This window comes from Triturus cristatus, chromosome 9, assembly GCF_964204655.1.
Source record: "Triturus cristatus chromosome 9, aTriCri1.1, whole genome shotgun sequence".
Lineage (NCBI taxonomy): Eukaryota > Metazoa > Chordata > Amphibia > Caudata > Salamandridae > Triturus > Triturus cristatus.
The window spans coordinates 1171732853-1171877031 of record NC_140592.1 but is presented as its reverse complement, the minus strand read 5'-3'; the positions used below and the strand labels follow the sequence as shown (position 1 = coordinate 1171877031).

At 44.2% G+C, this 144179-nt stretch overlaps 1 protein-coding gene across 3 annotated transcripts; it reads right to left on the bottom strand.

Annotated features, from left to right (window-relative positions):
• Positions 1–36259: 36259 nt before the first annotated feature.
• On the bottom strand, positions 36260–139683 carry LOC146799575 (cytochrome c oxidase subunit 7A2-like, mitochondrial). 3 transcript variants are annotated; one of them, XM_085628085.1, is made up of 5 exons: positions 139530–139683; positions 118414–118496; positions 43057–43197; positions 39441–39590; positions 36260–36432 (listed from the first exon to the last, which is right to left on the bottom strand). In XM_085628085.1, exons 2-4 carry the CDS (start codon positions 118450–118452, stop codon positions 39447–39449), a joined length of 324 nt encoding a protein of 107 aa, XP_085484211.1. In that variant the 5' UTR covers positions 118453–118496; positions 139530–139683; the 3' UTR covers positions 36260–36432; positions 39441–39446. The 3 variants fall into 3 exon arrangements, with proteins under 3 accessions (XP_085484211.1, XP_085484210.1, XP_085484209.1); XM_085628084.1 differs by lacking the exon at positions 139530–139683 and adding an exon at positions 133909–134064; XM_085628083.1 differs by lacking the exons at positions 118414–118496; positions 139530–139683 and adding an exon at positions 133909–134075.
• Positions 139684–144179: the final 4496 nt, after the last annotated feature.

Genomic DNA, 144179 nt, shown 5'->3' with positions numbered 1-144179 from the left:
CTCCCCGCCGCTGCTCCCCTGCGGCCCCGCCCCCTTTTTCATTCTGCACCCCCATTCGCCGCCCCGCTCCCGCCTCCCAGCTGCTCCTCCCTCCCACTTCGCCATTTATGGCGGAGTCCACGCGTACGTGCAGCGAGCACGCGCAGCGAGCACGCGCAGCGGGCGCCAAAGACCCAAAGACCACCCTCAGAGGCACCCTCATCTACAGACCCCCGGGACCACGCACACAATTCAGCGGAGACATAGCAGACTTCATCAGCCCGCACGCCCTCGCCTCCTCAGACTACATCCTCCTAGGGGACCTCAACTTCCACCTGGAGAACAACAATGACAGCAACACCACCACCCTGCTGGACAACCTCGCCAACCTCGGACTCAAGCAACTGGTCAACACCCCCACCCACTACGCCGGCCACACGCTTGACCCAGTCTTCTCCTCCAGCAAGTACATCTCCTTCAGCCACTCCACCGGACTCCATTGGACTGACCACAGCTGCGTCCACTTCAGCTTCAGGAGAACCACGACCCACCACCACCCGCAACAGGTTCCCCGCAGGAGCTGGAGCATGATCACCGCCGACCAGCTCACCACCTCCCTCAGACGGAACCCTCCCGCCAGCGCAACGGACCCCAATGTAGCAGCCCGCATCTTCACACAGTGGCTCACCGACTGCGCAGATGACCTCGCACCACTGAAGACCCCTCCCAGCAGACCCGGCAGCAAGAAAGCCTCTTGGTTCACAGACGAACTCAAAAACTCCAAGAAGAACTGCCGCACCCTCGAGAAAGCCTGGCGCCACGACCAGACCACAGAAAACATGACTGCCCTCAAGAACGCCACCCGCATACACCACCAGCTGATCCGCACCACCAAAAGGTCAACATTCAAAGAACGACTGGAAAACAACACCCACAACAGCAAGGAACTCTTCAGCATCGTCAAAGAGTTCTCCAACCCCAGCGCCGGAAACAACGACATCACCCCCTCGCAAGACCACTGCGACTCATTCATCCACTGCAAGACCGCTGACATACACAACAGCTTCGGCACACCAACCACGCACCCAACCACCGAACCAACGCCCCCCACCACCACCATCTGCAACTGGACCCCGGTCAGCACCGAAGACACCACCCGCACGATGAACACCATCCACTCCGGATCACCAACCGACCCCTGCCCCCACCACGTCTTCAACAAGGCCGACTCCATCATCGCACCCCAACTCCGGGACATCATCAACGTCTCCTTCACCACCGCCACCTTCCCGGAGAGCTGGAAGCATGCAGAGCTCAGCGCCCTACTGAAGAAACCAACGGCGGACCCCACCGACCTCAAGAACTTCCGCCCCATCTCGCTCCTCCCTTTTCCTGCCAAAGTCATCGAGAAGACAGTCAACAGACAGCTCGCCGCCTTCCTCGAGACGAACGGATCCCTCGACCCCTCGCAGTCTGGTTTCTGAGCCAACCACAGCACCGAGACCGCCCTGATCGCAGCCACCGATGACATCAGATCCCTGCTCGACAACGGGGAAACAGTGGCCCTCATCCTCCTGGACCTCTCTGCGGCGTTCGACACTGTCTGCCACCGCACCCTAGTACAGTGCCTCAGCAACATCGGAATCCAAGAGAAGGCACTGGAGTGGATCATCTCGTTCCTCGCCGGCAGAACCCAGAGAGTCCGCCTCCCCCCGTTCAGATCCGAGGCCACCGAAGTCATCTGCGGCGTACCACAAGGATCATCACTCAGCCCAACCCTCTTCAACGTCTACATGAGCCCTCGCGAGCCATCGCACGCCAACACAACCTCAACATCATCTCCTACGCCGACGATACCCAGCTGATCCTCTCCCTCACCAACGACCCCGCCACCGCCAGAGCCAGCCTACACGAAGGGATGAAAGACGTCGCTGAGTGGATGAAGAATAGCCGCCTGAAACTGAACTCAGACAATACGGAAGTCCGCATCCTGGGATCAGCCCCCTCCGCCTGGGACGACTCCTGGTGGCCCCCTGCCCTGGGCACCACTCCCAAGCCAACAGACCACGCACGCAACCTGGGCTTCATCCCGGACTCCTCCCTCTCGATGACCAGACAAGTTAACGCCGTCTCATCATCCTGCTTTAATACCCTGCGCACCCTCCGTAAGATCTTCCGATGGATCCCCACCAAAACCAGGAAGACGGTCACCCAGGCACTCGTCACCAGCCGACTGGACTACGGAACCACCCTCTACGCCGGAACCACAACCAAACTACAGAAAAGATTCCAGCGCATACAGAACGCCTCCGCACGACTCGTCCTGGACATCCCCCGACACAACCACATCTCCGGCCACCTGAGAGACCTGCACTGGCTCCACGTCAGCAAGAGGATCACATTCAGACTCCTCACCCACGCACACAAGGCTCTCCACGACCTGGGCCCCAAGTACCTCAACAACCACCTGACTTTCTACACGACCACCCACCAGCTACGATCGACCAGCCTCGCCCTCGCTGCCGTACCACGCATTCGCAGAGCCACCGCCGGAGGAAGATCCTTCTCCTACCTGGCAGCCAAGACATGGAACTCCCTCCCCATCCGCCTTCGGCTGACTCAGGACCATCTCTCCTTCAGGAAGCAACTCAAGACTTGGCTATTCGAGCATTAGCGGACCCCTCCCCCCAGCGCCTTGAGACCCTACCGGGGGAGTAGTGCGCTATACAAATGATGGTATTAGATTTGGATTAGATTAGATTCCTGAAGAATGCCACCTGATCTGTTGTAAGTGGCTGTTTTGTATTAGTACCATCAATTGTTTCCCATTCTTGTAAGACTGAAGTCAGCCCAGCTAAGCACTGCACTAACATATCGAACTCTTTCTCCCATCGAACAGTGAAAAAGTAGATTTCTCTTATCCATATGACACTCGATACATAACAATTAAAGCTGCACATACCGTCATTATATTCAATTTTTAAAAATTATTTATTGAACAAAAACATATGCAGAAATCGAAATGGTAATATGAAAGTTGGGAGTATTTAAAAAATGATTTTGTATTTGTAAAATATACTGCGATATGTTGTTCACTAGCATATCATTTTGTCTTTTTTTGCTCTGATGCGTGCTCTCATTTTGTGGCTTTATACGAGAGATTCATTTAAAATCACCAGTTGTCCATACTAGATTCCTTCTGCTGTACTTGTTTTTCTCCCACAAATTGAGATAAGGATACCAACGTAATATTTAGCATCCAATTTCATATTCCTTCACATTTCCAGAGTGTTTTAGCATTTTCGAATTTTGAATTAACTTTTTTATGAATATCTACTTTATTAATCTGGTATTATTTTAATTTCTCAACAGGTGTGGGCAGTGGCGGCTGGTGACATTTGAAAGTGGTAAGCGAAAAAGTTTGTGATGACTGCCCTGTGGGGAGCGAGCGAGCGAGCATAGCGAGTGACCTGACTGTCATAAGGGTGATTAGAGAGGGTTCTCCTCCCAGGGAAATTTTGAAAAACAAGTGGCCAAATGGTACATTTTCAAGCAAATTTGCGAATGCAAGAAGGTTAATAAAGCAATCGTGAAACTGTAGCTATGACATCAATAAAGATATTTCATATGATAATGCCTTGGTTGCTGCTTATTCAGTATAACCAGAGATCTGCTATGTTAACTCATTGGCCTGTTCACAAGAGCACAGTGCTCATTTCATACATATATGTGCAAGCAGCAGAGGCTGGGAGCACTGAAATCAAACAAATAAATCACACAGTAGAGTCTCATTAATATTCACTGCTGGGCTCTTCTCTAGGCTCCACCTGTGACCTGCGTTTGTTCATGCTGTTGCTACAAAAGAAAGCATGTCAGGCCACTGGTGAGGCTCTTTGAAAACTATATCGGGGGCTGGGCAGAAGCACCAGCCAGCCTACATGGCCCTATCCTTTGTAAAGGTTTAATGTGCATTTTGCAGCCTGGATTGAATGAATGGCCAGATGAGGCTCGGAGCCAGCAGCAGGCCATTGGAGAGCAGATATGCAACCCCACACATTCTTTCCTTTGCAAATTGCCACTGGTGAGGCACAGGGTAGGGAAGCACTGAAGAGGGAGGGTTAGCGCTCTGGAGCTTGGCATGAGACTGGCAGCATTGCTTCCCTGTGCCTCACCCGTGCCAAGTCCCACTCTTCCACGCAGTCGGTAGCATCACTGAATATAACACAACACATCCCTGCCTAGGTCGGTACTCAGTACAGTGCACACAAAAATAAACTGAAAAGCAGAACATTCACACAAAAAGATACACACAAGCATAGTTGGCTTGCTTGCTGGTGAACCGTGTTGTCATAATCGTGCATATTTTCTTCCCCTGACCTGTGGTTCCCTATAAATTAAATAAACAATTGTCAAGAAATTGGAACTCGAAAACGTGTATCTGCTCTACCTTCATTCAAATCATCAGTTGTGATGCACTTTCTAAAATGACCCTGTAGCAAATCTGCCTTTTCTGCATGGTCTTTCCAGAGTTTTCAACATTTTGTCTCGATCCTTTTTATTCTGGCTAAGCAGTAGTAAAGTGCTGGTGCTTCCCTTCTAAAACATGTGCTCTACTTTGGCCAATGTAACTAACATATATATTCATTAATATTAAACTTGGGTTACATCTCTAACTGAGCTATTACTTTGGTCAATTTGAGCATCTGGGATGATGATGATCCGTGTCCGTGCAATGCGTATAGCCAGAACATTATTGAAGAAATGTACTCCTCAGGAATTACTCAACTGGGCAACACACCTACCCACTGGGGAGGCACAGTGTGGGATTACTGCTTTTTTGTCTCTTTTCTGTACTTTAATGTTGAATCTTATTGTCTCTTTTTAAAATAGGAAGTAGCACCTTAATTGTATCTCTCTCATCTTCTACTTAAACCAGGTTAGCAAGTCTTCCTAAACTCATGAATATGTTTTCTTGTACCACAAGCTTGGAGGAGGTGTCCCTGTCTTTTGCTAGATGCCAAGCTGCCTCTCAATGCCCAGCAAGTGTCTTGCTGGAAGAACAAGATCTCACCTTGACGTGTGATTTACTGACTATTTCTGTGCTTCGAGCCGAATATCTGTGCTTCTTCAGGGCATTTAGAGCATCAGTTCCTCACTTCTCAAAACCATTGAGGGCCCGGCTGCTAGGGGGCTTTAACTGAGTGGACAAAAGCTGTGCCTTGAAATAAATGTACCACATTTCTGTTAATCCAGTAAAAGCACATGAAGATGATCCAACAACATCAAGGTTACCTATGACATATAGATCTTACAGCTGGATACCTTGTTTCAATTTTTTTTACCTCTTCTGCCATTTCAGGATTTAGGTGTTAATGTGAGCAGGTTTACTATCGCTGTTGGCTAGTCCAAGTCCATTAAGTGGACATGGACTTTCAGCTTTGTTAATGATTCCCAACCACTTCCCTTGCACATGTGGGAGGTGGCTGACCCGCAGTCCTCATTTTCCATGCTATTTGCATAACAAAAAGCAGATTTGCCTGAGCAAGGTGCCGTGCAAGCAACACTCTCAACTCAAGCAAAGTCCTCCCCAGACTCTTCCTTCGTCTGCTGATTGCAAAGAAGGTATTTACCTGGGTGGGGATGAATCAGTCCAAATAGCTTTTGCTTACTGTAGGAAAGAGCCCTTTTTGACATGGCCTCCCTACACTTTACCCGGTATATGATGTGATTTTAACTGGAAGTGCACTGGGTACCTGCTAACCAGACCCCCCCAGTCCAGATCTCTTTCCCAAAAACTGTGCTATTGTACCCCAATTGTCAATAACTTTAGCCCTCACTGCAAGTCCCTTGTAGAGGGTGCCCCTGGTTCCTAAGGCCTGAGGTTCCAAATAGGGTCCCCAAGAGCAGTAGCACGAATTGTGTCACCCTAAAGGACCCCTCACTAAGATTGTGCAAAACTGCCATGGAAGGCTGCATGTTTTGATGCAGACAAAAGTGAAAACACAACATGGCACACAGCGCCATGCCGGCACAGACTGCATGCAGTATTGGTAAGACACCCCTACAGCAGGTCTTACAGCCCTTAGGCAGGGTGCACTATACTACATGTGAGGGCATAACTGCATGAGCAGATACTCCCTGGTGCTGGCCAGCTCCACAACTGGCAGCACAAGTGATCAGGGAAGCCATTTCGAAGAGTGTGCTGGACACGGGTGAAAACGAGTTCCCTAGCTACATGATGGCTTCACTAAAAATAGGGATGATTGGTATCAAACATCTCATAATAATAAGCCCACCCTGATGCCACCTTAGAGGTGCCCCCTGAAAACCTACCAGCTACTGGTGTACTGACTGACTGGTTTTTGCCAGCCTGCCACCAGAGATGGCTTTCTGGCCCCCAAGGATGAGGGCCTTTGCTCTTAGGAGGCCATAAACCAAACCTGCTAAGGCAGAAGGTGCCTTAAACCCTGCCCATAGGTTGACCTGCTGTTTAGCATTTCAAGGCAGGGGAGTTTCAAAGAGTGTCCCGCCTTTGGTAGGCAAATCTGGCTTCTCTCACAGGATAGGAAACCGACCCCCTTTGTCCAGAGCCCTTTGGCACTGGAACAGGCGGGATAATTAGCTAAGCAAAATAGGCTTTTCCACACTCTGGCTAGTACCATCCCTAAGCTAGGCTATCGGAAGTGGATATGACTTTTCAGAATTGTCCATCTTGGTGATGCCATACTTACGGATCTCTGGGACGGAGTTGTGCCCACTTCCCTCAAAAAGTGGTCATAAATGGGGTGTAGTGACCCCAGGGGTAAGTAGCCCATTGGCTACCAGCCTACACTCCCCTAATGGGCCAAAGGTGTTATTGTGGTCCCCAAGCCATCAAGATACAGAGTACACATTGGTTTCACCCCTCACAAACTCTCCAAAGCCGCCTGTAGCCTCTGGCTGCAGGTCCCCTCAACTGCAAGTGAAACCTGATACCTCAAAGACCCTCTGCACCCGGCCACCCCGGCCCGAGAAGAGGAGGACCATCGGTATCCCCACATCCCCTAGCATCGCAAGACTTGAACCGGCTGGTTGGTTTAACCTGACTGGCCTCCCAGACCAAACCTGCAGCCTCTTTTCCCACAGACCGATCTCCATTGACTAACATTGGTCATCCAATGCTGTTTTGCACCACTACACCCGGCGGACCTTGTGCGGCTGGAGGTGACCTGTTGGTGCTGCCTTGGACCTTGCCCCATACTCACCTAAAGGACGCTGTACTGTACCTGAATGCTGTACTTGTTTTCCCTCCTATAGGATAACAGTGCAGTTTCTGAAAAATGCAGTCGACTGTTGAAGCTTAACAGTATCACTCTTGCAAAACAAACTCACCCAATTGTATTGACTCTGTTGCCTAAACATATAAAAAGATGTGTTCATTTTATAAATTGGTGTAGATCTTCTTATTGAGTTGTGTGCATCATTTATTGACTATTGTGTGTAAATGCCAATGTCTAACACTCCTCTCTGATAAGCCTAAGCCTGCTCAACCACATTATCCACTAGAATAGCACCTTTGGATTGTTAGAGCAAACGCTGTCCATTCATCGGAGAATACTCTGACTCTTTGCACGATTGACCTCATCTTGGTGTATCATATAAAGAACTGACTTCGTACACTTTCCCTTCTGCCTGTCTGTTGTTACTGCTGTGTGTCTCAGCCAGTGGTGGAGGGTGATCCAGGGGCACCTGCATGAGTGTGATGGGGGTTGAAGACGAATGCTGGGGTACGTATTGTCTGTATGAATATGTCTGCATCTGAATGGTTGTGGCAATGTTAAAAGAATGTAAAGCAGACGCAGATGGCTTTCTCTTTAATTTCGGAGACCCAAAATAAAAAAATAAAATAAAATTAAAGGTATTACAGTCGATGGCAAAAATGTGGTTTCACATTAGACGTCTTTTGAAATTAGACTACTATGCTCATTTTGCCCCGATCTGGGACTCGCCAGGGACTCCGGAGTGCCTCAATGATAAACTGGTGGTACCCATGAAAAAAACACTGATCTAAGGATCTGGGGAGACCTGACCCTGGAGAAAAATTTGTTACACTGGCAAGATCTAAACGGGTTGATGAAGGGTAGCCTTTCAAAGTTTAAATTTGTACAACTAAAAAGCTGGGAGCAAAGTAGGAAATCGGCATTGGGTGTAGGCAATATTTTAGAAGAACAACTGGTCACAAAACCACCAGTGAATAAGGAAGTTGCATTCTGGTACTGGCAAGTTCACGACACCATGGACGGAGAGTTTACGCTTGCAGAGGAATTTTGGGGAAGATACTTGCCGAAGGGGCAGCTGCAGAATATTTGGCAAGTATCAACGCGCCCCCTTCACCTCATTGTCAAACCTGCTTTTTTAAGGAGAAACCACTTCTTTTCACTTCACAGGGCATATATATCACCTGAAAAACTATCAAAGATGGGAAAAGAAAGCTGAACCAGTTGTGCAAAATGTGGTCTGGAAAAAGCAACAGACGTTCATATGTTCTATCAATGCCCCGGGATCAGAGTGTTTTGGGACAAAGTGGAAACAACTATGTCAGGTATTTTGGGTCGGCAAATTAAGGTAAGCCTATCATTGGTTATCTTTGGAGTGGTGGATGGCCTTATGGGAGCTCTTAGATATATACTGTTTTATGCAACCCTACTCGCCAGAAGAGAAATTTGTCGTTAATGGGTGAGTGGCGTACCACTGCAGCATTCTGACTGGTTGGAGTCCCTCATATATATACGTCTAGGATGGGCCTGCTAGGGAAAAAGTCTAAGAGGAAAGCTTTTTGGAATCCCTTACTAGTATGGAGGGAGAGCCCGGAAGGGCTGTTGTAACATCCAGGGGGTAATGTTGACATAGGATCACAAATTTGTCCAATGATTACACCGGCAAATTCTCTGGACTGCTACAGGGCCCCTCCGTACTTCGATCATTAAAGCAGCTGCCGGTGTAAGTTTACACCGTGAGATAGAGACAGCCGCAGGAAGGATAGTGTTCATTGTGGTATGCCCGCCAGTGGATGGTATCTCCCTCAATATAAGGGCGGAAGGAATGGACATTGTTTCTGAGGTGAATGAGGACAAAAAAAAAAAAGAAACATTTGAATGGGGCCCGCAATTGGCTAAAGCAAGCCTGAAGTTACCTCAGATTGTCGGGGGAATCGCAAAAATGTATAGAAACTCCTGTCACAAACCAGTTGACCCTATTGCGGAGATATATGAGGTCCAAGCTAGGGGCGCTACATTGTATGGGGCTGAATTATGGGGTCATCGTCCCTCTAATAGACTGACCAAAACAGAGAACAACTTTATGAGGCAAATGCTAGACCTTCCGATCAGCACCCCCCCTTTTCCCCCTACTCATGGACCTAGGGATCAGACCGATAGCAGATAAGATTGGACTTAGGCCACTAACATTTTGGTGCAGACTGTGGGTGACCCCGGAGCTAGCAGTCTACCAGACAGAGCTAAAGGAGTTATTGAGTCTCCCGGGTCTGGACAAGATACCTTGGCTTATGTACATTAAGGACCTATGTTGAAGATTGGGTAAACTTAGCTTATGGAGCAACCCTGAAGAATCGTGTCCGACAACTTCACGTTTAGAACTAGTCAAAGGATTAAAGACGAGTATCGGACCGAGTCCTTTCTGGATGATATTTAACCCTCCTCTACTAGGAAACTATATCTCCACTTCAAACTAGGGTCCTTGCCGCTTCATGCTTTTACCAACAAATGGTCAAAAGCCACTCTCCTCGGGTGCCGAGCATGCAACTGTGGGGATGAGTCAGAGCTCCATGTCTTCTTTTTTTGTCCTGGCTATAAACCAGCCAGACAGCTCTGGCTCATCACACTCTGTCGGAACCTAGGGTTCCAGCACTGTGTAGCGGCGTTTAGAGTCCTGAAATATGACTCCCATCCACCCATTGTCTTTGCTGTATCCCGTTTTCTTAATTCAATGTGGCACACCCGTAGGAGGTTGGTAAACATGGCACCACAGTGATAAAAAGCCCATAGTGCATGCAGACTCCCTTCTTTTTTTAAAAAATACTATGTTTTAACAATTAAGAATAGCGATGAATTGTAAATATGCACTCATAAGACCGTATATGTATATGTAGTGTTATGGCGCTAGTGGATTTACACAGGGCAATTGACAGGGCTTCTGGGTGAGGCTGCGGTGAAGGCCTGGACCCCTCGATCTCCCCACCATGTGTTCATTTTGATGTATTTTAATGTTGCAAAATTTACAATTTCCATATGTGTGTTTTACTTGTATTTTTCTATGACATGTGTTTGCATCCGTGCAAACCGTTTTTTATCTTGTACTTTTTATGGTATATATTGACCAAAATAAAGTTTCCTGGAATGGAATGGAAATTCTGGCTAAAAATCAAATGAAAGATGTCCATCCTTGGTATATTCTGGACATTAATGTAGAAGAAACCCAGGATATTTTTCACATAAGATGGGTTCTTCCTTGACATGTGGTTGTGTTTCATATTAACATACTCGTTGTTCCTGGCATAATAATTTACCCAACCTTCACATATCCAGGGTGCTTTTGACCCACGTGTGGTTGTCTATTCCATAAAGTTAGCACTGGCCTCATGGTAACCATCAATGGCGTCCTCGCCAAATGATGCACGCCCCCTGTATTTGATGATGATAAAAAAGCACTGCAGGCAGAATCTGCTCATTTGTGACAGTAGTAAATGTGAGTGCTTGAAGAAAATGCAAGTCGATGTTTGGGGATCAAAGGTATTTATTAAAAATCGAAGACTAACGTTCAGGAACAAAATAACTTTTTTTCACGAAAATGATAAAATTTCGCTAGTGGGAAATGGGTCTACCCGAAATATATTTTTAAAAAACTATTTTTCATGGTGCAATGCCCAGATTTTCAGAAAGTGGATATATTATATTATAATCTGATCATTATTATAATCAATGAATTTCAGAAATACTGTGAAAACAATTGGGGGATAATTCATGTTGAGATTTCCCCATCTTTATTGATAACATATCCTATTATGACGGATTCTATTGGGGTCCCGAGCCTGTAATACTGTTGTAAATTGGCGCCTATCTAACCCTGTAAGCTCTATGTAACTGAGCAGTAGCACTGCTGTATGAGCTTGTTGGATTGGTCCAGTGCCACTGCCAACAGGTTGTGACTGTGTGATTTGTATAAACCTTGATTAAGCTAAGATTAGAATATTCGATTATTCCCCCTTCTGAACCTCTGGATATGTAGTCAAATATATTTCTGTGATTCCCGCCCTGTGTTAGCAAACAGACCTTTTGGCAGAATGGTCCTATGTATTAGTCGGATTGTCACTGCTGATATTCATGAACGATTTCTCTTGAGTAACCCTGCTGCGGGATTCGCCAATCAATGTAATACCTCCATGCTTAAGGTTGACCATGCACCTTGTACTGATGACTTCTTATCCCATCTGTTAGTAGTATTGTCATTAAATTGTATAATACTAAAAATAAAGTTATTAAAAATATATATATTTCTGTGAAAAAGTTGCTGTACAATGCAACACTTGGCTGTTCTTTCAAAATGTTCTCAATGGGGTAGAGCCTACAATGCTACAATCGCTCTCTCGCCCACCCCCGCGGGATTGCTCAAGCTGCTTGCTTGCCCAGAGGAGTTTGAGGTGGGTCTTTACGCTCCACAACTCTAAAAGTTCATCAGCCAATTCTAAATCAGAATGACTGACTAAACAAATTCCTTTGCATTGGATCATATATGCATGTTGAAAGAAGCCAGATCTCGCTGCTTAATTGAATTTCCGATCATCTGCAGTTTGAGGCAGGGCCAAGATTGGGGCATCAAGGTTCCATTGTGCTGATTGCATCGAGTGCAAGGTGATGCATGATTTATTGGCTCCATTGTGCAGCATTTGGCAGAAGGGAAAAATGGAATGTGCTCTTTAATAACAACAAAAAAATCAAGTACCAGCTTGAATTGCTCTGTGAGCAGCCGGTTATGCAAATAGTGGTCTGGATTGCATCGCCCCGTCTACTGCCAGCTCAAGTTCCAACTTCTCTTTGAGGATTGTTATCCCTGTATCCTTTGGATTGAATCCTTATTTATCTGGGCTAAATGCAAGTTTTGTAAACTCGCACTCTGTTGGTTAAGGGCAAAGGCCAGATTTTCAGCCTGGCATTGCTCCCCACATTTGTGTTGTACTTGGACACTAGTAACAATGGACCATTTCAGGTGGTGGCAAAGAAATTGGAAGGAACACAACTATTACAGACACTGTTAATGAAGATCAAATCTGTTAAAAATGCTTAACAACCAAAATAAACTCAGGAGAATCGTGTGTGTTTTTGATTATGTGAGCGTAAATTCAGGTAGATCTCAATTATTGGTCCACCCATATTCCGTGTAATTTCCTGTTTTTTTTGCTTGCACTCCCCTCGTAACTTTGGTGCTGTGAGACTTGGTTGGATCAAAAATGTCTTGCGGAAACAATTAAATCAGACGTATGTTGTGTGAGCTTGGTTGTACTACCAACGTGATCCGCTCAACTGGCGGAAAATGGAAGGATTAGGAGTCAAATTTTATTTGGTGCAGAAATATGTTGCGGAAACAGTGAAACTGGATCTATGTTATATAAGCTGCTTTACGCTAGCAATATTCTCCACGTAACTTAGAAATGAAGGGTGGATGGACACGCTGTTTTTTCATGCAGAAAATTCTTATTTATTGAACGCCATGCTTTGGGTGAAATGAATGGGTAAAAATTGGGATCTCAAAAATCCTGATTTACATGCAGAAGCCCATTTTCACATGCTAGGCGTATTACTTGTACAACCCATAGATCCTGCAACAATTAAGAATACTACGTAATTGTTTACGACCCTACACCACAGTCAATTTCAATACTTCCTCTCTTGGCTTAATTTGTAAGTCCCTTTTTCAACATTTGTCTGGTGCAGGTGCAGCCCCATGCCATGTTAACCCACAAAAATGGATTTAGCTGGACAGACCTTAAGTCCTGCTTCACTCCTGCCTATGAGTAAATCCTCCAGAAACAATAGCATTCTTCCACACACCAGGCTAGCTTCTCTCAGGCCCTTCAGTGAGATGAGAGCTTTCAGTGAGATTACAGCATTAATACCACCAACCCCCGGCGGACAAGACCTTGTGATGAGATAATATTCTGGGCACAGGGAAGCTACCTGGCTTTTCAGAAGTATCAATGACATACACTGGGGGTAGGGGAAGTGTCTCCATCTAGTTCATTCTATATACCTCCAGATATACCCGGATTCTTATATTAGCTCTTCTCAATGTGGGTTTCAACACCTAGCTGCATAGAATTTGTTCTGTATCTTTTGAGACTTTGACTACAGGCTTCTAGAGATTGTTATTGGGTATGGCTACGTTAGTGTGGTGCGCCAATAAGATTAATCTTTTCCGCTCACTGCCTCCTTTCTTTTCATAAAGCTTTCGTTGTAGATCTTTATGCAGACATGGCTAGGGTGTGGGAAAGGAAAAGGCCTCCGCATTCTTAGGCAATGGGAAATGTTTTTCAAGCAAAGTTTTCTGTAATGAAACTGGTGCAGAGTAATATTTTTCTTATAATTTTCTGAGTAAGATGTTTTTATATCATGAGCGCAGCCCAGGGCTTTGGAGCGCTATACATGAGTACCATTTGCATTACACAAGGTCAGATTCCGTTGTTTTGCGCCTAGGTAGATTAGGGGACCCATGCATCAACGGGAAAAAACTGTTGCAAACGGGCAGATTCTCAGAATCTGCCCATTTGCGACCGGTATTTTTGCATTTGGGATGCATCATCCCAAAAGCAAAAATCGCAATTTAAGTAATCGCAAAATTTCTGATTACTTAAATTGTGATTACATTTAAGGAATCACAAATTGCGATTCCTTAAATGCAATGCATGATGCAAATTGAAATAGCGAATTTGCTATTAGGGGTCGCAAATTACCGTCTAATGAAACTGGACGGTAATTTGCGGAAACTTTGAAAAATGCACTAAAGTGCATTTTTAAAGTTACATGTTACACACACACATGCCCTTGGGGCATGTGTGTGTGTAACATGTGGTCACATGGCAATTTCAGGGGTGCTACAGGGTGTCCTTTTAAGCACCCTTGAAATTGTGCATGCAATTTTCATGGATTCCTATGGGCCTCTAGGTCCATAGGAATGAATGGGTACCAATTCCTTAATTGTGACTCGCAATTTGCGACTCGCAATTAAGGAATGTTTAGGAATCACAAAATATTTTGCGATTCCTAAATGCATAGAAAATTGCGATTCTTTAATTGCGAGTCTTTAAAAATCGCAATTAAAGAATCGCAATTGCCTATTTTGATGCATGTGCACCTAAGTGATTTGCTTAGAATCACAGGACGTTGAGCCGACGCCTAGACTTGAACCTGGTTCCTCAGGTCCAAAGCCGACATCTCTAATTTACGTAAATTACGTCACCTCTCCAACCCTTCTAAGTTTTTTGCTCCACGTGATTTTTATTCTGTCTTGATCAAAAGAAACAAATAACACCAAACAAATAACACCAAATTGACTTGGATGTAAGAATTGTGATTGCTCTTTTCTGTTAGGGACCGCTGGGTGATGGTTTATACGGCCCATACTTTCCTCACATTGTAGGACTAATGAAGTGTCACTCACTGTTTGATTTATCACGAGTGTGACCAGATTCTGTACGTCAGTGATGTGTAGGAATGTACAGTCTTGAAAATATCCTAATGTCCAAAGAGTACATGTCACACATTGGATGCTAAATCTTAAATTTACTTGGCATAAAATACAAATAAAAAACAACAAAAAAGCAATTTTATTCTCAATTGTTTTGATAAACCCAACACAGATAACGAGAACAACCTCTGTTTTATATATAAACAGTAGGGCCATAGACAAAATCCTCCAGGTAATATGAGAATTGCACTGCTCCGGCAAACCAGGAAGTCTGTTCTGTGGGTGGAAGTGGATTACATTATGATGCTGCAAGGGCCACCCAACAGAATGCCAGATCCTGCCTCTCAGTATGTGATGCAGAATCACACCTTGAGCACCAGTCTTCCCTCATTGTATTTGTGTAGTGCCAGGATCTCAGCATCACTGCAACCCCCTGCACTGGTAACAAAGGACCTGTGACATGCTGAATATGTTATCAAGGACCACACTGGCATATCAGAACAGTCACCATACCCTCGCCCTCCTCATTTACTTCTGAGTGGGAGTGTGTTGGACTTGGCCCTTTTTCCCTGAATTTTTTCGCTTTCCCCTTATGGATAACTCCTGAGTGAAATAAAATAAACATGTCATTTTTGGTGTTTCTGAACTGAAAATACTAAATGTTGTGCAATGATGTACGCACCTTTATTTCCACCATTGTAGAAATACACCTTTGTAAAATGTCACTTTTAAAATGGACGCCATTTCTGGCTGCTTGTGCCGCCTGCCTGAGGTGGGTTGGCGATCTAGTGTCTGAAGTAACAAGGTGCTCCACACTTCCCCCACAGTGACAGTTGGGAACTGCCAGGAGCCTTCTGGAAGCTCCTAGCCCTTGCTGGTAGGTGGGAAGAGGGGTGGATATGTAGAGGAGATGTGCCTCCATGTGCTCAGACTGAGCGTGGACCTGAATGAGAGGGGACACTCTGCCAGGAGGTACCGCCGCATGGGCCTGTGTGCTGGCCCCTGTGCTCAACTGTACCCCTCTGCTGTCCACCGGGCTAGTGAGAGCCCTTTGCTGGAGTGGAGACTGCGGTGCCAGGAGGAGTGCCACTTTATGGGAGTTGACTGCTTCTAAGAGCTGGAGTCCTATACTGATGAGTGCCCACGGACTGCTGATCTGGCCCAGCATTGCCTGCCTGCTCTCCTGCCCTAGCGCCTCGTGAGCCCTACAGTGTTATCCTGTGCGACCTAGCGCCTTGAGAGGGCTCTATTGGACTGGACTGTACTCCCAGGAGGTGAGGAGCATGGGTGCTACTTTGGTGTGTGGGACTGTGTGCCTCTGAGCACTAGCGCCTCGTGAGCGCTGCATGTGGAGTGCCAGGAGAGAGAGGCGCTATCTTGTTGTCCCTGGAGCGCTAGATTTCCATTGCCCAGGAGGTGAGGAGCGTGGGCGCTACTCCCTCGGTGGGACCCTGGGACTGTGAGCCATCTAGCGCCTCGCGAGTGCTGCCTCCAGCTCCTGCCCAGGAGAAGAAGGTGCGTGGGTCCTGCAGTGCTGTGCTTCCATAGTGCTATATTTGCATTGACTGTGCTCTGCTTGCTGTCTAGCACCTCGTGAAGTGCTACAACTGTTTTCCAGCCCCCAGGACTCTTAGTCCTGCATCCCACGGACAGCGCTGCATTTATTTTCCACAACTGCCCCGCTGGACAGTGGGCAGCTGCCACGAGGGGCATATGGTTTGGGACGCATGGTGGGTTATACACCCAGGTGGTATTCCCATGATGCACTACTGATGTTTGGCATAATGTGTTTTCTGCACCATGTTGGCCTACCTCATGTTTCATGTATGCTGATAAAATGCATAATGTGCTTTTACGCCTAAGAAAATGTCCCATGCACCTGTTTAGGCCTGCTCTGACTTACGCTAATGTTATACCCACTGTTAATGGGATTTGTGCCTAATGTTTTTATTCTATGCCTGATGCCTTACACTGTTGGTAGGCCTGATGTTCACATTGAGGAGAGGCCCAAGGTACTTGTGTGGGTATGAATTATTATGTGCTTATATGCATAAGGTTATGCCCCAGGTTATGTTATGCCCAATGTGACCGATGCCTCATTACTGATGCCTAATGATTTTGCTTTTATGCCTCAGGAGTTTAGGCCCAAGGTGTCGTAAGCTGGTAGGCTGCATAATTGTGTTTCTATGCCTAAGAGTTATTTCTAGGTTTTTGCCTGAGCCAAGTTGCTTTCATAATGATGATGCCTCCATGCTCATATGCGTATGCCCTATGCTAATGTCTCTATGCCTGATGTTTTTCCCTAATGCCTACGTGGCTGGTTTTGTGTTTAGGCCTACCTTGATAAATGCCTAAAGTGATTTATGCCAAGTGCATGTCTTCTCTCCAGTAGGTACGGCCGGTGAGACATTATTGCTTATGGACTTTCATTTATTCGTGGACTCATGATGGTTCTGGCAGCGGCCCGATTGGCCCTGCCCTGTAAATAGTCTCCCCCTGTGAATTATTACCCGGTGCCGGCTGGCACAGTTTATCTGCACCTGTGATTCCCTTCTGATGTGTTTATTTTACAATACACATACTGTTTTTCACCTAAACTGGTGTGGTCTCTTTTTGTAGTGTGCCTCGTGTGTCGCCTGTGTGCTGCGTGGATGCTTTACACATTTCCTCCGGAGTTTGGCCCACCCGCTCTGCACCACGCTACCCCGTGTCTAACAGAGTGCAAGACCTTTTATTCTTTTTCCCTCCCATTAACTATCATTCCTTGGAGTTGGGCCATAGTAATATAGGAAGGTGAGCACGCGGGCTCCAGACACATAAGAGCTGTGTCGAAGGCGCGCCAAAGGCAAGCCCGTCTGCGCCCGTCCGCGCCAAGGACGTGACAAAGACGGGACGTACTGCTCTACCTGGTAGGAGAACCTACCAGGTTGAGGTCTTAAAGAGTCTAAATTCGAACTCTCCTTGCCAACATTTTATATCCCCTGATTTTACTTATGGAGCCTGCTCTTGTTGTAGATGCCTGTCAGACCTCCCGTTTGTACTTTCAACTGGAGTTTCTAATCAGAATGTATATCCCAGGTCTGGCAATGTTAAGACCGGGGTCTACTTATTGGAGGTCTCATTAATGCACGATCCATGGGCAAACATAGTCAAGACATCAGAGACCTCATATTAGACTCTCAACTAGATATTCTATTCATCATCATCATTTAGTCTTTATTCGATTAAAAATCATAAAAGACACAGCATCACAAATATATAAGCCACATCAATAAATTAGATTAAAAGGTATTAAATACACCAAGACTAATGTAATAACAATAGATCAATAATAACAATATACTCTCATAAAACCCAATAATAGCTTTTAAGTTTGCAGATGATACCTCCTTATAACCCAGCACGTGGACCAGAACTTCGCCATAGCAACCACAATCACCTCCTTGGTATCACACTTAAAGATACGCAGAGCTGTTTGCGCTGAACTTATGCCTAACTGTTTACACAGGGGCTTGATCCATTTCATACGGGGAGCTCTATATGCTGGGCAAACAAATAGCACATGCGGAATGGTCTCAGGAAACCCTGGGCAACAGTGACAGGAGGTATCCGTGTTTGAACCCATTTTTTTGTAAAACTTTTTAAGGGTAAGCATCCAACTCTAAATTGATGGTACAACTTCCTGTCAACGGTTCCAATAATAATGTCCCAATAGGGTTCCAATGAATATTCGACCTTATGGTCCATAAAGAGATCAGATAGTGAATCCCTAGGAGTCTGGGCATGGGACCTAAATTGGAGCATCTCAACGTACAGTCTCTTAAGATCACTCTTCGATGGAAAGGGAGTTCCTTCTGGATCTAACCATAGATGACCTAAATTCAAAGCCGTAAGGACTGCTCTAATGTTATATAACCAAGAAATTTGACGGGACTTGTCCACCCCTATGAGATATTTAAGGGCCAATGCGTAAGGAGCTAACTCTGGGGTGGTCCACAAGCGTCTCCAGTACGCCAATGGTCTAAACCCTGCTATCTCTTCAAAGGACACACACCCCAGATCCTGCAACAATGGTTTTAAAGGTGTAGATTGGGGTAAACCAGTAAGAGATCGCAAAAACTTGTTTTGGGCAAGTACCAGGGGACGCAAGTTTTCAAAACCCCAGAGTTCCGCACCATAGAGTATTGACGCTCTAACCTTCCCATGATACAGCTTCCAAACTGGAGCTATAGGTTTTGTTAGGGAGGATCTATGTTCTTTTAAAAGGGCTCCCGCCAATTGATTATGTTTGATTACAGAGAGATCCAACTGATGATTCCAATTAAGTCTCCGACCCAGAGTCACCCCTAGATCTGCAAAAAAATCAGTTTGCTCGATAGGGGCATTATTCATTCTAAGTGTAGTACTGATTTTTTTCCTCTTATGAAGGACCATACATTTTGTCTTACCAACATTAACCTCCAACTCGTTGTCACTACAAAAGAGTTGGAAGCGTTCCAGAGCACGTTGGAGGCCGGGTTTAGTTTTGGACAATAAGAGGGTGTCGTCTGCAAACATTAAAATCGGAATTCTTAATCCAACAAGTGTGGGGGCATCGGTACGAAAATCAGTAAAATAGGGGGCGACGTTATTAATAAAAAGAGAGAATAAAGTGGGGGCTAGCACGCACCCCTGACGCACACCTTTGGCAACTTTAAAACTATTAGTAGTCTCCCCTTGCCCTCCCCATCTCACACAAGCATGGTTATTTCCATGAAGCCTTACAATAAACGATAAGATCCCTGATGGCATCCCAGCCCTTTCCAGGGATTCCCAGAGCTTATTACGTGGAACTAGGTCAAAGGCGGATTTGAGATCCACAAAAGCTGCATTTAGGACACCACCGCCCAGCACTACTGTGTTCCAGTACAGCATCATAAATCTAAAAACCTGGTCAATAGTGCTGACATGGCTCCGGAAGCCCGCCTGAAAATTGGATAGTATACCATTTTCATCTATCCACTCCAATACCCGATTAAGTGCGATTTTGGCCACCAGCTTTTGAGTTGTGTCAATCAGGCTGATGGGCCTGTAATTAGATGGCAGGGCCGATCACCTTTTTTGTAAATTGATATGATTTCGGCCCCAAGCCATGAGTCGGGTATTGGGGCACCTCCTGCGATACCATTAATCAATAATTGAATATATTTGACCCAGTTTACACGTTCAATTTTAAATATATCAGATGGGATCCCGTCCGGGCCTGGTGCTTTCCCGGCCGGCAGACCATTCAGTGCATGCTCCACCTCTGCATAGGAAAATGATAGAGTTCCCACACTGGGATCGGACGAGAAGGAGAACGGAATCGGAGTATTAGAACAGGCGAACTGCGTTTCAAAAAAGATAACCCAGTCCTCAGGAGATACATGGTTTACCGGATTTGGATTATCAATACCACTACCCCATTTAATTTGGTGCCAAAATTTACTCCAGTTCCTATCCCTACAAGATAGCAACAATTCCCTCCATCGTGACTCATCAAACATCCGCTTAGCTGAATATTGGATTTGCTTGTATGCCACACGACATTTCCTTATTTCTGGAATTATCCCCGTTTTAATTGCACAAGAAAGAGCTCTGAAGGCCCTCCTACAATCATCATTGTACCATTTAGCCGACTTGTATTTATTATTATTGGTACATTTATGACTTTGACCCAATTTAAAAAGGATTAATCTCATCTTCTTAACCATCTCTAGGTGATATGCTGTTAACCCATGAACATTACTTCCTACAACATCTAAGTTTAACTGGGTAACAGCAGCTAGGGTGTCTAATAAAATTTGCCTAATCATAGAGCAACTTACTTCATTACTTATAATCTGGTCCCACTTAACTCTACGACTATTGTTAGTGAGTGAAATAGAGGACGGAACACCAACTCTCTCAGTGTCTACTCTCACATTTGTGGAGGCTTTCAACTGTACTAAGAGGGGGTCATGATCGCTCTCTGTCCTGGATCGCACCTCCATATCAATCAATTTGGGCCACAATTCAACATTTAGGATAAAATAATCTATCCTACTATGTTTACTACCCATGTTGTACGTAGGTTTACCCTGGAGATCTGATTTAGACCTGCCATTGACTGCCCGAAGCCCATATCCCATTGTGAGTGCCTTTAGCTGGAGTGCAGCTGGAGACCAATTTTTGACAGGATCTAGTGTCAAAGACGGGATACCCCAAACTGGATCCTCATCACACGTAAGATTACCATCTTCAAACCCAAGAGGTTCAAAGGTACAGTTAAAATCTCCAGCAATAATTAAATTGCCAGGATTTATTAGGGACTGTAAGAAAGTGTCAAGAGCAACCACTGTGGGAGATATTCTTCCACCCGCCTGGCCTCTAGCGTATACATTCACTAAGGTACACTTGAGGGCATTACCAATCGAGATAGAGAGAGCCAGGATATACGAATCCTCTATTTCCATCTCCTTAACTATAATATCAGCCCGTTGACGAACCAGAATTAAAAGACCTCCCATAGATCTTCCCTTATTCCTAGGTGCAGGAGTAGCCTGCTTCCCACAAGACAGAAAACCTGGCCTGAAATATATTTCCCTAGCCCAGGTTTCTTGTAACATTATAATATCCGCCTCTTCTAAAAATGAGGACCAATCCTCTGAGTTAACTTTGGACCCTAAACCCGCTATATTCCATGAAAATATTTTAAATGTACTGGCCACAAGTGGACAAGATAACCCCGAAATGACAACTCTCTCGGCAACAGAAATAACACTAGAGAAGTCATTGTCAACAACCGGGTTCTCAGTAGGGACTTCCAAGGTAATAGGTGGCGGCTTAGGCTTCACAACTCCCCGCCCCTCCTGCAGAAGTCAATCACACTCTTCAAGCCCTGATAGCAGAGCAAACCTGTTAAAGGTAGGAACCCCCTGTGATCCTTCCTGAAGCACCCCTCTATCTCTTGTTAAACCAACCTGCCTTCTATAACTTAACGAAAGTTTGCTAGGAGAGTTATAGAATGCACTTAAGGGGCAGAATATGATATTGGATGAATAACAACCCCCAGTATTTGGACTTAAATAATCCAATATCATGCTTGCTACTTCAGGATTATTAAAATTAACCACAACACAGTCTCCACTCTCTGTTTTGGCTACAGAGCCCAGCCAAGAACATCGCCTCGCCATTATAAGATACCCGTTAATATCCCACTCCGTGCTAACTCTTCTTTTCATTTTGGTATTGAGCCAATGCATTACTTTCAGCATCAGCTGTTCGGTTGATTCGCACTGTCCCTCTTGCACTGGGGGCACTTGTTTAAGTATTACCACCAACGGTGCTGCAGCCGGGGGTAAATCAAGAACTCCTGACACACGCCCGTAACCAGAACTGGCTTGGCCCAAGTTTTTTGACGAGCTTGCTTGAGCAGTGTTTCCCAATAACCGGGTATGTCTGTTCTCTAAATCTGTATTAGGCCCCCTTGGACAACCGTCCACAATTTTGGGGGGAGAGCTAGAGATAAACAGCGCTGATTCCCCTGACAAATCTGCAGATTCCAGACCCTTGTTTGAAATGCAATGAGTCCGAGGACACATATTAGGACCCTCGACCAATTGACTCATAGATGAAGGAGCAATAGAAGGGAGCGGAACAAAAAGGTTAGACGAGGCAGTTCCACTAGGTGAACAAGGGTTAGAGGCAAGAGGAGCCACTAAGGTAGTTTGAAGGGCCACAGATTTAACTGCTCCTGAAGCTAACTTAGCCTTAGCGCATTGTTCACAGAGCAGAAATTTCTGCTCAATCTGAGCCAGTTTATCCAGAACCGGATTAAGCATAAGGGTTAGCATTTCCTTTAATTTCGACAAGAGGTACTCATCATTACCACTAGGCAGGGTAGAGCTCAACAAGGGAGGATCTAAATCAATGTTAGTCACATATGGGCAGTCCGTTACCGAAGGAGATGGCAAAATAGTAGTATCTGCAAATTTTGCGGGCCTAGGCATTTTAGCAGGTTTTTCTGAGTGAAGCTTCCCACCTCTCTTCCTCTTAGTAATAACAGGGTCCTTGCATGGAATTTGTGGCATAGGCTTGTTAATCGTCTTAGATCTTGGGGGCAACATTGGGCAGATATTATTTCAGAATTAATAGGAAGTGGAAGTCTGGTATTTGGGCTAGAAACGGTATCTACATCTCCCATGCCAAGGCAAGGAGGGTGCAACAAGGAAGGGGCACTAGCTCCTTGGGAAAGCGAAGCAAGTGCGTCAGTTATGGCAGGCACCCTATCAGGGGTAATAGCAGACGCTAGAGGGCCCAGAGACGATCTCCTGTTCCCTTGGGGATCCAGAGACAATCGCCTCTCAGTTAAAGTAATTTCCCGTTCTAATAGGGAAGCAGCCCTAACTATGAAATTATCCAGAGTCCCTGTAACACTCCCTCCCGAATGACATTTTGTGGATCTGCCATCCCTCAAGTTCATGATCAAAAAGGGGTTGAACGACCAAGTCTAAATAACAACAAAGGAAAAGAAAAGCAACAATAACCCTGTTTAGCGTAATAAGGTAGATCTCCAATATATCACAATCTACGCAACGTACCAGTGGAGCACTCTAACCATACACTTATATGGGGGAGGGCCCAGCCCAGCCTCTACCAGTCTCGAACGGGCTCAAATGGGCCCGCCCTTGGCCCGGGCGAGCCCACGCGCGTCCCGCGCTGCGGGAGGCGCTTGCGGTATTTAAAGTCTTCAGCGCACTCCAATGACGCGCTGCGTCACCCTCACACGGCCCCCTGGGGGATGTAGTTGAGAAGCAATCCGTTCCCCTCACGGCAGCGTCGGAGACAACAAGGAGGCGGCAGCTGAGATGGAGAGTCAAAAGGGAAGGTGAGATTTTCCGCCGTTTCCCTCACGGCTTAACAATTTCAAATGAGGCGCGTCCCGCGCTGTGGGAGGCACTCGCGGTATTTAAAGTCTTCAGCGCTCTCCAATGATGCGCTGCGTCACCCTCACACGGCCCCTTGGGGGATGTAGTTGAGAAGCAATCCGTTCCCCTCATGGCAGCGTCGGAGACAACAAGGAGGCGGCAGCTGAGATGGAGAGTCAAAAGGGAAGGTGAGATTTTCCGCCGTTTCCCTCACGGCTTAACAATTTCAAATGAGGCGCGTCCCGCGCTGCGGGAGGCGCTCGCGGTATTTAAAGTCTTCAGCGCACTCCAATGATGCGCTGCGTCACCCTCACACGGCCCCCTGGGGGATGTAGTTGAGAAGCAATCCGTTCCCCTCACGGCAGCGTTGGAGACAACAAGGAGGCGGCAGCTGAGATGGAGAGTCAAAAGGGAAGGTGAGATTTTCCGCCGTTTCCCTCATGGCTTAACAATTTCAAATGAGGCGCGTCCCGCGCTGCGGGAGGCGCTCACGGTATTTAAAGTCTTCAGCGCACTCCAATGACGCGCTGCGTCACCCTCACACGGACCCCTGGGGGATGTAGTTGAGAAGCAATCCGTTCCCCTCACGGCAGCTTCGGAGAAAACAAGGAGGCGGCAGCTGAGATGGAGAGTCAAAAGGGAAAGTGAGATTTTCCGCCGTTTCCTTCACGGCTTAACAATTTCAAATGATTCTATTCATAACAGAGACCTGGCTTAAGGACTGGAGCAGCCCGGATATTGCGGACGCCGTCCCACCAGGTTATCTTATGCATAGGAAGGATCGACCGGTGGGTAGGGGTGGAGGGCTGGCCATCATTTTACGTGACTCATTTGTTTGCACTTTTTTTGAACTGGATGCGATGTTAGAAGTGGAAAGTTTAGGTTTCTGTCTTTCTTTGAATGCCACCTCATGCTTTCCAGGTGCACTTATCTACCAGCCTCCTAGTCAAAGTACTAAATTTATTAATTCACTTAATGACTCCTTAAGTTACCTCATGCTCAAATATGCCAATTTTACGCTTTTAGGTGATTTTAATCTTCACTTAGAGGATAACTCTGAACCTGGAACAGATAATTTTTCTCAAATCCTAGATTTATTTTCACTACAGCAAATAGTGAATGGCCCTACCCATCTGGCAGGTCAAACCCTTGATGGGGTCTGCTCGAATTTACCTTGGCTTGCCGCAGACACCCCCGTCCCCTTAATCTGGTCTGACCACTCTTTTATTCCCTTCAGAATTACAATGCCCCCGATGACACAGATTGTGAAACTTTTTAATAAACCTCAGCAGGGGCCTTCATGGACACAGATTGCTAAAAATCCTAATTTATTGATGGTGGCCAAAAATCTTGCCCCTATTTTAACAGGCAAAACAGAGATAGACTCTCGCCTTTTTCAGTCCTGGCTTACCAATATCGGCAAGGCTATTATGCCCTTGGACATAAAGAGCAAGCCGTTAAAACCTAAAAATCTAAATACTCCCTGGTTTACGCCCCAATTGGCTCAAGCACGACTGCATTGCAGGCAACTGGAGCGGCAGTGGAGAAAGGGATATACGGAGAAACAAAAAAAAATATTTAGGGAAGGTAGGAAAGCATATTTTTCCCAGATTCAACTGGCAAAAAAGGAATTTTTTACAAAAAAAAAATCAACAAAGCTAAAGACAATCAGAAGTTGATTTTTCAAATTGTGAAGTCTTTTACTACACCGATGGCGGAACAAAGAGAGCTTCCTGCCTCTCAGTCATTATGTGATCAGATCTCCCTGTTCTTCGAGGAAAAAATCCTCAAAATTCAGAAAGACTTTCCAGGCGGCAATTCCACCCCCGTTTCCCCTCTGACGAGTAGCTTAGCCTCCATTTCTATATTTGCACCTGTATCGCTAGATATGACTCTTATGGCCATGGAAAAATGTAAATCAGGGTCTCCATTGGATGCCTGTCCTCCATCAGTCCTTCACAAACTGTCAAAGGTAGCAAATCCCATGATTAATCAGATTGTCAATTCGTCTCTCAGTACGAGTGTTGTCCCAGCTGACTGGAAGTTGGCACTGGTTAAACCACTTTAAAAAAAAAAACATATTGATTCGGCAGTGCTCTCAAATCTTCGCCCTATCTCACTTCTTCCAATTTTGGGTAAAATCACGGAAACCTTTGTTTTAAAGGAGCTCACAAAATTTCTTGAAGAGCAACATATTCTTCATCCATGCCAAGCTGGATTCCGGCCCAAACATTCCACAGAGTCAGCCCTTATTGAAGTTTCCGATTCCCTGAAAATGATTGCAGATAGAGGCAGGAAGGGGGTTTTGATTCTGTTGGATTTGTCAGCTGCATTCGACACGATCTCTCATGACATTCTTTTGAGGCGTCTCGAATGCAGCGGCATTTCAGGTATGGTGTTGAGATGGATTAAATCCTTCCTGGTCTCTCGGAGACAGGCTGTTACCCTGGGTCCCTTCCTCTCTTCCGAACAACCCATTACAGCAGGAGTCCCTCAGGGATCTTCCCTAAGTCCACTACTTTTCAATGTCTATATGGCTCCCCTCATTACCCTGATTAGTTCCTTCGGGATTGAGGTTCTGTCATATGCAGATGACACTCAAATGATTATCTCTTTGGAGAACGACTCTACGCAAGCTGAAATGAATTTTAAAGTTTGTTTGACTGCGGTCCTTCAATGGATGTCGACTAATCATTTGAAGTGTAATACGGACAAAACAGAGATTCTTCCCATAGGGATGGACACTTCTTTCCACCCGTCTAATTGGTGGCCCGATGGAGCAACCCCACCTCCTGAGGTTGTGAAGGTAGCCAGGAACCTAGGAGTCCAATTTGATAACTCCCTCTCTTTTCTTCCCCATACCAAAGCGGTCGCAGGAATGTGTTTCGGTTTAATCAAAACCCTAAAAAAATTCTTTAGGTTTCTCCCTCTGTCTGCTAGAAAGTCCGTAGCAGTGGCCCTGATACTCTCTCGTATGGACTATTGTAATGGGCTACTGGCTGGAGTTAATAGATCAGTCTTAAAGAAGTTTCAGGTGGTACAACATGTTGCAGCCCACCTGGTACTTAAACTCCCCAGAAAGTCCTCAGCTTCCGCCGCCTTGAATAAACTCCATTGGCTCCCGGTCCCCAAAAGAATTCTTTTCATGATTCTTCTTGTTACGTTTAGGGCAAAGATGAAGGTTGGTCCCAAATTTTTGTCGGCACGCTTCACTCCATTTACCCCTACTAGGCCACTCAGATCTTCCTCGGCAAATCTTCTTAAACTGCCCAACTTTAGATATAAACTAAAAGGCGCAAGAACCCTAGCCTTCTTGGGTGCCAGAGCATGGAATAAGCTGCCAGCCCAGATCAAACTCTGTAATACTGAACTCTCATTCAGGAAAGATCTCAAAACCTGGATCTATGGTATTTCGGATGATTGTTGTCTTGCTCTGATCTAATTACTCTCAGTAAGTCAATATCTTGTTTTTTCACCACCGTATGACGTCAGCGCCAAGATACTCCTCGCGGAGTGATAGTTGCGCTTTATAAATACAATCCCAATTCAATTCAATTCAATTAACCTCGCTTGGCAACTGTATCCGTCTTTCCCTCATGAAACTTTCTTTGGACCCCATGTCAGGTGCTACTTCTTGCTTCTTCCTGATTTAGCTGGGTGCATTGGGTGCAAGCTCTAGCGGTTACTATTCCTCTGTTGTGGTGGTTGTGCGGTGTGCTTCATGTTGCCACACATTTGTTTATAATGCATAGCATCACTCAGTGCAGTTCCATCTCACTCTGCTGACCTTCTGCACCCTTACGCCCATATCCCATACCACCATGAAGGTAGAATAAGGTACAGGTTTATTCAAATGTAGCTTAGCCCTTTACAGAACAACTGTTTATCAAAATCATATCCATTTATTCTAGTTCTCTGTCTTTTGATATTCTTTATAAGCAGTCGCGGCTCGCATGACTCGTGGGTGGGGGTGGTCACGTGGGTGCTCATGTAGGGGGATTTTAAATAAATATATTTTTTTTTAAACTTACCTTACCGGGTCCGGCACCCACATTTTCCTGCTGCTTTCCTGCACTCCTGCCTCCGGCAGGAACAGGAGTCAGGCATCCTCCCTCCCCTCCCCAAAGCCAATCACAACGCTGCAATGGCAGCGCTGTGATTGGTGCGGACGGTGTCCAGCCGGGCGCAGGCTGGGAGGCCATTTTCTCTATGTAAGCTGCATGCAGCCTACATAGAGAAAATGCAGAGTGCCCACAAAATCAGGGCCCACAGCATTGAGCATACCATTTTATGTTTCTGCTTCTCGCCCTGCGAGAAAGAAGTGGGGTGACGCTCCTCCGCCCTAATGGAGGAGCCACCCCTGTTGTAAGAATGCTTTAAGTGTCCAGTTAATGTACAGAAAAGAGCACAAGGGAAGAAGAACTAATCCTCCAGCAGGTAAATGGGCAGTGCAAACTTAATTTGTGATTTTTGTAGGCAGCAAAAGTATTTTCTATGAAATTTAGTTTTCACACTCAAAACTGCATTTGACTCTGTAATTTTCTGTGTCAGTGAAACCTGATTCGGTGTACTAGACACATGCCTATTCCCAAAACGGTTACCGCTTCATTACTGTGTATCTATGAGTAATGACTGAGTAACTGGCCTACGAATGGCTGCCTCAACATTTACTCTGCCCATCATGTCAAAAGAGAATAGCTTTGCAGGGTGATGACTTGTTCCCGAGGTCTCAAGTGGTCCTGATATAGTCCAGTATGTCAGTCTCTCCAAGCTAAAGCAATGGATGCATCTCTTGCCCTTGCTTGCATCTACTGTCAGGAGCGACTCATGTCGGGGAAAAGAGGTGGGGTGGATGATGGGGTCAGGGAGGCAGGGAATGGGGGACCATGGAGACAATGGAAAAACAATTAAAAATAACTTACCCGCGCCATCCATGATTGCGTTACGCTCTTCTGCTGACCTTTCCTTTTCACTGCCAGGCATGCACAGGCTCCCAGCCTGTCCTGCGGCCAATCCTGAAGCTGCTCTCATCATGAGAGCAGCTTCAGGGTTGGCCTGAGCGCCAATGATTTGCGCTCCAAGACAGACTGAGAGCCTGTGCCTGCTCTCTCCACCCCCAGCAACGCAGCTGAAATGGCCTGCCAAATCCACATGCCCAGTGAAGGCATTTCCCAGCACTCCCCACCCAGCCTGTCACAACCCTGTCCCCGCCCCTAAGCCTCAGCACAAGGAAAAATAAAAAATATTTTAAAAAACGGTTTTAAACCCGTATTATTTTCGTTTTATTTTTCACACTTTTAAAAGTGCTAGTTGGGGGGTGACGCTCCTCCGCCATAGCGGAGGAGCCGCCACGGTCTACTTCAAGGGCCTCTGGCCAACAAATACCTTTTCCTGCTCCCTATAGCATAATGGAAATAGTACTCCTTCAAATATGGCCCGACCACCCGGTATAGGGGAAGCAGCTTTCTTACCTTGCAGTCTAGTGTTTCATAGTCTAGAGAATGATGGCAATGGTATTTGATTTGCTGACGTCGGTAATCGTTGCATCACCTTGTTTTTTTGGCATCCAGTGTGGTCTTTCAGTTGTCTGGCTCCACCTCCAGCTGTGGTTCCTCAACACTGGTCACAGACCACAGCATTTGACATTTGATGAGATCATCGTTAGAACTGTCCACAGTTTTTGTGAGCGCGGTCATCTCTTTTGATCAGTTTGTGTGTTTATTTTTGCTGATTCTTTTTTGTATTCATACATGGCCGATTCATGTTTTTTTATAAGAAAATACATAGATCATGATGTTATTTATTGTATGTTCAAAAAATATGTGGATTCCTACATACAAATTTCCACTTCTTAGGCCTTTGCTACTGTGTGCAAGGCCTTTGTTTCTAATACATTACATAGTCTTAGAGTGGCCTTTGGATCAAACCCTTGGTCATACCTGGATGGCATGGTTGTCTATACCACTTCGCTGCTCCTTATTCACTGACTTTCCTCTCTGTTCTTGGGTTTGTCTGTCCAGGAACATTGAAGTCTCACTGTGTTCTGATTGGATGAATTGTATCCTTCCAATGCATGCTTGGGGTGAATCTTGTTTGCTTTAAGCACTCAGGAATGCATCTGTTTCTTGCTCCCTCTCATTTCCTCTATTCTGTGTGCTCCTTCTTCACGTGCCCCTCCCCTGCACCTTGTGTATTTTATTTATTCTTATGTCGCTTACTAGGACCTGGCAGCTGGAAAGTGCTGCCCGGCTGTTCAGTCACTCATCTCTCCATCTCCCCAATGCTGTCCATCCCACATTGAAACTTTGTTAAACTTTTGATTCATATATGATTTTTTCAAGGCTTAACAACTAGAAATTACTGCCTGGTTGACCACTTGATATTTTGTGCTTAGTGAAACATAATTTATCTTTAAAAAAATAATAATTTTGCCTGTCCAACGTGGCCACACGCCATGTAAGAGAGGTAAAAAGATATTCACCTGTGTTAGGATGTATGCGTGGGTCATTAGGCAAAGGCATATGTGCTTCACGACATGTGAGGTCACATCGGCAGTCATCTTGGAATGGGTTTTAATAGAACATCTATTCCAAAACTGTGAGTCACGCATGTGCATTCATGCTGCTGAATACAATTAGAAAGAAAGCTTTGTCAAAGTCAATAGCTTGGCATTTTAGAGCAGGGACCTACTGGCTTTCCCAATGCCTGTTTAAAAGTTATAATTTCCCAATACAACCACAAACAAACAAGTATTTGCGTCTTCTATAGAAACTGACAAGTTAATGGCTATTTTTTCAGGCAGTAACAAAAAAAGTATCAATATTGGACTGTTCAACAAACAGAATAGCATCAGACCTATATATTCACTTAACAAGAGTCTATTGAGAATGTATCCGCTCATTAAAACAAGGACGCTTAGCCGAAATTAAGTTAAAGGAACTAAAGTGCACTGGATTTCATTCAAGAGCATTATTTCAGATGCATGTGGCACAAGTCCAAAGTGCTTTTTGACTTCGCCAAACATGCTCTCATGCTTATGGAATGTAGTCAATGAAGACGTTGTCAGCCTTGCATATGTAACGCCTTTTTGCATGTCTGTAATAAGTCTGACAATACTGAGCTAAAATCATGACATGTAAACTGTGTTAATTTGGCCGAAGGTTAGTTATTTCGAATAACATGTAATGCTGTTTTTGCGTATTTTATCATATTCTTAGGCTGCAAACAAGGGATTTGTTTCATAAATATATGCCATATAAAGAGACAACCGCTCATCAGGGACTGACACACCTGTCTGAGGCCTTCCATGTACTTGGATCCATATATTAATTACTTTTCTCCCAAAAAAGCATATTCAATGCACTACCCTATTTCTCATCCTATACCTCTATCAATATATTTAATCTACATATACTTACCTCCTTTATGCATCTATGTACTTTCCATGTTCTATGATCCCCAAAATAACCCTTTCTAGACTCTTCCCTACTCTACCCCTCCTTGCTTCATCTGACACCTGTTTTACTAGAATGATCCCCCAAAACAAGCCTTTCTAAACTCTTCCCCTCCACATCCCTTTTTCCTCATCCTAAGCCTCCTCCTACTGCTATGACCTCCAAACAAAAAAACAATAAAAGTCTAGATCCTTCTCTCTTCTATCCCTCCACTATCCTTTTCAATCAAAATAACAGACTAACATGTCCACTTCTCAAATTTCATATTTCACTATACTAATTCACCACTAATCCTTTATGGGTTCCAGAGTAGCGTGCTACTTGCCGAAAAAGTGCTTCAACACCTCATCAGGGGTAGCAAGCACTATATAAATGCAAACGTTTTTCCCTCTTCTATCCCTCTGCTACCCTTCTCTCTCCAAATAACTGAACAACATATCCACCACTCAAATTACTTTCATATTTCACTATACTAATTTTCAACACTAATCCTTTGTGGGGTCCGGAGTAGCGTGCTACTCGCCAAAAAAGTGCTTCAACACCTCATCACGGGTAAAATTGCTTATGTTGGCTCTGATCACTGGAATGTTAGAAAAAGACGAGGGGCTGCACTTTGCAAGATCAATTGGTAACATAGTATTCAAAAGCAAACAAGTAAGCTACAGAAGAGTATGGCCTAACGCTGAACTCGTGGTCAAAACAGCCCTCTTAACATGCTGGTGGTCGATAAACACCATTGCAGGTAGAATGCTTACACATAGTATGTAACACAATCTGATTTACCTTTCTTCAGAATTCAAAATGATAATAGCTTTAATAGATAATTAACGGATATGAACTTTGCGTATTGAAAAAATAATTTAATACGAGAATTGACCTCCTTCGGGGCTTAAAATGGTCTTGGTACGGCTGCTTTTTAATATAAATCCTGCCAAAAATACAGCACTTTTCGTGAGCAGGTATACATACATCTTCCCACTTCTCCTGTAAGATGGCAGCATTTCCAATTAGCACCGCTTGTGGCGTCTGCTTGTAATGCTGTTCTTGCTCTCTGTTTCTGAGATTGCGCTGCATTTTGCTTTCCTGGCTAGTCCTTGGGTTTTTTCATAGGACAACCGAATGGGGACAGCGGATGAGTCTGTGCCAGAATCTTCTGGTATCTGCCTGTTGCACTCAATGCGGAAGATGCTGTCAGTCCTCTCCCGAGTGCTGCAGGCCAAAGCCCAACACCCTGTAAGTGTCTGCATGTACGCGAGGTGAGAGTTTAAAAAAAAAATATTTTGTTAATAACTTTCACAGGAAAGGGCTTGTCATTGTGTCAATGTTTGACATTTCGCTTGCACTGGGCTTATGATTAGGTTTCGCCTGCACGGCGCTTGTGCTGTGCTTGTTAGGTTTCGCTCTCCACTCCTGTGATTCTGGTCAGGGGGCTCTTAACAACTTAATATTCATCACATAGGTGAAACTGATTCATTACCAATGCTTGTTATTGCACTAATCCCATTTTACTTGCTTTGGGGCCAATTCTCAAAGGCATATAAGAGAATGTAGAAAGAATACTACATGAGCACTTCTTAACATACTCTAAAATGTATTTGTGAATCAGACCCATAGGGTGGCCTGTAAATTACTGCACACTATAGAAAGGGGGTGAGAATGGAGTATGCATCCAAGAGGGAACATCATTTTATTATTTTATTTTTAAATATTTCTAGATCCTTGATAGGGGAGATCATGTTTCACTATACCCATTTATTGATGAACCTGACTATAACGCTTATTTAATAAGAGACCAAGAAACATTACCACTTAAACTGTTTTAAGAAATTAACAGCACTACTCTGCTTCAATAAAATATTACCATTACGTTGTAATGCCACAATGCCTGCAGCCAGGTGAAGACAGTGTGAAATACTAGTCATTGACTCAGCAGACTTGCAATGAAAATGAGAAGCAGCTTTTCAGCTCTTTCATCTAAACTATATGTTTCCTGATAATGTACTGTGATTAGTTTATGTTATGGCAGTGTGTTTATTTTGTTGCTGGATTTCATTTCAGGAAAGCAGGACTCTACCTAAATTAAATGTTACCATACACAATGACAGATTGCCTTGAGCGTGACATGATAAAATGCTTAAAATAAATGATGCAACCAATTCGATATTAATTGTATATATCTGCGACCACAGTTATCTTTTAGAAGCAGAATGAAAGGTCTAAAAGTTGTTTTTATGGGTATATATGTGAACCTGTATTGTATAGAATAATGTGCCCAAATCATGCTGTTTGAGGAGATTGCAAGGCCCCTCAGAGTTTTTAGACCTTGTAAATTAACTCTGCTACTGGCCTCTTTCTTCAATATAGTCACAGAGCTACTTGGATAATTTTCGCCAATCTTATTGTATATGGCGGGGGTATTTGCAATAATGATGCTGCAACAAAGGTTTGGTCCAGAATATTTTATGACAAATAAGCCTAAGGAAAATGTAGCTCATTTGTTGAACCTTAAAGGGAAATGGAGTGGCTGAGCGTCACACCGACATCAGCGTTAACTGCCAGAAGAAATTCACACCGTCTAACTCCACTAGGACCTCCCATTCATTTTAGGGAATTTCAGTTTAAGTGGAAAAGAGTTATTTAAGGTATTGCTCACCCAAAATATGGAACCATTCCAACAACAGCATATCTTCAATGGAAAATGGTTCTTTTATAACCCAAAGAACACATCCCTAAATCTTTTAAATCTAGTCAAATTATTCAAATAGAACGCAATTAGCAGATTAAATTATTTCAATTTGTAGCTGCAAGTGTCCTAATGTTAGCCCTAAAACTTCTTATTTTGAGGCAGCCATCCTGTGGGTTGTACCAGACCGTGTGGCAATGCTGCATGTCTTCCATGTGCAGTGTGCTTCTTGATAAGCAACTTATGACCAGATGGACAGTATCACTTATGGGCACAATTGTTTAAAGTGAAGGTTTGGTTTTGACTATGAGTGCATATACCACAACAGGGAGAAACCCGTTATTGTTCCGTCAAGCCCCCTGCATTTACTAACAAGTAGAACGAATTTAAAGCATTTGTCAAAGAGAGGGATTGCAGCCACCCAGGTAGAATGACTTAGGGTAACAAGTTCTGTTTGGCACTCAAACCAAATAAAGGGTTGGAGGAACGGATGCCCTATAGACTGTCTACCAGCAGTATTCTCTTCATAGATGACAAAACAGACGGATGTCTATCTGTCCATCAAATGAACTTCAATCCATTACAGTCTTGCTGCAGTCCGTGACGTTTAGTGACTTACGTGCTGGAAAAGCTGAAATACAGCGAAATAAGGCAGAAGGGCATGCGTCTTGGTGATACGGAAGTTATGAAACTACTTGGAGAATGAATGAGCGAAGGGTCTTTGGATCTACTTTCTCCCTGGAGAACCCAAGATCCACATCTAAAATGTATTCGCTTCAACTTCAGTGGCAACTGGGGGTTCAGAAAAGGTTTTAGGTTATGTAGCTAGACCTGCGTTCACATTCCTTAGTGCTTGAAATTCTCACACAGCCTTATTAACCTTTGCAATCTTGTTTCCAAACTCCACAGAAACCATTCTCTGTCACCCAGCCGACTTCATCACGTCTGCCCATAAAAGACCTCTCTTTCATACGAATCCTCCTCCTCGACATTATCCTCTTTACACTCTCGTCCTCTAGGGATCACAAACCATGCACCTGCCTATTCTCCTCTATTCTCTTGGATTCATCTTTCTCAGCCTGCACCAGCTCCTTTAAAGATGGTGTTCCTCAGGGACCAGTTGTCGGTCTTTTGCTTTTCTCACTGTACACTATGTTCTTATCCTACAGAATCTCCCATCATCTTTATGCAGACCACAAATCATCTTCTTCTTTGAAGCATTTATGCTAAGTGTTCAAACCCAAGCCGCTAGCTCTGACTACCATTGATTTGGGTAACAGTAAACATCTGTTATTCAGTGCCAAGAGCCCCTTCTGGGTGAACGTGTGATTTACAAATACACATGTTATGTTATTTTAGCTCTCACAAAAATCTATCACTATATTTCAAGCGTTTTTTTTTCTGTTCTGTTATCTCACCACCCAATCATCTTCTGATGCCCATTTTGTTCAGCTAATAGCACCAATCCCACATTATTAAACAGAACCATTGGTGCCAAATTCAACCCAAACACATGCTTGGAATCCTTTACCACTGCTACCGCCTCTGCCGCCAGGACCCAATCTTCAACATTCACAACAATTGACCCCGCATCCACTTGGCTACACCTCTTGTATTTCTATGGGTACTGCCTGGCCTCCTTCATCATTCAGACTCTTAGAGAAGGTCCTAGACATTCCAATCCAGACCTTATACTATCTCTCTGGGCACAATCATCCTCCTGTTATTGTCACCAGAGTTCTTGACAGTCAACATCGAAAAGACTGGTGTGAAAGACCTGTTCTATTATTTTCAAGCCGTAAACCGACCAGCTCCCTATCTTCAAACTTGCATTCTCAAATGACTGTCAGACTCAACAAACCCGAACCCCAATGTTGTTCCTCAACCTTCCTGCACATCCTCACGGCGCTGCTCATTTTAAATACTCTCGAAAAAAACTAGAACTTCAACAAGGCCTATGTGCCATCTGCTCCATTCCTACCTCTAAAACTGTGATGCCGGTGCACTTTCTTAAACTTGAAAGATACTTCAAGTAATTGGATCATCTCTACTCTCACACTTCACTCCACTCCTCAACCACCCTTTTTGTAAATATGCTCATATGATATATATGTTCGCAAGGTTGCCTGCTGTACCCCAATAATTATGTTCTAAATTAAATGTTAGAAATGCTTAACCCTCAAACTGTTTATGACCTTTTATAGGCACCAAATTTACAAGAAATATAGACTGGAAAAAGCTCAGGGGAAGAACAAGATTTTTGACAAAATGCAGCATTTGTGCAATATTTCCAACTGGAAAATGGCATTCATCTGGAAATGCACCATCAGTGTCGTGAATTTGTTATCTTAAAGCCAGGTGGTACTCTTCAGTAGGTGCCTACTGGGCAGAATAAATTGCACATAAAAGTCACATGTGTACAGTAATCTGATTATTTCACAAGTTAAAGATTCATTAAAACAAATTGTCCACATCACAAGAAAAATAGACAAGCTCTTTATTACATTGGTTTCACACTTTACATGTACACAAATTGTAACTCCCATTGAAGCATGAGCCTCTACGCAAACGTTGTCTTCTTTTCAAGGCCCATCTTCGTAGTCTTATTTTCCTCTCACATGATCGGGGTATGATTATTTATGATTATGCAGATCTGTAAAACAAAAGGTCCTTCAGAGATTACAAGATATTTTAAGCAACAATACCACTTACACAAAACAATCAGAGTTTTCTTATTTATGCCCTATTATGCATAATAATTACGGAAAAGCTGCAAGGTCAATTTGGGCTCACATGCTTCGGAAGAGCTATAAAAATATTTTTGGGCGATCCATAAATATATGAACAATTTGCTTACAGTACATTCATTAGTTCATATACACGTCTTTAAATAGTTCTAAGAAAGTCCCACAGGCTTCTAAATTGTTTGCCGCCTATTCTGATTGTCCAACGGTACATTTATTGGCTCAATACGAAACCTGTGATCTGCCCCAAACAAAGGAAGCATTAATAAACCAGAGAGCACAAAATAACTTATCCTCATTACAGAGGTAAACCTTCTAGGCAGAGAGGAGATTAGATTCGAAATTTTAAAGGAAAAGTGAGACATATAAAAAAGTTGAGCGGAAATGACAAATGTAATTAGCAAAAAAATAAAAAATAAACAATTAGTGAAGAAAAAGAAAATGTGATAGTTTCTGAAACTTTATAGTTGTGGGATGTTGTGGGAGTTGAATTTGGGAAATGATCAAGGAAGGGCAACGAAGACTATAGAGGTGGCTCTCGAGTTGTGGGATTGTATCACAGAGGTATAAGTCGACTCCTGAGAAATGCACTAGGGATACAATAATGTGGAAGAAGGCAAGGGGGCCTTCAGAAGGCATAAGTATTATGCACGGTTCCTCCATTCTTTACAAGGCGCTGGGGGAGGGGAGCGGTGACTGGTGTATGGGGGCCACAGAATTACACTGAAAAGTATGTTCAATGTACTGAATCCAAAATTAGTCTTTCAATTTTATAGGTGTTCTTTTCCTTTTGAATGTTTACATTACAATCATAAAGAGTACCATGGCTTACCGCCCCCTGCTGTGGAACAGCATCACGGTGCTTGTGGGAAAGGCTTGATTAAGAGCTACAAAGTCAGGTACTAATGGCACTTGGGGCATTCCTCTGGTCGTTCGACACAACACAATTCTTTGTTGAAATATTGTGTAGAGGAAATGTAATTCTAATGAAGAAGTTAGCCAACAGAGAGAGAAGGTATAACTTGAAAAGGTGTTGGAGCGGTCTGGCACAGCACACCTCTGCCTCACATCACTCAGCACCATCGCGGCCAGCAGTACCCCCTGTTTGAAACGTCACTATGAATGATACTTGCACACACATCTCAGTTGGTCTTGCATTTCCCCATTGAAAATGGTATCCAAAGGGTGTCCGAAATAAGCATGTAAAGGAGAAATTACACCATAATAAACAAGTGTTTCAGCTGGAAACAGCGATGGGCATCCTGGGTTGCCCACAATGGTCCCTTCACAAAACACACAAATTAAAAAAATGATTGCATGACATGAAATATGTCCACAAGCTTGACAGGAATGCAAGAAGATATAGAGATTCTGATGCAGCAACAAGACTCATGGTAGAGGGAATTGGGAACCCTGAAGACAAGTGGTTAACGTAAAAGTCCCTGCCCATAACTTAATGAGACTTCAAATGGCAGCCAAACTGCACTGACTTATCGATGGTTCTTAGTTCTGATATTAGGGACAACCGCTCAAAACAGCTCTCCTAAGATGAATCGTCAGCACAGACAGCAACTGCGAGAAGGAGGGGAGGGGGAAGGCTCAAGAGAGAGATGTAGGAGCGAAAGGTGAGTGAAGAGCTCTCAGCCATACACAGACTACAATCCAAGAGGCACTCCAAAGATGTTGTGAAAGGCTAGATTAGTAGGACCTGCAAGAACATTAACTTTTTCACTACGGCCCTTAACTTGTGCAGAGTCGCTATTAAATATATTGACAGAAATCACTGAACCCTGTTAGAAAATTCTTTGTTCAAGAACAGGAATGGATGGCACAGTCTTGAAATGGTTTCTCAAACTCAACCCGTCTAAGACTAAACTCCAACTCCTCCATTCACAAAACACGCTTTCTCCAATCCATAAATGGCTGACCTAGGCTTCGCACCAAACCTGGCGCCCAATGCCAATATACTATGATTCACTATCAATCAGATTATATCCCTGACAACACACATTTCCAAACTAACCAAAACTGCTTTATTCCAGCTCCACCTTCTCAAGAAAATCAAGCTCTCCATGCCAGTGTAAGACTTCAGGATCGCAGTTCAAGCCCTGCACCTAATACACATTGAGAGCAGTAATGCTGGGCTCCCCAAACCCAATTCTGCCCCTCTCAGACACATCCTACACACAGGAACCCGCCCTGTCATGGCTGCCAAGAAATCATATCATATCAACCCCATCCTGAAATATCTCCACTGGCTCCCCCTAGATGTTGGAATACATTCCAAAATGGCCTGCATCAGACATGAAGCTATATGTTTAGGGCTGCTGTTCAAACTTTATGACGAACTCAATATCTCCAGAGGAGATAGAAGTTCCAGAAACCAATAACAAATGGCAGAACACAAATATGAGTTAGTAGTACCAGAAACCAATAACAAATGGGAGATAGATGTACCAGAAACCAATAGCAACTGTTTCTAGAATTCTGGAAAGTAAAAAGTCCAAGACTATACGCCAGGGCTTCTCATGACCCACAGTGAGGCACTGAAATTAAATGCCTGAAGATCTGAGGACTAATGAAAACATTCTACAACTCAGGAGAAAATTGAAAACCCATCTGTAAATCCCTCCCCACCTCCATGAGCATATCAGTTCAACTCTAACATCTTAAATGTTTTCTCACCCTCCCACACCTCTGTTAATCTCTTCCTTCTATTACTGTACTTCTGGTTATCTATAAAGCACTCCACTGCCCATGGCTCCAGGACCGCTCTATTTAAATGCTAACAATAATGAGATAAATATAGAAAGCAAACTGGTCATTCCCTGAGAACAAAAGCATGTTGGGCTTCACATTAGTTGTTTTATCCATGGGTACGACACTACTTAAAGAAAAACTGAAGAAAACATTTGACCTTTGTCTACTTCTTATTCTGGGGTTGGGCGGCCAGGTAGAGGGCCACAAGACTGTAGACAGTGCCGCCAAGAGCCAACACCATCGTTATCCGGTAGAGTAATTTATCTGCATATCCACCTTTGAGGTGAACTGGCAAACCATCTGGTTTCTGGAAAAAAGACAACAGAGAACAGATTTAGATTCCAGGCTCTCCTATATTTTTTAAACTTTTAAGAATAGACCACAACGAGAAATAAAGCAGAGGAAATGTTCTCTGTACTCCACAATAAATTCCAAAATGGTTTCAGTGTCTGAAATAGAGTGCATTCAACCAAACTATAGCATGATTTACTGGAGACGGAAGGTCTGCTCTGTTGCTTCTAAATTTCCAATGTCCACCAAAACACAAACCAGTTGCATTTTTTTATTTAATTTTTATTTAATGCGATTTTATATGGCGCGAACATTACCCGAAGGTGTCAGAGCGCTTTACAAAAGAACGAGTTGGGTTACATAAGGACTTTGGATTACAAGAGTTACATAGGAGATATCAACAGAAAAAAATTGCAAAAGTACAAGTTGTAAAGTCACTCAAGGAAGAGATACAAACAGATAAACTCTAAAATCACAGAGGAGTGGTAGTAAGTACAATGGTCTACTACATATACTAGTGGTTAGAGTTATATATATACACACAAATTACAAATTCACTCATGATTACATTTTAACAGTGATTGGGCTTGGACAATTATATATATTACATATTTACAGAACAGGAAATTCTTGCCATATTTCAGCCAGGTGTTCAGGTGGTGGTGGAAGGAAGGCGCTGACCAACAGTGAGGATCAGTCCGAGTGTCAGTTGCAGTCGCAAGATGGAGGGTCCAGATCATGGAGGTAAACATCTCACAACAAAATGGCGGGCAATGCAAGCAAAACCGAACCGTCAGAGAGAAAACCTCCCCTGAATGGGAAGGTAAAGTTACCAAAATTTGAAGGAGGAACAGCAGCATCGAAAGTAAGTGGCGAAGTCAGCGCAGGCTCAGATCCGTAAAGGAATGGCAGTTGCGGGGTCAGGAGGGTGCGACACTCGTTTTTGTTGGATCGCGCCCCCCAGAATGCGTCCGTGGTCGCGCTATTGGTGAAGGATCTGCGCCGTTATTTAGTCTTGTCCCGGTCGCGAGTGTTCTATACTATGGGATGTTCAAGTCTCAATTGCTGGCCATCATTCATTGTATTAGAAGCTCAGTAAGCTCAGAAAAAACTCCAACATATTCAGAAGGGTGTTTGCTGGGTAAACGCAGCTCCGCAGGGTGTATACCCAGGTTCAAGGTTCACAGAGTCCCCTGCCGAGGCCCCGGTCTCCCAGGAGTTCTCAGCAGAGGAAAGGCCGCAGATCCAGTACGCCGGGCCCCTCCCCCACCGGCTGAGTCTGCCTCATCGGGATGTCGGGGGCAGGCAGGTCTAGGAAGCAAGTCTAGGAAGCCTCCCTAAGTACGCAACCCTCATCCATTTTGTTGCGTTTCATTCTGTGTCATTCTTACCATTGACCATGCTTGTGATAGTTGACATGATTCACGATTTGCAAAGAGGGAGTGACATTACTCATGGGGGATATAGACTCCGGTAATAGAAGGTCAGTCACTACTGATTTCTTTGTTGTTTGGTTTTATATTTGCGGCCTATCATTGTTGGGCCAGGATACAAAAATAGAAAATCAACATTTTCTCGGGCACACAGTGTTAGAACATGTGCACAAAACCTAGCTCACTCAGCAGGTGGAAGTCCTTCCATTTAAGCCCTCTTCCAAGGTTCGGAGATTCCCCTCCCAGAGTACTATGAATACCACGAGGATCTGTTTTTTCGTAGGACTGGAGGAGAACGCGATGCTGACTTTGGTTTTTTCGTTCGGATCTGCAAAATTCAGAATATTGCAATTTTTTTTTGCACACATTATGGTAGGCTTTACCTGTTGAAATTTGTGTGGCAAAAAAATGCTTTATCAGAATAAAATTCCCTGCATACCTTGCAATCCCAATTTAAGAGCCAACACTTGTTTGCTCCCGAGCTTTAAAAGGACGAGTCAGCTTGGGTAATATCAAGTAGGCACTTTCAGTTTGAGTTCCCCTATATCTTCACCCCAGATGGAATTTCCCACAGTGGAAATGGTACGGCCCATCCATATCTGGTATCTTCTGACTCAAACCCACAATTGTTGCTAACAACACTGCCTGTTTCTTTTAAGCCTGTAGTTCTCATTTTTGTTGACTCAAGTCACAGAAATTACAACAGGAGAATATACTCAAAATTCATATAATATAGAAATACAAGAAACTTATTCATAAAACCAAACCCTGAGAACCACTGCTAGCACATAATTACACGTTTCCTAGAGTGGGGGAGCAACCCAAAAAATCAGCAGAGCTTGAAAGATCACATGAATGACTTGCACCCCAGGACTTTAAGGCTTGCTCTACTACCACACGGTGTACCCCCTGAGGAAAGTCTGTCACATCCAAGTTCCTCAGTAGTACTAGAAGCAACCTGTTACTACCTGCATTTTCCTGGCATGTTGCATTTCCTTGCTACATACGAAATTGCAACTGAAGAAGCTGCAACCACAATAGTGACAGGCTGGCACATCATACATGATGTTAAACCTATTTTGTCGTGTCTACCGTTGCCCAACATAGGAGGGATGCATGGCGAAAGGACTTTTCAATCAAAATATGCAGTCTGCAATCGACTGGTGGTTCCTGCCACACTAATGGTAGGCAATTAAGCATGGTAGGCAAGTTACTGCATGCGACAACACCACCCAATTTGCAATACTGTAATACATATTTTACTATCTATGGCTGTAAAAGTAAAAGCAGTCATACTTCCAAAATTCAAATGTTTGCACATTGGCCTAATTCCCCCGATATTAGACATGCACCCTGTATGGGGCACCTCACTGTATTCTGAGGTACTAAATTCAGTGCAGACCCATCTCAGAGAAGCAGAAGGGAGCCATTAGTGGAGCAGGGGATCCTAGACCGAAAGTTGTTTTACTGAGAACTGTGTAGTGTTTGCAGGTCTGGTGGTGACCAGAAACTAGAATATGACGTTGAGAACATGCTAAATGGTTAATACTAGACAGGGGTGTGCATTTGTTTTTTATTTTTAACCATTTGCATTACAAATATTTACAACCTTTTAATAACAGAAAATAAAGTGATCGACTAAAACGTAACATTTTGATCTATAATCGATTCCAGTCGGAAACATACCTATTGCAATTAAAATGTATTTTCTTTTTCTAGTGCTTAACGATAGCACTGAAACATGCTTAAGCAGTGCTTAAAACACACCATCTTATGGCAGATACATTACAACCCTGTGCATCTTCCCCGAGCGTATGTTTGTGGTCTCTGTGTGTATGTACATGTCTTTGTGATTATAGCACTCCCCTATACAGCGTAGCCAACCACTGGGTTGGATTTGAAAGTATATCTTCTTTTGGACATTCACAGTGATACCCCCCAAAAGGTCCATCTTGGAAACTTCTGAGGTTTCAGTCATTAAAAGTGAGAGACCATTGTAGAGAAGTCTTTCTCCTCTATAATTTTGAACTCAAGTCACACAACTCTTACCTGGAAGAGTTTCTGTAGCTCCCGTACTGCGTTTCTTCCCATAAATGTTGCATCTGGGTGAGAGCTGTGGCCCGCTGCTACTCTGGTTGGACCACCGAATATCGGTGGTGCTGGCTCCGCTGGAATGCCAGGCTTCAGTCCCTAAAGATACACATAGTAACATTGAAAAGATTTGCTTCCAGAGGGAAATGTACAGCCCTGTTAAGTCTAGCACTTCCTTTGGCTGGTGAAACCCTTCAGTCAACCAGATGGAAGAAAAAACTGTAAAGGCCATTTTTCCTTTGCAATCCTGGAGCGGGCTAGTCTTCCGCAGGCACACTTACGCAAGATGGACACAATAGGCCTGAAGAGCGTCAGACAAAGAACACAGCTTCCCTTTTTAGGTCTCGCCTGACCCAGCGCATGCGCTGGTCTGGCGAGACTTATTTAGAGGGCTCCAAAAAGTGCTACCAGGCCAGCCTAGAGCTATAGTGCATGTGCGCGGGCGCGCGCGCCGCGCTTTACCGCGATTACTTTCACTTTCGCGGCAGCACGCCCGCCTTGATGTTTGATCGCGAACACTTTCACGGCCGCACGGCCGCTTTGCATGGCCAATAGGTCTCGCTTTTGGGACCTTATAAGTATTTAGTTATGCAACTGTTGCATGGCTAAACACTTATAAGGTCCCAAAGGCGAAACCTATTGGCTATGCCAATGCTTGTTGATGTCTGCCTCAAAGAGCAGGCAGCATCCCTGCATTAAGGATCCACATGGTATCCTCTTCCCAGGGTGAACTTGTAGTGAAATGGAGGGATGCTTGGACATATCTTTACTAAGCCCTACTAGCATTAGATTTACCAAACTCTCCCTTATTTAGATTATAGTCAGTTTTGCCGTCCAGAAATATACTCTTTTCATTAGACATCTCTCCAGATATCCAGTTTTACCAAAGAGGACACCTCCTCATTTAGAGGTGTGCTTACAATCCTTGAAAAAAAAGTCACTGGTCATGTGAAAGAACATGTAAAAATGACACCAATAAAACAAATACTATCTACATCTAATTTAGCATTGCTCATCCACCAAGTATGAACCCTGTATCTTACCAAACTCCAACCTTTTTGTTCTCTACACATTTAAAACTTACCTAATGGTGACACCATATTTTTCTAAACTTTCAAGTAACCCTTGTAAGCCATCTTACAATAGTTAGCACGTCTACACACATTAATAGGTTATCTAACCTATGAGGAAATACATTAGTCCCTCCTGCTTGGCTAGAGAGGGAATATAGAAATGAAAGAGTGCATGAGTGAGTACAGAGCTTTATTTAGCCTGACTAGTATTCAAGCCGTGAGCTGTTTTCTCACTGCCCAGCAATAAGGTTCAATCTCCCCTTGGGAAATAATCAATACAAATATATATATATAACATTTCTCCCTCAACCCTTGGGCAATTTGCTACCACTACAAATCCAGTACCACAGCAGTATTTAAAAGACCCAAAACTTTAATAGCGTATTGACAATTCTAGTTTTAAAACCTTACAAAGTGTAAATCTACAACGTCATAATGATATTCATAATGAACATGCCATTCATAGAGTTAAAAACTATTTTAAAAACAGAGGAACCTTGCAATTAAAATCTTCACAGTACGGCGCAAAACTTTATTTTATAAAATAAATCTAAAACAAAATGTAACCCCTTCCATGCTCATGACGGAATTTGTTACGTCATGAGCACAAGTTCAAGTGTGCTCATGACGGAACCATTCTGTCATGAGCACACTTTCAAAAAATCCCTCTGCTGTAAACAGCAGAGGGATTTCCCTTTTTTTTTTTTTGCTTTGGGAGGTGGGGAAAAGCTTTACCGAGCTCCCAAAGTATGGGTAGGGTTTTCATTGCAATGACAATCACGTGCATGGTGCGCTGTCATCATTACAATGAAAATGAAACTTAGTTTCAGTTTCACAGGTTCGGTACTTGTGGGACTATCTTCGCACCCCCCCAATCCCCCCCGACTACCGAAAAACATGGGAGGGGTATCGTTGGAAAGGGGAGAATGTCCCCTTTCCATTGGTTCCCTAGTGGATCTCAGAAGGGCGATCCCCATGCAGGGATCCATCCACTAGCCACCAGGGAGGGGGAGCGGCCCCTTTGGCAAGGGTCTTTGCTCCCCCATCTAATTTTGCCAGACAGCCTTTATGCCCTCCCACCGGGGTGCAGAAAGCACCCTAGACCCCAGGGATTTCTTTTTACGGGCCAGGGGTGGGGGCTGGACAAAATGGGCATGCTAATGCCCCCACTGTACCTCCCCAAAGAAGGCGTAAGACTTTCTGTCCCCCCAGGAGGCAGGTGGGGGTAATAGCCCCTTATCGGCCCCCCCCCCCCCGGGAGCAGAAAGCCCACTCGGCCCCAGGGATTTTTTTTTACATATACGTAGGGGTGGGGGCTGTCAATGCACTCACCCTAAATAATATTTTTACAGCCTTTCTGCCCCCCCTGGGAGGCAGATGGGGCAGAAAGCCCACTAGGCACCAGGGACTTTTTTTCTCCAAAGTTCAGGGCAGGGGCTGCCCAGAATAGGCATGCCAATGCCCCCACACCCACAAAAAATGCCAGTCTTTCTGCCCCCCCCAGGAGGGAGATGGGGTGGGGGCTGCCCTGAATGGGCAGGCCAATGCCCTCACCCTCAAAAAATTACAAGTCTTTCTGCCCCCCCCCCTCCGGAGGCAGATGGGGGCAATAACCCCTGATCTGCCCCCGAGCCCACTAGGCACCAGCGATTATGCTGGCTTTTTTGTACGTAGGGGTGGGGGCTGCCCAGAATGGGCATCCCAGTGTTCGGGGGCAGAATCCCACTAGGCACTAGGGGTATATTTTTTTCAAAATTCAGGGGTGGGGGCTGCCCAGAATGGGTATGCCAATGCCCACAAAAATATGACAGTCTTTCTTCCCCCCCCCCCAGGAGGCAGATGGGGCAGTAGCCCCTGATCTGCCCCCCGAGCCCACTAGGCACCAGCGATTATGCTGGCTTTTTTATACGTAGGGGTGGGGGCTGCCCAGAATGGGCATCCCAGTGTTCCCACCCACCCCAAAAAATAGCCAGAGTCTTTCTGCCCGCCTTGGGGGCATATAGAGGCAATAGCCCCAGATTTCCCCCCTCCCCAGGGCAGCAGAAAGCCCACTAGGCACAGACATGTGTTGGTTTGGTAGTTTCCCAAGATGGCCGCCGAGAGCGGGGCCAAAAACCCAGGTGACCCCCCCTTGCAAAACCAGGTTGTTTTGTGATAGGTCATTTTGATGTCTCCTCAATACGTTTTGGACCCTTGCCTGTCGTGGGTACTTGACCCACCCACGCGAGCAAGGTACCATTTTTATCGGGAGACCTGGGTGAACACTGGGTGGTAGGAAAATTGTGGATCCATGGAGATTCCAGAACTTTCTCAAACAGAGATTTGAGAAAAAAAATGTTTTTTCCAGCTAAATTTGAGGTTTGCAGGGGATTCTGGGTAGGAAAATGTTGGGGGTCCACGCAAGCCATACCATGCTGCACTCCTTCGGGTGTCTAGTTTTCAGAAATGTGTGGGTTTGGTAGGTTTCCCAAAAACCCAGGTGACTACCCTTGCAAAACCAGGTAGTTTTGTGATGGGTAATTTTGATGTCTCCTCAATACGTTTTGGACGGTTTCATGCCGCGGGCACTAGGCCTATGGCAGGTAGCATTTTTCTCGGAAGACTTTGGGGAATGCGGGGTGGGTGGAATTTTCTGGATCCACGCAGATTCTAGAAGTTTCCACCACAGAAATGTGAGGAAAATGTGTTTTTCTTTACAAAGTTTGAGGTTTGCAAGTAATTCCTGGTAACAGAACCTGGTGAAAGCCAGACAAGTCAACCCGTCCTGGATTACGCTGGGTGTCTAGTTTTAAAAAATGTATAGGTTTGCTAGAATTCTCTAGGTGCTGGCAGAGCTAGGGTTCAAAATCTACAGCTAGGCACTTTGCAAAAAAAGGGAACACTTTCACTGTGAAAATGTGGTGTGTCCATTTGGCGTTTTGGGCTGTTTCTTGTCGCAGGCACTAGGCCTACCCACAGAAGTGAGGTACCATTTTTCTCTGGAGACTTTGGGGAATGCGGGATGGGTGGAATTTTGTGGATCCACGCAGATTCCAGAACTTTCCACCACAGAAATGTGAGGAAAATGTGTTTTTTTGACAAAGTTTGAGGTTTGCAAAGGATTCTGGATAACAGAACCTGGTGAGAGCCAGACAAGTCACCCCATCCTATATTCCCCTGGGTGTCTAGTTTTCAAAAATTAATAGGTTTGCTAGGTTTCCCTAGGTGCCGGTAGAGCTAGGGTTCAAAATCTTCAGCTAGTCACTTTGCAAAAAAAGGGTCAGTTTTCACTGTAAAAATGAAGTGTGTCCACGTTGCGTTTTGAGCCGTTTCCTGTCACAGGCACCAGGCCTACCCACACAAGTGAGGTACCAGGAGACTCAGGGTAACACAGAATTGTAGAGCAACTGTTATTACCTATTGACTTTCGATGCATATCTGCCTTCCAAATGAAAAACAATGTGTAAAAAAGAAGTCACTTTGAAAAATGTCCTATAATTCTCATGCTAGTATGGGTACTCACAATTTCGGAAATGGGCAAATAGCTACTGTTTCTAAACTCTACATTTTGTGCCAATTACAGAAATACATAGGTGTCTTTCATCTCGCTTTTTCACTATATATATTTACCCAAATGAATAGCTATATACCCGCTACATAATAAAACAACATTGCAAGATGCTGCTCAGTTATTGGCTCTGGGTTCGTCTGGTTCTTGCTGAACTACAAGTCCTATATATATCCACACAACCAGAAAGGTCCAGCGAATGTAACAGTATATTGCTTTCAAACATCTGTCATAATTAACAGAAGTTACAGGTGAAACTGTTGGCACAAATGGCTGTTTTTTTCAACTCATTTTCAATTTTTCCTATTTTCAACTGTTAGTTTCTATAAAGAAACCTTGAAGGATCTACACAAATGACCCCTTGCTGAACTCAGAATGTTGTCTACTGTTCTAAAATGTATAGCTTTCTAGGATCCATTATTGCTTTCATACCCATTTCTACCATTAACTGGAAGAAGGTTGAAAGCACAAAAGATAACAAAAATTAGCTATGTCCCAGTAAAATGCCAAAACTGTGTAAAAGATGCTGGTTTTCTGACAAAGGTCTGTCAGCCCCTGAAAGCTGGGAAAATTATGATTTCAGCCCCACAACCCCTTTGTTGATACCATTTGCAGGGAAAAAACCAGACACTTTCATTTGCAGCACTTTTTCCCATTTGTTCAACAAAAAAAACTACATTTAGCTGTATTTTGGCTAGTTTCTGGGACCCTCCAGAGGTTCCCCATGATGTTGGAAGAAAAGGACAGAAATGTGGCGTGGATACCTTATGTGGTCACAAAGTTACAGGGCCCGAAGTGCAAACTGCCCCAACTAGCCAAAAAAAGGCTTAGCACAGGGGGGGAGGCCTAGCAGCGAAGGGGTTAAACAAAAACAGGAAGAGACAAAAACAGACAAAAGAAATGTCTATACAGACATACTGATCAGTTCAATCTGTGGTGAAGGACACTTCATGTAGTGTTCGAATCATCATCTATCGCATCCACAGTTTACACAGATTCAGTATTATAAATTTTGATGACACGTTTTGGTGGGGCAATTTTATAGTCACCGTCTTCAACACCAACAAATTGATTCTCCCATATACAAAGATACAGTAACTCAAAGTAAAGGTGGTGAAGATCCTTGTAGAGACCTGTATACAATAACTAGGATCCCAGTAGGGCTTCTTCTTATAAAAACCCACTACCATCGTCGGGGGTGGGGAGGTCACCCTCATTATGGCAGAGCAATCCTTCTATAGGTCGTCGCCACCCAGTCCAGTGTTCTCCAGGTTCAAATCAAGTCATAAGAGAATGATGTCCTCCTTATGATTTCGGTGATTTTTCCTTAGCGTCTTCTTTAGAGTGGCTAATTGCTTTCACGTACATATGACACGAGGACGCCGATGTGCGTTTTAAATTCAAGACTGCCCAGCTATGCTGCTATATTAAAAGTACATTTATTTTTAGTATATTATATACAGGCAAAGTCAGGTAAATAGCATATGCCCTGCAATGACTATGATCTTCACATGCTCATAGCCCTTGTATCTTTATCTTCCTCAACTGGTGTGCATAGACAACAGCAACAAAGAGCAAATATTATTAGTTTATGCAGAACCAAGCGACTGAGAACGGCACTGAGAAGACACAGGCACACATAAGAAACAAGCAAAGGCCTTATGCTCGGGGCCTTCATCTTTGTATAGAGTATTCCAGTCAACAAAATAAAAAATAGCCCACAAGTACACAAAGCAAGGAAGCTGATCTCTCTCCCTGCTTCTCGAATCACACTAGTCTTCAACATGCACTGATCTAACAATTTTACGATTACTCAATCTGCAAAACAGGTATCCAGTGATGATGAGGAGCAAAATCAGTCTACATGTTGACAGAGCAATCATCAATTCTGTATGAGTTGTTCCAATTATTAAGTATGCACTTGCAAATTCAGCCACGCTAATTCAAGGCAAACAAAAATTATCTAAAAAATAATCAGGTTTTCAACGTGATCACAACAGCTGCAAATCAAAACTCTGAAAAAAATCTTATGTAGTATAATAGTGTATTCTCTACTCTTCAATTTTAATGTATTTTGAAGATTGTCTGTTTCCAATTCTGGAGGCTGAAGTCCAAAGGGGTATATAACACATGGTTTTATATTTCATCTTTGGATGAAGCGGGTACAGTAAACTTCTTTTTGATAGCAGTGAGAAAACTGCTCCTTGTCATGGAGAATTACGCTCACAGCAGTCAACTCATAGACCTAGAACGCCATACGATGACATCATACACAAAGAGGAATACAAATGTAATTGCTTTCTGATGCCAATGAAACCCTGGTCTTTAAGTTAATTCCTTTGCCTGAAATTAATGATAGGATCCTGTTTCGGGTGTGCAGTCCTTGTATGAGACACATTTTCTGAAATAAGAATTAAATCCGATTCTGTAATAAATTAGTTAATTGATTGCATATCCTTTTGGTTTTAGTGTGACTTAAAATAATGTTGACATATTTCTAAAAGGGATCCCGCTCCCGTCCCATAATGGATTGAATACTCTTATAAGACCTTCTAAGACTTTTTAAAGCCACGGACGTGGTAAGTGGAATCTGGCTTTAGGGAGTAAAACGTTGTCTGCCCGTATTTTGAGTCTTTTTTTAAGTGAACCTGTAGTTCAATTTTAAAAAAATGTCTAGCGAGATATCAGAAGAAGGAGAATGATGAGAGCAGAAAATGTCTCTCATTGAGTCAATTTCTGTGTGAACCAGTCTCCAGCCGGTATCTGAGAGACTTTTTTTTTTTTTTAGATGAGGTGAGTATTCGCATAAAAGAAGTTATGCAAAATTGCGTAATGTGAAATTAGTGAATTTCACAAACTTCACATAATGTGAAATTAGTGAATTTTGAGAACTTTACTTGCATTATTAAATTTTCTTTAGGGGCCTAAAATTCACCTGCTCCAAAGCTCCTATTCTGGAGCTGGGTGAAATTCTATTTATTAACTTTTAAGGTTGTTGGAGGCAGGGCCTCTACACATGTTATGCATTGCTGTGTCCATGCCCCTTCTCCAAGTTTCAACCTTCCACATTGAGGAGTTCTACATAAAAGCAATTCAACACAGAGATAAGAAATAGATCTTCCTTCCATGTTTGGAAAATGTAAGGAGCTAAGAACAGTTACAATCATAGGGGTAGCGGTACTAAGGAACAAAGAAAGAACATTAACTTTCAGATTCCCTTTGATAAGTACTGGCAAGCAGATCGAAGGCACTTCAGGGGGGATGGGGTTCCCTTTGGAAAACGCAATGACGTAATCGCATTTAGCCTCATACTAACCTCCCCAGGGAGTCCTTAAAGAAGGGCTTTTAGTTTACTGAAAAACAGAACAGCAAAAAATGAGCGGGTTTGTAAGCGTGCAGTTAAACAGTCACTCTAGATATTCCTTCATTCTTCTTCCTTCCCTATCATGACTCATCTACCAACATCCAATTACATTAAAAAAGGGAAAATACAAGAGATCCTGCTGCTTTCTACACTCTATTTACCAAACACCCTCCCTCCTGCACACTTCTCAGTAGAAACCGCTTCGTGTACCAACCAATGAGAATACAGCATTGTCATGAGCTCATTGTAGTATCTTTATAACCTATGAAAGAAACCTTTTGGACGTGGTCTGACATTATATCTGTACTAAACAAATTCACAAAAGTCAATCTACGAAAGGTCCTTGGGGTATCTTAGCTCACAAAACTTCCTGGCAGTGAAACAAAACTTAAAAGGTCATTAGTGTATCTTTGCTTAAAAGACTTTATCTGGTAATGAAGCAAAAAAAACCTGATGGTTTTGTTGAGGAGGAGTCACAGTAAGATACACATCACTGACAGAAAAAGGGACCCATGCTGACAGAAAGGCCAACGAATGAGCAAGCACAACTTAATGTTCCATTCCTGCCACGAGACATGACACCTCAAGGCCAGGATCAAGACAAACCTGTGGGACCAGGTGTGCAAGGATAGTTATTAGAGAGCTGTTAGTTTGTCAGCTTTCTTAAGAACTGTCAATATTTCACCCCAAGACATGAATATAACAGGTCCGCCAAGGATACAAAACGGTCTGTTTGCCTTTTAAGATACTACCATTGTTTGGCTGCTACATTACAAACCACAATAACACTTCAACAGTTATAAACAAGAACATTCTAAAGAGACCAAAGGTCTATTTTGTACTTTATTCTATGTATGTTTCTCAAAGTAGAAGTCCAAACAAAAGCATGACAATGTCTAATGATAGCCAACATGTATTGCACTCTTCCTCACAAACCTTTACAAAGCTGTACTTGAGGTTGGGAACCTAATGATAGTACAACAACTTAAGGAAACACAACTAATCCTGCTGTATATCCAAAGGGCTCATCAGTCACAGCGATAGGTAGCTACAATTTGTTGAGTTGAATTGCAAACAAAGCAATAAAAAAAAAACACACTAGCAAGGGAAACTTTCCAGATCACATCAATCACTAGAGTTTGCTGTTCTTCAAACACAAAGCATGCCTGGATACCTACTTCCTTGGTCAAACATAAGCTCAAAGGTGAACCATGGTTTGTGCATGATTATAAAAACAGCAACAAGAAAAGATACCTCCAAAGCAAAAACATATATGTTCTAAAATCACAATGCATAAATGGCTACTTGTGAAGTCCTTGTGAATGGAGCAGTAGGTTTACCAAGGGCACGCCACTTTGACAAATGTGTGACTACAAGTGAGCGCCCCCCCACCCTCCTTGGACCTATGTAGTGAGACAAATTTATGCTTTACAAACACGCAGTTTTCAGAAATCCTGAAGACTTGTTCACAAAACCGTGAGGTATTGCGGTCTTTTAGTTTCCACCAACGGTTAGGGTGCGCCTTAGCGCGTGCACACCGCCGTGTTGGTTTGGTCCTGATGAATGCCTGGTGAATATTTTAGAGAGGCAGAAACATGTTGACCACCATTGTTTTATTTTCACTGTAGGATATAACTGGTATGATTAATTCGGAGTTATATACCTTCTTTTATTTATGCCGGATTTTCCGCCAATAACGTTTTTGGGATAAAATCAAGGCATTTTCAAACCGCATCTTTTTTGCACTCACTATTATTGCACTCCTCCACTATACACAAAACAACCTGCTCCGCTGTAAATAGGCATTGTAGAACACCAGGGAGGCACTTGGCCTCTCTGGTGGGAACCCAATGATGAAGCATGTCAACAACTAGGTTGGTGAGTGGGGGTTCTTTTTATAATTTTTTGTGATTTTATGCTGCTGGCTCTTTATTAGTTAGTTACGCTTTTTTGTTGTTTACATACCAATGCTCTAGGGGGACTACGAGTTTGTGTGGGTCGCCCTCTCTCTTTTGTTTGAATATACTTGTGTAGAAACACATAATAAGATATTGGGTATTGAACAGGGTTTATTATCACTCAGCAGATTAAGTTCTCAACAACAAAATAAGCCTTAACTCTTAATTATCATTGTAATTTTTATTATCCGTAAAAAATATTGAATCCTCATACTATAAAAAAGATTTTTAACTCCTAACGCTACTATTGACTGCTAAATTGATGCAATATACTAACATTCAACAGATTGCCTAAATAGCGTGTAAAAGGATTGACTCTCTTCACAAATTTGCATGGATGTATCTACACATTGACACCACATGGCCTTAGGATAGAAGAAGACAGCAGTAACGAACGAGTAGTACATATAAGAATGCAGAGGGTTACAGAGGTCAGCTACCTTATGGTGGATATCTAAACATTTACCTTTCTACTGAGCAGAAATGCCCATGAAAGTAGATTAAAAAAAAGAAGAAAATGGCTTCAGCTATTTGCAAACATTTCCAGAAGTCAGATTCGGGTTAAAGGTGTGTGGGTCAAAAACCATAGGTAGAATCTCAATACCTGAAAAGATCTATCTTTTAAGTGCGGATATGCTGTTCTGAAGATGTACCCTTTGTTTTAAGTGAAATATCAGAGATTTCTGGTTGGTTCAAAGGGTGGAAGAAATTGTGGCGGTAAACTGGGCCTAACGTGAACCGTAAAGTATACTGTATTGCAGAGATGCTGCTTTTCAAATGCTTAAAGTGCCTAAAGGGGTGGCTGAAAGTGTCACTGAAGGCACTGGGCCATAGAAAGATAACAATAATAATGCCTCCTAAAGCAAGGTAAGTCTTCCTCGAGACGGAGGGGGGAGGGTGTAGATTCCCAATGAAAGTACCCTGCATGCAAAATATTGAACCCCCCCTAAAGGTTTGTGCTTGGCCAGTTGAACAAGGAGGAGATGGTGGGCCAATAGCTTTAGGAGTCTAATGGGTTAGGAGGATTGAAAGTTTAGTGAGTTAGCAAGATCTGTGGCATGGTGGTGCCTTGTGAATGTAGAGTGCCTTAAATTGAATATTTCTCCTACTGAAAGTTGGTACAGGGCTTTCAGGTAGGAATGATACAATAGGAGCATCTTAGCCTAAATATTTTGTAGAAGTGTAGTTCTGGACCCTTAGTAATGCGCTTAACAAATTTGAAGGGGGACTTGCTGCCACTATTCCCTCGCTGGGGTGGGCATATCTCTGGATTCAGTACTTCTAGCAGACATAAAGCATATTCTATCACCACACATCCCTAAATAAGACCCATAATGCCTTTTGAAAGTGATAAAATGAATTCCATGCAGCTCAAACAGACAATCCCAGGGTAAAAGCAACAATGAAGCTGGTTTCGAACACAGCTACAAGCCAGATATACGCAAGAAGCCTCGCAAACCCATAGAATGTTCAGTAAAGAATAGCAGATGGAACCAAGGGCTAAAATGCCCAACAGATTTTCATTTCTGTAGCAGCGGGGTTTGCCCCATGATAATTTGGGGGAGGGGGGGTGTTCCCTGGGTACCACCGACTTAGAGCCCAAAGAATCTGACCACGGAACACCTTGATATCTCCAGTAGAGACACTTGTGGGGAGAGGAGCACTGTCTCCACTTCCAGGTGCACCAGCAAGAAAGATACTTTGCCATGGAGAGCTGCAGTGGCTGAATATGCGGTAACTTACTCAGAGGCATAGCGTGCAGAGGATTATCATACGACTGCTGCCAAATGGAAAGTGTCATGCAATGCTGATCAGAGCCACAACTGCCAGGCTCAGCCTGAAGAAGCACAGAAGCTGCACGGTGGAGGCTGGAGGAAGCCAAGCAAAGTCCTGAACGGTGGCAGTGTGGCGTGTTGGTGGGAATGTGTCCTAGGAAGTATGGGCACTAACACTGGCATTTCAAAGACGCTAGAAGGCAAAAAGTCAATGAGATAAAGAGTAGCATTGCCTTTGCCATTTATATAGCACATGGCCTTCACTAGGGGGCACCATAACACTGGTAAAGGGTTGTAGAAGAAGGCATAGGCATATGGCCCAAAAAATACTGGGGCAGTGTGTTGTACTCTCACATGAAGTAGACGCTGTTAGCCATGTAAGATCTTTTAGTACCTTTATTCCAGTTGTACAGCAAGATGGTTCACAGGTACATCAAACAGGTAGAACAGGTAACAGGATAAGGTAAGTAGGGTAGCCCAGTGGTCAGTCCTTGGTACTATGTCACAGCAAACCCCCTTTGATGTATCAAACCCCACCAGGAGCAGCCTGCCTGCTGCTCAGCCCATCTGTAACTGTCATCTCTCACCCAGTCAGACTCCCAACGTTCTATGCATCACAGCATTCTCAACATTCTACTCCAAACACACGCTGTGGCTGAACAGCAGGAGAACTGGGAAACTGCAAGATATGAAAATACTATGCAGGGCATAACACAGTGTAACTCGGATACTAAGAGATTAGTTTTGAGCATGTAACATTGACCTTCACTGAACATACTGTGGTAACCCCATGATAACACAGGGATTTACCTTGGCCGAAGGACTGAGGAGTAGCATGGCAAATCCATGGCGTAAACAATTAGATAAGAGAAGGTCAAATACTACTTTTAGCAGAAGAAAACAAAACTGACACAGTTTTTTGACGATCTCCAAACAGCACATCTGCCTGCAGTTCACCAAACGTGCACTGATGTATTAGACTGACAAATCTATCAAAAGTAGATCATAAACAAAGATTATTCCCTCATTCTGGTAACAACCTGTTGTAGTTGCATACAGTTTCTCTACATGCTCCCCACCTGCCGAACAACCTTGCTGTACATGCTGCATGAGATGCAGGTTCATTGCCTCTCTAGTCACTCCCTTTCCAGACACAGACTTCTGCGACCAATAGCTTTGGTGTTGCACAGAACAATACCCCCAGGCTCTTCTAGCCCTACCCTAACACCGCCCACCGTGTATCCAATCAGCATGCACCTGCTAGCACATTTTACCTGTCTACTTGTCATCTTCATACCAATGTTCCTCTCACTATAGACACTGTTTATGCCTCAGGGGAAGAAGGCTTGGCGTGTGGTAAAGCAAAACATACTGTTGTAGCAATAGTAGCAAAGTGCAATGCATCAGAGATCTACAGATAGCTGAAAAGCATTCCTTCTCACACACCAGGAGGCAGCCAGCGGGCAGATGTATGTTGAAATGTAAAACGAAATGCTTGAACATTCCACATAAAATGGATTAACAAAGTGTCCCTCATTATGAGACAGCTAGGCCATTGACAGCAATAGACAATTATGGTGTTACCACAAGCAGAAATCTGGACACTATTGTCAATTTAGATTTGAATGTGGAAAGACATGCTGAGACTGTGTTTCGGCATTTAAAGATGGGGATTCAAAACAGCCTTCTGCTGGCACTAATAAGCATGAATTACCTGAGCAGGGAAGTACTGCAATGCTAGATGCAGTGATGTCACTTTTCTCTATGTATAACAACTCTGTTACATGCAAGGAAACTCAATTGTCACACCACTGACACAATCACTGCTAACAAACTCCAGCTGATGGCCATGGTGTTTTAAAATCAATACCAATATGATCTATGTTGAGACCAGGGATCGCGGCGATGGAACGCACTGCCCTGGCCAGATTCAATGAAGCCAGCCACCACAATTTCAGGAAATGCACTGGAACCGCCCCTTTTCTGAAACCCAACATTGAGGTGATTGAATTTGCCATGATGCATTAAATCGATAATGCATTTATATGATCATCTTTTGATACATTCCAAGGAGTGGTGTGAATAAAGGCCGGACATTGAAAACGAGCCACCCATGGGTAACAGTGTCATCTTTCATCTTAGTGGAAGACTATTGTAATAAAACCATTTACAAAGCTTATTTTTAATTGAATCTCATAAAGGTGCTGATAATGAGCGCTCATTTAAACCCAACTGAACTATACCCATTTTATTGATCTCAACTCAGACGTATAAGAGGCTAAGTGCAACCACAAGGAGTCAGTGAAAGTCAAGTAGCACATATATCAACACCAACTAGAAGAAGGAAATAAGGAAGCAAAAGACATTCATCCACGAAAGGTCCCTTACACAGGAAGGACTATGCGGAGCCAATTACAGAGCAACACCTCTCACAAGTACAGAAATATCCATCTAGAGGCTGTCCCACTCCCATCTACTGGACTGGAAGTAGTATAGAGAGCCAGTCTAGGCTACCAGACGTAAGCATCTAGGAAGCAAAAGGCGGTCCCAAATACTGATGTTCCTCCCCCTGCCTCCCCATCTTCACTAACACACGCACACGCTGGAAGGAATATAAAGAAGCAACTCCGGCAAGCAGGAGCTAACCTTGAGCCAGCACAACTCACTAGAATCAGGCCATCAGGAAGCAACATAAAATCCATCGCTCTCCCTTTCTTTATGAAGGCTACATAAATATCTTCAACAGAGGGTCGAGGAGGATGTGGGTGGTTTTTGTTAGACCATGGTAAAGGACAAGGGCCAGAACCTTTGCTCCATCCATGGCCCACTTCTCAACTTGCACAAAGTCAACATATGTCTTCTACTCATACCTTCATGAACAATTCTTACAATTTCACACTCACACACAATTATGCTGGGGTAATAATACTTCATGGGTGCAATGAATACCACACACCTTTCCAACCTACTCAATCTAAGCGTTAAAATACCATTCAGTTTTGTAGCTCAGCCAAGTAGGTGCTATAGCTATCTTGCTTAGTTTTGGCATACGGTAATTGCCCTAATGTTTTTATATGTAATACCAATTGTACTGAATCATGGGCAGTAGTATGTGCAATTATTGTGTCATACTGTATTTATGGTTTAAACCTATTAGTTATACTACCTTCCGCTGTAAGCCATGACAGCCGCCCAACTGATCAATGAAGAGACCGAGGAGGAAATGGAATATTGGTTATCCCACCTGGATGCAAATGTATTAAAGATTCTTAAGACACCTTCGGTAAACAACAGTATTTATTTTATTTCGCGTTTTTGTAAATGGCAGAGTGAAGCTCGCTTCAAAGAGCTTAGCCAGGGAAGGGCTAGATACTCTTGCCCTCTTCTGTTTTCCAGGAAGAAAACTGATTGTATCTTTTAGTGTTCAAGAGTTTTTACCTTGATATGTCTCATTATTTAGGCAATCTGACCATCTTTTGGGTTTCATGGAATAGCAGTTCAGGGCTGTAATACTTTGGTAACAATCAGTCAATGAGTATGCTGCATGATTGCTCTTCCCTCTTCGATATATGTTATAACTCTTCCAGCTAGGATATAGGGCAGGACCTTCCATGGAGAGGAGACGTTTATTCCCACTGGCCTGCACTCTAAATAAGTCATTCACATTCGTCATGATCCAGATTTTAGTTCCTGGCATTTTTTCACCTTTCCATCAAGATCGGGAAATTATTCTACATGGTTTTTCAGAAAGAAAATTGATTGCATCATTTAGCATTCAGGATGCCACCCCACACCCAAAGACATCACAAGAGACACTTACAGTCTCACAGTGTTTTAGGCAAAGGGCAACAACAGGTTCCAGTTGCCACTGGTCAGCTGGGCAGTTGCAGTTAAGACCTCTTGTTGTATCCCTGCAGTATTATCTGAAGATTAGTTTGAAGACCCTTCGATTCCTCGTCTGTCTTAAGTAGAAGAAAGCAAAGCCAGTTCCTCAGGGTTTTTCTCAGGTCGCAGACAGGTTGAGTCGCCTTCTGATCTTCCTCAGGTCCAGGAGCATTCTGAAGGGGGTGCCAGGAGATGCCACATTTGTGCCTGGCACAAGCTAGGGGGTGGGAAGGACTCCTGGGTATTCCCTAACCAATGAAGCAAATGTTCCTTGGGTCAACCATACCCACTTTGGGCATTTTCAAGATGGCAAAAGTCTTTGACCACACTAAACTTTGGCTCTGAGGGTGCACATCTATCACTAAACTCTAGTTTGGGGCATTCATTGGGCCAATAAACCAAAAACTGGGTTTCCCAGCAACAAGACAGTGGACAAACAAGAAATGTTTCTGGCATCCTGTTTCCCGTCCTTTCAAGTGAGTCCCCAGTGTTATGTGTAAACCCAGCAGACTTGTCAACTAGGATTTGATATTCAAGCAATTTGACACTGTAATGTCAAAAAAGATGCTCACAGCCCTACCCCAAATATTCTGTCAGGTTCTGAGGGGTCACCTCTGCCCAATAAAGTCAGCCTATTGCTTGATCCTGGGAGGCACTTCGGACCTTTTTCACACCAATTCAGATGCTAATTACTAGCTGGCATAAGTGGGAGAGCAAATGCAAATTTACCTCCTAGAAACTGTAGGCAACGAAAAGGTAACTACCTAAAAGTTACTTTTTCCTTGATATTTTTTTGAAATTCAACTTCACTCACCAGTACAATGGATTTTAATATCTATTAAAAATAGTTGTTTCATTATTTTTCCAGCTAGTCCCATTTCCGAAATACAGTATAAGGATTTTTAATCTGTCCTCCAGTTTTCTACATGACAACTAGACTTGACACAGAGAAAAATAGCCTTTGGGTGTCAGTACCTATAAGGACATGTTAATATTAAATTTCTTGCGGACGACAAGATCTTGCATGGGGTGACCTTCTAATATTTAATAGGGAGGTTTTGACATGTCAAAAGAACTTATTTCGACAGGCCGAATTGCAATTTTTACATTGCTGCAGCCAGGCCTGAAGATATGTTTAATACTGTTACTGTAGTGGCAGCACCGGATGTCACAATAGATGCTGCTGTCCACTAGTAACATTTAAATTACAGGCTATGGGTACACTTAGCATGTACTAGGGACTTATAGATAAGTTTAACACACTAATGAGGAATATGCAAATGCAACCATGTTTAAAGGGGTGCACCGGCACTTTACCACTGGTTTGCAGGGATAAGCATACAGAGCTTTAAAGCCAACAAAAATATAGAGTTTAGCAAAAAAGGGCATAATATGGGATGATCACACAAAAAAGGCGGGTTTCCTACTACAGTTGCCTAGAATAGTGTATGAAATTCAGTAAAGCCACTCGATGTTGTACTGTGCCTCACTGTATAGTGTCTTTTTCATTTGATCAGCCAAAGTCCAGGGTTTGTTTTGGTAAACCTTACAAGTAATGTCTGAGATAAGGGACACATAGATAAAGTCCTGATTACTTAATTTATTTATTACACTTAGCCCTACTAGTCCTTGTACCAGTCCTCACAAACCACCCATCCCACCCATGACTGTCCAAACTTCCGCATAGCTTGGTATGTCAAGTGGATGCTGGGATTGCCAACCTTTTCATGATGCCCAGTTAGTAGAGGTCAGGGTTTGCATTCTGTTGAAAAGAGTCACACTGGTAAGTTTTCTTAGACTTTTATTTCTTGAAGTGTAGAACCACCAACTCCAGCTGCCAGCCTGTCAGTTTCCCCGGTAGTAACTGTCTCCACACTAGACGCTACCATGGAGATAGAATTACCAGGCTGAGCAGCTCTTAGAATGACCATAACACATCCCCCTTACTGAAAATAGAAAAGAAGATAAAAGAAGAAGAGAACAAGGAGAGCATAAGAATAAGAAAAATGAATGAGAACATGAAAATGCGCAAGTGAAAACAAGACAAAAAAGAAGTACCAAAAACATCACAAGAGAGATCAGTACATTTCATAGTGTTCATAAAGTTTTGGAGGACAACGAGACATTGAGGAAGGACCTCACGAATGAAAGATCGGAGGAGAGACACACTTGGGCAAATTTAATGCCCAATCCTAAAGTGAATTCCCCGAAATACGAAGTAGTGATAAATCCAGAACCACAGCCGCTAACTATTCTCTTTTGGAACATAGCTGGGCTTCGCTCCAAAATTGAAGATGGTTCGGCAGCAAACTTCTTAGAGCAGGGGAAAATTATATGTCTGCAGGAGACCTGGTCTCTGACGGAACTCCATCTCCCGGGTTTCCAAACATACTTTACGCCAGCATTGGGAGGCAGTATTGGTAGACCTAAAGGGGGGTTGACCACTTATATCGCTAACACAGTAAATCATCTTAAAACATCTTTAGTTGCGTCTGACCCAAATTTTCAACTATTTAAGCTTCTTCTAAATAAAACCGAGCCTATCCTCTTGCTTAATCTATACAATAATCTAGAGGACGATCAATTTCTGTCTTTTATCTCTAATATTAAGGAGAAATTGATAAATAATTCTACAGCTGGTAAAGGGCCAGTCCACCTTATATGTGGTGGAGATTTGAACCTACATCCATGTCCACATGTTGGGAAAAACAGATGTGGAATCGTGGATGAAGATAATGCCCCCATTATGCACTTTACTCATGGCAAAGTGGGGACTGCCATGAATAACGTGCTAGTAGATCTAGAACTTGAAATAGCTAATAAATTAATCCCAGGGTCAAATCTTTTGCAACCAACCTATGTGGGCAGGGGCCATAGTACGACAGTAGACTATATCCTCCTTTCGTCAGGTTTGTCCCCCCGAGTGAGGTTATGTGAGGTACTGATAAACTTTTTAAGTGATCACTCTGCTCTTAGATTAGAGCTATATCGAACAAAGGGTCAACCGGCAACGGATGCTATAGCGACAACCCTCGCACAGAATAAGCTGGAGCTAGGTAGGACAAATGGTTATACATTGAAGTGGGAGGCGATCAACCCAGAAGAAATTACTGGGAAACTGGTAAAAGAGGCATATATAAATATAATTAAATGCCTTGATTTATCGCAATCTGACGAAGAAATTTTAAATAATTTCGTACAAATACTAGAGAAGATCAAGGCACTTCTTACTACAACCCCAAGGAGGTCACATTCAACCAATAAAGGTTGGTTTAATCATTGCTGTACTACGGCCCTATCAAATTTAAAAAAGGAATTGAAAAAAACAGATAGAGTTCCGGCAACAATCCAACTTCTGAGGCGCCAATATGTATGCGCACGGAAGCAAAGAATCCTTGAACTAAAAAAGAAACTATGGGATGATTTACACTCTAGCGCCGTATCAAAGAATAGTTTGGTTTTTTGGCGAACTGTCAAAACACCATATTTCTTGGATTCAGATAGCCCCAAGATAGAAGTGGCCATCGATGAAGATACTTGGGTGGCACACTTCTCTAAGATCTTTGAAGATACAGCAATAGTAAGAACAGGTCAAGAACCCTTTCCCCCAAAAGTTGATTTCCCTATTGCCCTGCATTTCGACATTACTGAAGTCTTGGCGGCCCTGAAAGCAAGCAAGAGTGGGAAAGCCCCAGGCCCTGATGGGGTTCCAGTAGACCTGTTTAAATTTAATTCGGATCTCTGGTCCCCCATCCTCACAAGAGTATGTACCGCAGCGGCAAAGGTGGGTTTGATTAAATCATGGACAAAGTCAATTATGGTCCCAATCTTCAAAAAAGGAGATAGCCAAGACGTTAACTGTTATCGTCCTATTTCTTTATTGGACTCTTTAGGTAAAGTGGTTGGTAGAGTCGTGCTCGAACGACTCCGGCAGTGGGCTGAGGAGGGAGATATTGTCTCAGACCTTCAATTTGGATTTCGGGAGGGGTTTGGAACGGTGGAGCAGGCCCTTAATCTTAGCCTAATTATGGGAAAATATTGCCAAGCAAAAAAAGAAGCGGTATATATGGTCTATGTAGACTTATCCGCCGCTTTTGACTGTGTTTCACACATAAAACTCTGGAAAATATTGACATATATGGGAGTAGATCCCCCTCTTTTAGATTTTATGAGAGAGTTATATTCTGGGGCTTCTGCAAGGGTGCGTTTTGGCACGAAGGGGGAACTGACTGCACCCTTCGGCGTGGAGCGAGGAGTTAGGCAGGGGTGTGTCCTCGCTCCCTTCCTCTTCTCCCTATACACAAATGGCTTGGAGGTGGAGATGTTGAGGGGGGCTTTGGACCTACCTCGGGTAAAACGGCGTTTGATACCTGCCTTGCTCTATGCGGATGACGCGGTCATGTTGGCACGCACTCCACGTGAATTGCAAAAGCCCCTGAATAGATATGTTGAGTTTATGGGTGGCCTGGACCTAAAAGTCAATGTCAAAAAAACATTCGTCATGGTAGCAGGTCGAGTCAAAAAACGAGTAAAGAACATCTACCTTAAAGAACAAAACTTGGAGGTGACCACTAAGTATTGCTACCTGGGAATAATGATCGATGACAGGCTCAATTGGAGACCAGCAGTCGAGGCTAGATGTCATCTGTTTAAAAGAGCCATAATGTCCCTGACAAGTTTTTCACAGACATTAGGGAAAAGGCCTCCAGTGGAGCTATTAAAAATCTATTTAGCTAAATGTCAGGCGATTGCCCTTTACGGAGCTGGAGTTTGGGGATACGCTGAAGTTAGCGCACTTCAGGTTGCTCAAAACAATTTTCTTAGATTTCTTCTAGCGGTACCAACGAGTACCTCAGTTTATGCCCTTCATCTGGAGCTTGGAATCTCTTATCTTGAGGACCTGATAAGAATTCAGCCCTTATTGCTCTGGCGGCGTATTTGGAACTCTGAGAATAACGTCTTCTCACAGGAAATTTTGATAGATTCAATGACCATTGACCACTCTCTAAAAATAAAATGGCTTCAGTACATAAAAAAATTTCTTCAAGGATCTAGGCCTGGAGAAATATTATTCCGAACCCAAAAAAATCATTGAACTACCAAAGAGAGAGCTGAAAAAACTGGCTCTAACACATCTGGAGTCCCTGAGGCTGACATCGGAGGCTATAAAACCATCGGTCCTCCACGCTAATTTGATTCAGACCACTTATTCCATCCAACCATACCTAACATTACAGATTAGTACCTATCATAGAATGCTACTGACAAGATTCAGATTAGATCTTTTCTACAGATTAGTATCTTTACCAGATAAAAATAGATGGGATTTGATTCCCACTACCTGTCCTTGTGATGAAATATCAATGCAGTCAAATTTACATACAACTTTGTTTTGTAAATTCTATCATCCACATAGGAAGGTTTGGTTACTACCTGTATTAAAGCGATGGGGACTAAGACAATGTCGCCCGGCGATGCTACGTCTTCAAATGCTAGACTCTGAATTGATCTGTTATCATGTCCTTAACTTTTTAAGATGCATTGTAAAACATAGGAACAATCTGTAAAATGAAGTTTGAATTTTTTCCTGTCGATGAAGCGAAATTATGTGAATCCTCGGTTGAAGGTTATTTGACACCTATCTGGCTTAACTACCATTTTCTCGTTTTTAATATGTGCTCCTACTGTGTATTTTATCGTTTAAAAATGTTCTTTTATGGTTTTTAAAATTGTAAAAAACCGAATAAAGAAGATATTATTATTATAAATTCGGACCAGGCAAATCATTCGGGCATGATGAAAATGAAGACTTGTCGCCCCGAAACTTCCCCAGGTGAGACATGCTCCATTTGCTACCATTATGAACAGTGACTACATTCTTGTAAACAGAAGTGATGACGAAAGGACCCATAACTCAGTGCTACCCTTCTTATGCCACTGTGGTCCTTTAATAAGTACCCAGTCACCCACCTTCCATATTGTGGCTTTGGTTGAATTCTTAACGTCAAACCTCTCTTTGTACTTCTCCTGGTAAGACTTGAATTTAGCACTCACCTCCTCCTTATCCAGATATGGACCTTCAATGAGAGGTAACCAACCAGGATTGAGCTTGGATAAAGCAACACTCGCTATCAATATCTGAAAGGGAGATTTTTGTAGCACAGCATTGAGAGCACTGCGATGTGCCCACCAAGTATCCTTTGATACACCCTTGAGAGAAACCTTATCAATAGCTCCCTGCACACATGCCTTTAAAATCCTGTTCATGTGCTCTGCAAGTTCATTGACTTGCGGCGCATAAAGCGCAGTTTTCTGATGAGTAATGCAATAGTCCCTCAAAAAGTCCTGCATCTCCTGCACCTCCATTATCCGTGATGAGGAACCTAGGTATGCCCTCAAACGCAAATTCATCTTTAAGGAAGTCAATAACCACCCTGGTGCTGATAGAGCTCACGCATTTGGTGGATACCCACTTAGAGGAGTAATCCACCAAAAGAATTACAAACCATTCTGAAGGACCTAAAAGCTCAAAGGGGCCCATAAGGTCCAAACCAATTTTGATCAAGGGCTCACTTGGAACTTCACAGGTGACAAGGGAGCAGTGCTGGTGAGCTGGGATTTATCACTGGTGGCACACGGACAGCACTCCTTAACCACTTTCTCAAAATGGCTATCCATCCTGGGCCACTAATACCTCACGGAGACAAGACTTTGTGAGATTTCTCCTTAAGTGCCCCTCATGAGCGAGATTCACCAGCTTAGGTCTCAAGGCATCAGGGGGTATCACTCTCTCACCCTGCATGAGTTGACCTTGGCACAGAGTAAGTTCATTTCTGATGAACCAGAAAGGTAGTAGGTCAGAATCAAGTCTCTCGCTGTCGGGCCACCCTGTTATGACAACATCCATTACAATAGGAAGCAACACATCTTCCAATACGGCCTGTTCCTATTCCAGTTCTTGGATATCAGGCTCCATGACCCAAAAAACACTAACAGAATCACAATCCAAAGCATCACTGCAACAGTCAGTGGAAAGTCTTGATAAGCAATCTGTGCCTTATTAGCAGAGCCAGGGAGATATTGTACTTGAAAATTGTAATCCTCCAACCCCTCACTCCAACGCTTAAGTCTAGGGGTGAGTCTTTCACTCTGCACACACGAGAAAACTTGAACTAAGGGGCGATGATCAGACCTAACTGAAAAGGGAATGCCCCAAAGGTAAAACTTAAAATGTTTAATTGCCCAAACAATAGCCAAAGCCTCCCTTTCGATGCACAAATACTGTTGCTCCGGCTTCTTCAAAGCTGTTGAGGCGAATGCAACCACCTTTTCCTCACTTCCATCAATTTGGGAAAGCACCACCCCAAGGCCACACAGACTGGCGTCAGTAGTTAGGATGGATTTCCTTTTTGAGTCAAAGTGACAAAGTGTAGGCATCTTGCCAATTGCTTGCTTGATGGAATAAAAAGACCAAACACACTCTGGTGACCAGAAAAGTGTGTTCCTTTCCTTAAAAGGGCCCTGATGGGTTCAACAGTGGAGACAAAACCTTGAACAAACTTAGAGTAAAACTCAGCGAGGCCGAGGAAAGACCTGACCTGCTCTTTATCAGTTGGGGCAGGGGCATCCACAATACTTCTAGCCAGATCCAGTTTTGGTCGGATACCCTCCCCAGAGATAACATGTCCCAAATAAGTGACGGAAGACACACCAATCTTACACTTTAGTCTATTCACAGTCAAACCTTTGTCAGCTAGTCTTTGTAGAGCAGTTCTCAAAACTTTGTCGTGCTCCAAATCATCCTTCCCATAGACCAAGATGTCGTCCTGGAAAAACATGACGTTGGAAATATCACCCAGGATCATCTTCATGATGCGTTGAAAGCAGGCAGCCGCAGAGGCTAAATGAATGGCATCCTGATAAAACGGAAAGCCCCCAGTGGTGTCACAAAAGATGTTAAATGTTTGGATTCTGGATGGAGGGGTACCTGGTGGTAAGCTGAGGGCAAGTCTAACGCTGAAAACCTTAGCACCGTCACGCATGTTAATTGACTCGGAGATATTAGGAAGGGGTTGGCGGGCAACCCATATCCATTTATTTAGACTCCTAAAGTCGACACACATCCAAATACATTTTCCTCCAGCCTTGGGGGCCAAACCACTGGGGTCAACCATTCAGAGGATTAGATTCCCTAAATCACACCCAGAAGTACTAGTTTCCTGAGTTAATTCCTGAGCGGTTCAAGCATCATGATGGGAACCTTTCTAGCCTTATCTACCACAGGCATTCTGCTTGAGTACGATGCGGTGTTCAAAGTTTTTAAGAAAACCAAGGATGTCAGAGAAAACTTGAGGGAAGGCCTAAAAAAAACTTATTAGAGGTTGCTGACTGGTAAACCAACATGACTTGCTCAGATGTAGAACGAGCATTTAGGTTGAGGATTATCCCCAAGTGTCTCTGATGTCTACACCAAAAGAGATTATCACTTCATTTGGCGACATAAATCTTCCCAATGGTCTCTCTCCCCTTGAAATGAATCTTCATGATGGCAAATCCAATTACATCAATAAGTGAGCCACCATAACGGACTGGGCTAATGTCAAGGGCAGAAAGTTGTGACTCAGGAAAAGTTTTGTCCCACAGTTCATTGCCCAGCATAGTGAAGGGAGAACCAGAGTCTGCCAAAACCACAATTAGCTTGTCTCCAATCATCACCTCACATTCCGGCATGCTGATGAGATCAGCAGCAACCATGCTATCACCACGTACACTCAGCATAACTGTTCTCGAGTTGTCACAGGTCTCAACATTCTCTACAGTGCGCACTCTGTCACCAGACCTGCATACTCTGGCATAGTGACCCGTGATCCCACACTTGTGGCAGGTTGTGTTTCTTGCATAACAGTTAGGGTAGTTGGAAGAGTGATTGGTGCTACTGCATCTGTAGCATTTCATTCTTGAAAAATCTGTGGAAGGTTTGGCATGTTTCGCATACTTTTGGAGACATTGTCAACAGAGTCTTGAGGTGTCTCCTTTTGGGTCAACTGATGAATGCTACGGGGAGTTGGAGCATTATCAGTTATTGCCTTGTGGGTTTTAATCTCTCTGAACCAAACAGAGGTATTTTCCATCCCTTCTACGATGGCTATAGCTTCCTTGAGAGATGGGTTTTTAGACAGAAGTTTTTTTAGGACTGTTGGTGCACCTGACCAGTTGATCACGTATCAACGAGTCAGTAAGGTCACCAAACTCACAAGTGCAGGCTCACGTCTTTAGTGAAGCTATACAATTCCCAATTTTTTCATTAGGCTCTTGGATTCCCATAAAAAACTTGTGTCTTTCTAAAACAACATTGATGTGCGGCCCAAAGTACATTTCCAACATTGTTATGGACATATCAAACACATCAGCCAGTTCACCATCACCCTCACCGACAGGAATTACATCAATACTTTCATAAATGTTCGGCCCTTCCACTCCAAGATTATGAAGGAGAATAGCTTGTCTCCTATGAGCTGAGAACTTTTCTCCTCCAATAGCTACCAAATATGAGTCAAAAAGTAGTTTCCATCTTTTCCAAGGTAGCAGTGGTTCACCTTTTTCGCAAAGAAATGGAGGTCGTTGGCTCATTGTATTGGCAGCCATGGTGAGATTTTAATGTAAAGAAAATTCAAATGGCTGTTTCATTAATTAAACGTAAAAGCAAAAAAAATTTAATCCCAAACAAGTATAGACTTGAAGATCAATGAGTGTAGGCACAGGCAGCCTATCAAAGTCATGGACCAAAAGGCAATGCGGCAAAAAGTAAACTGAGGAAAACTACCATTTGCAAGGCGGCAACAAGTACAGTCCTGAAGATTAACAAGCGCAAACAGGCAACGGATTAGTAATCTGCAACAATTAAGCAGCGAAGGACGAGGGAATAGTAGTATAAGTCGGGCTCTGTGGCGAAGCGCTGGTTGTCATGGAGACGTGACAACAAAGATGACGACACGCACATAATGTAATGTGACGTGCGTGTCACGAGATGATGCGACTGGCTTGTAGAATCTGCACGCATGAGCAAGTGCACTGGAGCAGCCTCACCAGCAGCGTCGCGAGGAACAGTATTATTATTATATTATAGAGGCTTTTGTAGCGCGCTCTGTTACTAAAAAATATAGTATCCTGGCGCGAAAGAAAAGGGAGACAAATCATATTACAAGCGGAGTTAGAGAGACATCCATTAGGCAGTGATGTTAAAAAGGTGGGTTTTTAGGCCTTTCCTGAACGTCATGATGGATGGGGATGTTCTCAAGTGAAGCGGAAGGGTATTCCAAGCTCTCGCTGCTCTGACAGAGATGGATTGACCGCCGAGCCTGCTATATTTAAACTTTGGCACAGTCATTTGGTGGAGGTTGCTTGATCTAAGAGGGCGATTGGGAACATAAAGGGAAAATCTTTTCCTCAAATATGCTGGACCCGTTTGATGAAGTGCTCGGTATGCTAGCACGAGGATCTTAAATAAGATCCTTTGAGCAACTGGGAGCCAATGAAGATCTCTAAGGGGTTGGCGGACACTAGATCTTCTGGGTATGTTGAACAGCAGCCTAACCGCGGCATTTTGAATGACCTGGAGGCGGTGGATCAAATAGGCTGGGAGTCCGCAGTAGAGGGCATTCGCATAATCCAATCTGGATAGTATAAGAGCGAGAATGACCGTCTCCTTGGCCTCTCTTGGGAGCAGAGGGAGAAATCTGCGCAGGGTTTTGAGGGTGGAAAAGCAGATTCCAGTAAGTTTTTTCAGGTGGTCCTCAAACCTGAGATTGTTATTAAACCAGACTCCTAAATTTTTTGCAGGTCCACCAATAGATTTGGGACATGGGAGATCGGTGGGCCAGAGGGAGTCGCTAAAGTTATCTGGAAAGGAGCCATACAGCAAGATTTCCGATTTACTCTCATTGCATTTAAGCTGGGCACACGCCAGCCAGCGGAAAACCGATGATAAACAGAATTGGACCCTCGACGTGTCCGAATTGTTTTTGGGCCAGGTAAACAGAAGCTGAGTATCATCGGCATAAGCCATAATTTTGGCTCCTAGCTGTTCCGCAAGATAAATGAGGGGGGTCATATATATGTTAAAAAGCAGGGGGCTTAGAGTGGACCCCTGTGGGACACCAGTAGAGAGTTTTTTGGGAGAGGAGGAGAAAGGTGGCATCCATACTTGCTGGGACCTGTTATCCAAGAAAGATGATAACCAGCCAAGAGCAGAGCCAGTTATGCCTATGGCTGCTAGTCTGGTGAGTAAGAGGGAGTGAGGGACCGTATCGAAGGCGGCAGAGAGGTCCAATAAGATCAGAGCCGCTCTGCCACCTCCGTCCAGACATTCCCGAATGGCCTCAGAAACCTCGACTAGAGCCGTCTCTGTGCTGAAAGCAGCTCTGAAGCCTGATTGCGCAGGGTGAAGAGCTTGAGAGCTTTCCACAAATTTGTATAACTGTGTGAATGCAACTTTTTCACATATCTTTGCCAGGGCCGGCAGTAATGATATGGGCCGAAAATTAGCAGGGGCCTTCGGGTCTAGGCCATTTTTTTTAAGAAGTGGAAGCAGTTTGGCCTGCTTCCAGCATGCCGGAACAGTGGCGATGGAGAGAGAGAGGTTGACAATATGTGTCACCTCTTGGCCAACTGTATTAGCCAGGCCCGCAAGGACTCTGGCCGGGCAGGGGTCAGCGGGGGATCCTGATTGTAAAGTGGCAAGAATTTTAACAACCTCTGTTGTATCCACTGGAGTGAAGAGGGTAAACTGGTCCGTATAGATGGGCATAATGGGGGAAGGAGTAGTCATTGAAGCTGGAAAATTGTTACATACAGTAAGCAAGTCATCTTGGATTTTTGCAATTTTGTCCACAAAAAACACAGAGAGTTCTTCACACCATTTTTTCGAAGAGGCTAGGAGAGGTTGAGTGGCGCAAGGGGAAACAAAGCTTTTGACAATAGCAAAGATTTCCCTGCTACTGTTGTTGGGCGTGGTTATGCGTCCGTTGTAGTATAAACTTTTTGCTGATTTAATTGCTGCATAGTACCTCTTTTGAGCCGTTCTTAGTTCTTTCTTGGCCTCAGGGAGATAGGCTTGTCTCCAACGTCTTTCAAGTTTTTTACAACCTGATTTAAGATCGCGGAGAGTATTAGAGAACCACGGCTTAGAAGGGGTGGAGCGCACTCTACAGACACGACCTATTTTAGTTGAAGAAGCAACGCCGCCTTCAATCCATGAGTTGAATGAGCTAACGGCTGACTCAATTTCGGAGGGAAGTGTGGGGCGAGAGGAGTCAAGCTGATCACAGAGCATAGCTATGTTAATTTTCTGTGTGTGAGCAGCGGAGTGATTGGACTCAATGGGGCGGGACAGGGGCCAGGTGAACCTTATCAGCATATGGTCAGACCAATTTACTATCTCAGGGTCAGACATATTTATGTCGAAGTTGGTACATAGTAGGTCGAGAACGTGACCCCCTGAATGGGTGGGAGCTTTAATCCACTGATTTAGCTGGGCCATCGCCAGAGCATCGTTTAGCCGAACTGTGTCAGGTAGATCTGGCTGATCCACGTGAATATTAAAGTCTCCCAGAAGGAGATATGTGGGGTATTTCAGGGCACGTGGGACTATCATGTCCTCTAGTGCCTCTAGAAATTTTCCTGCGTGGCCAGGTGGCCGGTACACCAGAGATCCACCTAGGGTGAAATGTGCCCCTAGAGTGAGAGAGAAGTGGAGCACCTCTGCATCAACTGAGGGGCCCATAGGATCCAGAGACAGAGTCCATTTATCTCTGAAAATGACTGCTATACCACCTCCTCTGCCTAAGGGGCGGTCTTGTCTAATGATTTTAAAGCCACGTGGAATAGCCAATTCAATCACTGGATTGCATGACTCATTAAGCCACGTTTCTGTGACAAAAAGAAGATCGAATTTATTGTCACTTAGCAATTCAAATATGTAATTGCAATGTTTGACCAGTGATCTAGCATTGATCAAACCGGCCCGAAGACATGTCGAATCGGTGGGAAGCTGGGTAGGAGCAGTTAGGGTAGGCTGAAAGCGAAATTTGCATGCCTGGCAAATACGCTGAGATAAATCAGCCAGGTCCCAACCATGCAAGCAGGGGCAAGAGTTAGCACTAAATGTTAATAGATGCTCACGAGTGTAGGAGACACGCGACCGATCCGCGACTGGAGAAGCAGCAGCAGGGGGGCTGGCGCTGGCCACGTCCGGGCGCAGACGGGCTTGCCTTAGGCGCGCCTTCGGCGCGCAAACGGCGCTCCCGCTGCGCTCGTCCGCTGCGCTTGCGTGGGACACACATTTATGGAGAAAGAGGATGGGCGTGGCCAATCGTGTGGGCGTGGCCTCGCGTTTCCTAGCGATGGCGTCCGTGAGCCGATTCCCTTCCCAACAGCGCTAAAATCCGCTGAAAGTGGGTGTCTGCTTGGCAGGGGAAATAGTTGGAGTGGCTGGGGGAAAGTGCGCAAGTTTAAAACATACAAAATAATCACAGTTTTCAATTTAAAAAGCGAGCGTAAGGACACCTCCGGCTTCCGCCTCAGAGGTCAATCAATTCAATGGCCGGCGCTTTTGCTCAGCGCATACATAGAGTGGGTGGTGGGCGTGGCCAATCGTGTGGGCGTGGCCTCGCGTTTCCTAGCGATGGCGTCCGTGAGCCGATTCCCTTCCCAACAGCGCTAAAATCCGCTGAAAGTGGGTGTCTGCTTGGCAGCGGAAATAGTTGGAGTGGCTGGGGGAAAGTGCGCAAGTTTAAAACATACAAAATAATCACAGTTTTCAATTTAAAAAGCGAGCGTAAGGACACCTCCGGCTTCCGCCTCAGAGGTCAATCAATTCAATGGCCGGCGCTTTTGCTCAGCGCATACATAGAGTGGGCGGTGGGCGTGGCCAATCGTGTGGGCGTGGCCTCGCGTTTCCTAGCGATGGCGTCCGTGAGCCGATTCCCTTCCCAACAGCGCTAAAATGCGCTGAAAGTGGGTGTCTGCTTGGCAGGGGAAATAGTTGGAGTGGCTGGGGGAAAGTGCGCAAGTTTAAAACATACAAAATAATCACAGTTTTCAATTTAAAAAGCGAGCGTAAGGACACCTCCGGCTTCCGCCTCAGAGGTCAATCAATTCAATGGCCGGCGCTTTTGCTCAGCGCATACATAGAGTGGGCGGTGGGCGTGGCCAATCGTGTGGGCGTGGCCTCGCGTTTCCTAGCGATGGCGTCCGTGAGCCGATTCCCTTCCCAACAGCGCTAAAATCCGCTGAAAGTGGGTGTCTGCTTGGCAGGGGAAATAGTTGGAGTGGCTGGGGGAAAGTGCGCAAGTTTAAAACATACAAAATAATCACAGTTTTCAATTTAAAAAGCGAGCGTAAGGACACCTCCGGCTTCCGCCTCAGAGGTCAATCAATTCAAACGGCCGAGAAAAAGGCAAAATACACAAAAGTTCCCAATTTCGGCGTGGAGCCACTCAGGAAGCCTGGAATAACAGGAGAGTCCTTCGAAAGTCGTAGAAGGGCATCTCTTTACTGGTCTCACGATCAAAAATCGATGAGGAGAAGATGGCAATCCATGGGTTCACGAAAATGGGGAGAGTTGGTGGTAGGCTTGTCCCCCGCAAGCTCCGCTCGTCTCCAGTGTTGAAGAGTCACACTGGTAGGTTTTCATAGACATTTTATTTCTTGAAGTGTAGAACCACCAACTCCGGCTGCCAGTTCCCCTGGTAGTAACTGTCTCCACACGAGACGCTACCATGGAGATAGAATTACCAGGCTGAGCAGCTCTTAGAATGACCATAACACATTCACAGCATGTACCTGGAGTTTTCTGTCTCAAAGAGGTGGATTGGTTCACCACGTAAGTAGTGACTGAGATGAGGACAAGCGGTATAGATGTATAAGTCTCTCCTGCCACTTGCACGCCATCCTTTCCTTCATTCTGCCCTGCCTTTCCTGTTACATGCACCTCTCACCTCTCTTGTCCTTTTTTGTTGCGACACTTACCACATCTCTCCCTTCAGGCTTTGTTCCACCTCACTTGATATTCATGCTCGCTTTCACTCCCCTTCTATCTGCCCTCTTCCTCCCCTCCATTAAGTCACTCGTTTCACTCACACTTCCTGCCTCTCTCAACCCAATGGTCCTCTCCTTACCTCCCCTCTCTATTCTAACTACTTTTGGCCTGATTACAATGTCAAACAGAAGGCCATCCGACAGCTCATCGGTGGAGTTCCGCCATATTATGATACAGGCAGTCCTACCGATGCCTGCGGGGGGAATCTGCTAGGCCTAAGACAAGCTCAAGGAGCCCATCGGACAGACAGCAGATCGTAACCCCCAAATTGGAGGAATATGATGCACATTTTCGGCAGCCTTTTCAGGTCAGTTCTTCTGCCATGAAAAGGCTGCAGGTAAGGGTTTTTTGGGACCCGTAGCAGGGCCCCTGTCCGCCGTGGCCCTCAGCTATGGGCACTGGGCAACATCCATACCTAGTGTGGCACACCCGGTGCAGGATGTTTAAAAAGTTTATTTTTCCTATTGTGGCTTGTGCTGCTGCTTGTGAACAATGTACGATTAATAAAAGAAAGTTGGATGAAATTGTATACAGTGTATTCAATGACAAACCTCACACAATGGAATTGAATAAAAATAAAAATTATTCTTTCACTATGAGTAAAGATTTTTGGAAATGCTATACTCAACATCTCTGTACAATTTGTTTTCATGTAGTACTATAGTTGGTTGAGGGGGTTAAGCAGTATAATGGATGCAGGTAAAGAGTTCCATGCACAGTTACAAAGCCTGAGAAAGGTTACAAAATGGGGGATTTCTTCTTGAATTGCTGAATTTGTAGACAACAGTTTACTTTGCCTCTAACAATATGAACACACAGAGATTGCATGTTCTTGCAAAAGATATTAAGAAGTATTCGGGTATAGAGTTCAGCATGTTCAATGGCCAGTTTAATAGATGTATCTCAACTTACTTCAATCCAAAGAGCTCTTTATTTTGCCAATCAGGCCATATATACCACTATCAGCGGATGGTATTATTCCTGTTCTGGCTGATTAGGTTGCCTCAACTGGTTTTAATGATTACTTCGCAGGCAATCTTTTGATGCTGTGTGTATCACATCTCAATCGGGAGTTATTTTAAGAAAAAAGGACTTAGATATCAGAATGTTTACTGGGAATTAAGACAAGCCTAGCTTCATCACTGAGGGCAAACTGTATAAGTGCAAGATTACACTTCTGAATTCCAGTGAAAAGGACACTGCCATAATTGTGGTGGGAGAAAACAAGGGATAACAATACAATTTTTGGGTTGACACACTGTATAATAGATTTGCAGGCACAAAGTTATTTGAGATGGAAAAATGCCAGCTAAGGATATATCATGGGTTTGCAAGCTGAGAGGTAAAGGTGGCAGTGTTACATTGGTCCTAAATCTACAAAGAACTAAAGCAAACTGAGTACCCTGTTAGACCGAGGAGATCTACATCTAAATGTAGTGGTATTGAGAGGGTTATGGTTGTCAGAGCAGATTCCAAGGAGTGACGGATTGGAGTGGAGCAAATTGAGGAAGTGACTAGCAAAAAACCGATGCAGAGTGCTCTGACCCTAATAACTTCTGACCTATCTCCAACATCTCTACTCTAGCAAAGCTCTTAGAAAAATGTGTACAGAGCCAACTCTGCAATCATATAGACAACAATTAATTCCTCAATCAACACCATTCATGTTTCTATCAAGATCACAGCACCGAATCTGCACTTACTCATATTGTGGATGACATACTGAAAATGCTGTATTGAAATGAATCATGCCTTCTGATACTGCATGATTTATCGGCTGGCTGCCTTTGACACAGTTAAACATGATAATCTACTGAACCTACTGGAACAAAGAATGGGCGTATCAGAAGTCGTATTACAATGGTTCTCCTCATTCCTCCAAAAACAGATCCCCAAGAGTCAAAATGAATCAATCTCTATCTAAGCCCCTCGCAATCACTCTTGGCGTTGCTCAAGGATCTGCTCTCTCACCATTCTCTTCAACTTATTCTTGGAACCACTGGCAAACCACCTAAAATCTACTAACATCCATTATCATATGTATTCTGATGACACACAGCTGTATCTCAAAATGGCCTCCCCAGAGGACATTATATCCCTCAATTTCATCTTACAAAATACACACCTCAGGCTCAAGGATAATCATCTCAAACTAAACGCTAAAAGTGAATTTCTTCTCATCTCTCCGCCGAATAACATCCCCAAGATTGATCTTTGATTGAAACATCTTACAGCCCTGAAATGCTCACCCCACATCATAGACTCTGCTAGATCATTGGGTATTACATTAGACAAACATCTGAATATGCAGGATCACATTAGCGCACCCACCAAAGGAGCGAACTACCAACTGAGTATTCTACGGAAACTTAAACCCTACCTTCCACCCGAAGACCTAAAACAAGCGGTCCAAGCTCTTGTATTGCCCAGACTGGATTATGGTAGTGCCACACTATGAGGCTTACCTCAATACAAATTGGCCCCTCTAAGAGCCTCCCTCAACGCGGCAGCCAGACTTGTCCTCGGAACAAAAAGAAACAAACATCCCACCGGCCCTAAAATCATTAAACTGGCTACCGTATGAAGCAAGAATACAACTGAAAATTGCATGCATGATGCATAAAGCAATACACTTCAATATCCCCAGATATCTGGCTCAAAGGCTAGAAAAATCAGGGGGGGCAGATCCTCGCTAAGTGCGCGAAACCTTACAATGGACCCACAAAAAGAAAACGGGAGCCAGAGCATTCTCGGTTATTGCACCTAAGATATGGAACTCTCTACCTCCGGACGTTCAACTAATCTCCTCTACAGCCTCCTTCAAAAAGGAAGCAAATTCTTTTCTGCTGACTAAGTTTTTACCCTAAGACAATATATCTGTGACAAGGAAAATGTATACATACTAACCTCTTATGAGGATTTGCCATCCTATTACTGACCTTAAGGGATACCAAGCCTTTTAGCCTATTTTACTTTCTTATATGTTTGCCTCTCGCGCATGTGTTTTTTGTCTACCAGTCCAATTGTTACTCGACAAAACTTTATAAATAAAATAAAATGGCATTAAAGACCAGTGTAAGCAGATTGAATAGGAACTAAATCTGGCAGATAACCAACTAACATGGAAGTAGATGTGGGCCTTTGAAGATTAAATAAAGTTGATGAGAATAATGTATGATTTTATCCAGAAAGGAGAATGATTACTGTGGCTTTCTGGTCTGGAAGATATTACAATATTTAATGTTATCCATCATGAGCATGCTGATTAAAGTTTAGCCGTTTGGAACTGAATATTAGTATCAATTGTGCGTATGTTAAGCATTTAAAACATGACTGCCTTTCTGGTGGTTGAAATGAATATTTTCAGCCGTATTCTATTAATGAGCACTCCAAGACTTCATATGAAGGGACTTTTATCCAAAGGTCTTCCGTTTGAGTATATTTATCTACCCTTTGTTTCATTATATTGTAATGATTGTGTCTTGGCAGGTTCAAGAAAGTTAGATCTGTTTAGTGTGGCCATTAACTGCAGGCTGTTGCAGGGATTGAGGGAGGCAGTCCCTTACATCTTGGATTCTCCACCTGCCATTCACTCTCCATGCACCAGATTTATTCAAATGGTTGTTGGCTGCAGTGCAAATGCATGGCTGTTTAAGGGAAGCACAGTTATCAGTGCTTCACAGAATGCCCTCATCTTTGTAGTTCTTTCTCAGTGCCTTTAGCTAAAAGCTTCCCTACTCTGCTGGGGCATGATCCACAGTATTGCTGGATATCATGTCATTTATTGGGCCTGCTCCAAAATACTGATTATCTTGAAGGGAAATTCTCATTTGAAGCACAATGCAGCTGAATTCTAACGATTGTGCATTTTCGTGGTTGGTCCCGTAACTACAAGATTTCCCAAATTAGAGAAGAATCTTAACAGAAAATCACATGCTTCTTTAAAACTACTTACTACCCCTTATCCTAACAAAATGTGAACTGCTTGTAATTGCATAAAAGCACTGGCAAAACCAATAGGCCAGGCCCGGGCAAGTTAGTGCAATAATTACTCTTTAAAATAATTTATTTCAAATAAATACCATATAAATATGTCATATATGTGCAATAAATATTTTAATTTAACAAACTCACCACTGCATATAACATGAATTCAATAGTGTGGTTGTGTACTTAGCACAGGTATAGAAATCCTATAACTTTAATACAGCAATGTGGATATGTACGTAGTAGAACAGTTACGCAAATTAATTGTTATTCTTAATGCATACCACAGGACAACATTCTTAATTATGCAAAGAAAAGATGATGAAGGCTTTACAATACTGTAAAATGAAGACAAAGCTTAAACCAGAGGTCTTCCAACTTTTTTTGCTCTGAGTCCCCTACAGCTAAATGTTTTTGAAGGAGCCTCCCCTACAGATCTTTATGGCAAGGACTGTAGGAGCCAGAGGGGTAGAGCTGGAAGCAGATTGTGGGGTTATGAGATAGTTTTAGGTGTGAGACTTATAAAAGTGTAAATGCATCAGTAAAACACAGAAACCGATCAATGGGCATGCTCCCCATAATTGGGGTTTTGTGAGCCCCTCACACTCCAGGTCCCCAATGCAGTAGAACCTCCTGCACTAATGATAGTGGAGACCGAGTAGCAGGCTGTCTCCTCTGCCTCTTTCACTTCTTCTCCACAAAGCTTGACAATCACTCAATTCTTTCAGAAAATAAACCTACATATCGCCCCTATCTTTGCAGCAGGAGTGCCCACTGCTCTAATGCTAGCAAAGAATATGAAACTGTTACCCTTCTGCAAAGTAAAAACAATCATAACTGTGATGCAGTGGGGCTTAGTGTCACTGCGCCTGCTTCACTAGTGATAGCTTCTAGCTACTTCCTTGCAAGAGGGATGTCTCCTCCTCCCTTTGTTAAAAACATGTCCTCCTCCTGTCTTGCTCATTTCCCTCCTGGCTATTTCTCAGAGGCCCAAGCTAAAATTTCTGCTTTGCTTCAATATTCGCCTCCCCGCCCCCAAGGTCCTTGCTCAGAGGCCTAAAGTAACAGCGCCACTACAAGGGTACACTGGGCCCTAATGCAAGCAAGGAACTATACTAAAACAGCCACGTTTAGGGTTTAGTTATCCCTTCACAACCTTGGATCCTGGTTTAACTGCACCTGAAGCACAAATGATGCCTAAAGGGTATCTTCTCCTCTGCCCAGGGCCGGACTGGGAACCAAAACCGGCCCTGGCAAAGTGCTCGGCCGGCCCCCCCAGGGGGTTGGGGGTGCGGCCGAGCTCTTTGCCAGGGCCGGTTTTCGGACGATTTTGTTACAGGGCTGATTTTGCAGCTATGCTGCTAAAATGGCCCTCTAACAAAAACGGCCCCCAGGGGCCCAAAACCAGCCCCCACCCGTGCAGCCCACCGGGGATTGCCTGGTGCCCGCTACAGCCAGTCTGGCCCTGCCTCTGCCAGCTCCTAGGCCCAAGGCCCAAAGCAGGCTGTCTGCCCCAATGTGTGGGGGAGCAACCCAACTTTCTCCTCTTCAGCTAGGGCCCCTATGCAGCAAGGGTGACATGGGCCTTAATGCAAGCAAGGAAAATCTGCCTTTTAGCAGAGACGGAAGTGGACAAGATCAGCAGTGACTGACATGCCCATGTTGTTTTCATTGTACACAATTTCCATACTTTTTTGTTAAAAAACATCCACACGATCCCCGATCAGTTAATACAGGCTTGGGGTGCCTCTTGTTGAAAGTGGGCTTGGGTAGCAGGTCTCTTGTACAGAAAATCCTAGTGAAGAACAGAGAGCTAAAGAAGAAACAGGCTTCTTTAGGGTGCTTGCTACCTAAAGTTAATGTAAATGTGTCCAACTGGTTAATCACCGAATATAAAGAATGCTTGGGAGAAAATATGGGCTTTAATTGCTGGAGTCTCTTGAAGCTTCTTGAGGACAAATAATTATTCTTTCTGAAAAGGTAATGAAAGAGTGTTTTCAGCTGAGTTCTGCAATGAGTCATTTTAATGGACACTTTTGAAAATGTTGGCACTATGTACAGTTGTATTACCTATTACTAAAATATAAACTGTCAAAGCACTTGTTTTATCTTAAACACTAAATCATTTTGCTGCAGTCTGTCTTATTGAGTGTGTAATGCAATTTTAAATCAATGACACATGTTCGCAGTGCTTTCTGTCACAGACTGAGGCCTCATAACACTATAAATACACATTCACTATTCCCCACTGCAACAATCAGGATCCAGTTCTATGACTCTGGTCCAACACACAGACATCTGCAGTGATCACATTAACTTAATGATGTTTCATAACATTGTGTTTCCTCACTGACTTGCATCTATGTTTTGTCTAAGATGTGTGCCTCCTTGTATATGCAGTTAGCCAGGGTGAAAAAACAACCCAACAGCTACAGAATATATATAATTTTTTGATACATGTCTTTGACCCTGCCACCACACTCACTGACCACCAACCCCTTGCCCTCATGGCACTCAGGATCACAGTTCCCCACACTGCTTTATGCACTTTGATAGCTGTGTTTAAATGAAGATAGCAGGCCACCATCTTCATTTACAAGCATTTATGCCCCCTGGGAAAACAGCTACAAACCCCCAGCAGGGCACGCCCCACAGTTTGAAGATTTCTGACTTAAACATACAAGGATAACTTAAAAGCAATAGACAGGCATTGGTAAAGCCAACAGTTTTGACATAATAACAAAGTTAAACCAGACCTATTGACTTTGCCAAAGCTGTTGTAAAAATAAATAGTAGAAACAGGCAGTTTTCTGTATAAAATGCATAATTAAGATAAAGATTTCAATTTGATGAAGAAGTGTACTTTTCAGATGTAAAATGGTTCCTCGTGAAGTGCAATGAAGTACTTCCTAGAAGGCAGAATGATACACCAAACAGCCAAGTGCATGAAGTGAGAGAGGAATAATCATCTGGGTGGAGTGGAGGCCAATTCTAGACATACTTTAAAGAAGTAGTAACAATACGTACAAACACGCATTGTCAAAGGCAATAGGTTTTGCCTATGCAAAATGTATTGACTTTGTCAATGATTTTTTAGATGGTGCACAGCAGTATGAGCTGCTGTGCAACAGGGCTTGAAGTAAAAAAAAGGCACTATGACGCGGCCAATATTGACAGTGTCATAGCACCTTTTAAAAATGTACTTTAAGCCATGTTGCACAGCTGCCCACGCTGCTGTGCATCATTCAAAACAAACAGCTTGGAGAGTTTGGGGGGTCAAGCAACATGATGGAGAAGCGAGTGGGAAAGACTTTAGAGAGTGCGAGTGGAGGTGTTGGTGAAATCATATGGAGCGGGGGTGAAAAGGGACTGCAGAGGCATGCAGAGTGCATGCCAAATGAAACAAGCATTGGCAAAACCAATAGGTCTCGCGTTTGGGTCCTTGTAAATGTAAATGTAAATGTACTTGTAAAGCGCACTGTGACTCCATGGAGTATCCTGGCGCTGAAGACCGCTGGGGAACCCGTCCTGGTTTTCCCTGTGAGATGGTCCCTTTGCTGGGTATCTCCAAGGTGAAACCAGGCATCCCCGGCGTCTGTGGGGGGCCGTTGTAGAGATGAGGCAAGCTTAATGCCCAGAGTTGCCGAGTGTGTTCCTGGTTAGAGTAGGTACCGAGGCGAGAATTATCGAGTCCGTTTTGACCCTGGTCCACGACCCTGCCGCGTCGGGAATTGAACCCTGGTCCCTGGCCGATTCTCTGCTTACGGGTCGGCCGCCTCTAACCAGTGAGCCACACCTCTCCTTATAGTTATTCAGCCAGTGCTCTCGGCTTTGCCAATGTTTTTAAGCTATGTTATAGAGCATTGTGGCTGCTGTGCAGCATGTTGAAAAGTTATAATAAACAAGCATTGAAAATGCAATAGGTCTCGCCATTTATTAAGTTAAAGCCATTTGCTTTGCTATACAATAGCATTAGCAAAGCAAATGGTTTTAACTTAATCAAAGGCGAGACCTATTGCATTTTCAATGCTTGTATTATCTTATGCCATTAATTAAACGTGTACTTTTTTTTCACTAGTGGAAATTGATAATAACCAGATAGCACATACGATGAGATAGAAATTATTACTGGCACTTTTGGGGGTGTGGAACTGTTCTGGTCGGTTTTGTGGTTGGCAGGTGATCCCGTCACTGCATTACCACCGGGTTTTTGTCCATGGCTTTCATTTTGCACTCTGTAGTCGCCTGATGCTCTAGTCCAAGTGAGTCGATGGAATTAAACTAAGACTACAACTCCCAGAGTGCACTGTGTTAACTGAAAGCCCAGCACTGGAAACGTGAGGCTTCTACCAGCATGCACTCATGATCTGATCACTGTAAATGTTGAGAGTTATACCTTAGCGATAGGAGATGAGGGAGGCCCTAAAGGAATGAATGGATGGATGGTCCTGGAAGCACAAGAGATTAAAACGGGCCATGAATTACAACCCTCTAAATTGCTGATAGCCCTTGGCATAAGACAGCAGGCGGGGATTTATCAGTAGGATGCACCTTCTGAATTATAGCTTCCTTCATCAGTCCCGTAAAGGGCAAAAGGTCAAATGGCTCGTGTTTCTCTCCCTTCCTGCGCTACTAAACAACTTTCTTCACGTTATGGTGGGGGGTTTCCACGTCTTTTAGTTTTTTAAATTAATCGCAATGTCATTTTTTTTTTCCTGGAATGCGTTTGTTTTACCAACTTGAGCTTCTGTTTTCTTCTCCGCTAAAAATTGTGCGCACCTGCCCACAACCTAGCCTTGTGCTAACTGTGATATGCCCTGCATGTATTTATGTGTTTTTGTGCAATTGTATATAGAGTGGACATTTCCCAAAGGTGCCAGAGCGCTTTACAATAAAACAATGATGCTTACATTGTTGAGTATCTGTTCACTTTGAACGAACCGAGCTTTGCATTCTGGGTTTTGTAGTTCTAGGTTTCTGTTGTAACCTCTAGAGGTGTGAGAAGTTGTGTTGAAGGGGTAAGCGGTTGAGGTAGGTGAAACCTGTCAGTGCTGAAGTCTGTTGTTAAACATTTTGGGCCTGCCAATCGTGATGATGTGACTTAACGGCTAGAGCGGCCGACTTTGAAGTTGGCGAACTGGGTTGGAGATTGGTGTCGGCGCAAACATCCTGTGATTCTGGGCAAACAATTTCCCCGTGCCTTAAAACCGAATGTGTCCTGCTGCAACTGGTAAAGCGCCCTGATACCTTTGGGTCGAGTTCACGCTATATAATATGAAAACTGCAAAAAATAAACTTACAAACATTTTTCCGCGAGAAGTTGTCTTTCTTCAGAACTTGGCGTGGTTTACTCCGGGGTAGACTTACTACAAAGCGTTTATTTCGCATAATGGAGACTCCAACTGCATTATATACTTTGTAGCCCGATTTTGTACTCTGGGAAAGGGTGGATTTCGTGCCGTACCATGTATTCCTGTGGCGCACTTTTTTTCCAATTAGAGGCAGTTACAAAAGGTACATGGTCTGGCGTGAGAGGCAGCTACCATCTCTAGTGAATATGGCTATTTTTTTTAAAGCAAGCGCCTTATGCCTCGCCTCTATTATTGAAGGCTTGGAGCGAGGCGAGATCGTGTGCTGCGAAAGAACGCACTCGCTTGGTATCGTCCTTACGATGTCACCGCACCCCGTACAGGCCCTTTTGACAAGTGAGAGTTTGCTGTCCTGATGGGTGGGGTCTGGGAGATCTTGAGGCTTCCCTCGGGAGTCTCGAGGGGGGGGAGCTTTTCCAGGTGCTGCTGCACACGCTGTCCCTCCCTTTTGTCCTCGGGCCTTGAAAGGAGATAGCAGTCTTGACACTGCAACAGATGCTTGTGTAACCACTTGGCGCTCTGCATGAAAGGGTTCATGAACTCGTGCAAGTATGAGGCCTCAGCTTGAGACAGAGGGGGCAAGGGAGGGAATGGTGGGTGCAGGGGGTCCGCAATCTGCACTGTATGCATAATTGACTGCTAGATTGTGGAAACCTTCAGGCACAGTGAGACTACTGGGGCGTTGTGTCACTTCTACATCACAACTGTCAGTAATCACGTCACGGGTCCCTCACGGCAGAGTTCATAGCCTGCAAAATGGATTAAATGATTAAATAAAAGCAAGGCGCATGCTAATTTGAAACAGAAGGAAATCGATCAAACAAATAAATGTGTGGGTGGTGGGAGGACGGAACGGGGAGATAAAGTGATTTCCGAAATATAATTAAAACCTAGGCAATTCCTGATGTCTATAGGTCTCGTTGGTTTTGCAACGGAGGGCGGCGAGAGTTGGTGACCGAGGGTGGAAGGTGGGGAGGAATTGAATGGGAGATGTGGACATCAAGATGGGACTGAGTGCAGGGTGGGGGCTACGCTCTGCAGTATTTGGAGGAGTGTGTGGGTTGGGAGAGATTGTTTGTAGTGTTGAAGAACGGGGAGACAGTAGGCATGATTTTAATGGAAGGTAAAATGATTAAATGTATAGTATGACCAGAAATACCTAAATTGTGCAAATATAAGTACCGTTTCAATAGTGCACGATGTCGAACGTGACAGAGGGCTGTATCGTGCCAGACGTCACAATCACAGCAAATGTATGAGCCCATATTATATTTTTATAAAGCTTACGCGAGGCACAGTGTCTTATTGGGAACAACCACAATGAACCGCCAGGAATGAGCAGAGCCCCAGATTCTCCTCCACCCCCAGCAGACGCAGAGAGTTTGTGAACTTCGGCGTTCAACAGGCGGAGAAGCGTACGTTACTGCCGCCGCCTCTGCAGTCTCTGGGCCAAGTAAAAAGCATTGGTGGCAGTCCCTGCCTCACAGGGCTGCCACTGATTGAAACAGAGAAGGGCAAATAAAGGCGTGCAGCCGCCATTGCCTGTTATTCACATGAAAAACAAGCATTGGCCGCACGCGCGCCTCGCGCTTGAAGTTAAAAAAAAAAAAAAAAAGAAAGACAAGCCCGGCGGAGCATGGCGCACGCGCGCTTGGGGGCGGGGGAGCGGACCCTTTGAAGTGCTCCCAAAAGGCGGATTGCATGGCAGCACGATGCGCGTGATTGTGCGCGTGCTAGCCATGCAATCCGCTTTTTGGGAGCACTTTTCAAACCCGCTTTCTATAGTCTCGCTTTGCGATTGCTTACGCGATAGCAAGGTCGAGACCTAAAAAGTATTATAAGTATTTTTGTTACCTTGTATATAACCAAGAAGTTATTAAGTACAACTGAATAACTCAATTAAAAAAAGAATTACCATAAAAAATGTCTTGTAGTTTTTTTGTTGTTGCAATGCTAGCGACTTCTTCCTGGCTGTTCTGAAGTTGAGGTGGTGCTTAGTGATGTTGAGGGGGTGTTGAGTGATGCTATAGTGGTGCTTAGTAATGCTGTGGTGGTAGTGAGGCATGGTGAGGTTGGGGTGTTAAGGTGGTGCTGAGTTCTGTTTAACTGGTGTTGTTTTGAGGAGATGCTTGTTTGATTCTGGAGGTGATGTTGGGCTGTAGGGTATAATGTTTAAGAGATTGTATAAATTACACAATACATCATTTTAGCACCGCAAGGCAAGCTCAAAAGAAAGCACTGCTGGATGTTTCCCAGCTTCACCTATGTTGTGTAATGTGTGGGAAGGGTGGGAACAATGTCGACCTAAAAAGAATGTCTATTGGTTTAATGAAAATGTAATAATTTAACCGTGTTATGATGATAAGCTGTGCGCTGCACGGGGTTTGGGAAGCTGGGAGAGTCTTTGCACACAGAGAGCCAATGGCTGTGACGTCGGTTTGCAAACAACCTAAAAACATGTAGTCCGGGGTTTTCTGACCTGCAAGGCATACAGTCAACCACATGAAGCTAAAAATACAATGGGCCAGGCTCCCACTACCAACACATGCATTGGTGGAATCGATTACGTAATTAAAAACAAAACAGTAGAAATCTGTGCGTGAGAGATTTTGTAAAGTTGCTATAGAGCTGATTTCCTAAAAAATAGTAATATAAACAATACCACAATGAAAGTACAACTTTCAAACTATACATCCGAAAGTTCGATGCAACAAACAGGGTGGAGGCGCCCCTCTGCCCGGGGTGCCCCGTCAGTAGTTGTTACCTTGTTCGTGGCGATGGGACCCCGCTCCTTCAGGCCGCACGCCCCCGGGGGGTTCTGTAGGAAGAGCGGCAGGAGCAGCAGCAGCATAGAGGCCCAGTTGCTCCTGGGGCGGAGAGAACCCATTCCCGCGGGAGCCCGAGGAAGCAGCGGACACCAGCACCCTCGAGGGAAGGCTACAGGATGAGGAGGTGAACCGCCGAGAGCAACACCCCGCGCATGCTCTCTGCCGACGCGACACCTAAATGCCACATCCTTGACATCTCCATTTAGCAGTGCTGCTCTTGTGTAGCTGTTTATTTATTTATAAAGTTTAATATAGCGCGAACAAGATCCCAAAGGATATCAGAGCGCTTTACATTAGGAATGAAAGGCAGGACAATAATGCAAAAACAACAACAGGTAGGGATAAAAACACGAATGATCATAGATTACACGACAAATGTCACATGGAAGTTATAATAAACAATTGTACAAGGGTAGCGAAGGAGGGGCACAGTATGTCGTAAAGAAGTGTAGTAGTAAATGATGGCACCATGGAAGTAGGAACAATGTTATCGGGCAGGAGAGCCTAGCCCACTTACTGAAGGAATTTAATCATCAGGAATCTTTTGACTTCCAGTTTGAACACCGTTGTTAAGGAGATTCTGCGTACTTCCGGTGGTAAAGAGTTCCATATCTTTGGGGCAGCGCCAGAGAAGGCTCTGTGACAAGTTCTCTTTTTGCTAAGGATAAGTGGTTTCAAGAGGAAAGTAGTGGCGCTTCTTGAGGCTCTTACAGCACAGGATAGTTCAAGTTTTTGTGCTAGGTACCTGGAAGTATTGAAGTGGATGGCTTTGTGCGTCATAACGGCAATCTTTAACTGAATTTGTGCTTCGTAGGGGAGCCAATTTAGAGATTTTAGGACTGGCGATATGTGCTCATTGCGTTTGGTGCCTGTAAGCAGTCTAGCAGCAGCATTCAGTAATGCCCTTAGTGGAGCCAGGGTGTACTTGGGAAGGCCACAGAGGGTATCACTGCCGTAATCTAGCCTCAGTAGGACAAGCGCTTGGACCACCTGCTTGAAATCATTAAGTGGAAGGAAAGGTTTGATATTTGAGTGTCCTCATCAAGTGGTTTGCTACCTTACATATATTGCTGATATGATTTTTCATTTTCAGTTGCTTGTCCATGGTGACTCCTAGAGATTTGACTGAGTCTACGATGAGAGGAGTGCAGTTGAAAGCAGTGAGGTGACTCAGCCAGAGGTCTAGCTTGGGGATGTGGTTCGGAGGGGAGATGAGCAGGAATTCAGTTTTTTTTTTTTTTTTTTTTTTTTAAAAACCTTTATTGACATTTCAACCAAAGACAAGTATGGGCCTACAACCCCCGGGGCCGGCCGCTAAGCAGTTAGAGTAACAGAAAGCAAATTTTAATCACATGCAGCACCTCGGGGAGCAGATTCTCCATGCTAGTATACTCTTGGCCACTGAACAGCACTAGTAGGAAACCAGGATATAAAAGGTTTTCATTTTATAATAGAGGATGGAAGGATCAGGTGCCAAACAATTTCCCAGGAGCGAAAAAATGACAGGCAGAATAGTAAACGTCCACAATAAACAGCAATCGATCAAGTCAATGGCGCTGAAACAGGAGGTTCAGGATGTGGAGGAATATCACGAGCAATTGCGCCTGCAGTCCCCTGCCCTAAGACCCAGAAAACACCACGGAAATTGAGGCACAGATGAAAAAGCAGTGATTGACAACGAAGGAAACCTACCGTACTGACCCCAGAAAAGAAAAGACAAAGAAGGATAAGAGAAGAAAAAGGAGGCCATAGAAACAAAGTAAAAACTACAGGATGATAGACTCCATCCTATCAAGATGGCCGCAGGGTAGTTCCACCCCAGATTGGGACCGGGACTCAGGCACAAGCGCATCCAGTTCCATGTCACTGCAAACAGGGTTCCGGGGGCAGGCAAAATATGTGTCCAGTGTGTGTTCACAGGTAACAGCCATCCTCACCCTGGACCAGTACCCGCGAAAATTCGGGAGTAGCCCGCGAAAATCGGGACGAGTTACAGGCAGCGTCCGAGCAGCTCACTGGCGAGGGCTCAGGCAATTACCGAAGAATCTTGGAATTGCCACCTCGGGCATGCACTCGTTCCGCTACGCTCAGTGGCAGGAATGACCACAGCGAAATTCAGGCCAATATTCGCACCGCTCCGGTATTCCGACTCCACCCAGTCACCAATGGCCGCTGTTATTGAACTGCTACCCGGCCATGTTGTCCACCCGAGGTCCCGGTTCCAGGGTTGCACAGGCCGCAAACTTCAAATGAACATTTCTCCAGCGGTACCGCCGCCAGAAACTTCAGAAGCACACGATCGGTCGCCGCTCTCAACCACCAACACGGGCATGTAGCGCAGGCTAAGGATCTCATGCAGGATATCTGTGCGGGATGTGGAGGTTCACGGAGCCGGGAGCCTACGCTGCCGTCCCGATCGCCATCTTGGCACCTCCCCCAGGATTTCAGTTTTTGAGGTGCTGAGCAGGAGATGGTTCGCAGTTAACCAGTTTTGAGTATACGTTAGGGTAGTGTTGAGTGAGATGATGTTTTCCGGGGATGAGATTTTCAAATAGAGTTGCGTGTCGTCGGCATACATGTGGAAAAGAATACCCGTGGAGTTTAGTGAGTTAGCTAATGGTTCCAGGAAAAGGTTGAAGAGGATAGGAGATAAGGCAGATCCTTGGGGGACCCCCATGAGAACTGGAGAGGGCTGGGAGAGAGAGTGATTTGCCTTGACTCTTTGAGATCTGTGGTGGAGGAAGGACAAGAACCATTGTAGCAACTGATCAACAAACCCCATCCTGTTTTACAGAATGGATAGGAGGTTGTCATGATTAACCGTGTCGAAAGCGGAGGAAAGGTCAAGGAGGATCAGGAGGCAGGATTCGTTTTGATCGAGCATTTTTAAAATGTCATCCATAACATGAGTGAGAGCCGATTCAGTGCTGTGCCCCTTCCGAAAGCCGGATTGATGCTGGTCTAGGAGTTGGTACTTCTCTATGTGAGCACAGAGTTGGGATTCAATGCATTTTTCAAGGAGTGTCGCTAAGGTGGGGATGTTGGAGATAGGTCGGAAATTATTGAGATCAGACTTGTCAGCGTTAGGTTTTTTTAGTATAGGAGATACCTGAGCTGCTTTTAGGCAGTCGGGGATCGTGTCTTGTGATAGAGAAGCATTTACAATCCTAGTCCAGGTGGGGATGAGTACATTCTTGATTTCCTTGAAGATGGCCGGGGTAACCAGTCACAGAAGTGGTTGGATGGGTTAATATTCAGGAGGATCTTTTTGATGTCTTGTTCACTAAGTGGAGTAAAGGTGTCCCAAGACGCATTGTTCTTGGCTTTCTGGGGGGTAGAGTTGAGCTTTTCTAAGAGGTCAAGGGATGATGCTGCCCTGGAGGAGAGCAGTAAAGCCTTCTTAGAGGCAAGGTCAGTGGAGATGAGTTTTGATTTCTCAATGAAGAAAGCAGCAAGTTTGTCGCAAGAGGGTTGGCTGCCTCCAGGTTCAGAGGTTTGGACCTACAACTGATTGCTGTTTGATCAATTCGAAAAGTTTCTTAGGATGGTTTGCCGCTTGATCCAATTGGTAGTTAGCCTTGGCACTCCTGATTTGTTTGTAGTAGAGGCTCCTAACATCTCTTAGGAGTTTCAGTTGGTCCGAGGAGGGATTTGATCTCCAGGAATATTCAACTGCCCTAAGGTTGCGACGTTCCGTGTTCAAGTTTTCATTATACCAAGGTTTGGATATTTTTGTTGATGCATTTTTATGTTGGATTGGAGCAATGTCATTCATGATGTTGGAGATGGTCGAATTGTAGGAGTCAGTGAGTAACTGCACCTCAGTCAAGTCCGCTTGGGAGGAGAGGGCAGATGTACAATGGGCAGCTAGCTCAACAGAGTTTATTGATCTGAGGTCCCTTTTCAATATCTTTGATTTCGTTGGTTGAGCCTTCCTCAACAGTACCTCATTATTGAAATAAAAAGGGAAGCAGTGGTGCTCTGACCAGTCTGTGGTAAATATTTCTCCTTTACCGGGACTGAATTTGGTACAGAAACATTATAAAATAGCTCAGTAAAATGAGAGGCAGAATCCGTGATATCAGAGTTTCGGAATGGGCTTTATTCCAATAAGCGATTATAATCGGATGCCTCAAGTTCCATCACCACGGGGGTTCAGGAAGTGAAGTACATACTTTATTGACAAGCAGTAACTTTTATAATACATACATTATAATGAAGTGAATACAGTAGGCGTAACAATTGATAAGGACATTGACGTTTGGTTTGCGTAACCGAAAATGGGTGTAATAATGAGTAAAAAGGAACATGATTGGTTGTGATGTCATGTATAGGTGGATCTATAAGATAATACTTGGCATGGATGCGCGCGCAGCAGTATGACGTGTAATTTGACGTGTAACTAGGGGGTGACGGGGACTTGACATTTAGCTCTATATGTGGAGACGAGAAGTCTGGGAGGTCAAGTCAACCTAATCCCAAATCATATCTAACATCCTATGTTTAAAGAACTATGTTATCCAAAAAGGAGGACTCTCGGACAGAATCTATTCTATACTGACTGTGCGTGTACAAGCGTCTAAGTGTCTACACTGAATGCGAGGGGGTAGGAATATTCCATGGTAACAAGGCTATGAATTACTTGCATGAGGACAGAGAAGATGGGTCTTTTTGCTTGGTAACTGGAAGAATGTTTACTTAAACTACTAGGCAGGAATGCATCGGCTGAGGGGGAAGCAGATAATTCGAAGGTGAAATACAGTTCTTGGCAGAGAGTAAGCTGATGTCAGGCTTCGCGAGCCGCGCAGAGAATGAGACAAAGTTCATGGTCACAGATGCAGGCTCGGGCTGGAGTTTTTAGAGGCAGAAGGCAAGAAGAGTTTGATGACAGAATCAGGGCCTACTTGCCTGGACTGAAAAGTGGCATAAGTGAACCATATAAAGCCGGTGGCCTTTCATATTTAAGAATGGAATATCCGGCCTATTCATGGCGGATCTGGCAGAGGACATGTTGACGGTGGACACGCATGTGTTTGCGTCATCAATACTGGAACTGGAGGGACCATACACGTACTTGCGACATGCACATAGAACCGTTGGGGTCCAAGATAGGGGACATAACTGACCAGGAAAATCCATATTTCCACATTCCCTCCTTGTCCCCTACTTGCCCTTCAAGAGATATCAATCTTCATCAATCCATTGATCTGTTCATATAGCATCATTTGTTCTTCTTTCTTCTTCCGGGATCTCGAATGAAAATCTTGATGTGGGATACACGATGTGGCACACAGACCACAAATCGCTGGTCCACATTGTAGACATAGACAGCAACTGAATAGTATGAGAAGGCCAATACCTAGGAAGGATAGAACTCTCCATCCCCAGGCTGATACCGCATTCCAAAACCAACTGGACCAAGTCCAAGTGCCTGGGTTCTGGTGTATCTGGCTTACAATCTTATGAAGGCGAGTGATGGCTTTATATACAGATGGCGAATTTTCTGGTATGAATACGCAACAGCTTGATCCGATGACCCTACAAGCTCCGCCCCTATCAGCCAGGATGACGTCAAGGACAAGACGATTTTGAAGCACAACAATCCGCATAGCAGACTGCTCTTCCGTTAAATTGCCTAAGGCGGAAATAGTCTCATTCACTACTGCTTCAAGGGTTCTAGTTAATCTACGTATCAGCTTACTATTAGTAACAGTACCTATATAGGGAAAGACGCCTTTATTAAAATCTACATACTTGTCCCATGCCGTCTCAGTGTAATCGACAATGGGGAGATCTCTCCGTTTTCTGTTGTGTACTAAATGAATATTTCTGTAATAATCAGGAGGAGCTAGGAAAACAGGTGGCAAAAGGAATGCAATGTAGCAGGTACCATCCCAATCTAGGGGTAGACGCATATATGCAGTCTGACCACATAGGAAGTAGGAGTGGCGAGAAGCTCTGAATGAAGATTTGCCTTGGTCACTGAATTCTACGGTAGTAGTGCATTGACTGTGGCCCATATGTATGGAACCAACCTTTCTTACACATAATTCACCTTTTGCTGGGAATACTGACATGGTGGGTAAGACTAGCTCAACTTCGGATACGACATTTAGAATCATGAGATTAGGTGTAAAATTACCTAATGCATATACTTCATTTTCTAGATCAGTTCCTGTTCTTTTGGGGCGACCCTCCTTGTCAGGGTAACAGACTTTGAATAAAACTAGGTTCAGGTTTCCCCATATCCAATGGTCTTGGTAAACTGCTGTGTCTGAGTCTATGGAATTAATTAAACTAAACCATGCTCCACAGGAGCCATTATGTGTAAATGGATGTGGAAAAAAAGGCAGGACTCCTTCATAATTCTGGTAGGGAGGGAGTCGGCCACACACCCAACAATTGGTGGCGTTACTAGTCTGATGGGAATGATGTAACATACTAATGAAAGTGTTATTGCGCAGCGCAAGTCTATAAGACAATTCATGCGGAGGTAAGTCACTAAAAGAATGTTCAGCAGCAACATTATAAACATGTCTAGAAATAGGGTAATATATGTGCAACAACATACTTGTAATAATTATTAAAAGACTCAATAAAAACAAAATTAATAATGTCACTATGCAGTGGCTACGCAGTGATTTACAATACGCCTGTCGTTTCAACATTTTTCGGGTATTTTCTCTACTCAGGTCCAAGGGATACATGTCAGAGACAATTCAACCGCTTCACCTTGGAGAGGACTTAAACAATCAAATTGCTCGACTTGGTGGGCCTAAGCTTTAGTTTGTAATTTTCAGATTTGCTCGGTTCAACAAAAGGAAGCTTTGTATCAGTCTGTGAGGGAGTGCAGGGCACAATGTCTATATCCGAAGATAGTCCATGAAATTTCTTGATGTGGCTTGAATGAATCCAGCCCTTGCGGCCCTCGATCTTCACGGCTGTTCTTGTGGTCAACAGGACCAACTTGGGTGCTTTCCACCTGGGCTCCAGTTGAGTCTTTCGGTCGAAATTTCTCACAAAGACAAGATCCCCCGGAACCACGTCATGGGGTTTCACCTCAGTGTTGTCGGGAAAGGCTGCAGCTACCTGTGAACGAGAAGATTGTAGTGCAGACATCAAGGAAGCCAAGTAATCTGTCAGCATATTACAGTCAATATCAGTTATTTTGCGTGGTATAGGCGTCCCCCACATATTCGGTGGTCTACCGAAGATCACCTCATACGGGGATAGCCCTGTTCTAGAGTGTGCTACCATTCTCATGTAAAAAAGTGCAACTGGTAATGCTACTATCCAGTCGACCCCTTTCTCTCTGCATATTTTGGACAGTCTGATTTTCAGTGTCTGATTATGTCTTTCTACAAGACCTGCTGCCTCGGGATGTCGGACACAGTGGAATTTCCACTGATATCCTAACAGAAGTGAAACGTGTTTCATTAATTCGGATGAGAACGGCTGGCCGTTATCTGAGTAGACAACACGTGGTAAACCGTATCGTGGGAAGAATTCTCGAACCAACTGTTTGGCAGTAGTCGGGGCAGTGTAATCTGAAACCGGGTACGCCTCTGTCCAACGGGACAGAGCGCAGACAACTACGAGAACATATTTGAATCCTCGACATCGTTCCATCTGGATATAATCCATCTGTAGGACTTCAAAAGGGTGATCAGGAGGATGAAATCCACCCTGTTCTACGGGAACACTTTTTCCTGGGTTGAACTGGCAACAGATCATACAGGTACGGACCTTTTGTTTTGCTGCTGCTCGTAAATGTTTATTGAACCAAATGTGTTGAATGCTGTCTAGCATAGCTTTTTCTCCTAGATGTGCCGGACTATGTATAGTGTTAATTACGACTTGGACCATTGAATCAGGAAGGAACCATACAGACCTTTCCTTCATCATCCATCCTTGGTCCGTTTGGATCCCTCCTAACTCGGTCCATTTCTTTATTTCGTCTGGTGTAGCATGTGTCTGTATGTCAATTACGTCAAGAGTAGGATCTTTAACGGTCATACAATGTGTCGGTGTCGGGACTATTGTCTTTGTCATGTCGGGGGTCTGAGTTTGAGCAGTCAGTTTAGCTGTTCTGTCGGCTAGATCATTGCCTTGGGAAATGATATCAGTAACCTTCGTATGGGCCTTACATTTCATAATTGATATTTCAGTGGGTAGATGTATTGCATCTAATAATGCGTGAATGAGGGGTCCGTGCTGAATGTGGGCACCGTGGGAAGTTAAATAACCTCTCTCTCGCCACAGCACGCCGAAGTCATGTACAACTCCGAATGCATAACGTGAATCAGTGTATATGTTGACTTTTTTATTCGTGGCTTGAATACAGGCTTGCGTCAGAGCGATGAGCTCTGCGGCTTGAGCTGACAAAGTATTTATACGATTAGTTTCAATGACTTCAGTATCTGTTGTGACTGCATAAGCGGCTACTAACTCTCCTGTACTTGTTCTCATGCATGAACCATCGACATAAAATGTCAAGTCTGGATCTGACAATGGAACATCGGTCAAGTCTTGTCTGGGTTTTGTCGTTACAGTAATAACTTCAATACAGTCATGGGCTAGTGGGTCTGTTCCGGTTACTGGCAAAAGTGTGGCCGGATTCAATGTGTTACAGCGTCTTATTTCTATATGTGGCTGAAACAATGTAAGTTCATATCCTGTAAGTCGCGCTATAGTCAAGTGTTGTGTTTGCGTTCTATTTACAAGAACCTCTACTGCGTGGGGTACTTGAACTGTCAATGGATGTCCTAACACTATGGCATCGCTTTGTCTGATTGCTAAAGCTGTCGCTGCTACTGATTTCAGGCACGCAGGCAGAGCCTGAGCTACGGGATCTAATGTACTAGAGAAATAGGCACATGGTTTGTGTGCTCCTGCTTGTTCCTGTGTGAGTACTGACAAGGCAGTACCTTCGCGTTCTGTAACAAAGAGTGTAAACTGTTTTTTGTAACATGGTGTTGCTAAAACGGGTGCTTGACATAAAGCTTTCTTTAGGCTTTCAAAAGCTTGTGTGTGTTCCTGAGTCCAAGGGAGAACAGTCGATGTGGCTGCCTCCTGTGTTGTCAATTGAATGAGTGGTTTTGCTAGAAATGCATACTGAGGGATCCACTGCCTACAATATGAAGTGAGGCCTATGAAAGCCCGTACCTCCTTTTGTGTCTTGGGTATTGGCATGTTAGCTATTAACTGAATACGGTCGGGTGTAAGCTGCCTTCCCTCCTTGTCCAGCGAGTGTCCAAGATAAACAACTTGCTGGACACAGAATTGCAGCTTAGAAGGGGACACCTTGTGCCCTTTTTCGGCCAGAAATTGTAAAACTGTCAGTGATGCTTTCTCACATTCAGGTTCGCTTCTTGCGGTAATCAGCAGATCATCGACATATTGAAGCAAAGCAGTGTTGACTGGCATGTGGATACTGTCAAGTTCTCGTTTCAGTGCTTGGCTATAGATGCTGGGGCTTTCTGTAAATCCTTGAGGTGCGCGTGTGAATTTAAAGCTGCGCCCATTTAAACTAAATCCGAACAAATATTGGCTTTCCTGATCTATTGGGACGCTGAAAAAGGCGTTTTTGAGATCAATTACAGTAAAGAATGTCGCTTCGGAATCAATGGCTGTCAGTAATGACGAGATATCTGGGACCACAGGAAATTGTGGCACAATGCATTTGTTTAATTCGCGCAGATCAATAACCAATCGATATACTGGCGGCGCTGTAGGATCTGTTCGTTTAAGAATCGGTATTATCGGTGAATTACATATATTGGAGTCTGTTTCCACAACTACTCCTTGGGCAATGAGCTCGTCAATGATTTGTAGTAAAGCCACTACAGCATCTGGTGGTAACTTGTATTGTCGCATTCGTGGTAGCACCACTCCTGCCTTTAATGTGACTCGATATGGTGTAATATTCATGCAACCAACATCAGTAGGGCCTTGTGCCCATAGACGTGTAGGTAAAGTCTGCAGTCGGGGATCCATGTCTCTAGATACATAGTGACCTTTAAAATCACGTAAAAACAATCTTACTCCTTCCGGAGAACAACATATTATAGCTCCTAGAGCTTTCAACGTTTTTATTCCTAACAAGTTTTCTGGACATGATTTAGTAAGCAGTAAATCTGTAGTTCGGGTCAGAGGTCCTATCGTAAGTGGCAAAGGCTGTGACACTTCATTAACAATAGGTTTTCCTGAAAAACCAAGGGAAATATTCTGTGAGCCTGAGAGGGGTGCCCCTGGAACTTCACTACGTTTTATAGTTGTTCGACTTGCCCCTGTATCGAGTAAAAATTTTCTATCTTGACCTAATAATTTACTATGTACATAAGGTCCTTCTTGATCTACAGGAATCTCGATAAGGGGTAAGTCAACTTCCCTCTCTAGGCTTGTTCATGCGTAACGCTGATACTCGGGATATTCATACTGTGCGGTCTGATACATTTGTCGAGTTGTTGTCTGTGTGGCAGCAGCAGGCAACGGTGGTGCAGCTGGCACAAACTGTATTGGCTGTTGTGAGGCTGGCATGGCCTGGGCATGCTGCATAGCTCCTTGTTCATTCTGATCTTGTCTTAGTGGCCGTGATCTTTCTTGTGTTTTACCTATGGCGATATTATGTTTTAAAACTGGACAATCGTGTACGTAATGGCCTGGCTTTTTACAATAATTGCATGTCCCCTTTACAGGTCCTGCTGAATCGGAATGTGTCATACCCTTTTTATGTCCTTCAGCTGGAACTGTCTGGGAAACTAGCATTTTCATTTTTGTGTCTTTCATGCGTCTGTGTTCATGTTCTTGTTCCTCTTTAATTCTATTGTGGTGGTACTGTAACATTTGTAACATTTGTGTTGGAGTGTTACCTTGCCAGGTACTCTCGAATTTTAATACTCTATTCTTTACTGGGGGCAGAGCATTTTCTACTAATTTTGTTACAAACAGATGTGGGTATGATTCGCTACTTGCTTTTATGCCACTATTTATACCAAAACATTTTTCAAAACGGGCATAGTAATCACTAGTGTCTTCGTCTTGCTTCTGTTTACAGGCTGAAATTGTACCCCAATCTTCCTTTTTCGTAGTTAATAAACGTGGCAGTACCTGTACTAGTAGTCCTGGTAATGCCTTAGTTTTGTCCCCAAGCCCCGAACCTGGACCTCGGGCCCTTTCTTCTGCTTCTAATGCTGACCATTCTATCTTTTGATCACCTACCTCCCACTCTTTTTCCTTGAGTTTCTCATAAATGCCAGCAGGCATCAACACCTTTAATATTGTCATAATGTCGGGGTAGGTATATTCTCCCATGAGTAACATGTCTTTAATTTCTCGGTGAAACCCCGCTGGGTCCTTGTCATGACTGGGTACTACTTTCTTCATTTCTAACAATTCTATTTTCGATATAGGCGTATATACAAATACGCGTTTAAACTCGTTGTCCTCACCCTTTATTGGGTGCACTTCTCGTAAGGGATTCTGTCTATCTATGTGATACGTAGTCCTTTCCTTGACAGACAATGGAACATGTTCTGAACATACAAAAAGAATATACTGCTTTCTTGATTCTAGAATTTCTTTAATTAATTCAGTACCTGGACCTCTCCATTTATTCATAAGTAATTCAGTCAGTATGTCAGGCAAGGGACCAGGGTCCGAATGCTGACTCCGATATAGTATAATGAGTTGTTGAATCATATAAATCCCAGCTAACCTTTGTTCATCTGGGGTAAGATTCAAAAATGTGCGTACTACTGTATCATCACTATATTTTCCGGGACTGTCCACCCAATGGACAGCTGCCCTGGCTAAATCTTGTTCATCCATAGAATCGAGGAAATGATAACCCCTTCGTTCTTGTAGTAGTTTGTCGGCGGTTTGGAACGAATGCTCGTTAGACCTTATGTTAATTATAGGTATTTGAAAATTTCTGTTATTATCTGGACATATCGGATGTATTGAGTCAGTGTGATATCTAGTCTTACTCCTATTACAAGATCTTCCTCTACCTACATAGGCTATGGTGTCCGACTGTCCTGTGGGCAGTCCTGACCCTTCTTCCTCGTTTTGTTCGAACTCGTCTACCTCTAATCGCTCTTCGTGTAGGCGTTCTATTTCTTTACGGATCTTTCGGCACATGGCTATTATACAGTTTTGTTTATCATGTCTCCCTTCCGATATATTCTGGCTCCATCTTGTAAGAATTTTCATGGCTTCCGGGTCTACCCCCGGTCGGTCTTGATTTCTGATCACACAGTTTATGAGGAAACGTAACAGTTCCCCCTGTATCTCTACTTTCTGGTATTCCATAGCTCTGTAAATACATTCTGGATCTCGCCCTGTTTGGACAAAATGATATATATTATCTAGATGCGCAGTCATTCCTGGTAACTTTGCTAAATACACTGCGGCTCGTCTGATACGCAATGATGCTAGGGTCATTTCGTCCTCCTTTCCAGGCACCGGGTCATATCTACAGTCTATAAGAAGTTCCTTAAGCGTACGGGTACTAAGAAGTTTGGGTGTACGTGAATGCGCTGACTCTTGAAAAGTAAGTTTATTTATTCTGGGTGGCGTAGAAAAGACATTGGTAGCTCCTCCCGCGGCCCCATCTGGGGCGTCGGGTGTAAAAGGATTCGTCGAACGTGACACAGCAACTACAGGTGTGGACACAGCCATAGAAGTAGCTGTAGGAGCGGATACAGAAACAGATGTGCTTGCCGGAACTTGTGACTCGATTTGTTGCTGTAGGGATACGGGTACTGGATCTTGGCGTTGAACCTCCCTGGTATGCGGTCTATGTAGGGCAGAGTTAGCATACTCGGGAGCTGCGTCATCTAAATATGAGGAAAGAAAAACATCTTCTGCGGTTCTAGGATGCCCCTTAGGATGTACCTTTATTGGGAACAATGGGGTTGGCAAGTCTTTTGGTGTCTCTGGAGTAGCCTTAGGTAATCCTTCGGCCAGGAGAGGATACATACCATTCATAAGGGCATTTCTTTGTCTGTCTACTTGTTCTGATTTTACTCGGATACCTTCCTCAATTAATAGATTCTCTCGAACTTTATTGGAATTCTCTTTACTCTTCTCCTCCTGTCTACGTGCTTTTTCTGTTCGTCTATGTGATTCTTTACGCCATAATTCAACGGCGTCTTTCTGTGACTGTCTGACTTTTCTTTTCCATAACTCTTCCTCGACTTTCATGATGCACTCTGCATCCCAGGTCCCCGCTGTGGGCCACCTTTGACTTTCTGGTAATCCCTTGGTATAGTCTACCCATAAATCAAGAAATAATATAGCGTCTAAGCCATGTTTGTGATACATAAAGTGCCCCGGAGTGTCCCTAGGAGGAATAGGGACGGCTTCTTCGAGAACCCCTTTTCTGGTAGTGATCTGTCTTAATTTCGAAAAGAGCGGCATATTGAGAACTGACCTTATACTTGATTTTGACCTGATACTTGAATTTGAACAGACTTAATACAATAAACACGATAATGAACAGTCATTCATACCACGATATTCAGAACATACTTAAACACTTTAAACATTTAACATTAAACCATTAACTGAAACAACAATGATGATCGTCTGCATAACTAATCACCAAGCTTAATTCTCGACAATAACTAGACAATAACTAGACACTTCGGAATACTTCGGAATACTTGATATACTGCTAAACAGTACAGATACACTGCTAAAACAGTGCAGACCGGATTTGTGTACCCAAACCCGTCTTGACCGGCACAACCTATGTGCACGTCAGAAATGCCTCCCCAGCAATGGTACTCACCGGGTAGCTTCGGAAACGGAAGGCCTCAGTAACTTGAACTTGAACCGGACCGGACTCGACTCGACTCGACTCGACTCGTCGGACACTGGGCTTGACTTCGGACTGGTGGGTCTCTGTATACCTCGGATCTTGCTCTCTCAGCTAGGCTCTGGTCGGGATACTTCGCACTTCTCACCGCCTCGTCTGGGTGTTGATTGCAGTCTCAGTCGCCCCCGCTTGACCGGAGGGAGATACAGGAAATCCTGCTGGTACGCGTTATTGTCCGTCCAGCTGTGGCAGGAGACCGGGCCTGCAACACACCGCCGGCGCGTGAGATGAGAAAGTGTCCCTGTTCGGGCGCCATCATGTGGTAAATATTTCTCCTTTACCGGGACTGAATTTGGTACAGAAACATTATAAAATAGCTCAGTAAAATGAGAGGCAGAATCCGTGATATCAGAGTTTCGGAATGGGCTTTATTCCAATAAGCGATTATAATCGGATGCCTCAAGTTCCATCACCACGGGGGTTCAGGAAGTGAAGTACATACTTTATTGACAAGCAGTAACTTTTATAATACATACATTATAATGAAGTGAATACAGTAGGCGTAACAATTGATAAGGACATTGACGTTTGGTTTGCGTAACCGAAAATGGGTGTAATAATGAGTAAAAAGGAACATGATTGGTTGTGATGTCATGTATAGGTGGATCTATAAGATAATACTTGGCATGGATGCGCGCGCAGCAGTATGACGTGTAATTTGACGTGTAACTAGGGGGTGACGGGGACTTGACATTTAGCTCTATATGTGGAGACGAGAAGTCTGGGAGGTCAAGTCAACCTAATCCCAAATCATATCTAACATCCTATGTTTAAAGAACTATGTTATCCAAAAAGGAGGACTCTCGGACAGAATCTATTCTATACTGACTGTGCGTGTACAAGCGTCTAAGTGTCTACACTGAATGCGAGGGGGTAGGAATATTCCATGGTAACAAGGCTATGAATTACTTGCATGAGGACAGAGAAGATGGGTCTTTTTGCTTGGTAACTGGAAGAATGTTTACTTAAACTACTAGGCAGGAATGCATCGGCTGAGGGGGAAGCAGATAATTCGAAGGTGAAATACAGTTCTTGGCAGAGAGTAAGCTGATGTCAGGCTTCGCGAGCCGCGCAGAGAATGAGACAAAGTTCATGGTCACAGATGCAGGCTCGGGCTGGAGTTTTTAGAGGCAGAAGGCAAGAAGAGTTTGATGACAGAATCAGGGCCTACTTGCCTGGACTGAAAAGTGGCATAAGTGAACCATATAAAGCCGGTGGCCTTTCATATTTAAGAATGGAATATCCGGCCTATTCATGGCGGATCTGGCAGAGGACATGTTGACGGTGGACACGCATGTGTTTGCGTCATCAATACTGGAACTGGAGGGACCATACACGTACTTGCGACATGCACATAGAACCGTTGGGGTCCAAGATAGGGGACATAACTGACCAGGAAAATCCATATTTCCACAAGTCACATGGGGTAATGGAATCCAGGGTGACGGTCTGCCCTTTCGAGATAATGAGGTCTAGAGTTTCTCCTTTATTATGAGTTGGTTGGTCACAGTGCTGAGTCAGATCATGATCATTTAAAAAAGCTTGAAGGCATGATACTGCAAGGTCATTGGGGTTTGCCCAGTGAAGATTAAAGTCACCAAGGAAGATTTGGGACACAGCTGAGTCAACATTGCTAGAAATGATTTTCATTAATTGCTCAATGCAGGGGAGATTGTCTCCGGGGGGTGGTAGAAGGTGTGAAGTCTGCAAACCAGCAGGTTCTTACTTGACATGCTGAGATGCTGAGACAAACATATTCACAAGAGGAGGGCGCAGAGGACTCAACATGAGACATCGAAAGTGTATTCCTATGAATACAGGCTAAACCCCCACCCAGTTTCTGAGTTCTGTCTAGCCTAATTATATCATGAGTGGGAGGTACTAGGAGGTCTAAAATAGGAGTGGAAGCGGGATTTAACCAAGTTTCACTGAGGATGATAATGTCTAAGTCCTTGTGTTGTATGAGGTCGAAGATATCAGTGGCGTGTTTACTGGCTGATCTGCAATTTAGAAGTACACATTTAAGTCGTACGGGGATTTTGGGGGGGGGGGGAAATTCTGGGTGACTTTCATATGAGTGAGGTTGACCTTACTGCTGCCTCTAAGATTGCGAGGAGGTTCTCTGTTAGGGTTAGAAAGGATGGATTGTATTTGTCTCGGTGGACTCATGTTGGGGTTGGACCAAATAGGGTAAGAGTTGTGCAGGTCCTGTAGATCTGTGGATGCAAGGTACGTAAAAACCAAAGGAAATGATGGACGGAGTGTTGAACATTGCAAGCACTCACCCCCAGTCAACTGATCTGGGTTTAATCCACCACCGTTCTTTAGCCCACTCTGCCACCCCAGTTCAGACATGGCCATATGCAAATCAGTCTGACCCTGTGCCTCATGGGAACAGTCCAGCCCGAACTGCCAAGCCATGTCTTCCCTGGACCGGAAGCAAGCTTCCTAGGACCGGTTTCTGGCATTTCAGCCGTCTTCAGCCAGGCTTGCTTGAATCCAGTGGCAAAGTGAGCAAGGGACTTAAGTCTGAGCATGCCCTGCCAACTTATGGCGAACAAAGCAAAAACCAAAGGAAATGATGGACGGAGTGTTGAACATTGCAAGCACTCACCTCCAGTCAACTGATCTGGGTTTAATCCATCACCGTTCTTTAGCCCACTCTGCCACCCCAGTTCAGACATGGCCATATGCAAATCAGTCTGACCCTGTGCCTCATGGGAACAGTCCAGCCCGAACTGCCAAGCCATGTCTTCCCTGGACCAGAAACAAGCTTCCTAGGACCGGTTTCTGGCATTTCAGCCGCTTTCAGCCAGGCTTGCTTGAATCCAGTGGCAAAGTGAGCAAGGGACTCACGTCTGAGCATACCCTGCCAACTTATGGCGAACAAAGTAAAAACCAAAGGAAATGATGGACGGAGTGTTGAACATTGCAAGCACTCACCCCCAGTCAACTGATCTGGGTTTAATCCACCACCGTTCTTTAGCCCACTCTGCCACCCCAGTTCAGACATGGCCATATGCAAATCAGTCTGACCCTGTGCCTCATGGGAACAGTCCAGCCCGAACTGCCAAGCCATGTCTTCCCTGGACCGGAAACAAGCTTCCTAGGACCGGTTTCTGGCATTTCAGCCGTCTTCAGCCAGGCTTGCTTGAATCCAGTGGCAAAGTGAGCAAGGGACTCACGTCTGAGCATACCCTGCCAACTTATGGCGAACAAAGCAAAAACCAAAGGAAATGATGGACGGAGTGTTGAACATTGCAAGCACTCACCCCCAGTCAACTGATCTGGGTTTAATCCACCACCGTTCTTTAGCCCACTCTGCCACCCCAGTTCAGACATGGTAGGTCTCATATCTTCTAGGGCGAGAGGGGTCGTTAGACAGGGGAATGGATTTCAAGATGGAGGAGGCTAAAGGCTTGTCCATGGGATTTCTATCGCTAGTGGGAGCTTTGGACAAATTTGCAGAGGTGAGGAAAGATCTGATCAGGGGGAAAAGGACATTTGAGAGGGCTTTCAGGTCATGTAGCTCAGAAGTTAGAAGGTGCAACTGTAGAGAAATCTCATCTAGGCGCGCAGCCAAGTCTAAGTGTTGAGCGAGAGGTGGAGGGTGTGAAAGGGAATCGATCGGTGAAGGGATCTCTCGGTCTAAACCCATGGGGTCCGAGGTGGTGATGGGGAGATCTTGGGGAGGATGTTGGTCATTTGAGGCTAGCTGAGTTCCATGTGCTTTTAATAGTGAGGTTATTTCAGAAGTACTACAACTAACTGCCCTTTTGTATGTAACTGGTGTGCACGGAAAGCGCTCCGATACCTTTGGATCGAGTTCCTGCTATATAAAACTGCAAATAAAAGTACTAGACTTACAACAGCAGCTTGTTGTGGGGGCCACAGGGCTCCAGGAGACAGCGTGCGAATGCACACTAACTTTAAACTACATTAGGGTAAATAACAGCACTGAAACAGCGCTGAAAATACCTGAAGAACTGTACAAAGAACAGCGTCCCACATCCCGCGAGTGGTGTGCAATGTGCGTGCACTGTAAGGGTGCCCGCGACTGGTGCGCGCGTACTGCAAGGAAGAAAAAAAGAAGGAATGCAGCTGCCACTCTGCGTGCCGTTGCTCGCTCCTGCAAGCAAAACGCTGTGGGAGTGAACCTTAGCTAAAGAGTTGGGACATGCACCCGCCTTTAGCCATTTGCAGGCTGCGATAACTAAATGACACAGGCAACAACCAACCCAATGCGTGGGGGGGAGTCAGACCCACACAAAGAAGTTTAGAGTGCTTACAAGAAGCCTCGCAGAGCAGCGCATGCGCGCTGGTTCAAGCTTGACCTAAAAAAGAGAGTCTGTGGCCAGTGGAAGGACATTAGTCACAGGAAGCAGTACTTGGTCCAAACTCCATGACATGGACGAAGACTCAGATGCTCAGGAGGAGTTGCTAACCAATAGGACAACAGGATAGGATAGTGAGCCAACCAACGGTAAGTAAGGGAAGTAAGGTGCGGCTCTAAGTCCCTTTTAAGATTTTTCAATTAATTACAAGAGATTTTGCAAGCAAAACCTAAAAAGGATAAGGATTGGAAAGAAAACAAGCACTGGTAATGCATCGGTTTCGCCTATGTGATAAATAAAAAGCTGTTTTTTATCAATCATTGTCCGGGATAAAGGAAAGAGCTCCCTGTCCAGTAACACAGGTGTGGTGACGATGTGGCACAGGGACCAGTGCTGCTGATCTCGGTTCGAGTCTGGGCAGCACAACAGCCTGTGATTCGGGGCAAATCACTTAATCTCTCCGGGTGATAAATTGCTATGTAAATCGACTAAAAGATAAAAAAAACAGAAAGAGACAAAACGTTATGAAAAAATTGGTCCACCAAAGTGGATGTTAACAGTATTTTGATACAGGAATTTGATAAGAGAAGCAGATGAGAAACAAGCATTGGTAAATGAAGGAAAATATGCTAAAAATGGAGGAAAAGTAAATGGAACGCACAGGAACCAATGAAAAGCAAGGAAAGAGAGGAGGTGGGATGTAAGCCCCTTTTAAGTTTATATTAAAACAATAGATTTCACAAGCACAGCTCAAGTGCTGTGCAGGTGAAACCTAAAAAGTAGGGAACTACAAAATATGAACTAAGAAGTTAAAGCATGGAAAGAAAGTGAGAAAATGAGAGAGGGAGGGGAAATAAGTGAGGAGAAAAGTGCAGTGGTTGAAAATGACCTTAGGATGCTTAGCTAGATAAGGACCAGAAAGAAACCTGCTTTTCATAGTTGATGGGAAGCACTTATGTGGCAAAATGCTACTTTGCTTGGAACGCCAAACATCTTACTTCGCAATTAACCGGTACAATGTCAGGCGGTGGACTTTCAGGCAGTCTTGGGGATTTTTTTTCCAGAGAACAACAAAAAGGACATGTAGGCCTATGCACATAATAGTAATAGGAAACGTGGAACTATAGTGGAGGCCTTGCTTAGTCTTATGGCCTGGAGAACCAGGACTGGCTGAAAGTATTCCTGGTGACATGGGCGTAGCAGACAGCTAAGTATTGGGGTTTCAGGGAACTCCAAGTCACTGGGACAAGATGTTTTTACTTTCACAAATAAGCGTCTAAATGTGTCTATCCAGTTACGACAGTGGCACTGAACCACCATTACAATTCCCAGAATGCAATAATTTCTGTAATATAAGACCAGGCCTGAATACGTGGAATGCTGTCCTGGTGACATGGGGTCAGCTGGTAACCCTAGGCAAGAGCTCAATTTCCTGGAGATTGTCCCCTTCCCTGCTTTTAGTCCAGACCAAGTAGCACCAACTTACCCCTGTGAGGATCTGGAGTCTAGGATTTGTTAAAAAAGGACTATTAGAGATTATTTTTGAAGCAAAGTTCTCCAAAATTGCATCCTGTAATAAGCAGGGTCCGTGTGGGTGTGTGTGTGTGTGTGTGTGTGTGTGTGTGTGTGTGTGTATAATCAGTCTCATGACCATGTTTTTTTTTGTCACAGCACTAAGCATGCACTGACTTTTAGTTTCACTTGCCCCGTTACCACGATGGGACTACAAGTCCCAGCATGCATACAGCTTTGTTAAGATATCATGACTGATTGAATGTCATGGCATGGGTAAAGGAACCCATGTTTCCACAGAGAATATTCCTTTTACCAGCCATTAGTAAATATCAGTTTAGCTTCACTGTATACAATTTTTATTGTATCTGAAAATCCTAAACAGCTGGAATGAACCGGTCCTTCTTGACCGAGTCAGAAACCTCTTACACCTAAGAGGGCCCAATGCAGAGGGAAAGTTTGCAAGTGTTTGGGAATTGCAGTGGGATTACGTGTCTGTGTTTACTTGGCGACTCCATGCCACTTCCGGTTTTAATAAGTTGAGTCAATTGGAGTAACACACCTGGAACTGCAAAAGGAGAGCAATGTGAGGGGTCACCTGGGAACCCTATCCACAGCTTCCACTGCCAGTGAAGGAGGTAGGGTTCTGCACTATGGCCTTGCTAAACCACGCCCCATCACTTACATGGCAGATCATCTAAGCAAGCTCCTTCAAAGGATATATTACCTCAACACTTCAGGTTTAGCACTGATCAATACAACTTCTTAATTCAACTCCTTTGTTCTGTTGTTTCTAAAATTTCACTCTAGACAGTTGATTTATGGGAACTGTTCCCTATGTGGCACTATCTGCACTAACATACCTTGAATAAAATAAAAACAAGCAAAAAACAAGCCTCACAGGAATGGAGAGGCTGTGGCATCGCGACCAGTCCTGCTGACTCGAGAGCTGTGCTTGAGAGTTGGAGGATCCCGGCTCGAGTCTTGGCGGCCCAACATTCTGTGATCCTGGGAAAATTACTTAATCCCTCAGCTGATAAATTGTACTATATAAATCTGCTGCAAGACCAGAAAAGGCAAAATGTTATTTGTCAAGTTTTGTATAGCGCGAATATGACCCCGGCGGGTATCAGAACGCTTCACATTTAGGGTAAGATGGATACAGTAATGGGAGAAGAACATTTATACATATATATGTGCATAGTATGCGAACGCTGTTATTCCCAGGTGTACAACAATGTAGTAGTCAATCAAGGCATCAGAATAGAGGGCAGTAAGGAAGCAGAGGAGCAAAGGCCTTTAGGGCAGAAACTTGTTCATTAGGATTTTTTTCACTTCCTTTTTGAAAGAAGCATTTGATGAGATTCGACGGATTTCCTGAGGAGGAGAGTTCCATATCTTCAGGGCAATGCCTGAGAAAGCTCTGAGTCGTTCTCTTTTTGTAGAAAATCTGTGGTTTCAGGAGCAGTGAACTTGCACTTCATGATGGTCTACAACCCCCTGATAACTCTAGTTTTTGAGCCTGATAAATGGGGGTCAGAAAATGAATGGCTTTGTGTGTCATGCAAGCAATCTTTAGCTGTATTCTTGCTTCGTATGGCAACCAGTTTTGGGATTTCAGGGCTGGGGATATGTGATCATTACTTTTGGTACCAGTAATCAATCTGGCCGCAGAATTAATGGAAGCCCTTAGTGGGGCCAAGTTATGTTTGGGAAGACCACAGAGCGTGAAACTACTGTAGTCTAGCTTTGGCAATACTAGAGCTTGTACCGCCAATTTGAAGTCTTCCTGTGGAAGGAATGGCTTGAGATTCCTTAGTATACTCATCTTGGTTGCATTGCGGATATGATTCTGCATGTTCAAGTGCATGACTAATGTCATTCCGAGGGATTTAGCTGACTCAATAATGTGGGGAGAGCAGTTGAAGGCTGTAAGATGTTTCAACAAGAGGTCGATCTTGGGAGTGTGATTATGAAGAATGAATTCACCAAAGTGGATGTTAGCAGTATTTCGGCCACAGGAAACTGATCAGAGAAGCAGATGAGGAACAAGATTTGGGAAAAGCAGGAAAATATGATACAGCCAATTCAAATGGAGGAAAAGTAAGTGGGACACACGTGAACCAATGAAAAGCCAGGAAAAAGAGGGGGTGGGATGCAAGCACCTTTTGAGTTTCAGTTAAAAACAATAGATTTCACAAGCACATCCAGGCACTGTGCAGGCAAAAACTAAAAAGTTAAGTCTTGGCCAACCGGAATTGGCACTTCTTTTAGATGGATGTGCAGAGTAAGAGAACTAATGGCTGAACTAGACTGACTCATTTCTCCATGCTGTATAGTGTAGTGGGTGAAAGCAAACTGTAAAAGACAGATATCAAGGGGGTGTGTGGTGTGGTGTGGTGTGTGTTTTTTCTGCTTTCATGGTCACCCCCACTTTTTGCTGGTGTCATTATGTTTTACTGACTAGTGTGAATGAGATCCTGCTAATCTCTGTGCTTCTTACCTAAATTGGACATGGTGAGTACTTAGATACACTCCAGATTGGCTACTGGTGTACCCTTGTAAGTCCCTACTATATGGTACTAAGGTACCCAGGGCATAGGTACACCAAGGGTCTACCATGGGCTAAAGCATGTATTATGCAACCATTAGAGACCACTCAAATTGTGACTACAGGCCTGCCATTGCAGCCAGTGTAAGCTGATGCTAGCAACCCTTACGACAGATATATGTTTCCTTATATCTGAGGTCACTGCACATAAAACCTAAGTCACCCCTAAGGCATGCCTTTCAATCCTGAAGGCAGGGTGGTCGTTATAAGTGTGAGGGTGCTCCTGCATAAGCAGGACACAGCTACGGCCCTCAGAGTCTATTCTCCCAGGTTGCAAGTGCATCGGCCATTATGATATATAGAGTGTCCGTGTGTCAATACGCGATGACCACCTCTAAACTGGCTGTAAAGAACCCTGTCGTGTTTGGTATCAAACATGTTGGAATCATACCACCACACCATAATGTAAAGCTCCTCCAGGAGTCCCTCAGTGCTCCCGGTACCAGTCTTCTAGACCTGGACAGCAAACTATGGTTGCTGCAGGCCAGAAACATGATTCTGCCCTCCTGCTGCTGAGCCAAGCTTGAGCACAGGAAGGCAGGACAATAGGTGTCCTGTGACAAGGAGGTGCAACTACCTCCCAGACAGGACTTAGTGTATTGGGACAGGGTGAGGGTGCTTGCCAGCACCACTTGACTGCTTTGAAGGGCACATTTGGTGCCCTCTTTGCATACTCCAGTTGAAACCAGTTCAGGGATCCCTTGGCTTCTGCTCTGGTGCAAAATTGGACAGAGGACATAGGAGTATCCTCCCCACTGTTCAGCCCCTCCTCTGGGAGGGACCTCTGAATCGTTCCAACCCTTTTCTTAAGAGTACTTAATGGATTACTTGTGGGTCGGTTCCTAGATTCGTTGTGGGACAAGATTCAGATTTAAAACCACTTCAACTTCAACTGTCTGGGCACTCTGGACTTCTCTGGACTTCGCTTTGGGAACCGAGACTGCAACTGGGAAGACTTCTGCTGCTCCTGGTCTTGTCGTCAAGCAATTCTTCTGACAATGTCTGTACCTGCGCTCCATATTGGTTCCTCACAAGGCCCGTGGACATCCAAGACACCTGAAGGAATCTTCCTTAGAGCGAAGGAGTCACTTCCCTGAAACTGCAGGCACCACAAAAAAGATGACTGTTCTGCTATTCCTGAGCTCCTATGGGCTCCGAAAGGTTCAGCAATACAGATGGTGGTTCTGCAACTCCCTCGAGGCCTGCCCTGTCCTCAAAATAAATCTGAAGTCAGTATCCCTCATCGGCACCACTGGAGCATCACCACTGTGCACCGCGTCGACTTGCCATTGTCGAAGCTTGCTGACTCTCTCCTCCAGAGATCTTCAGGCTCCAAGAAGCTATAGCCTCAAGCATCTCCTGCAGTAAAGATCTTCGCCTGCACCGCATCTTCTGCACCGTGAGCCTTCATCCTTTGGTGAGCTGTTCGAGGTCCTCTTGCGACTGCTGTGCCTTCGGCCTGTGGGTCCTCTTGAGGGTCTTCCTTGGCTCCAGTGGGCTCCCCTGCTTGCTTGGTGCCTACTCTGACTTACCTGCTCATGGTGAGCCACTTGAACCTTGCTGGTCCAGACTCTGCACCTTTTTCGAAGACTATATTGGTTGCTGCTGCCAAGACTTGCTAGGGCCCCTGCCGGACACTCACTCCTTGGCTCTTGACATCCAACGTGGGACAGCTCGTGAGCAGCTCCTGGTCTTCCTCAGCATTGCCTGGTCTGTGCAGCTGCAACTTCAAGGGCACAGTCAACTCTACTGCATTCCAGACATCGTGGGCATTCGTCTCTCGTGCCTCCTGGTCACTCCTGAGTGGCATAGACTCTGTCCAATCTGCTTGCAGGTACCTCTCATCTGGCTTCCCTGGTGTAGGTATCCTGGTTCCTGGGGTATCCACGGATGGGGTGACACTCCAACCTTCCATCTTCCACAGGGTTTCTTCAGGGTCCACTGGGAAGGGTCCTTCTTTAAAACTGCAACCGTGACTTACCCATTGACTTGAATTGAGCACGCGGTCGTCTTCCCACTCTGCACACGACCTCTGTGGGATTCCTAGATACTCACTTTGGGGGGTTCCTTGGGTCCCCGACTCTTCTATATACTAAGCCAGCCTCCTATATTGTATGTATGTATATTATATATATTCCAAATCGCCATTTTCATACTTTCCCCGGGCGCTTTCTCCGGTGCCTGTGGTTTGGCGTGTGGTGTCCAAAAAAATCCAAACACAAATTGGTACCACGTCACGCTCCCCAATAATCCACAGGTCTCCTCGCAGTGTGTTCAAAATGCGTTTTTTATTCAAGAATATAGAACACGAGTTAGCATCTTCCCCAAAGCGTTTTCGGAGATCGGAGTCTCCTTGATCACAGGTATGGGTGTGACACCAATTCAACCAATTAATATGCACCTTTGCGAAAAAAATCATGCAGGTAGAAAGAGGACTATATTGGTCTGAGAGTCTTTTCAAAAAACAGTGTTTGTTTTGGGCATAATTTTTACACAAAGGAAATACACTAGTTTTTAAATATCCACTCATTAAGATGCATGGTGGTTAAAAATGCATCACCATACTCAGAATTCAAACAAAATTAACATAAACAATGTATGCCTCAAATCAGACTTAGTAATGTAATGTCTGGATTTTGCACGAATACGAACTTAATATGGAATGGACCAAAGGAAACTGCGGTCGATTTAGTGAGAGAGCTTAATGAGAACAATCTGAATTTGTCCTTTACTAGCAATTTAAACAAACAGGTAATATAGTTTCTGGATCTGCATTGTGTGCATTTCCTCTGTGTAAAAATGGTGCCCAAAACAAACACTGTTTTTTGGAAGACTTGGTGTCACACCCATACCCATGATCATGGAGACGCCGATCACCAAAACGCGTTGGGGAAGATGTTAACTCGTGTTGTATATTCTCGAAAAAAATCCATATTTCAAATACACTACGAGGAGACCTGTGGATTATTGGGGAGAACGACGCGGCACTAATTTGTTTTTGTTTGTTCATTGTTTTTGATTACATGAGGCTGCTGAGACAACTAAAGTTGTATCTATACCAGACTTCAAAATGTGTCACTCTTCTATTGAAGTGCATTATCTTATATTGTTTCCCAAGCTCCTTTACACCGGTCACATACTCTTCCATCAATGTGCAGCTCTCCAGCATGGTTTAATACAAATATACACTCAAATAAACAACATTGTGCACTTGTCTAGGGCTCACATCTTACTCTTGTGTTTTACTGTGATGATCAGGACTTAGGTACTATTTCAAATGACTAGTCAAGGCACATGCAGCAAAAGCAATAATGTATTTGTTATAAAGAAATGAAAGAGAAAGGAGGCTGCCAAAACTGAAATTGAAAACTGATGTTGTTTTATTCAAAACAAGGCCACTGGGAGCATGCTGGTCACTCTGGAATTAAACCAGCAATGTAAGGAGGGCCATGATGACTACAAGCTACGAATAAGAAAGTGTTTTATTTTCTGAATAGCATCACCACAGCACATATCCCTAAGCATGGAGTTCTGTAATAACAAAAAAAAAAGAAATTTGGTTAAGATGGAGCCCAGGATTGTACTCATATATAAAAATGGAGATTTCTCGTAATGAAAATACTAGAAGCGGTTACATTTTTAAAGAGGAACAGAGTAACAATTGCTACTACGGTACAAAGAAATTGAGCACTGTCCTCCTTCTGTTACTGCTTGTCATGCAGATGACTACGAAACATTTCTGAATCTTTTGAGTCACAGCAATAGGCATGCTAAGACTAGGGGTGTGCAGAATGTAAATGTGGACCCTCACAAAGAGGTCAAGGCTTCCCAACTTTGTGAGAGGTGATGTTTTGCATTACACAGAACGTAGTACATACAACCTGAAATCCCATGGGCCATTCATCTGCAGGGACTTGTTTTCCCTGTGGTCACTCAAGGCTGCCACCTAAAGAGTTGTATACTTCTGTATCGATGTCCTACTTCCACCGACTTGCTCCCGAAATCCTGTTTAGGTTTTCCAGCAGAGAAATGGTTAACAGGCACCAAATTGAAACTTCCTGTGGAGCCACCTGCAGGAAGATTGGTGACTGCTGTAGGTGTTTCAGTGGACTAACTTTTACCTACAGAAGAATATGGTACTGGAATCAAAAGAGCGAGACAGTGAGTCTAAGAAACCGATGCTTGCTGCAAATGTCAAGTACAAGTGCAAATGGCAAGATACCAGTTTCAGAAGAAGATGAAAGGTGCCGCTGCAAAACAAAGATCTAACAACCACAGAGGTGAAGACAGAGCTGCCGCCCGATGAATACGAGGAGGACAGTGGTTTCCCAAGAATGGTGCCTGATGGAAAATCTTTATGAGAAAAGAGCATATGGGATCTATTAGTTGAACAAGTGACTAAAGCTGCAGATGGTACAGAAAACACATGAGCATGTATCAGGGGAAGCATTAGAAGTTGATCAGGTGTTGCATAAATATTGTAGCACTGCAGACACCAATCTGGCAAGAAATTTGGCCTTGATGTGGGAGTAAGGCATGCTTACCCATCCGGCTCTGCAAAATACCGGGGTACCGACAGACAGGGCGGGGCCTCATTTCTCTGAGCGGATGCCAGGTGAGGGGAGGAGTGCTCCCGTACTTGGACGGGATTTGAAAGAAAAACTCCTGAGAAATTCAAGGAGAATATTTGGAAAATCCTCACTTTAAGTAGGTTGTATTATTTACTTCACTGGTGTGCTTGATTTTTTTGGATCACACTAAAATACACAGCAGTAGCATAAGTTCTTTAAGGTCCTGACGAAAGCCTGATTATCATTTAATCTTTAGGCTGAAACATGTAGACCCTCCCTTGTTGGACTTGAGCAGTTATTTTTTCAAAACTGCTTCTACACTGGTTTTTATTTTGTCACTCGGACAGATACTATTAAAGCATTTTTTCTGTCCCAGTAGATGATTTTAACTATTTCACTTTTCATTCGCACTGCTTCCATCACCACCACTAATATACAAGATAGATACATTAAAGAATTAGGGCAGACACCACATCTTAGATGGATAGAGAGGTCTCGTTTGCCTACTTAGTCTGTAGCCCTGATTCATTGAAGGGTACAGCAAGGGCTATCTAATCCCAAATGAAGTGGGCTGCTAACATGGTGGCTGATGGGATTTATTACTAATGTGAAAGTGCTCTACTTGCTATATCCTGTATTTTTGACCCTAGGTTTCCTCGTTGTTGTTATAGTTCCCAAGAATGGTGCGTGATGGAAAATCTTTATGAGACAAGAGAAAATGGGATCCAATAGTTGAACAATTGACTAAAGCTGCAGATGGTAGAGAAAACCCATGTGCAAAGTATCAGGGGAAGCATTAGAAGTTGATCAGGTGGTGCATAAATATTGGAGCACTGCAGACACCAATCTGGCAAGAAGTTTGGCCTTGATGTGGGAGTAAGGAATGCTGGCTGTGCGTATGGTGCTAAGCATAACATGGAGGAATACCAGCTGCAGAAGTATAGTTATGTGGTCCTGTGTCACCGGCAATGTTCTCTGCCTTTCCCAGAGAAAAATATTGTTAATTCCTCCACTGTTCTGGACGCAACAGGAGTTGTTGCTTCAATAGACGTGCGCAAAATCCTCTGCATAATTTTAGGCCTTGCCTTTGAGCCAGCTTTAGCTGTGTGGTCACTATTTTTTTACCCAAAAAATCATACATTATATATATGCAGAAAGTGGCTTTTGGTCAGTGGGTTTATCCACTGGTTTGTTAAAACGTCATTCACATTTTACTTCCGCCCACTTTCAGAATACTGCAAAGTATATCTAGTCTACCATTAAAGTCAACAGGTGACCCTGTGTCCCCTCGGAACCTGGGTATTGGTTGTTATAGTCTACAAAAATGGTCAGTCAGGTAGAAAATAATTCCTTTAGAGTAATTGAAATTTTCAAATAGCAAATTGTTCTTTATCTAAAACACACACCAAAAGCTTATTAGATTGGAGTATATATTTTACTTTTAAATATCTATTTTCGTCAATCAACAGTCTGTCGTACAAAAGGTATAAACGATGTGAACAGTTAATTATTGACTGATGTGACATGTGGTGAAAAATGTGAACAAACTGTCAGCCAAAACATAAACACATGAATGACAAAACATGATAAAAACAATATACATATATCTCTGTCCAGATATTTAGTTCAAACAGTAACCCAAAATATAAAAATGTTATGGTTACAATGACTATGGACATGAGTCAGTGGTACGTCGATGCTTCGACCAAAGTGTCTGTACTATAGGGTTATCACATAGGGTCTTCTTCAGGACAAAAATAGTGTGACACCCTAAATGAAACAAGCATTGAAAATGCAATAGGTCTCACCCTCGTTTAAGTTAAAGCAATTCTGTTTGTAATTAGGTGGCTTTTTAGCTTTGCTTTTATTAGTGTTTTTCAAACTTTCATGTACATAACATGCATATGTATTCGTATATGTATATGTGTGCATGCATTTATATTTCTATTTATATAGATATGCAGATTATATATATATGTATGTGTATATATGTATATACACATACATATATATAAATGCATATGCATATATATATGTGCACATATGTGCGCGTAGAGAGAGGTAGAGGTATAGAGGTGGAGGTGTAGAGGTAGAGAGGTAGAGGTAGAGAGGTAGAGAGTAGTAGAGAGAGAGGTAGAGAGTAGTAGAGAGTGAGTGAGTAGTAGAGTGCAAGTAGTAGAGAGTAGAGAGTAGTAGAGTAGAGAATAGTACAGAGTGAGTAGTAGAGAGTAGTAGAGTGTCAGTAGTAGAGAGTGAGTAGTAGAGTGGGAGTAGTAGAGTGGGAGTAGTAGAGTGGGAGTAGTAGAGTGGGAGTAGTAGAGTGGGAGTAGTAGAGTGAGTAGTAGAGTGGGAGTAGTAGAGTGGTAGAGAGTGAGTAGTAGAGAGTGAGTAGTAGAGAGTGAGTAGTAGAGTAGTAGAGAGTGAGTAGTAGAGAGTAGTCGAGAGTAGTAAAGAGTGAGTAATAGAGAGTAATAGAGAGTAATAGAGAGTAGTAGAGAGTAGTAAAGAGCGAGTAGTAGAGAGCGAGTAGTAGAGAGCGAGTAGTAGAGAGCGAGTAGTAGAGAGCGAGTAGCCGAGAGTAGTAGAGTGAGTAGAGAGTGAGTAGTAGAGAGTGAGTAGAAGAGAGTGAGTAGTAGAGAGTGAGTAGTAGAGAGAGTAGACAGTGAGTAGTAGAGTGAGTAGTAGAGAGCGAGTAGTAGAGAGCGAGTAGTAGAGAGCGAGTAGTAGAGAGCGAGTAGTAGAGAGCGAGTAGTAGAGAGCGAGTAGAAGAGTAGTAGAGAGCGAGTAGTAGAGAGTGAGTAGCAGAGAGTAGTAGAGTAGTAGAGAGTAGTAGAGAGAGAGTAGAGTAGTAGAGAGTAGTAGAGAGAGAGTAGTAGAGAGTGAGTAGTAGAAAGTAATAGTGTAGCAGAGAGTGAGTAGCAGAGAGTGAGTAGCAGAGAGTGAGTAGTACAGTGAGTAGTAGAGAGTGAGTAGTAGAGAGCAGTAGAGAGCGAGTAGTGGAGTAGTAGAGAGCGAGTAGTAGAGAGTGAGTAGTAGAGAGAGCGTAGCAGAGAGTGAGTAGCAGAGAGTGAGTAGCAGAGAGTGAGTAGTAGAGTAGTAGAGAGTGAGTAGTAGAGAGTATTAGAGCGTGAGTAGTAGAGAGTGAGTAGTATAGTGAGTAGAGAGTAGTAGTAGAGAATAGTAGTAGAGTAGTAGAGAGTGAGTAGTAGAGTAGTAGAGAGCGAGTAGTAGAGTGAGTAGAGTAGTAGTAGAGAGTAGTAGTAGAGAGTAGGAGTAGTAGAGTGAGTAGTAGAGAGTGAGTAGTAGAGAGCGAGTAGTAGAGAGCGAGTAGCAGAGTAGTAGTAGAGAGTAGTATAGTAGGGAGTGAGTAGTAGAGAGTAGTAGTAGTGAGTAGTAGAGTGTGTGTAGTAGAGAGTTGTAGAGAGCGAGTAGTAAAGTGAGTAGTAGAGAGGAGGAGTAGAGAGTGAGTAGTAGAGAGTAGTAGAGTAGTAGAGAGCGAGTAGCAGAGAGTAGTAGAGAGTGAGTAGTAAAGAGAGTAGTAGAGTAGCAGAGTAGAGAGTAGTAGAGAGTGAGTAGCAGAGAGAGAGTAATAGAGAGTAGCAGAGAGTGGGTAGTAGAGAGTAGTAGAGAGTAGAAGAGAGTGAGTAGTAGAGAGTGAGAAGAAGAGTGAGTAGTAGCGAGTGAGTAGTAGAGAGTAGTAGAGAGTGAGTAGTAGAGAGTGAGTAGTAGAGAGTGAGTAGTAGAGAGTGAGAAGTAGAGTGAGTAGTAGTAGAGAGTGAGTAGTAGAGTGAGTAGCAGAGAGTAGTAGTAGAGAATAGTAAAGAGTAGTAGAGAGTAGGCGAGTAGTAGAGTGAGTAGTAGAGAGTGAGTAGTAGAGTGAGTAGTAGAGAGTAGTAGAGAGTAGTAGAGGGTAGTAGAGGGTAGTAGAGAGTGAGTAGTAGAGAGTGAGTAGTAGAGAGTGAGCAGCTCTACTGACCTGGTTTCTCTGGCTCTACAGCAGCTCCGCTGACCTGATTTCTCTGGCTCTAAAGCAGCTCTGCTGACCTGGTTCTCTGGCTCTAAAGCAGCTCTGCTGACCTGGTTCTATGGCTCTAAAGCACCTCTGCTGACCTGGTTCTATGGCTCTGGAGCAGCTCTGCTGACCTGGTTCTCTGGCTCTAGAGCAGCTCTGCTGACCTGGTTCCTTGGCTCTAGAGCAGCTCTGCTGACCTGGTTCTCTGCCTCTAAAGCAGCTCTGCTGACCTGGTTCTCTGCCTCTTAAGCAGCTCTGCTGACCTGGTTCTCTGCCTCTAGAGCAGATCTGCTGACCTGGGTCTCTGGCTCCAAGGCAGCTCTGCTAACCTGGGTCTCTGGTTCTAAGGCAGCTCTGCTGACCTGGGTCTCTGGCTCTAAGGCAGCTCTGCTGACCTGGGTCTCTGACTCTAAGGCAGCTCTGCTGACCTGCTTATTGGGCTCTAGAGCAGCTCTGCTGACCTGGTTCTCTGGCTCTACAATGGCTCTGCTGACCTGGTTCTCTGTCTCTAAAGCAGCTCTGCTGACCTGGTTTCTCTGGCTTTACAGCAGTTCTGCTGACCTGGTTCTATGGCTCTACAACGGCTCTGCTGACCTGGTTCTTCGGCTCTAAAGCAGCTCTGCTGACCTGGTTCTCTGGCTCTAAAGCAGCTCTGCAGACCCGGTTCTCTGGCTCTAAAGCAGCTCTGCTGACCTGGTTCTCTGGCTCTAAAGCAGCTCTGCTGACCTGGTTCTCTGGCTCTAAAGCAGCTCTGCTGACCTGGTTCTCTGCCTCTAGAGCAGCTCTGCTGACCTGGTTCTCTGCCTCTAGAGCAGCTCTGCTGACCTGGTTCTTAGGCTCTAAAGCAGCTCTGCTGACCTAGTTATCTGGCTCTAGAGGCTCTGCCATCCAAACATATCTCTGTAGTCCAACCCCGCCACACACGTAATATACTCCTTGTAGTAGTGAGTCAATTTCCCTCTCTCTGTAGTAAGGAATATCCAGCCACTTGGTAAATCCAGAGTATTCTTTATTCGTGGCAAAAATGAACATGAACAGCCAACACGTGTTTCACCCCTTTGGCACGATTTTGGCCAGGGCTTTCTCAAGGCTGTACGTGAGGAAAAGAAAAAGAACAAGAAAAATGAGTCCAAAAGGAAAGGAGTTTTATTAAGAAGAAGGAGTTTTTTTTAAAACACCCTGTGAAGACTTCGAAAAATAAGGTTGAGTATGTGATGTTTAAGAACCCGTATCCATAGATAGATGCCGATGTGACGCATTCCTTTCGAATTATTGTGAACAGGTTAGTATTGTTTGGTTCTCCTCATCGATTAGAGGGTATTGGGCTTGGTAGTAGTAAGTACGTTGGATTAGTTGCATACAATTCTGATAGAAAATCACGCATAGAATGAAGTGGCAACATATGCAGGGAGAGAGTTACTACACCAGAGAAGATTAGTAAAGGTTGGTGAGGTATGGGGTCAAATGCAAGATGCAAGATTGAGATGGATAGATAAGGTCAAGTTTATACCTTAGAATTTAGCTCAGAACAGTTTCCCGTATGCTTCATCTCATTTTTTCAAAGGTTACTGTACAATACAGGTAAACCAGCCTCTGCACAAAATAATATATATATGTGTAGTAGCAGGATAAGAACAGGGGAACATAGTAGAAAAGGAGGAAGGGGAAAACATTTTTATGAAAGAACCAATCAGTACAAGAACCGCCCGGTGTTTGGTGGTCAGATATTAGGCTATGCATAGGCATTGTAACGATCGTAATTGCGTTATTAGTCACATCTCTTAAGGTTATTCCAATAGTTCAATCCAGAGAGCCCAACAACAAACGATTTGGGAGATAAGGATTTTTGTATTTATTCTCCAGTTATGGAGAGTAAACAAACTCGTTTAGATGACATGGCGTAAGCCCATGGAGAGGGTTACGAAACATGCAGGGGACCCAGGCTTAAGCTATGCGGTTTTAAAGAAACGTCTCCATAAGGCTAGTTACTTACGGTCAGGCTTGAGGATCGGGATCTAGAAGGGATTCCCGTCACGAATATTCTTCGAGGCGGTATATTCGCGTTATGGTCCGCGGCCATCTTAAAGGAGTTAGTGCGGCCGGTCACGTGTCTGTTGCGTTAGAGAAAGTTATTTCAGCGCCATCTTGTAGTGCGGTCGTATTTGCAAGAAAGGTTCCATAACTAAAGTGTGAATTATGTATTGAAGTCAAAAGGATAAAGGCTACAACTTTTTTATCCCACTATTAGTTTCTCATCGTCCTAACTTCGCTTTTAGATTTGCGCGACCGGCTATAGAGAATTGCTTAGTTGGTCAGCGCCATCTTGTAATGTGGTCATAAGAGTTGAAGACTACAAATATTACATTTCATTGAGTTGGTTTCTCATCATCCTAGTTTCGATTATAAAGTTTGGGCGGCCGGCTGAGGGGGATTAATTGGTTAGTTATAATACTTTCTATTTGTTGATCCCCACACCATCTTAGTATGGGGATGAGGCGGCCGACTGGAGAGACTTGCATTAGTCATCATGTTCCTTAATACTGCTAGTTTGTTAGAGCCACCGGCGCCATCTTGGTATGAAGACGGAGCAATATAAATTTAGGCAAGTTGTTGGTATGTGGTCTATAAGTCATGGGGACAATTACTACGTGTGCAGAGGATTTTTAGGTCCTTATAATTTATTGGATATGCATCCCTGTTAGATTGTAATTATATAGTTTGTTTAGTTTATTTACGTGTTCTTGAGTGGGAAGAAACTTTTAGACAAATATGGAGCCGATTGCTCACTTTGATTACGGGATTAAATGTAGGGCCAGTCAGGAGAAATTAAAGTGATTATAGCTTTCAGTTCGTAGAAAAAGCTAAAAGAGAGGAGGAGCAGGGGAATGTTTGTCTGAGATTTAGACAGAATTATATACATACACATTAATATCATAAACATTATATCATAAGCAGTACATCATCCAGTTTTGACTTTACAGTAGCACTATGATGTGGCAAGGTTAGATGGTAGTTCCCTTCGACCTTTGAAGTTCGTCTTTCATTTGGTTCCCAGACATGTAGATTGGTGTATCTTACAGCCAATGGTGCCACTCTTGATCTTTGTTGAGACCAGACTCTACGGTCCCATAACGAATTATATAGGAACTTTCCTTCTGTCTCAAACGCTGTTCCAGATTGCCTCCTCTGTCATGTTGTCTGATTTTTTCTAGACCACAGAAGACAAAGTTCCGATTATGTTCGTGGTACAAATTAAAATGTTCAACTAGAGGTTGTCTGTCGTCTGTTTTATGGATATTGCGATAGTGTTCCTGTATTCGTTTTTTGAGTGGGCGAGTTGTACTCCCTATGTAATGTTTCCCACATGGACATGTGATTAAGTAGATCACATAGGTGCTCTCACAGTTGATGAAGTCATTGATAACGATAGTATGTCCATTTATCCTTGTTTGTTGTAGTTTTGATTGGCCTAATTTACATATCGAGCAGTTAGAACAAGTGTAGAATCCATATGGTCTCTGTAGGAAAGATGCCGTTTTGTGTTTAGGTTCAAAATATGACGAACATAATGAGTCTCGTAAGTTTTTGCTTCTCTTGAAGCTGAGTTGAGGTTGGTCTTTTACTGCGGGTCTGACTGTTGGGTTGAGTGTTAGTAAGTTCCAATGTTTTTTGAGCACCTTGCGTATGTGGTGATGACCATTATGAAAAGGGGTAAGAAAACGTATGATGGATTCCGTCTCCTTCTTTTTCCTGTTTTGGAGGAGATTATTTCTGTCCAGGTGGGAGACTTGTTGTTGGATATTTCTAAGGGAGCAGCTATTATATCCTCGTTGGGTGAGTCTTGATGTAATGTCTCTTGAGTGTGTTTCAAATCCTTGGTCTGAACTGCAGTTGATTCTGGCCCTACGAAACTCTCCTGATGGTATGTTTTTGATAGTATGTTGAGGATGACTGCTGGTCGCGTGTAGGATGGAGTTAGCAGCCGTGGACTTACGGTGAAACTGTGTTAGTAAGAGGTTGTCTTCAACAGATATTTTTAAGTCCAAGAACTCTATTTCGCTTTTAGATATGGTAAAGGTAACATTGATGTCCCATTGATTTGGTGTCAGAGTTCTGATGAAGTTGAATAGATGTTGTTCAGATCCTTGCCATATTAAAAGCATGTCATCAATGTATCTGCCCCACATTACTATGTTCTCAGAGTAATTTGGTTTGTTGTCATTCCAGATCCAGTGGCGCTCTACTTCGCCCATAAAGATACAGGCGTATGGTGGAGCAAATTTTGCCCCCATCGCTGTACCTTGGGTCTGTAGGTAATAGGTTCCATTGAATAGAAAAAAGTTATTGTATAGGCAGAATTCCAGGAATTCCAAAATCATGTTATTTCTCGCAGTAAAGTGTACAGATCTTCCTAAGAGGCATTTCCTTACTGCCGCTATACCATCAGGATGTCGGATTGACGTGTATAGACTGACAACATCAATGGTTGAGAGAAGATAGTCTGATTGCCATGTAATATATTTGAGCTTCTGTAGTACATCCTTGGTATCACGAATGAATGAGGGAAGATCTCTCATGAACGGCTGTAGTTCTTCATCGATGTATGCCCCAATCCTGGAGCAAATAGAATCGATACCTGCAATGATGGGTCTTCCTTTCGGAGGTGTACCTGGTTTGTGGACTTTAGGCAGAAGGTATAAAGTCGGAGTTACAGGGGTCTCTATAAAAAGAAGTTGTTTTTCTGCTAAAGTAAGCAGGCCATTATCATACCATTTGTTCAGTAGGCACAGCAATTTATTTTGTATTTCTTTAGTCGGGTTATTGGTGAGTTTGGTGTAGCAGACAGGGTCTCCCAATTGGCGTTCAGCTTCTTGAAGGTAATCAGGTGTATTAAGGATGACAATGTTACCTCCTATGTCTGCTTCCTTGATGATTAATGATGGATCATTTTTAAGTTCCAATAGTGCTTGTTTTTCTTTCCGCGTTATGTTATGTGTGAGATATTTTTGTTTAGCCAGATATTTGTGATGTTCAGATACCAGGTCATTGTTAACTGCCGAGAAAAAGGTATCTATTGAGTTACCAGCTGGTAGAATTGGCGTGAATTGTGATTTGCCTCTGAGCGCTGTATTTTTGCAGTAAAAGATGTCTATATCCAGTTCTTCTGCCGTAGTTGTAAGAGATTCCAAATCATCTGTTGGGGCATCCGTGGACAGGTGGGTTAATAAATTGATGTCTTCTAAGTCTTTAGCTGAAAGATGACTTGTGATGTTGGGGTGACCTGTTTGTCTCGGTTGTTGGGTTCCATCCGAAAAGAAAGAGTATAATTTCAATCTCCGAGTGAATTTGTATAGATCCACTTGAGTCTGTACCAAGTCCCAACTAGATGTGGGACAGAACGATAGGCCCTTGTTTAATATTTGATGATGGATTGGGGTTAGGGTCTTGTTTGAGAGATTAACCACTAAGTTGCATGGTGTTACTTCTGTTCTGGTGGTCCCGACTTTATCAGTTCTTTGCTTCTATACTCGTCAGCTCATCATAATGCGCAAATGAATAGATTGCTTTAAAAAGCTAAACACAGCTAAACACCAGAGATATAAGGTGCGTTGATGATGCAGCAGAATTCCACATTTTGCGAGGGTGGGGGGGCTGAAGCAGGAGAGGCTGTCAGCGGCCATTACAAGTGTGTGGACGGCGCTGCAAATTAGAAAAAAAAAGTGCTTCGAGTCCTTTGCAGGAATTAGTGTAAATCCGCCCGTAAACGATCCAATCCAAGTGGCCGTGCCTAAAAGGAGACAGGGTGGCAACAAGGAATGATTGGCATGCCCTCAGTGCAATCATTGCACTGCTTTAGGCCTAATCTGTGACGCAAAACGACGCGCACAAATGAAATCTGCAGGCAGAGCTGGGACAAGGCTTCTTGGAATCGTATCGATTCCAAGAAGTCCCGTATGACGAGAGCAGCGCATGCGCTACTGACGTCAGGCCGAGGCCTAAAAAGGGGGATGATTAGTCAGGCCAAGACCTAAAAAGGGGGATGATTGTTTATCTGTGTGTGCGTGAAAAATAACTCTAGATATGAAACGGGGTCATGTGGAGACTCACCGGGTAGTAGCAAAATACAGTCCTCCCATCCTGGATAGAGTGAGGTAGTGATCTTGTCAAGGCATCTAAAAATGAAGGGTGTTACTTAAGCAAGCGGCAAGGATCAGTGTAAATGTTCCAACATATGGAAAAGGAAGCCATGGGAGTGGCGCACTCACCAGGAAACACTTGGCTTGTCAAAAAGTCATCTTCAACTTGGGCAAGAAATGGATGTGGAACGCTCTCATTGTATAATCCAAGGTCTGTGCTGTCACAGCCCCCAAAGATTGAGTTGGTAGGTAAATGTGAAAATGGATTGTAAAAAACTTCAAATAAGAAAGAATTGAGCGTCAAGATTACATATTCACAAAGCCGCTAATGGAAAGGTGAACTTACCAGAAGCTCTTTAAATGGTTTGGTGAACCCTCCAGAGGGGACAACGATCTGGCTGGTTCGCAGATCAAAATGGAAAGGAGAAGGAACAGTTGTTTCTGGGATGTCTTACCCGGATTACTGGCGAGAAAAAGGGGAGATGGGACCGGCATGTGAAGGGAAACTTAATTACAAGGAAAAGGAAGGGTAGGAATGGCCATAAGTGAAAAAAATCTTATTAAAAATCGCACTGAATGCAAACAGGAACCGTCAGCTCCTGCCAGCTCGACCGGAGTGGACCGGTTTAAGAAAGCTAACAGGGCGCTGCATCAACGCGCACGTCAAGGTAGCAACGCTGGGAAACCTGCACGTCAGGATGCGTCAGCCTGTGTCATAGACCAGGGGGGGAGAAGTGTTCCTTGAGCGCCAGAGTCCCGCAGGAGGGCCGAGAATTGTTTTAAAAAAAGGTTAAACATGAAGAATGGAGGAGTGGTGCCGCAAGATCCTTCCAGTGACTGTGATTCAAGTCTTGAAAGTAAGAAAAATAGAAGGCATTGTGTACATAGATAATTCATTTACGATGCAATTACAGCAGTGTTGCACTCGAACCCACAATGACTGAAAGTTGTATTAGATAACTGAATTACATGTATATATGGAGTTAGGCATACTGCATGTACACCATGAGTGTCCAGGGTAGTCATTAACCAAATTATCATCAACAGAATAAGCAGTATATATCCAACACAAAATAAGCAAACATGTACAAATCCATATTCAAAACCAGAGCAAATATGGTGTGAAGATACATATTCAAACACAGGATGCCCCCCCAAAAATCCAATATGGATGAAAAGGTAGCAGAAACCTGATGTAACTAACTTGTATAATCATGGAGGGGCTAGAGGAGTGTCCAGTATGTAGCATACTACAAGTGGGTTGGATTATATGTAGGTCAAAATGCCTGTTTGCATGTTGATTTCCTCCAATTCGTTCAAGCCTCCTGCTACTGAGTCCAGGATGTGTATCCACCTACATTCTCTTATGTTCAGCTTTTGTTGAATGTCACCACCCCTAGGGTTACATGGAAATCTTCTCCAAGATCCACCATCTTAGGCTATCGGCTGGATGATTGCTGTCTACGAAGTGTTCTACCGAGGGTGCCCCCTGTGTTTTTCACCGAATCCTACTACAGTGTTGGAGGATACGTGTTTTCGCTTTTTGTATTGCTTGTCCCACGTATAATTTATTACATGGACATTTGATGGCATAGATGAGCAGTTTGTGTGATGTTGTAATGAGTGGGTGCAGCCAAGGTGTTGAACTTCCTTGCCCTCAATGGTCAGTTTGCATGTCTTGCAATGGCCGCATTTGAAGTGGCCGACAAGTTAAGGCAGGTTAAGCTGTTTACGGAGATCTAAGGTACTATCCTTCCCAAGAAATGAGCTAACAACATGATCTCTCACATTCTTGTCTCTTTTGAAGGCAAACATTGGGTAATCTTGTGTGTCAAATTCTGTGCCCACCAAATTCCAGTACCTGTTGACTATTTTCTTAATAGCATTGCTTTTGGTGTTGAACATAGTAACGAACACCAATTTGTTGGAAGTGTCATCTCTAGGCTTATCCTCCAGTAGGGTGTCTCTAGGGCAGTACCAGGCTCTTTTCCTAGCTCTGTGGAGAAGACCTCTGGGGTATCCTCTCTCCTTGAGCTGGGTCATTAGAATCTCTATCTCTTTGAAAAAATCAGGGCGTCTGCTACAGTTGCATCTCAACCTTAAGGAATGGGAGATCATGACATAAGTTCTTAGGGTGTTGTGAGTTGTACTCGAGAAGTGTGTTCCGCTCAGTTAGTTTTTTAAACAGGATTGTGTAAATCCTCTGTTTTTTATTTTTTGGAGTTTTATATAGCACGAACTAGACTCGAGACATCGGGTATCAGGGCGCTTTACATGAGCACCTGTTTTGTTACATGAGGACACATTCATTTTTTTACGCACGGGGAGATTGAGTGATTTGGCCAGAATCACAGGATGTTGAGCGTCGTTGCCGAGATTCAAACCCGGTTCCCCAGCTTCGAGGCCGACCGCTCCAGCCGTAAGGCTACATCCTCTCTCCTCTGTTCTGAAGGATAGATCTAGGAAACTAATGTTCTCTCTATCATAGCTCATGGTGAACTTAATGTCAGGGGACCTGCCATTAAGCCAACTAGAGAAGTCATTGAGGCTCAATTCATCCATAGTCCAGATCATTAAAACATCGTCTATATAACGTTTCCACAACGTTATAGTGTCAATGTATTTGTTATGGGGCTCCAAAATGGATCCTCACCCTGACAAAATAGGACGTCCAGTAGGGTTGTATAAATCCTTGTGAAATCCTTGTGTACTTTGGGAAGGGTATATAGATGGTGGGAGTATTTGGATTTTTCTTATTGACTAAACCAAATTCCTTATCACAGAGATAACCCTCATCCAAAACTTTCTGGGTGAGTGTAAGGATTAGTTTACGAATATCATTAGTAGGGTCTTTATTAATCTTTTGATAACTATCCTGCACAATCAGTTGTTCCTTGATCTCTTTTGTATAGTCCTTAGTGTTTTGTATCACCAAAGCCCCACACTTGTCAGCAACCTTTGGAGCAAGGTCATGATTATTTCTCAATGTGGATAAACTCTCGGCCTTGGTGATGTTGTACTTAATATAGTCCCTATTTTGCAACAGGTCCATGATTTTTTTTAGGATAACGGGTCAGCACACTTTACCCAAAAGCTTCCTTCACAAAGGTGAGTGCACTAATCCTGTACACACAATTCAGATCCACATAAAAATAGTTTTATTTCTCAATGGCAAAGCTGTTTCAAAGTGTGCTTTAATTTAGTTTTATATTCACTTTAAATATCTGCTATTTAGTTGCCTGCACTTTGGGTACCCACTTAGATTGTGATTTATTTTCTATCTCTATTTTAAAGCTACTGTAATAATGTGTTTAAGTAACTGAGTGCTTGGTTTGTTAGTGATTTATTCGTGTCTCCTTCACAAATCCTACTAATAATAATAATAAAATGCATGGCCCGACTAAAAGACTTGATATTTTGAAAACATCATCATTAGTAAAGGTGCTACCTCAGTGAATTTTAAAAAAAATTTACATTTTTTATTTACATTTTTTATTGCAAACATTTGGCAGCGACGTCTAGGTGGCAGTCTGTTTTCATTTTATTTTATGGCATAATCTTGCATTTAAAAAGAAAAACATCGCCCTAGAAGAAACCAGATCTATTGGCTTTACCAATACTTTTTAACATGGTTATTCTGCCTCGATTTCCCAAAATGACTGCAAAACAGAAATTTCACCTAGTATTTCCTGTTTTCAAATTAAATTTCCCCTTAGCTTTTTTTTTTAGCAGTCTCAACACAAAGATAGTAGTTTTTGTTCTGCTACAAGAAAGGGGAACGATTCCATTCACTTGGTACAGCCCACGTATCACACCACTCATATGAGCAGTATGGCAGGACCCAGGGGATGTTATGCTTCAGTAGAAGCTGAAAAGTATGCCCCTTTTTAGGACACTGTATGCAATGTATAAAAATAAACGCATGTATTCAAGTTATGCATTCATATTTATGCTATACAGACATGAGTCACTACTTTGTTTCAGGCAACAGACCTGTCTACTCGCACAGTATGAAATAATGGACAAATGTACATGCCTGATGTGCAATTAAATAGAAATTAAGGAATGTATATATTGATTAAGATGATATTATTTCCTAAAGTTGACATTTATATTAACGCCCAGAGAATGGATATCACATATAACAGATGAAGTTACATGAATTGTGTGAGATATGCGTTTGTTTTCTACTTCCGTTCCTACCGCTTGAAAGCACAAAGTGCCTCACCTTCCCCCCCCCCTCCCTCACACTCCCCCCCCCCTCATTAGGCAACAGATGGGTTAATGGTGTGAAGTTACCTCCGAACTTTACTGTTAAGAGAATAAAAGATAGACCCTCTTTCGCCCCCCCCCCCCGCCACTCCCACAGATACAGAGGATGCTGCCAAACGGGTGAGGAAGTGGTGGGGGGGGGGGGGGGCTTGTTTGTAAACAGCGCTGTGAAGCCACATTGGAAGCATATACCATATGGTATTTGTAAATGAAACCAGCTGCAAAATCTCATTCACAGTTGACAAGTTTCTGAGGTCTATACATGACGAGCTGCAAGAATCCAGATTTTCGATGTGAATTCTGGGACCTGTAGTCCTGGTTTTATAATGTGATAAACATGGAGGTAAAACTGGGTGGGATTTATTGGGAAAGGTGTTCTTAAGCTTATAAACGGTTACCACCCTTCTTTGTATATTTGGTGTGGGCCATTGGGTTATTTGTCCAGAATCACAGGATGCTGAGCAGAACCAGACATTCAAACCAGAATCCCAAAGTTCTAAAGTTGGCGGTTTTGGCCATTAGGTCAGATCTCCATCCCATTTGGAACTGCTTCAGGTAGGGTAGCTCCTCTGCTAATGTGGAGGAGCATCGCCTCACTTCTTCCAGAGCAGTGCAGAGGAATAAATAAAATGATAACAGGACGTTATTATCATTTTATTTTACCTGTTCCTATGTGCGGGGAGGGCGGGCTGGTCAGAGCAGGGGGCAGAGTGGTGAGCACACTTTTAGTGGGCATGATTGTTTGGCCAGCCGTCTTGGCCCGGCCAAACAGTTCTGCGCACTTTGCATCTTCCCCACCAGCCTGCATTACACAGCCTGGAGGGGAAACATGCCCAGGCACCCTGTCCCTCTCGGAGCACTGAACCACAGCGCTCAAACCAATCACAGCGCTGCATTGAAGCATTGTGATTGGCTTTGGGAACCAATCACCGTGCTGCATTGCGATTGGCGGGGGGCCTGGGTGCTTCCTGCTGCTATGGAGGAGAGGCAGCGGCTGGCGATCCGAGGAGAAGGTATGTTTTCTTTTTTTTTCTAACCACCTCCACCCGCCTTCGCCACCACCGTTCCCTACTTTGCGCCACTGGCTTCAGGTTGAGTAGAAAAAAGGGTGTCTCCTGCACTGTGACTACAGGGAAGAGACAGACAGCTAAAGTAGAAACGCCTTCTCTCCAGGGTATCTACCACTTGACAGAAATGCAAATGTGTGAAATCGTTAATCAGCAATCATTTTGTCTGGGAGATAGAAAAGGCTTTGCTTTACATAATAATTTAAAGAGTCATAGTGACAAAGCGTTATTCTTTTTGAGATCACTGTAAGGCTATTTTATTTCTGGGATGCTTCCTGTTAATGGGAATCTATATGAACAAGCATTTACAATGCAATGGTCTCGGCATTGTTAAAGTTAGAGCTATTGGCATTGCTCATAACCCCCACCACAAATCTTCAACAAAACACTTAACCAGCACTCTTAACCACCTTTATTCTCCCGATGTAGGCAGCAGTAGAACGAAAGCACCAGCTGGCAGAGTTATATATTTATATGGCGCTTTACATAACCCCGTATTTACATTACACATTCAGGCAGGGGGAGATTTGGAGCACCACGCATGAGTGCCGGCTACGTTACACATTCAAGCACGGGGAAGGATGTGGACGCGACCCCGAGGGACGAACTCTGGCTTCCAGCACAAAAGGCGGCAGTGTAGCCGACGGACAAAGTAATGATATAGCGTGAACTCGCCCGGAAGGTATTGGAGCGCTTTACATAGCACCGTATTTACCTTACACATTTCGGCACGGGGAGATTTGTAGTGCTTTACATGAGCGCCGGTCACGTTACACATTCAGGCACGGGGAAGGATGTGGACGCTACCCCAAGGGACGAACTCTGGTCTCCAGCACAAAAGTCGGCAGTCTAGCCAACGGACAAAGCAATGATATAGCGTGAACTCGACCGGAAGGTGTTGGAGCGCGCCACATAGCACTGTTTTTTCATTACACATCTCGGCACGGGGAGATTAGTAGCGCCTTACATGAGTGCCGGTTACGTCACCCATTCAGGCACGGGGAAGGATGTGGACGCGACCCCGAGGGACGAACTCTGGATTCCAGCACACGGCGAGGCAGAACACAGGCAGCATCTGAATACAGAGAGGCTTACTCCCAGAAGAAAACAAGCACACCACTGCCTTTCTCCGAGGTGAAAGCAGAAATGCCTCGGAGAAAGGCAGCGGCGTTTTCGGATTCGGGGGCGTGTTTTTCTCGAACAACACACCCAGAGGAGAGAGAGAGAGAGAGAAAAAAAAAAAAAAAAAAAAAAATCGACAAAAGACACGCCCCGAATCGCAAAACGACGGGGCTTGTTTGGAGAGACAAGCCTCTTCTCCAATGGCTGACCAGCATTTAAGAGGCCAGGCAATGGAGAAGAGGAGAGGGGCGGGTTCAAGCCCCTCTTCTCCAAGTCATTAAATCTCGCGAGCGAGACTGCGCAAGCGCAGCCTTCGCTAGCCGAGACCTAAAAAGGTTTGCCCTTGGTACAGTCGGACTGTATGTTACTATCAACATACATTTGAAAAGCACTGCAAGTACTTAAACACTGAATAATTGTGGACATGTTATTGCAGCCTATCTTATACTTGTTACAGATTTTAACATTGAAAAAATAGTTTCTAGCTGAAACAGTTCAAAAGTTTGGAAAAATGTGCAAAGGTTTACTGGTCACCTTTCTGTTGCCTATTGCTATATTTTGTTTTCAATTGGTACTAATGATGTGCAACCAATGCTCAGACAGTATTATCAAGTTTAACAAGCATTTACAATGCAATGGTCTCGGCATTGTTAAAGTAAAAGCTATTGGCATTGCTCATGACATTATTTTTGTTTATGTTTTTGTTTTTAAAACATTTAAAGAAATGGCATTGTTATTTCAATGTCAATACCTTAATCACTCTCAAATGCGAGACCTATTGCACTTGCACCCACACACAGAGCCACACACCCAAAGCCACCCACACACCCAAAGCCACCCACACACACAGAGCCACCCACACAGAGCCACTCACATAGAGCCACCCATAGAGCCACCCACAGAGCCACCTACACACACAGAGTTACCCACACACAGACCCATCACGCATAGAGCCACCTACAAAAAAAGCCACCCACACACACAGAGCCACCCACACAGAGCCACCCCCCCCACACACACAGAGCCACCCCCCACACACACACAGAGCCACCCCCACACAGAGCCCTGTGTTTTGCTCTCTCTCGTTCGCTGCTTTTCTCCTTCCTCTTCCTACTTTTCCCTCAAACACTTTGATTGTTCCCTCCCCACCCCCACTTGTCGTTTAAAAAAAAATTATATTTTTTTTATGTTATGGAGGCGGAAGGCCAGTAAGGAAATTGCGCTTTCATACTGCTGCTTTTTGATTTTATTTATGGCTCATGCTCGCATCAGTGAATTAAAGTCCCCGATGCCGCTTTGTAAGCGTGCACGTTTACTTTTGGGCCTGCTGTACTCTATCTTGCCAATGCTGTACAGCATCGCTAGATGCATTGGCAAAGCCAGTTGGTCACAAGAACTTGCCAATGCTTGTTTTTAAATTGGCTGATGTTTAGCAATATCAATAACCATTTTTTCTGTTCTTGCAGTTGCTGAACAGGATTGGCAAAAAGCAAAGCCAAAAGGTGAGACCTATGTTTTGTTAGGTTATAATGGGTTTATCAGACATCGGCTCTTTCAAACCAAACCATAAACACAATTTCTGAAATAAACCTAGTGGGCTCTGCTTCTGTTCATAGCAGCTCCTTTTACACTTTCTAATATTGACTGGTGTATCATTTGTCTGCCTGGTGGGAGTGCTTCCCTCGCAGTGCATGAGTGACAGATGGAAATCTCAAAAGTGCACTTAATCGCCACACCGTTTCTTTTGTTATAAAAAATGCATTATAAACAGTAAGCAGTCATTTTTTTGTTTAATAGAATCAGTCAGATTTTTTTTTTTTTTTTGTAGGTCTTAGTCCGGATATATATTTTGCCCGCTGAAGGCTTCCATATACGTTGATAAACACACATTCTTGTATACACCAGTTTCAATATGGCAACTAGGCGTGCAGAAATGCTCTTTGCACACTTTCGCACAATAAAGCCAGACCTATTTGCTTTGCCAATCCTCCTTCTGTTTTGGCCTCCACATCTAAGTGCAGTAAGCTGTGCCTGTCTGCAGCGATCAGCCGTTGGAGTGCAGGCACTCCCCTCGCTTTGTATCCTAGCACACTCTTTCCTTATGCAAGTGTGCTGCCTTTCCATGTCAGGAGAAGGAGAGCTGACTTTATTAGTTATCTAAAGTCTTAAAGCCGTGGCAAGTAAATCTCGCTCCGTCTGGCCAGTAGCCCAGAATTCCGTAGCTGTTGGAAACAATTACATGTGAACAAGCGCATGTTTTAAATGTCGTGGTAATTCTAGCCTGGGGTCCACTTTTACCGGCTTAATAAGGTGATATTCCCTGCAGCGGTTGTATTGAGCCGCTCGGCGCATCAACTTGTTCGCAGCTGGTTGACGTATCCCCTCTCTGGTCCAAACCAATCTCACTTAACAAGATACTGAAGTTCACTTCGATACTGTGAAGTAGCTACAACTGGTGTTAGCTCCTGCACATCGTGCATCACTTTTTCCACCTTACTGAGATTGTTTGGCATTGGTTCACATAGGTTGGCCGTGTGCACTGTGCTGGCGACTCGTTCCTTTTCCTTTCCTAAGGTCACCCGCTAAGCTGCTTAGCCTCCATGGTTGGTCACGTGGCTCTTGTAGCTTCTGCAGTTTTATGCAGCAGTCTTGGGATCCTTGGCGCGGATCCAGCATGTTCCTTCTTGCAGTCTATGAATGTAAGCCACAATCTGTAGGGTCCGTATTGGTGTGCTGTATGTACAGTTTGCTGATATATAAAAACAGGGGATGAGGAGGGCAGGGCCGAGTCAGGCAGCTCGAGACCGAGGCTGGACGTAACATCCTGCGCTGGGCTCAAATGGTAGGGAGCCTGAAACAGAGCTAGAAAACACGCTGTGCGCGGAGCAGCAACCAGAGACCAGAGCAGCAGCCGAACACGGGAGCCGACAGCAGGGGGAGAGGACGCCATTAACACCACCGCCTTTCTCCGAGGTCAAGCAGAAATGCCTCGGAGAAACGCAGCGGCGTTTTTGGATTCGGGGGCGTGTTTTTCTTTCTCTCCTCTTGCCATTGGCTGGAATGTTTACATTCCAGAGGAGAGAAAGAAAGTAAAAAACACGACCCCGAATCCGAAAAAGACGGGGCTTGTTTGAAGAGACAATGCTCTTCTCCAATGGCTGACCAGTCCAAAGGGGCGGGTTAAAGCCCCACTCCTAACATTAAATCTCGGAGTGAGACTGTGCAAGCGCAGCCTTCGAGCCGAGACCTAAAAACGACAAAATAATCAAGTAATGGGATCACAAAATGTGCTGCATTATGCCACATAATTTGCCTTTTCGTGCCGCATAATTTACTCAACGCGGATGCATAATTTTGCCCTTCCGTGCTGCATAATTCCAGTGGCTCTGCACATACTGTGTGGAGTTTCTTATACTGTGCTAGATATTTTACACTTTGGCGCCTATCTTGTACTATGTCTACTACATTTTAACTGACCGACATATTCACAGTGCTTTCTGTCACAAGCTGGGGCCTAAAGGCATTATAAACACACATGCAACTATCCTCCAGTGCACCTACTATGATCCAAGGAGGTGACCCGCTGTTTACACGCACAGACATCTGATGGGGTTACATACACCAACTGTGCTTTCTTACCAAATCGGTGCATTTCCCACAAATTAGTTTAATTACGTTTATTTTACATTTAAGGTGTATGCATGACATTTAATAAATATTTACCTGCATGTAAAAAGGACAACAAAAATACTTGCAGCATGCTTTTTTATTTTTAGAAAAGTCTCTAGCCCCTCCCCACAGGCTTTGCCCCTTTACGTACTCAGCATCACAGTTCCCATGCTTTTTATGTGCACTTTGACAGCTGGATAAACAAGCCTACAAATTACAGGATGCAAAGAAAAAACAAATTGGACTGGAGCAGCGAGTCGACCACGGACCTAACGAAACTTATCAGAACTGTTCACTCCATGCATATCCTCAAGGCATCACTGTTCTAGCCCGTGGCTTTTCTGTAACAAAACAATGTCATGGGAGGGGTTAGTACGATTGATTCGATGAAAACAAGGTTGTTTAACGCAAGTTCTGGCCTAGCACTTGTAACATGGAAATACTACCGCTGCCTTTGCGAAACTGAAAACGACCAGGTGAAAAGTGGAGAGCCGTCAGCAGAATAAGGAAAAGCCAGTGATAGGCGAGCGAGCGAAAAAAACATACAAAACTGAAATGGAACCTGAAGATGAGATTTTCTCCTTTTAACTTCCTCGACCCAATTCTGTCTTCAATAGAGGTCGTCCTTCTAGTCCCTTTTCTATGTCACCACCTCCCCATTTCTAGTCCACGATCCTCTTCCCACTTGGCTCCCGTTTTAACTATACATCTAACCCGGCTGCACCTATCGCACCTCACCTGCGGGAGATATGCTGAGCAAGCCGAAGAGCCCGCCAGCTTCTGAGTTATCCCGTTGAATTTGTAATACATTCCTGCGGCTCTGCAAACGAGCTGCTGCCGACGCTCGCAGGGAGCAAGCTTCAGGCAAGGACGGAACCTTTAGCACGGCAATGTCAGCCTGAGCAGAGAAGACGGCTGCGCTGAGCGAACGGCATCATGGGGATTGTAGTCTTATCTACATTATAAACACATTAGTTACTGTTTCTCTTCATAACGGCATGGAGGGTACCCCAACTCGCCACAATGTAGCGCGGGAATGTCTGAAACAAAGTAGGGCGTAAAAGGCATTTTTATTTAGCTCTATTTGGGTCAGTAGTTATGTTGCGCAGTATGATTTATCTCTAAATGAATTTCTATATTAATAGGTAGACTTGACTTTTTGAGATATTATCGCGACGCGGCAGTCTGTATTTTTCGTCAAATGAACGTGGAGTCATCAATTCAACAGGGAAAGCCGCGGCAAGGATATGGTTTGGCTCACAACCCGAGTCCCGAAATTGTTTGCCATTTAAATCGTGCAATAAACTTCATGTAGCATGATGATAAAGTCTCTTCAAAATACAAAACAGTGTATTTCTTTAAGCGTTTCTCCTTAGTTCATCAGATTATATCACTGCATTGAAATACATTTATTAAACGTGATCGTTTTTAAACATACTTAGAAACAATCGCGCCCAACCTCCTGACAGCAGTGCCATTACTGGGGTAAAAGGAACGTCTGTTGTCACGTCATGCGCACCCTACATGTGGCCCTGATTCTTATAGATGGAGCAATATTACAATCTATTAAATTAAACACAGGGGATTTTTGTACAGCACACATCATGATCTTGCATATTTGAAAGGGACTCTTATGCGATAATTAAGACAAGCATTGACAGAGCCACAAGGGCTCGCCTACTTGAGATCTTTTGTCTCTGGTAAAAAAATTTAGACGAACATTGACAAAGCCAACAGATCTTGCATAGGCAAGGCCTATTGGCTTTGACAATGCTTGTTACATGTGATCAGAGCAAATATGAAAGCAAAACTACACTGGCAGAATGTTTATGAAATTCGGCCATATGCCTTAGCTGTGTTCTATAAAAGAAACAAATGAAGCCCTATGTGGGTGGTGAAGGTTGAGTGGGTAGCAAAGCCGTCCTTTTCCTTCTTTCCGGTGTCTTGTAAACCTGAGAAACACAAGCATACGTATTTGAGGTCATCACTCAGAAAGGGTAATGGTCATACAATTTCATTTCTAGGTGTCTTACTGTTTCCATCCAACATTTCTATAGCAATGAAAAAAGACACTCCCTTTACATAGAAAATAACTGACTGATCCCTCTCTCCGTCTTCCCTTTCCAGTGCTTTGAGATACCTTTAGGGATGCATAAGGGCTCTCTATATGCAACCAACATACCTTAGCTGGCCAGTTGGAGATATGCAGTTTACTCAAAACAAATGTATATCCATAAAGGAAATAAGGTACACAAAAAACCAAAGCACTACGTAGAGCTATTTTGTGAGGATTGCGCCAAATTGAGTGCCCACTTTACTAAAAGGGAAGGGCTGTGGCAGCACAAACTTGGCAGATACTTGGTGCAAAACATGGACTTCACCCATGAGCTGTGCCGCACAGCTGTCCAAGCAGTAGATAGTCAGGCGCCATAACTGTAGGTGCTAGGCACAGGACATGGCTTTCAATTGGTAGCAGAGTTAGTGTGGAATGAAGCACTAGGTAACACAATACTTCCCTTGGAATTGGAAACCCAGTAAATGAAAATCCGCGGGGTGCACAGGTAATAATCTAAATGCCGACTCAATGTCAGCTTTAGCCAGCAGGGCCCCTTGACCCAATGACCGAAGCATGTCTACTGCTTGGTCGAATAATGCATATTTCACGCTACAGAGTATGTCCGAGATGGCATCGTTTACTGACATCCCCCTGGGTGCAGAAAGATTGTGAATCAACCTGTATTCGCCTGGCGCTTTCTTAGGCACGACCCCTAAAGGGGAACACACAAAATCCTTCATTGGGGGGTCGCCAAACGGCCCGGCGACCCTACCCAGGCTCACTTCCTTTAGGATTTTTGCTGCCGCTATGCCAACATTGGACCTCACTGACAGCTGATTCTGGCAATGCGCCACCCCTTTGTAACCCGGAGCCAGTATCCTGAAACCCTCTACAAAACCCTCCCTGATCCTCCTGGCTGCCTCTGGCCAATGGTAAGACTCAAGCCAAGGTATCATAGTGCTAATGTTAATAGGTGAAACAGCTTTCCTTAGCAGCAGGTTGCTACTCTTGCTTCTTCCCCCCTCTGCCTCTGGACTTCTTGTGACATCTAGACTCTGGGTTGGATGCATTACCACAGTAGCCACAGGAATGCTTGAACCTACATGTGCCTGGTGCCATACTGCATGTCCGTTTGTTGAAGTCAAAACATACGCCTTTCTTTCCATTGCCTCCTGACTTACCCGTGAACCCCCCCCCCGTGTTACCGGCGGGGCTTGTCCTAAAGGGCTGAGACCGCCCTGCATCAGGTACCGGTCCCCGCCCACTCTCACCTGTATTCTGTACCAAATGTCGCAGATGAATAAACATGTCTGTCATACTCTTTCCACCCATCCCCACCTTGTGTAGCGTGGGCAACTGTGATCCTATTCTGATAACACGCCATTTCAGATCCAACCTCTGGGAAACGCTCTAACATGACGGCCATGAATATAGTGAAACCCTGTATCCAGTTTGCCAAATTCTCCTCAACTCTGTACTTCAGGACTATGTTAGACCATTCCTTGTAATGTGTAAATTCCTTGTTCCTTTTCGCCTCCTCTCTGTCTGCCTCATCAATCAAAAGGGAAAACATGCTCACGTACTCCCCTCTCCAGATCCTCTCTTTAGTCTCCTTTGACAAATGCTGCCCCAACTGTTCCCTCCCGGAGCGCAGCTCCCACAGACCGGGAGGAGGTAGTGTTGCCCTCGTACCTGCTGGTGCTGCTGCATCAGCCGTCTTGCCCGCGTCCGCATCCTTCGCGTTGCTGTTAAGCTCCCTGACACCTTCGCCACTGGGGGCTGGTGTCGTGGGGGCAGGTGCCGCCCCCCTGCCGGTACTGCCGGCACCTCGCCATCGGGAGCCGGTGCAGGGGCACTTGGAACTACGCCCCCTGCCGGTACTGCCGGCACCCCACCCGTCTTCCCTTTTCCTAGCTCAGCCATCAATTTCTTAGCCCTTTCAATGGCATCCCCCCGCCCGTTGTCGACCCTGCGGCGTGTGACCAGTTTCCCACCATTTCTAGCCAGGGGAGGACTACTGCTAAGTTGGCGGCTATGTCTGTTTCAGATGGGTGTGCTCCGCCCGCCCCCTCCCCTGGGGGGATACTGGGCTCACCCATGGGGGCCGCTGGCTCAATGCCCCCCTCACCCACAGGGCCTGGCGTGTCTATGGGTGGCACTGGGACACCTGCTCCCCCTTCGCCCTGGGGGCTCGTTCCAGGTGTGGGCTCCCGTCTTGGCGGGATGGCTGCGCCTTTGCCACCTGGCTTGCGCCTGTACCTCTTTGGTGGTGGCGGGGAGTATGGTCGTGGTGGCACAATAGGCCGCCTACCCCTTCCCACTGGTACCTCAGGACCCTCCACCTTATCCTGCAACCTATTGAGCGTCCGCCCCATTACCTGGACTTGCTGCATTAGCGCCTCCTGGAGGACGTCTGTGCGTGATCGCTTCTCGTGCCACCGCACCGGAGGGGCCATGGCAAACTTCAATGGGACCTGCCTGCTCGCGTACCCGTACCTCCAGTAGGTGACTGTGTCACCCCTTACCTGTAGCAGCAGCAGCTACCAGCCAACCTTTGCACCCACGCAACCAGAGCCTTGACCTACTGGCTAATCCAGTAAGCTCAGGTGAGCCGCCCGCTCAAACCCTCTGTGGCTCCCAGAAGCAGTGAGATGCTGGCTAGCCAGTGCCGCCCAACCGTGCTCCTCCAAGATCTCCAACAGTGATTTCGCCGGATCTTGAGACTACCACGTCCTTACGCGATGCTGGAGCTGTGGAACACAAAATAAAGCAGTTGCGCTGCGCGACGTCCTAGCTAGTTCGCAGCCAAAACCTTACGCACTCCCCCCACACTGAGTAACAGTGACCTGGAACTGAACAAGGAAAATACTAAGTGCCGCCTATCCCTCCCCTTTGCACTGAGACACCAAGGACAGATAACACCGTCCGCCAAACACAACATGCAATTTCACGGAAGAGCGCGCTTAACGCAATTATCACAAACACACAGCAGCAGTATACTAAAAGATTCCACACTCTGTCCTGAGCCCTCAGTAACAAGGGTTTCACACCACTCCGGCGTCCTGCTTTGATAACACCCCCTTGTGCACCGTAGCTGAACCGGCCCCTTTTAAAACTTTCCCCTGCACAAGGAGATCTACCTAAACAGAATGAATGGGAATTGAACCCGCAACCCTGAGAGTAATAGCCTCAGACCTTAACCTTTATGGCCCCATATACTCTGTAAAAAATAAAAAACTAACAATGGAATTGAACCTGCACCCTGGAGAGTACTAATCTCCAACTCTAGGCCACACACACTGTTGGATCCAACGTTGTTCACTTCCTTGAGCCACGCGCTCCTTCAATACAGAATCACTGGAACTGCACCTTAAATATATGCGCTTCCCTACACAATCAGCGCAGACCGGGCAGAGCAAGCGCGATCGGGGCCTCAACAAAAACTAACCTTGGCAGAGTAAGCGGCCGAAAATGAGCAGCAGGGGGCCTCGCAGCGCTGGTCTAAACTGCCGCACTTACCCGCAAACAAATGGGAACTGAAACGCAAATCCTTTGAGCCTCGGTGCTGCCAAACATCGATCGTGTCGCTGCCTTCTGCCACCTATCACGCCACCAGCAACCGCCGCACTCGGAGCTCCGCTTCCGTGACGACACAAGATCTCCCAGCCACTTGATGATCGCCGCCGCCTCTCTCTCGCCCAACGGTCCTCCGGAAATGAAGATTCCCCTCCGCCGTGAAACCTGCGAATACAAAAAGAAAAGGTAGCGTTGCGGGCCCGCAGTCGGCCCGTGGATTAACCTAAAAGGTGGGGAGCAAGAACAAGAGACTGTTCTGCTCCTCACCGCCTCTTTTAAGGAGGGGGCCCAGGCCGACCGGCTGAGACTGGTCAGCCTGAACGCCCGCCAAATGTTTCAAAACCGGAAGCACAGAAGTGCTTCCGGCGCTCCCACAAACCTTACCCCTATTGGGCTGACGCGGGGGGAGGAGAGAGGAAAACCGCGCGCATCACTTGCTGACGTGGCCTCACCCTCCCCCCCCTTGCGGATGCCGGGGACTGGTGCGACCGTCATAATGGCGGCGCGCCCCATTCGTCCCGCGCCTGTTTCATACAAAACTGAAATGGAACCTGAAGATGAGATTTTCTCCTTTTAACTTCCTCGACCCAATTCTGTCTTCAATAGAGGTCGTCCTTCTAGTCCCTTTTCTATGTCACCACCTCCCCATTTCTAGTCCACGATCCTCTTCCCACTTGGCTCCCGTTTTAACTATACATCTAACCCTGCTGCACCTATCGCCCCTCACCTGCGGGAGATATGCTGAGCAAGCCGAAGAGCCCGCCAGCTTCTGCGTTATCCCGTTGAATTTGTAATACATTCCTGCGGCTGTGCAAACGAGCTGCTGCCGACGCTCGCAGGGAACAAGCTCTAGGCAAGGACGGAACCTTTAGCACGGCAATGTCAGCCTGAGCAGAGAAGACGGCTGCGCTGAGCGAACGGCATCATGGAGATTGTAGTCTTATCTACATTATAAACACATTAGTTACTGTTTATCTTCATAACGACATGGCGGTTACCCCACCTCACCACAATGTAGCGCGGGAATGTCTGAAACAAAGTAGGGCGTAAAAGGCATTTTTATTTAGCTCTATTTGGGTCAGTAGTTATGTTGCGCAGTATGATTTATCTCTAAATGAATTTCTATATTAATAGGTAGACTTGACTTTTTGAGATATTATCGCGACGCGGCAGTCTGTATTTTTCGTCAAATGAACGTGGAGTCATCAATTCAACAGGGAAAGCCGCGGCAAGGATATGGTTTGGCTCACAACCCGAGTCCTGAAATTGTTTGCCATTTAAATCGTGCAATAAACTTCATGTAGCATGATGATAAAGTCTCTTCAAAATACAAAACAGTGTATTTCTTTAAGCGTTTCTCCTTAGTTCATCAGATTATATCACTGCATTGAAATACATTTATTAAACGTGATCGTTTTTAAACATACTTAGAAACAATCGCGCCCAACCTCCTGACAGCAGTGCCATTACTGGGGTAAAAGGAACGTCTGTTGTCACGTCATGCGCACCCTACATGTGGCCCTGATTCTTATAGATGGAGCAATATTACAATCTATTAAATTAAACACAGGGGATTTTTGTACAGCACACATCATGATCTTGCATATTTGAAAGGGACTCTTATGCGATAATTAAGACAAGCATTGACAGAGCCACAAGGGCTCGCCTACTTGAGATCTTTTGTCTCTGGTAAAAAAATTTAGACGAACATTGACAAAGCCAACAGATCTTGCATAGGCAAGGCCTATTGGCTTTGACAATGCTTGTTACATGTGATCAGAGCAAATATGAAAGCAAAACTACACTGGCAGAATGTTTATGAAATTCGGCCATATGCCTTAGCTGTGTTCTATAAAAGAAACAAATGAAGCCCTATGTGGGTGGTGAAGGTTGAGTGGGTAGCAAAGCCGTCCTTTTCCTTCTTTCCGGTGTCTTGTAAACCTGAGAAACACAAGCATACGTATTTGAGGTCATCACTCAGAAAGGGTAATGGTCATACAATTTCATTTCTAGGTGTCTTACTGTTTCCATCCAACATTTCTATAGCAATGAAAAAAGACACTCCCTTTACATAGAAAATAACTGACTGATCCCTCTCTCCGTCTTCCCTTTCCAGTGCTTTGAGATACCTTTAGGGATGCATAAGGGCTCTCTATATGCAACCAACATACCTTAGCTGGCCAGTTGGAGATATGCAGTTTACTCAAAACAAATGTATATCCATAAAGGAAATAAGGTACACAAAAAACCAAAGCACTACGTAGAGCTATTTTGTGAGGATTGCGCCAAATTGAGTGCCCACTTTACTAAAAGGGAAGGGCTGTGGCAGCACAAACTTGGCAGATACTTGGTGCAAAACATGGACTTCACCCATGAGCTGTGCCGCACAGCTGTCCAAGCAGGAGATAGTCAGGCGCCATAACTGTAGGTGCTAGGCACAGGACATGGCTTTCAATTGGTAGCAGAGTTAGTGTGGAATGAAGCACTAGGTAGCAATTACAATGAACGTCAGTAGTCAATTTCAGTAAATGCATCAATCCAAATGCATGCTATTCCCAACAGTCCTCTGCAATCCTTGAGATAAAAAGTAAAATGCATACTTTGGACTATTGGGTACGTTGCGCAATGCACCAAAATGGTGATGCTCAACAATCCAAATGTTTGAATTTTCACCTCACAATTACTTCTGGCAGCTGCACGCCATTGCCTTAAAAAACAGGCTAATGTCCACCTAGCTGCAGTAACACTCTAAAGTGCCTCACTGAAGGCAATAAGGGCGGAGAGAAGTTATGAGAGCTGCTACATATTCAAAGTGTGCCCTACCGCTGTAACGGAGGCTATATGAGCCATGAGAACTGAAATCAAGGAAGTTGGTCTAGAATGTATTTACATAGCTCTGTGTGCGAACCTAATGTCGTATGCATAATATAGTCATGTAATATAAAAATAAAGATAGCTGAATATAATTTGAAAATAACATATTACACTGCTCAGAGCACTTAAAGTAACAGGAATATTGTGGTTGTATTATTTATCTGCTCTATGGGATATTTCTGAATTATCTACTGCTCCGAGTTTATTGTAGCCACTGAGAAATATGTTATTTGATAAGAAGTGTATGCATCGGCACAGCCTTGCACAGTTAAATGACACAAAACAGAAGTATAATTAAATAAAAAGTTATGCACAGCTTAAAAAGTATTGCCCTAGGGTCAGCCTGATGGTTCTCTCTGCCCAAGAACGAGGGCTACCTTCCACTGTAGCTGCTGCAGCATGCAACACTCACCCATTGGACTGCCCTTTGCTGCTCCTGCACTCAGATACCCTCACCCTCAGTGTGGACAGACAGAGCTGCGCTCTTCAGTGCAGTGCCCTCAGCCGTTTCACTGTGGGTACAGACTGCTACACTAGCAGTGTGGAATAAAGCTTCTGCCCCCTGCGGCACAGAGCTGAGGTCTCCAGAGGCTGACGAAATGCCGAGTCTGATGCAGGCACATGTGCAGCTGGGAGCGACAGGTGTAAAACAGACTCATAGGGGCCGATTCCGATCCGGGTCGGAAGGGCACCGAACGCGATCCGGCCGGAAAAACTATGAGCCGTACGCCTGTTTTCCCCCCGATTTGTACAGCTGTACGAGCGAGCCAGTACGATGCGAGCTACATGAAACTCGTTTCCGGGTCCGAACCGCTCCGTACGTCTCAGTCGTAAGCTAACCGTGGCGTGCAATGGTTTCGATTCATGACCGAGCCAGTACGATGCACGCATCGGACAGCCTGTGCGAGCCGGAGTGTCCGGCTCGCAAAAGCTCCCGGAATCGGTCTTCGGGGGTCGGACCCCCCGACACCAGCAGCGGTACGACTCGCACACAGGGGGAGAGCCATGGGTCTCCCCCACACAGGCATGTACGGCGCGGATGGCACCGACACGTACCCACTGTAGGGGGCGCACTTGTTCAAGATGTACCCATTCAGTCAATGGGAGCGCATGTACGTCCGACCGAACCGAGTCCGACAGCGTACGTGCGCATCGTACTCGCTCGGTCGGACTGTAGGGGTCCGGCTTGGTCGGAAAACACTCCGGATCCGACTCGGTCAGAGTGCTTTCCGACCCGGATCGGAATCGGCCCCATAGTAGGCGATAGAGGATGGAGCAGAAACCAGGATTGTTTTAAATGGTAAACAGTCAAAATATCGAAGTTAAAATATTGAGATGACAAAATATCGAGTTTTAAATATCGAGAGGACAGAATATCGACTGTCAAAAATATAGTGGTGCAGAATATCGATATGCAGGTAAGAAATATCATTTTTTATAATATCGAAATTAGTAATATAGTTAGTCTTAATATTGCTGTTAAAAATATCTATCTTTTTGTGTGTTTTAAATGTTAGTATATGTGTTAAAAGTATATATTATTTTTGTAATGTATCTTTGAATTTTTTTAAAATAATGAATTTTATGTTAAATTATTTTTGTGTATTTTAGTTCTGTAGCGAGTTGTGGGTTTATAGGGGAATAGGGTGGGAAGTAATTTAATTATAATATATTAATTAAGAATTTTTGAATTAATTATATGTTAATTAATTTTTGCGTAATTTTATTCTGTAGCAGGTTATGGGTTGATAGGGGAATAGGGTGGGAAGTAATTTAATTTAAATTAATTAATTAATTAATACATTAATTAATTAATTTTGTATTTAATAATTTATATTGTTAATTGTGTTACTTAATTAATAATTAAATATAAATTGAGTAATAATTAATAATTTATTAGTATGTTAATTGTGCTACAAAAAGTTATTAATTTGATATTAATTATTAATAATTAATTTGTTAATATGTTAATTGTGTATTTTTTTAGAGTGGGTTGTGGGTTGATAGGGGAGTAGGGTGGGAGGTAATTTAATTTTTATCATTTTTTTATATTTTTTATATACTATTTATTCAAAGTTATTTTATTGTGTCAATTGTGTGAATTAATTTCTATTTGATGGTTATTAATTTTATTGTTAATTGTTATTAGTTAATTAATTAATTGATAATTATGTTAATTGATTAATATTTTACAATATTGGTGGTGACGTTTCTAGGGGAATATGGTGGGAGGTAAAAAAACATTTTTTAATTAATTAATTGTTCATTAATTTTAATTATATTGCAGGAGTGGAATACTAAATTAATCCCGTACGCTATCCAACACTTTCCCTACTGTTACACTTGGTGGAGTGGGAATAGTAAATTATTCCCACCCGTTATCCAACACTTTCCCTACTGTTGCACTCGTTGGAGTGGGAATAGTAATTTTTACCCACCCGCTATCCAACACTTTCCCTACTGTTGCACTCACTGGAGTAGGAATAGTAATTTTTACCCTCCG

Coding starts and splice junctions, on each gene's coding strand:
- LOC146799575 (XM_085628083.1), bottom strand. CDS start 133,980: ATGTATTACAAATTCAACGGGATAACTCAGAAGCTGGCGGGCTCTTCG. Junction 43,198..133,908: donor GCTCAGCATATCTCCCGCAG/GTGAGGTGCGAT, acceptor GTGTATCTTTAG/GGACTGAAGCCTGGCATTCC. Junction 39,591..43,056: donor AGCTACAGAAACTCTTCCAG/GTAAGAGTTGTG, acceptor TCTTTTTTCCAG/AAACCAGATGGTTTGCCAGT.